Source organism: Pipistrellus hanaki (genome assembly GCF_964339955.1).
Source record: "Pipistrellus hanaki genome assembly, chromosome: 19".
Lineage (NCBI taxonomy): Eukaryota > Metazoa > Chordata > Mammalia > Chiroptera > Vespertilionidae > Pipistrellus > Pipistrellus hanaki.
The window spans coordinates 22,235,852-22,337,418 of record NC_140521.1 but is presented as its reverse complement, the minus strand read 5'-3'; the positions used below and the strand labels follow the sequence as shown (position 1 = coordinate 22,337,418).

The 101,567-nt window shown below is 46.8% G+C and overlaps 4 protein-coding genes across 6 annotated transcripts; 2 read left to right on the top strand and 2 right to left on the bottom strand.

Moving 5' to 3' along the window:
- The first annotated feature begins 9,843 nt into the window (after positions 1 to 9,843).
- On the top strand, positions 9,844 to 14,555 carry POP5 (POP5 homolog, ribonuclease P/MRP subunit). The gene is made up of 6 exons (XM_084868393.1): positions 9,844 to 9,962; positions 10,049 to 10,191; positions 12,126 to 12,275; positions 12,408 to 12,491; positions 12,578 to 12,964; positions 13,199 to 14,555. The coding sequence occupies exons 1-5, from the start codon at positions 9,943 to 9,945 to the stop codon at positions 12,688 to 12,690; spliced, it is 510 nt and encodes a 169-aa protein (XP_084724519.1). The 5' UTR covers positions 9,844 to 9,942; the 3' UTR covers positions 12,691 to 12,964; positions 13,199 to 14,555.
- Positions 14,084 to 51,754, bottom strand: RNF10 (ring finger protein 10). 2 transcript variants are annotated; one of them, XM_084868286.1, is made up of 17 exons: positions 51,131 to 51,754; positions 40,398 to 40,594; positions 36,211 to 36,410; positions 31,689 to 31,779; positions 30,164 to 30,348; positions 29,949 to 30,085; positions 25,188 to 25,348; positions 22,291 to 22,416; positions 21,772 to 22,045; positions 21,451 to 21,584; positions 20,043 to 20,160; positions 19,705 to 19,806; positions 18,796 to 18,951; positions 15,805 to 15,905; positions 15,471 to 15,528; positions 15,209 to 15,367; positions 14,084 to 14,643 (listed from the first exon to the last, which is right to left on the bottom strand). In XM_084868286.1, the coding sequence occupies exons 1-17, from the start codon at positions 51,282 to 51,284 to the stop codon at positions 14,567 to 14,569; spliced, it is 2,430 nt and encodes an 809-aa protein (XP_084724412.1). In that variant the 5' UTR covers positions 51,285 to 51,754; the 3' UTR covers positions 14,084 to 14,566. The 2 variants fall into 2 exon arrangements, with proteins under 2 accessions (XP_084724412.1, XP_084724413.1); XM_084868287.1 differs by having other exon boundaries at positions 18,796 to 18,867; positions 19,711 to 19,806.
- A 3,122-nt stretch (positions 51,755 to 54,876) lies between these two features.
- On the top strand, positions 54,877 to 75,260 carry COQ5 (coenzyme Q5, methyltransferase). 2 transcript variants are annotated; one of them, XR_014793549.1, is made up of 8 exons: positions 54,898 to 55,123; positions 61,609 to 61,758; positions 65,042 to 65,263; positions 70,371 to 70,477; positions 73,427 to 73,515; positions 74,286 to 74,397; positions 74,480 to 74,646; positions 74,750 to 75,260. XR_014793549.1 is itself a non-coding variant. In XM_084868367.1 (7 exons), exons 1-7 carry the CDS (start codon positions 54,922 to 54,924, stop codon positions 74,579 to 74,581), a joined length of 984 nt encoding a protein of 327 aa, XP_084724493.1. In that variant the 5' UTR covers positions 54,877 to 54,921; the 3' UTR covers positions 74,582 to 75,260. The 2 variants fall into 2 exon arrangements, 1 of the variants encoding a protein (XP_084724493.1); XM_084868367.1 differs by having other exon boundaries at positions 54,877 to 55,123; positions 74,480 to 75,260.
- Positions 75,261 to 77,256: 1,996 nt separating this feature from the next.
- On the bottom strand, positions 77,257 to 79,645 carry DYNLL1 (dynein light chain LC8-type 1). Its single transcript, XM_084868402.1, has 3 exons — positions 79,496 to 79,645; positions 79,134 to 79,271; positions 77,257 to 77,681 (listed from the first exon to the last, which is right to left on the bottom strand). Exons 2-3 carry the CDS (start codon positions 79,263 to 79,265, stop codon positions 77,544 to 77,546), a joined length of 270 nt encoding a protein of 89 aa, XP_084724528.1. The 5' UTR covers positions 79,266 to 79,271; positions 79,496 to 79,645; the 3' UTR covers positions 77,257 to 77,543.
- Between the last annotated feature and the right edge of the window lie 21,922 nt (positions 79,646 to 101,567).

Sequence of the window (101,567 nt, the reverse complement as noted above, 5' to 3'; positions counted from 1 at the left end):
CGGCTGTCCTAGGAGCCGGGGCGTCATGAAGGTGAAGTCTGCCTTGGGCTTCTGTGGGGGGAGGAGCACCTGTGCTACCCTCTGTTGAAGGCCTACTGTGTGCCCAGCCCTGGAGCATGATATGGCTAAGGCTGTGAGCCCTGAAGTCAGCCTGCCCGATTTAAATCTCTGCTCTCGTCCTTGCTGGCTGTGTGATCTTGGATAAGTCACTCTTCTCCCACTCTGAGCCTGTTTCCTTGTCTGGGAAATGGGGATGAAATGCCTGTCTGCCCCATAGAGTAGCTGAAAATAAGTGGTCAATGCGTGAGAACTTTCCACAGGGATGTTCTCAGCAACCCTGGGTGGAGGGAGCGTGGGTAGGCTCCATCTCCCCATCTTCCAGGGCAGTAAACTGAGGCTCAGGAAGCCCAAGACCAGGGTTAGTGTGTGGAAGTGTCAGGAGCGTGCCCATTCGCCAGGCCTGCTGCCCTGGCTCCGCCTCAGTTGAGCAGAATGAAGGGCAGGAGCCCACGGACGGGACCCTGCCCCTCACGCACCCCCTCCCTCCAGGCCCCGAGCAGGGAGGCAGACCCAGTGTGGACACTGCGAACAGCCTCCCGGTGAGACTACGGGGTCCACTGTGTGACCCTGGCCGAGTCCCTTCCCTCCTCTGGCCTCCGTTTCCCGTTCCGAACAGGGCGGGCGCCGCTGGCAGCAGTCCTGGAAGGTCTAAGTTCTCGCTCCCGTTCCCTGGTGGGTGCCTGGCAGGGGGCGTGAGGACTGGCAGCTGCCAGGCAATCAATCTTTCCTTCATTATTCTCCCCCCACCCCACCCCCGTCCTCCAGGGACCGGGCCTAGGCACACACACAGCGGTCAGAAGTGAGAGCAGGCACGGCCCGTTTGGGAGCTGAACACGGAATAATCTGGGTTAGTTATCCATTTGATCCGGGTTTTTGTTTGTTTTGTGTGTGTATGTGTTGTTTTTTTTATAATGTATTTCTATTGATTTCAGAGAGGGAGAGGAAGAGAGAGATGAAACATAGAGAGTCATGGACGGCTGCCTCCAGCACACTGCCTACTGGGGATCAAGCCCACAACCCAGGTAATCAGCCGTCAACCTGGTTCATGGATGGACACTCCACCACCCAGCCAGCCCCGCTGGGCCATTTGACTGTTGAACTGACGCTGTATCCTGCAGGCCAGGCCTGTGCTGGGTACACGGACACAGCAGTGACAACAGAGACAAAAGCACCGTCTTCAGGGCTCACTGCTAGCCGGGGAGATGGAAAAACAAGAAGACAAACAGCCACCTGGGGAGTCTCGGAACCGGAGGAGTGCTGTGTGAATAACAGCAAATATTTACGGAGCGCCTACTCTGGGCCGCGGGGTTAGCGGCGGGGGCGGGGGGGGGGGGGGGGGGGGGGGGGACCCGGGGAGGTTAAATACTGTGCCCGGAGCCACCAGGGAGCACGCAGCGGGACCCAGAGCCAGACCAGGACCCGTGCACTGTGTGCCGGGGAGAGTGTGGCCAGACCAGGGTCCGCGCTGTGTGCTGGGAGAGTGTGGCCAGACCAGGGTCCGCGCTGTGTGCTGGGAGAGTGTGGCCAGACCAGGGTCCGCGCTGTGTGCTGGGAGAGTGTGGCCAGACCAGGGTCCGCTCCCTGTGTGCTGGGAGAGTGTGGCCAGACCAGGGTCCGCGCTGTGTGCTGGGGGAGAGTGTGGCCATCAAGACCCTGAATGGCCCGGCAAGTGTGGTTCAGTGGTTAAGCATTGACCTATGAACCAGGTCAGGACACATGCTGGGATTGTGGGCTCAATCCCCACTAGGGGGTGCGCAGAGGCAGCTGATCAACGATTCTCATCACTGATGTTTCTCTCTCCTTCCCTCTTCCTCTCTGAAATCAATAAAAAAATATGTTTTAAAAAGACTCTGAGTGGCCTGTCCCCTTCAATCTCTGCAGCCCCAGCACCCCCACCCACACCTCTAGCCCCAACTACTCACAGCCCACTTCCTCTTAGCACGAGCTAGCCACCCATCTGGAACACATTTCCTGCCTCTCCACTCCCCGGGCTAACTCTCCTGTGAGCCCCACAACCACCACCACCTCCAGGAGGCCGTCCTGACCTTCCACGCTTAGTCAGATCCTTCCTCCGGGGACCCTCTCGCCCCCATCTTCCCCTCGTCACAGCAGCGGCCCCTAAGTAGCTCTGACCACTTTAGACACCTGTCTCTCCCAACATGCGGTGAGCAGTTTCAGGGCAGGGATGAAGCCTTCTCTGTGTTCTCAGAGCTTAGCACAGCGTGCACACAGTAGGTGCTCAAGGACGCCCAGAGGACTGGAGTGGGAACTGAGTAGAAGGGCTGGGGACCGCCTCACATGGACTGTGTGGGGTATTGAGGCGATCGATCGATGCCAAGTCTGGGAATGGGGAGCCCTCCTCCCTGTGCCCAACACCCCCACCCCACCCCTCGCCGGCAGCACCTGACTGACTGCATCTCCCAGGAAATGAGCGTCACGCGTTGGTTACTCGGTGAGCTGTGCAGGCAGCGGCCAGGGTCCCACAGCCTGGCTGGGCTGCCCGCTGGCTGTGTGGCCTCTGAGCCTCACTCCCCTCGCCTGTAAACAGGGCGCGGCGGGGGCTCCTCGCAGCCCGCGTAGGGACAAGTGCGATCACAGATGATGGTTAGCACAGTAGCGGGCACAGGGCAGGTTCCCGCCGTGTCTCTGCTGCCACGCGGTGGGCGACACCGGTCCAGGCCCAGCTCCGTGCCAGCGCCGTAGGGATGAATGGGCCAGGGGTCTGGTCAGAAAATAACAATGATCATAACCAAGTATTAACTCACTCACTCTTTGTGACTAAAGAAAGGAGGCGGGGACTGTTACGGTGCCCGTTTTACAGGAAGGAGAGGGAGGCCTGGGAGCAGGCAGATCATAAGTCGTGGGGCCTGGGTTCAAGCCCAGACAGTTACCCACCACCCTATCCTGCCCCTCAGAGCCCGAGACACGCCCTTCCTGGAAGCGTGGCTCCTGGCCGGTTTTGTGACCTCAGGCACGTGAGCCTCTCTCTGGGCCTCAGTTTCCCCACCTGCCAAGAGGGGATCATAGGAGCCAGTGTTGGGAGGCACGTCCGTCCAGGCCTGGGCTGGTGCCCGGCAGGGACCTGCTGGCCAGCGAGCGCCAGGTGGGCCCACACTTCCCAGGGCTGGACCGTCAAGGGTGAGTCCCTGTGTATTGACAGCTCACTACCCCCCCCCACTGGGGGGGCTGGCCGCTAGCTATTCCCAGCGCCCCCCCCCCCAGCCCCTGGAGGAAGCTGAGGCGCCTCCCCCAGGCGCCTATTCCTGTCCCTGACCTCGCGCCGTGCTGGGGAAGCAACAGCTATTTTGAGCCCCTTTTCCCTCCGAGCGTGAGCGGAGGGAAGGCGCGGGAACATCCCAAACCGGAGGCCGCCCATCGCAGCTCCCCGGGATCCGGCCCGCCAGCCCGCGGCCGCGTGTCTCCGCTCCCGTGATGTGATCCGGCTGATCACCACCAGCTCCCTGCGACAGCCCAGGAGCACCGCCCCCCCCGCCCCGCCCCCAGGGCTTCTGCTGGGGGCTGGGCCGAGGGCGCTGGGCTGTGCCCCTCGGGGAGGAAACTGGAGCAGCCACGGCTGGACCCGCCGGGAGAAGGCCCGCTGGGCGCTGGGAATGGGAGAAGATACGTTAGGACAACGCTATACCAACGCCTAAGACCCAGCCTGGCCTGTGTGCGTCGGTCACTTGGGTGCTGTCCTGTGCACTCAAGGCTGCCGAGTCCATTCCGGGCCAGGCCACGTTCCTGGGGGCCTGCAGGGGGCAGCTGGTCCATGCTTTCCTCTCACATCCATGGTTCTCTCTCCCTCTCCCCTCTTCTCTCTCAAAATCAACAAGAATGTGTATTTTTAAAATGTCTAACATTTATTGAGCACTCAGGAGGAGACAGGCCCAGTTGTAAGCACTGGACATGGAGATCAGCCATTTAATCCTCAGAGAGAGGAGACGGAGGTTCAGGGGGGGAAGTGACTTAGCCCAGGCCACACAGCTGGTGAGTGCTGATCCCAGGCCAGCTGGCTCGGAGTCCACCCTTTAACCACGTCTCTCTCCCGACTCTCCCCAGCCCAGGAGGCTCATGTAAATTAGGGGCCCGAACACCGGCTTGAGAGTCAGTTCCCCTCGCCCTTCCTCGCCCTGTGGCCTGGCCCCACCCCTGGGTGAGCTCAGCTTCCTCCCCCGTAAAGCAGAGACAGCGCCCCCTTCAGGACAAAGGCAGGGTCACTGACAGCGCCCTCGGGGGCTGGGCCTCATGGGAGATGGGTTGCACACGGCACAATAAACCACCAGAGGGGCCCAGGAAGCAGCGAGTCCCCCTCCCCGTCCACACCTTTAGGTCCCTCACCCGAGGTGCCCACCGTCAGCGCGCTGCGTATCACCGTGTGGGGTTTCCACACACAGGAAGGCAGGGACTGATGGGACAAGGTCATGGGCCGCCTGGTCCAACCCGGGCTCTGCAGCTCACCAGCCTGTGCGGCTGCCTCTGCTCACAAACGAAGGCTGCAGGGCGTCCGCCCGCCTGTCAGCGGGCACAGGGCCAGCGTCTCTGTGGGAGAGAGTCCGGCGGAGAAGTCGCTGTGCCAGACGGCGGTGCCCTTGTAATTTCAATGAACTTTTGGATGAGCAAATCCTCGCAGCAGGTGCAGGAAGGGAAGAGGTCCCAGAACAGTGAGGATGAGGGGGCGCTGAGAGGCGATGGTCTGACTCTGAGGTCCAGGGGGCCGTGTCTGCCCAGCAGCTGGGAGGAGGTGGCCGCTCGCTCCCCGGCCCCGGGCCAGGCAGAGGGAGGGTTTGATTTTACCCGGATCGTCCCCGTGAGGGCTGTGCAGGGCCTGGCTGATGGGGTTAGAGGAGCAGGAGCCGTGGCTGCTGAACACCGTGCGGAAGCAGACACCGCTTCCCTTCGCCCCGTCCGCCAGGCAGGTCGCCCGGCTCTGACAGGGAAGCCCCAGAGGCCAAAGGCCTCCCGGAATCGCACCCCGATGGGATCTGCCCTCTTTGAATGTCCTTCCCTGTCCCGGACATCCCAGAAGGGGTCTAGAGCAAGGGGCAAAGCACATGATTCGGAGGTGAGACCGAGGTCTCTCGCAGACTGAGACTCCTGTGTGACTCTGGGCAAGTCAGGTCCCTCTCTGAGCCGCGGAGCATCAGGGACCTGCCCGCAGGCGGGGCTGTGAGGATCAGGTGAAGTCCAACACGTAAGTGCTTCCTTCGGGCCTGGCACAGAGTCAGAGCCTCATCAATGCCAGCCCATTGATTTAGGGGAGGAAGGGAGAAGGAGAGAGAGATAGAAACATCAATGATGAGAGAGAATCATGGATTGGCTTCCTCCTGCACACTCCCCACTGGGGACAGATCCCGCAGCCCAGGCATGTCCCCTTGGCCGGAATGGAACCTGGGACCCTTCAGTCCGCAGGCCGAGGCTCTACCCACTGAGCCACACCGGCCAGGGCTAAGGCCGCTAGTCTTGCTCCCGCCCCAGAAGGCCCGGCGGGGTGAGCCGCGGTGGCCCCGCTCCATCGCAGGGAGATTGATTCAGCGGCGGCCCCGCCACCTCCAGGGCCGCCCGGATCTCCGGTCTGGGAAACGCTGTGGTTGATGTTCACGCAGGTTCACAGGCTTCGCCGGAATGAACGTTCCGGTGTGTCTGATCCAGAAGCACAAACGGCGCGTGGGGGCCTCCGATGGGAAGGAGGGGGCGCTCAGAGGAAGCTCCCTGAGCCCCTCCTCCCCGTTTTCCGGTCTGGGGTTCCCCCCACGGGGTCCCCCCCTCCCACAGGGTCCCCTCCCGCCACCCCGGGGTCTGCTGCCCCCTCCCGCCTCCGCTCGGAGCCTCGAGCCTCGCCCTCCCGCCTGGGAGAGGGGGTAACAGCGGCTCCCGGCCCCGCGGACACCCGCCCCCCGACACCCCGCCCCCGCCGATACCCTGCCCCCCGCCCCCCCCCGCCGACACCCCGCCCTCCGCCCCCCCCCCGCCGACACCCCGCCCTCCGCTCCCCCCCCCCGCCGACACCCGCCCCCCGCGGACACCCGCCCCCCGCGGACACCCCCCCACGCCCCCATCTCGCCGCGGGAGGAGGCGGCCCTCCAGGCCGGGCGGCGGGGCGGGGGGCGGGGGCGGCGGCCGCGGCCCCGTTAGCCGGTGAGCGATCGGAGCCGGAGCCGCGGGGCCGCCGCCGGGTCCGGTCCTCGCGGGGCCGCAGGAGGCCCGGCTGGTCCGGGGCGCGGGGCCGGGACCGCGGAGCCTCCTCCCGGGGCTGCCTGCGGGGAGGAGGGCATCGTCCCCAACGGCGTGTCCGTGCCGCCCGCGGGCCTTCCCCGTTCCCGCCTGACACCGGCGTCCAGCCTCCGCCGGAGCATCCTCACCGCCCGGAGGCCGCGGAGGCCAGAGAGGAACCGACTCCCGGCGGGACGCGGCGGGGAAGGACCAGGAGCCGCGCCCAGGACGTCAGCCTGCAGATGAGGGACCTGGAGGCGAACTCTAACCCTGCTTCTTTCTCACTGTGCGCGTTCGGTCCGAGCCCCAAGTGCATCCCATAAAATGATGGATTGAGTGAGTTGAAGGCGACAAGTGCAAGGGGAGTGGTCCCACCGGAGCGAGAAGGGGAGCTCGGAGTCCGTCTCTTCCGCGCACTGCGGGCCTCTGCCGCCCCCTGCTGGCGAGGGGCGTCTTAGACGATGAGGTCGTTCTTGGGTGAGGAGAGCCACTATCCTGCGGCCTCCTTTACTGCCCACCCTTCCTCCCTCCGCACCCTCCTTCAAGGCGGTGAGAAGTGAGAGAGGGGAACATTGAGGACTCATTCCACATCTTGCAAGCAATCAGTTGTGAAGCCTGCCTCCCTTTATGGAGCTCACAGGGCCAGCCCCTGACAGTTCTAACGTCAGGAACAGGGATACAGGATAAAGACCTAACCACAAGGCTGGGCATCAAAGTGCTGGGAATAACAAGAATATATACAATAGAACTAGTTTAAACATCCATCATGGGAATATTGTCAAATTTTAAAGTACATGCAAAAAATACGATACTGTGCAGCTAAAAATATGTTGCTGAACATTTGACATGAAAATATAATCAAACAAGGAAAATGAGTCTTACAGGCATTATATTGAATGAAAGGAGCCAGACACACACACACACAAACATGCTGTCAGGTATTTATCTGAAATTCAAGAACAGGAAAAACTAATCTATATATATAAAAGGTTAATATGGTAAGTGTTCCTCCAACCGTCTAACCAGTCACTATGTCGCACACTGACCACCAGGGGGCAGACGCTCAACACAGGAGCTCCTTGACCCACACTGGCCATTTACAGAGAAGTGGCACCAAGGACCTGGCACCCTCAAAGCAACTCTCGGCTTCCCCAAGTGGGACACAGGTCCCACCACCACCCTGGAGCAACAGCCCACCAAATCGCAGCCAATACTGCCTATACCCCGAAAATGCGGCCCACAGCCCAGCCCAGCCTGGAAACAGTCACTGTAAACTCTGGGTAATGATGTCCCAAAGCAATGCCCGGCTTCCTCTCCCGAGCCACTAGCCTCCTTGGAGTTCCTTCAGCCCAGGAACTTGACTGCGTTATCGCCAGGTGCAGACATTCCACACTGTAACCTAATGTCTGTGAAGCATTTTCCCGTGCCTCATCTCATTTGACCCTCTCAGAAATCCTGGAGTAGGTAGATAGGAAACTCAGTCGAATTCTATTTTCTTTTTATTAACTGGAAAACAGAGATTTAGAAAGCTGAGAAACTTGACCCGATTGAAAAGAACTACGAAATTGTGGACCTTGAAAATGACTTTAGGCCGGGACCGGTTTGGCTCAGTGGATAGAGCGTCGGCTTGGGGACTGAGGGGTCCCGGGTTCGATTCCGGTCAAAGGCATGTACCTTGGTTGCGGGCATATCCCCAGTAGGGGGTGTGCAAGAGGCAGCTGATCGATGACTCTCTCTCATCGATGTTTCTAACTCTCTATCTCTCTCCCTTCCTCTCTGTATAAAATCAATAAAAAATATATTAAAAAAAAGAAAAAAAGAAAAAAAAAGAAAATGACTTTAGGTTTTCTCACTGCACAGAATATAGTCAAACACCGCTGCAGTTAAATATTTCACCCTTTGTTCTCTCTGCATGATCTACGCTAATAATCTGCTTCAGGCTGATATTTACTGCTGTGTTGCTGACAATTCCCTGAAAGAGAAGTTGGTGTGCTTCACTGGGCTGGGAAAAGTTTGGCTACGTAGAAAGCAGGTTTAATTAACCAAGTTTATTCTATATCTATAAAAGGCAAAGCTGGCTTGTGCATGCGACATACATATAAAGCTCTTGCTGGTGCCAATCGCATGCGTGTGTTTCAATCCATCACTGTCAATTGTGAATTTGGTTGACACTTCTATCGATATTATAGAGAAAGGGCGAATAGCGATATTAAAACATTTCTTCTAATTGATTTCCTTTCAATGTACACAAATCCGTGCACTGGGCCTCTAGTCTTTCATAACAGAAGTCAGAATAGAGGCTACTTCTGGGAAGGATTTTGACTGGGAAGGGGGCATGGGAGCCTTCTCTGGCACTAGAAACGCTCCCATAATCTGGGCGGTGGCTTCATGTCCATCTTGTGTAAAAACACATTGAGTTGTATAAGCATTTTATACGTGTTATTCCTCAATAAGACGTTTTTGAGAAGATATTCAAGCAGGAAAAAAGAGTACTAAGCAGTATGATCCTACTCTTAAAAATAAAAGAAAAACATAACAACATGGGCAGCAGTTCTCATCTCAAACTTTTTTCATTGTCTCATTTTCACATTATTGAGGATCCCAAAGAGCTTTTGTTCTTGTGGGCTGTATCAATACTTATCATGGATATTAAAATATAGATGTTTAACAGTCAATTGCATTAGCCATCAGAGTGATAACGTCAGCATATGTCATGTAACCTCTGGAAAACTTTACTGTCCATTGGGAGAATAAAAAAGGCAAATAACATCTTACTGTTATGAATGTAATTTTGAGCTTGGCGGCTTGGAAAACCCAGAGGTCCCAAATCTCACTTTAAGGACCGCTGGCGGGGCGGGGCCCATGGGACGAAGGAGGGGAGGGGCAGGGAGACACACCGCATGACAAATTATTTTCTCTCAGTAACGGATTATAATTTATTTTTATTTGCTGCTTTTAGGTGCTTTTCAATGGAAAATATGCCCTCAGTGGATAGAACATCAGTCTAGGGACTGAATGGTCCTAGATTTGATTCCGTCGGGGTTGCAGGCTCAATCCCCAGTGTGGGGCGTGCAGGATCTCTCTCATCATTGATGTTTCTATATATCTCTCTCCCGCTCCCTTCCTCTCTGAAGTCAATTTAAAAAATGTTTAAGGAAAATATAACCACCACTGATTGGTTTTGCAAACAAAAAACGAGACTCATGTTGAAAAGCCCCAATAATAATAACATATTTGGCTGTATGGAAACAGCAAACCGAGCTCCACGCTGTAAATCCGAGAGTTCCACTTGCAGCTTTAGAGGGAATATGTAAGTGCGCACACGCCTGGGTTGTGCTGGACCAGGAAGTAACCTCCTGAGGGCCCACGCGCAGCACTGCATCCGTGTGGCCCCGCGCGCCGCGGCGGGAACACGAACACCCACCCAGCCTAGACCGCCCCGCGCTGCGCCCGCACCCACCTCGGGGCGAAACTCCGAGCGCGCCAGCGCCGGGCGACGCAAACGGAGGCGGGGCTGAAGGAGACTGACACTGCGCTCGGCCTCTCAGCACCATAGCCCCGCCTCCCCATCCTACTTCCCTCTCTGAGTGGCTGCAGGACTGCGGAGGTTAGTTCCCATTGGCCATCAACAGGCAACAGCTTTGCGCGTCGGGAGCCGGAGCGGAAGTCGCCATGGTGCGGTTCAAACACAGGTAGGCGGCTCGTGGCTGGCCCCTCGGTGCTCTTTCCGGCCCGGCGCCCGCAGCCCTGGCCTCTCTCACCTCCCCTCGCCCCCCAGGTATCTGCTCTGCGAAGTGGTGTCTGACGACCCCCGCTGCCGCCTGAGCCTGGATGACCGCGTGCTGGGCGGCCTCGTGCGGGACACGGTCGCCCGCCTGCACGGGACCTTCGGCGGCGCCGCCTGCTCCATCGGCTTCGCGGGTACGAAGGTGCTGGGGACGGGAACCTGGGGGGATTGAGGGCCGGAGGAGGGAGGGAGGGCACAAGCAGCCCAGGGAGCTGCCAAGCCTGGTGCACGAAGTGTTTTTTGTTTTTAATATATTTGTTATTCATCCAGAGAGGGAGAGGGAGAAACATCCGTGGTGAGAACCGGCTGCCTACTGGGGGCTGACGTGACCTCCCGGTTCATAGGAGGCTCTACCGGGGAGCCATGTGGCTGGACCACTAAGTGGTTCTTTTTAGGCGCCTGGGATTCCCAGCTCCAGGTGTGGACAAGTCCAAAGTTAGGCGGAGAGCTAAGACAGAAGGCAGTGGAACTTTGGGCAAGAACCCCCTGTATCTATTTATATGTGAATATTAGTGATTGCTACTTATTAGGATGACTAGAATTAAGTGAAGGGACATGTGTATAGCTCCTATTAAGTTAGGTGACTGGTTACAATAATATCACATGGAAAGTCCTCAATAGGGCCTGTAAAGAACAGAACACGATTATGTGCATGTAAATGAGGAAGAAGAGGTGCCTTCCCGGCAGCCACACAAATCTAAATTCGTTCCTTTACTGTATGCTCAAAATGGGATCCGTGTTTCCCCGAAAATAAGACATCCTCTGAAAATAAGACCTACTTACAGGTTTCCTTCTGAGTGAAATATAAGGCATCCCCCCCCAGGCTAAACATGAGAGATTTGGTCCACTGATTCTGAAAGAAATAGAGTCACAGGAAATTCAGAAATTGAATTGTTATGATGTTCTAGAAGAGACATGATTGTCATTAATAAATGAGTAAGTTCTTGATACTGTAGGATTCACAGTTTGGTTTGTGTTGACAACTACCGTACTACCGTACCATACACAGGTAATAAATTTTCTTTATTTTCATTTAACAATGTGTACCATATTCTTCTTCATGGAAAAATAAGACATCCCCTGAAAATAAGATCTAGTGCATCTTTGGGAGCAAAACTTAATATAAGACACTGTCTTATTTTTGGGAAAACGGTATATGCACACTAGGGGCCCAGTGCAGGAATTCATGCCCCTTGAAAGGAACCGTGGACGGTGAGGCTGCGGTGGGCACGGGCGACCCTGGTCCTGCCTGCCACCGCTCCCACACTGATAGCGCCGGCCCCACTTGCACCCACTGAGGGCGTGGAGCAACTGGGGCTGGCACCAGCAGCAGATGCACGCTGGGCCGGCACCAGCAGCGAGTGCCAGCGGCAGCTGCTGCCCCGTCTACCCTCAGGAGCAGGGGGAGTGAAAAAGCCCCTTCATGATCAGGTCTGGCAGCCGATGCTCGCACCTGCTGATGGTGCGGCAGCCGGGCAGGACCACATTGTGTGGGAGCAAAACATCCTCATTAACCACTAGAGGCCCACCCTGACGGCCAGCACCCCACCTTGGTCTGGCATCCTCACTCACCTGCTCCATCCCGCCACACCCAACACCCCCCATGTTCCACATGTGCCCCCTGGTGGTCAGCGCACATCGGAGACCAGTTATTTGGTTGTTCTGCTGTCTATTTGTATATTAGGGCTTTATATCGATAGAAGATAGGCATAATGCTACATCAGGTGAGTCTGGGCTGGCTACAGAGCCCAGCTGTAGAGCCTTTCTTGAGCCAAGGGTTTGGATCTCCATCTCCCCACCCCCAGCGTTTTACATTAATGTCAGTGAATGAGAACAACATTTAAAATTCTAAATTCATCAGCTGAGTGATGTGCAAGGCACTGGCCATTGTCTATCCCCTCCCCCCCTTCCATAAATGACAATCTTTCCTTCAGGAATCTGTTTTTACTCATGTGTCCCAAATGCCACTGCCTTGGACAGCTGTTGGCACTCTGTAGGCTTAGTTACCCTAAGACCTTTGACCTGCTGCTGAGAATCCAGTTTCCCCAAACTTTTTTGCCTGCTGTAGTGCGATACCTCAACGCATATACTGGAATAGTGCTACTTCGATGCCGAAAGGAGTTCTACCAGCTTGTGTGGTCGGCTCTTCCCTTCATCACACACTTGGAGAACAAAGGACACCGTTATCCGTGTTTTCTCAACACCTTGCACGTGGGCGGTACGTCAGGCTCCGAGTTCAGTGGTGTCTGGTGGGTGGTCTCCCTGTCCTGCCAAGAGCAGGATGCTTTCCCCTGGCTCTGACAGTCTTCGAGGAAGACGCCTTTCACCACAGGGCTCTTTCCTGTGCCAGGTACCATTAGAACATGCCAGAAGTTCCTGATTCAGTACAACCGGAGACAGCTGCTGATCTTGTTGCAGAACTGCACTGATGAAGGTAAGCAACCCTAACCCAGTGCGAACTGAGCTGAGACTGGCCTCCAGCTGTCAAAAACCTCCCCCCATGTGCCTGCCTTCCCCCAGGGGAGCGGGAAGCCATCCAGAGGTCTGTCTCCAGAAGCTGCTTGCTGGAGGAGGAGCCGGGTGAGGAGGAGCTTTCCGACGGCGGCGAGGAGGCTGCCGAAGCCATGGAGTGAACCTCTGCCGGCTGCACCGCGCCCAAGCCTCAGGCCCACTTGGAGGAACAGGGCATTCTGGGAGGCTGGGAGGCGCTGGATCTTGTACATTCCCAGGATCTCCTTTCTCCATCATAGAATGGATGTTGCTCAAAGCCGTGACACATCTGATAGATTTGTGGCTTTTGCCACAAAAAAAACCCATTCATGTCAGGATGGAACTCTCTAATCCCCCCCCACCCCCCCCAAGTTCCTGACCCTGGATCTCTGAATGGCTTTCGGTTAAGAATGACAGGTTAGCCGGGACCGGTTTGGCTCAGTGGATAGAGCGCCTGCCTGCGGACTGAAAGGTCCCTGGTTCGATTCCGGTCAAGGGCATGTTCCTTGGTTGCGGGCACATCCCCGGTAGGGGGTGTGCAAGAGGCAACTGGTCGATGATTCTCTCTCATCGATGTTTCTAACTCTCTATCCCTCTTTCTTCCTCTCTGTGAAAAATCAATAAAAATAAAAAAAATAAAAAGAATGACAGGTTATACGCCGAAACCGGTTTGGCTCAGTGGTAAGAGCGTCGGCCTGCGGACTGAAAGGTCCCTGGTTCAATTCCGGTCAAGGGCATGTACCTTGTCTGCGGGCACATCCCTGGTAGGGGGTGTGCAAGAGGCAACTGGTCGATGTTTCTCTCTCATCGACGTTTCTAGCTCTCTATCTCTCCCTTCCTCTCTCTAAAAAATCAATAAAATATATTAAAAACAAACAAAAAAAAGAATGACAGGTTATAGCTACTCCAGCTCACAGTCATACTAGCTGATACTTTAACCTACTTATAATAAGTATGTCTGGCTGACCTGAATTGAACTTACAAAACAAAAAGCTGCCCTGTCCAGGCAGCTCAGTTGGTTAGAGCATCGTCCCGATTACGCTGAGGCTGCAGGCTCGATCTCCAGTCAGGGAACATACAAACATCAGCCAGTGAGGGCATGAATAAGGGGAACGAAAATATTTCTTTCTTCCCTCTAAAAACTCAATGGATTAAAAAAATAAAACAGAAAGCTCACATTGCTTGTGCAGGTAATTTATTGCAACTGTTTGCCTTCGCATTCTGTTAGACCTAGAGGTTACTTTATTAAGCAGCAAAAGAATTCATCACTCCAATTTAGCTCAAACCAGGGCATGAGACTACTCTAGACAACGGGGAGCGGGCAGCCGTGCTGCTGCCAACCCGTCCTCCCCTCCAGGGGCTGGACTCCTGCTCCTGTCACTTGAAACGAGTTTGGTTTAAAGGTTGGCAGAAGGTCCATCTTTGCTTGCCAAACAAGCCACGTGGAAGAGGTAAAACCCTCCATCATACATGCAGGTGCAGCCTAGGTCTGGCCCCACAGCCTGGCCATGTCAAACGAAAAACTGCAATTCGAGCTGAGTATTCTATATCCATTTTATTCCATCCCTGTTTCTTTAGAGGACTGAACAGATAGAAAAGATTCAACTACTTTTAAAAGCCTCGCTGAAAGGTGCTGAAACCAGGATGCCCGGCACATGACATCAGAGCACAGCAGTGCGGTTTAACACTCTGGTCTGGGCTGCTTTTCCAGGGGATGTTGAAGGGACTCCTTTATTTAAGGTTGAGAAAAACTAATCACACATGGTCAAAAAGACTAACCTGTAACAAACTAAAAACCTTGGCAGGAAGAGATCTCTTATGAGTGTCAATACTTTATTTTGGTGTAAAGAGGGAAGCTGGAAAATACACTGTATTTAAAATCTTGGTTCCCCCTCATATTCTGGAAACCCCCTCCCCCCAGAACTAATCTGTTCAAACTCAGATACATAAAAATTACAGCAGCAAAACGAAAGCGTGGAGAAAGAAACCAGATGGAGAAGGTAGCCTGGGCCAGTAGTGTCACTTGGTGTGGATGACGGAGGTGCTGAACAGGAGTTTCTGCTTCTGCTTTTTTCTTTTCTTTCCTCCTCTCTCTTCTAAACGAAAACAGAAAGAGAACTTAGTTTAGAATGCCACCCCATGTCCCCTGGCCAGTTTTCATTACTGAGAGTGACAATGGCAGCTAAGAGTACATGTTCCGGAATCAGAATGGCTGTTCTGGAATACCGGTACTTGGATACGCTTTGTTTTTGGACAAGTCACTTTATCTCCCTGGAACTGTTTCTTCAGCTGCAGCAGAGTTACACCTTCTAACAGGGTAAAGTTAGGCATGCCAGGCACACAGGAAGCACACCATTAATGCCATTCTCTAACCATGAACGCCAGAGTTGGTGGGCTTCGAGCCCAATTTCTGCACCAATGAGCCCCCTTTACCAACTCAGGATTCCAACATCTACTCTCCACTGCTGTTTTAGAAGCGGAAATAAAAGCCTGGAGAATTAACCTGGGGTGGCAGAAAGGTCCTCTGTGACACCAATGAAATGTTAGCGGACACTAGCAGGTGAGCCTAGAGCTCAGGGAAAAGTGCCCGGCGATCAGTGCCCTCTGCCCCGGACCCGGGCGGGAAGGACCGCCCTGTGCTGAGCACTCCCCCGCCTTTACCAGAGAGGGCATCGGGAGTAGCAGGTGTGTCCAGTTTCATGAAGGCGGCTTCGATAGCTTGGCTGAAAGAATTCTGGAAACTGGGCACAGGAACACGGTCTGAGTTATCACTCTCCCCGTCGCTGTCCATGGTGGCAGGAGGGACCAAGCTGTTTTCATCTAAAAAAACAAACAAACAGTGTTAAAATTCTAGAAACAACTCTAGAGACTTTTACCTTCTAAAAAGGGCAAAACCCACCTTCACCAGGAGGGCCATCCTCACCTTTCTTTGGAATAGTTTTGGGCCACACATCTGCTTTTGCTTTTCCAACTCTCAGCATCTGCCAAAGTGGGAAAGGGGGGGGGAAATAAATCTAATAATTTGCTGAATAATGAGAACACTGATCCGCCCTCAACTACTCTCAGCCTCTCTCTGGTACATCTACGAGAATATCTGGGACTAAATCTATGAGCTTCCCTCTTAAGAACACCTTCTGTGATTATTAGGATCAGTGTCACATTAGTCTGCGAGCCCCTTCTTCTCTAACAGATTTCCAGAAAGAGCACGCAGTGGAGTTCGGTTCAGTGTCCTTGCTGTTCCCAAGCACGGGGTTTACCTGGGCAAACGAAGGGAAGTGAGAGTCCTCCTCCAGGCTCCCGACGCAGAGTGGAGGGCTGCCCTGGTTCGCAGTGGGTGACACAGGGCTCAGCACAAAGTCTGAAAGGGAACCAGACACTTTATTATATGAGTCAAGTTCCAAAGAGCTAGTGTCCTCTTAGTAAGAGTGAAGAGAGGAACCCTGAATCAGGTATGGATAATTACCTATCAACTCAAAAAGCAAACTCTGACCCGATTTCAACTCTGCCATGTTCTCAAAAAGCCAAGAACAAGGCCCATTATTCATACCAGTGAGCAATAGAGAAGAGCTGTGTTTACAGTAACACCAGAATCTATCCCATCCCCACAGTAAGACCTTCCACATCAGCTGACTCTCAAGGACTAGGTTTGCTCTGTCATGACCTGGTTTGATACAGATGTAAACACTCCAGTAAAGGTATAAAATTTAATCAGGTCAGCTTTTATGTTCCAGTCAGCAGGTGTCGAAGACTTGAGGATATTCAGTTAGAATCCAAAACACACACACAACAGATCCCGAATGAAGAGGCCGGCTTTCCCCTGAGGCTCCCTGGGGAGCAGCCTTCCCAGCCTTTGGCTTCAGGTGGAGCATCTCCCACAGGTCAGGTCTACCTGCTGTTCTGATCACTAGGGGGGGGGGGGGGGGGGGGTATTCACTCCCCCACTAGCAGGCCCTTCCACAGCCAGCCAGCGCTGTTCCACTTCTAGGACCATCCCACTGCTCTTGCTCAAATACCTTCAGGAACACTAGTATGGAAAAACACAATCTTTATATCACAAACAATGTGGTTGGTGTTCTGCTGTATTCCTTTATATAGCGGCTCTCTTCTTAAACATGCTCTTCAGAGCAACCTCAAGATCCAGGTTCTAATCCCAGTCTCTGCCACTAAGGCCCTGCCTTAACCTTAGGCTCCTAATTAATGATAGCCATACCATCAAAAAGGTAACCAAGAGTTTTTAATATTGGACATTTTGTTTAAAATACCTGATAGAGAAATAAAATTTAAGTATCAAAATATCTGCCAGGGGATGAAGATAAGAAATGACAGCTCTCTGAAATGATAGCAACTCTTTTCTTACATGTTTTATTTCCTAACAGTAATACATTCTATAAGAGGGAAAAAATATTTTTAAAAGGCTAAAGGCCTCTTTGAACGATCTCTCAATCCTGGTCTCACTCCCTAGAGTGGAATACGATTACCTGTTTGGAACATAATCACCCCACTATTTTTCTATACACTTAGATATTCAATCCCACAATAAAATGTTTTGCATGTTTTTCTTTAAATCTACAAATGGTATCATGTTGTTTGTGCTAAAAGTTCCTTTTATTCTAAATGTGTACCCATTAGTTCATAAAGAGAGCTATTTTCTTCTTCCTTAGGTATAAAGTACGATGTTTCAAAGTATCAATGCTATAATTTAGCCAATTACTTACCAATAGACTTTGTAGACTATCCCCCCACCACACCTGCTATTATATATAAAAGGCTAATATGCTGTGTCTGACTGTCCAACCAGTTGCTCTGACACGCACTGACCACCAGGGGGCAGACGCTCAATGCAGAAGCGGCAGTGACCTGCACTGGCCATTTACAGAGAAGTGGCACCAGGGACCTGGCGCCCACAAAGCAACACTCGGCTTTCCCCAAATGGGACACAGGCCCTGTCTCCAGCCCAGAGCAACAGCCCACCAAATAGCAGCCAACACTGCCAAGACCCCATGGCGCAAAATGTAGCCTACAGCCCGGCCCAGCCCAGCGACCATCATGGTGGGCATCACGTAATGACATCATATACCAATGACCATCTTCCTCTCCCTAGCAACTAACCTCGTTGGAGTTTCTTTAGCCCAGGAACATGACTTGCTTTATAGCCAGGTGCAAACATTTTACACTGTAACCAAATGTCTGTGAAGCATTTTCCCTTGACCTCATCTCATTTGATCCTCACAGAAGTCCTGGAGTAGGTAGATAGGAGACTCAGTGGAATTTAATTTTCTTTTCATTAGCCAAAAAATGGACATTTAGAAAGCTTAGAAGAAAGTTGACCTGACTGAAAAGAAGAAATGATGGACCTTGAAAATGACTTCAGGCCGAAGCTGGTTTGGCTCAGCGGTAGAGCGTCGGTCTGCAGACTGAAAGGTCCCGGGTTCAATTCCGGTCAAGGGCATGTACATTGGTTGCGGGCACATGGTAGGGGTGTGCAAGAGGCGGCTGGTCGATGTTTCTCTCTCATCAACGTTTCTAGCTCTCTATCTCTCTCCCTTCCTCTCTGTAAAAAAAATCAATAAAATATATTAAAAAAAAAAAAAAAAAAAAAAAAAAAAAGGCGTGTACCTTGGTTGCAGGCACATCCCCAGTGGGGGGCGTGCAGGAGGCAGCTGATTGATATTTCTCTCTCATCACTGTTTCTAACTTTCTATCCCTCTCCCTTCTTCTCTGTGAAAAATCAATAAAAAAATATTTTTTTAAAAAGAAAATGACTTCAGGTTTTTTCACTGCACAGAATAAACTCAAACACTGCTGGAGTTAATATTTTACCCTTTGTTCTCCCTGTGTGATCTAGATTAATAATCTGCTTCGTGCTGATATTTATTGCTGTGTTGCTGACAATTACCTGAAAGAGAAGTTGGTGTGCTTCACTGGGCTGGAAAAGTTTAGCTACATCAGAAGGCAGGTCTAATTAAGCAAGTTTATTCTATATCTATAAAAGGCTAAATTGACTCGCTCATGCATGATACATATAAAGCTCTCGCTGGCGTCAATGGTACTCATGTTTCGATCTGTTACTGTTGATCATGACTTTGGTCGACACTTCTATTATAAAGGGCAAATAGCAGTATTAAAATATTTCTTCTAATAAATTTCAATGTGCACACATTTGTGCACTGGGCCACTAGTTTATAATAAACAAGGTTACAACAAGGAAACACTTGCACCTTCATTCTTTACATCCCAACTTTACTTACCTGCTTGGGAACCTGGACTTCTGCTAAGAGGAGAAATGGAGAAAGCCCCATGGCCCTCAGTGCTGGTGGGACCTAAAGCAGAATCAGAGGAGCAAGTATAGGAATTGAAGGCAGGAAACTGCTGTAGATTCTCCAGGGGAATGTGGACTTCTGGGTCTGCAAAGGAAAAGATGAGAATGGTAGGCCCATTTACAAATTTCCTCAAAAATTTTTTTTGAATATATCTTTGACTTCAGAAAGGAAGGGGTAGAGAGATGGAAACATCAATGATGAGAATCACTGATTGGCTGTCTCCTGCATGGCCTCTACTGGGGATCAAGCCCACATACTGGCTTGTGCCCTGACCAGAATAGAACCATGACCTCCCGATCCATATAGGTCAATGCTCAACTACTGAACCACACCAGCCGGGCAGATTTCCTCAAATCCTTTTCAGCGGTTCAGGTCTCCCCGAGGGGAGTAAGATCCAAACATGTCAAACTCATGGCTTGCTGGCAGCAAGTTTGACATGCTTGATAGACAGAAGTTTCAAAATCCACATTTTTAACTCTATTTAGAGAGTCAAAGGTAAGGTTGATGATCCATCCAGAGAACTCATGGGACAATTATCCCCAGCATTCAACAGATCTCTAATTCTCCCCACCACCAGGTTTTCTCACCACTATACCAAAGATGAATTTAATCTTACTCCTTACTATATGCCATGTACTTTGACCCAAATTAACTCATTTAATTCTCAAATAAGCCTATGAAGGAGGGTACTCTCATGATTCATACTTAAAAACTGAAGAGAACAAGTGGCAGAGCTGGGATGAGAACCCAAGCAGTCTGGCTCTGAGGCTTGGGCACTGAGCCTCTGGACAGCGATGCACAGCTGTATTACTCAAAGATGAGAGTGCTTGAACTTACACTTGCCCTGTTTCTTGTTCTCTTCCATCTCAATCCTACGCTCTCGACGGCGCTCCTCCCGAGCCTTCTTCTGGCGTTGACGCTTCCTCTTCTCAATGTCATCTGTGGGTTGGTCAGATTATGAGGCAGACCCAAGACAACCTGGCCATTCCCTCCTCCTAGTTGACTAATACCTAAAGCCACACGAGTAGTCCCGGTTGGATTGGATGAATAGATGGAGTGTATCAGGAGGTTCTAAGACTCTTGACACCGCTCCTTAAATCCTCCCATACTGGGTGTCTAGTAATAGAAATCCCTGAACTCCACTATATCGAGAAGCAAAGTTGGGGCACTCTTACCTGAGAATATCTCTAGGGTTTCCTTAGAGACCACAGGAGGCTGCAGAGCCAGTTCACAGATGCTGAACTCACAGGTGAGGGGCAAGTGAGAGAGATATCTATGACGCTGTCGAACATCCTACAGTGGAAAAGGGACCAACACTCAACAAAGACCAGGCCTTACTCTATAGACAGAAAATCCCACCTAGACATCCACAGTATACACACTTAGAGTCAGCACTGCAGTGCTCAAGTAATCACCACTTTGAAAAGCCAAACAAAGTGTGAATTAAGCTACAGAAAGGTAGACTAAGTAACCAGAAACAGTTTCTTGGGTTTGTGTTACAAATGAATAAACAGAGCCTGGCAATAAATTATCTAAAGCTGATCAGCTGTTTCTGATTTTCTGTGGTCCATGCCTCAGAGAAGAGAATAAGGAAAATAAAGAGTAACTTCCTGTCAAAAATCTGGGAGCCATTGACAGAATTAATAAGTGGGTATATACATAAAGCAGATTTCCCCACTGCATGAAGGTCGACCTAAAACAGTAAAAAATGAAGCCCATCAACTTAATTTAATTTTGTTTCCTTTTTCTGCAGGTTTTATGGAAAGTTTATAATATCCAAAGAATTTAGGCTTATAAAAAATTTCAGATCAATACAGAAATAACTCTCAATGGGCAAATTTCACATATGTAAATTATCAAGCAAGTTAACTCATAGATATATAACCCAAAAATGCATTTTGAGTTTGCATAAACTAGCTTTTAAAGAGTCCTCCAAGGATTTTTCATTTTCTTGGACATTTCTCTCAAGCAGGGGTCTTCAAACTACGGCCCACGGGCCACATGCGGCCCGCAGAGGAGTCTGATCCGGCCCGCCAGGTTTTTTGGGCAGTGAGCGCAGCCGAGGTGTTACAGTAGGAATTAGTAGTTCATATAGTCCGGCCCTCCAGCTCTCTGAGGGACCGTGATCTGGCCCCCACTTTAAAAAGTTTGAGGACCCCTGCTCTCAAGCAATAAAAGAAACAAAAAAGCCAAAACCGGTTTGGCTCAGTGGATAGAGCATCGGTCTGCAGACTGAAAGGTCCAGGTTCAATTCTGGTCAAGGGCATGTACATTGGTTGCGGGCACATCCCCAGTAGGGGGAGTGCAGGAAACAGCCAATCCATGTTTCATTATCATATCGATGTTTCTCTGTTCCTTCCTCTCTTCTTAAAAAAAAAAATCTTCGTGACTTTTCCCTTTCCCACGTGGGAGTCTGTACTTGTTCTTCAATAAATCTCTACCTCTGTTATACAAAAAAAACAAACACAAAAAAAACCAAGAACACTAAAAGGCCTTAAAAGTTTGTTAACTTGGGTGAGCAGGCCCAACTCCAAGACATTAGGTCCTTGCTGCTCCCTGACCTCCACCTCTGCAGGGCCTTACCTCAGACATGGAGTACCCAGCGATCTCCACCACCACTGCCGAGATCTTCTCAGGGCTCTGCTCCAGGCTGCCATACTCCCGCACGAGGCAGCGCACGTTCACAGGGTGCAGGAACATGTACTGCCCATCCTCCGCTGAAGACAAGCAGCTCGATCACACAAGAGCCGTGGCCAGTCCTCACGATGGGGCCCTCCTCATGGCTAGGTCTGTCTCTCCCGCCCCAAGCCGGAGGCCAAGGAGACCCAGTGGCGATACCTTCTGCTCAGGCCATCTCTCTGAAATTATCTGTTGCAACCAGCCCTCCTCCTCAGGGCCCCTCACCTTGGTAAAAGTAGTAACAAGGAGAGCTGCTCAGGTGTGTGAGGCCTGCGGTGGGTTCCTGATGGCTGGACTCAGTACTAATGGTTCCCTCTGCAAGACTGCCATCTGCTAACTCCGAGTCATCACAAGCCTCTGGACAACCCTTCGGGTCAGGCTCTGGCTCAGATACTGCTTCCTCTTCCTCTACCAGCGGGAGACCAAGAGGACGAGACGAGCGCAGAGAACCAACTTCAGTGGTTTCTTCATCAAAAGCAGACAGGTACTCTAGCACTTCCTGTTGGGACAAATTCCAGGTCAACAGAAAGTACACCTGGCAAAGGTAGGCCTAGGAACAAAGTTCTCTGGATGTTTACTTTAGTGACGCATTCGCTGATGTAACTAACACCTCTGGGGAAAGAACTAATAAGCACCCAGGAAGACTCACAGTTTCCTCTTCATCCAAAAGAGTTTGGCTCTCACACAGTGCCTACCAGCTCAACAGCATGGCAGCCATTTAGTCTGGAACAGGGACACACTAACCTTCCTGGGTTGAAAAACAGACTCCGTCGCCAAGGGAGCCATCAGCATCAGTTGTTCCAGCGCAGCCACAACACCAGTGACCTCCCCTGTGCTTTCAGCCAATCCTGACAGAGCTTCTTCCCGAGTCTAGATCACCAGAGAGAAGACAGGAAAAATCTCAGTTTCCAGAAACAAACTTAACCCTTTGCACTCCAAACCATTCTGGACATTGGCTACCAGCTACTCGACGCTACTTTGCGGCGGAAACGTGCGTTGAAATAACTCAATTCCCCGTAATCACTAATAAACTGCAATGTCCCCTGAGAGGGGACATCCGAGTGATATGCTAGAATTCCGATGTCCCCTGAGAGGGGACAGCGGAGTGCAAAATGTTAAGCTTAAGGGCAAGGGCTTTCAATGGCCTCTCTCAATAGGAATAAAAGTTAAAAGGCAGCCTCGCTGGTTTGGCTCAGTGGACAGCGCATTGAACTGAAGACTGGAAGGTCCCAGGTTCAATTCCAGTCAAGGGCACATGATCGGGTTGCAGGCTCAATCCCCAGTAGAGGCATGCAGGAGATGGCCAATCAATGATTCTCTCTTATCATTGACATTTCTCTCTCTCTTCCTCTCTGAAATCAATAAAAGAGTGTGTGTGTGTGTGTGTGTGTGTGTGTGTGTGTGTGAGAGAGAGAGTGTGTGTAGGCAACAAGACCTACGCTGGCCAGGTAGCCCAGTTGGTTAGAGTATAGTCCCAATATGCCAAGGTTGTGGGTTTGATCCCCAGTCGGGGCACACAAGTAACCAATGAATGCATAAATAAATGGAACAGCAAATGGATGTTTCTGTCTCTCTCTCTCTCTCTCTCAAAAAAAAAAAAAATCAATAAATTAATAGCCCATATGTGGCTCAGTGGTTAAATGTCAACTTATGTAAACTAGAAGGTCTTGATTCCAGGTCAGGGCACATGTCTAAGTTGCAGGTTCGATCCCCAGTAGGGGTGAATGCAGGAGGCAGTCGATCAATGATTCTCTTTCATCACTGATGTTTCTATCTCTCTCTTTTCCTCTTCCTTCCTCTCTGAAAGCAATAAAAATACATTTAAAAAGTTAATAAAAAAAAAAGCAATAAATGTATAAAAAAGTGGAACAACAAACCAACGTTTCTCTCTCTCCCTTTCTCTCTCTCTAAAAATCACTTTAAAAAATGTTAAAGGCACTGAAACCGGTTTGGCTCAGTGGATAGAGGGGCGGTCTGCGGTCTGAGAGGTCCCAGGTTCGATTCTGGTCAAGGGCATGTACACTGGTTGCGGGCACATCCCCAGTAACGGGTGTGCAGGAGGCAGCTGATCAATGTTTCGCTCTCATCGATGTTTCTAACTCTCTATCCCTCTCTGTAAAAAATCAATAAAGTACATATATATATATATATATATATATATATATATATATATTATATTTATATTTATATTTATATTTATATATATATAAAATGTTAAAGGCAATAAGACCCAAGGGCAAGAGTTTAAGTACTTAAAATCCTCATCTTTAAGGGAAACAAAGCCAAAAGCATCTGGTACTCAAACAGGATGATATTCTGCTTAGAGTCTCTGACAATGAAAACACCACAAAAGCTTCCTGAACAGAAATCCAAGAACACAAAACTAGTTTTTACGAACACTGCTGAGAGAGTCCCAGTACAGGAGGCAAGCAGGGGGCAGCCAACCCCTACCGCAGTTTAGACAGCTCTACTTCTACATTTCTTTACCTGAAATGCATGTGGACAATTGCTCTTTACTGCATAAAGTAAAAATTAAGTACATAGGATCCTGCCCAAGGAGGACTTAGAAGTCAGAGGCAGGAATTCAAATACCAGATTCACCTCTTATCAATCAGGTATCTTCAAACAAATTACCTAATCCATGATTCCATTTCCTCATCTGGGAAACAGGATAGTTGTGTCTATCATGCCAGAATATGAAGCTTAAGTGAGATAACTTCTTTTTTAATCCTCACCTGAGTATATATTTTTTAACTGATTTTTAGGGATCGAGAAAAAAAAAAAATCAATTGGTTGCCTTCCATATGCTCCCCAACTAGGGATCGAACTCACAATCTAGGTAAGTGCCCTGACCAGGAATTGAACAAGCAATCTCTGTGGTCCATGGGATGAAGCTTCAACCTAGCCACCAGGTCAGTGCTGGGCTAAATTTAAGTACAGAACCTAATGAATCAATCTCTCAGGGTGTAGTCCAACAACCAGTGATTCTGGTGCTTGTTAAAGCTTCCTGTTGCAGCCCTAGCTGGTTTGGCTCAGTGGAAAGAGCATCAGCCTGCGGACTCAAGGGTCTCAGGTTTGACTCGTCAAGGGCACTTGTCTACGTTGCTGGCTCGGCTAGAACCCCAGTAGGAGGAGTGCATGAGGCAGCCAATCAATGATTCTCTCACATCACTGCTGTTTCTATCTCTCCCTTCCTCTCTGAAACCAGTAAAAATATATTAGAAAGAAAAAAGAATCCCTGTTGCACAGGATTCAAGACATAGGAAATTCTTTATTTGTGTAATTTCCTTGCTGCTCCAAAATCCTCAGCAGATATTGCTAAGGCTTGCTGGATAAGTCATAATACTTTTTCCATAAGGTCCCTCAAATAAAACATCTCTAAAAATAAATCCAAGTGTTTTTTCTAGAATACAAAAAGCATACCTGGTTAACTAACATAGCTAACCTCACAAACTCCAGTGTCTCACTGAGTTATAAGATCATTATAACATGTTCCTTTCCCCTGCAGAGTGCTTAAAATCCAATTTGCCCTTCCCTTCCAGAGCAAATCAGCCTTTTTAGTCATTTCCTGCTTATTATCTTAAATATGGGGCTGCAGTAGCTTATGCCTGCCATCCGTCAGTTTCCAGGGCACGTCTCACCTTGAGCTCCTGGATGGCTGCCTCAATGAAACAGGACTCGGGGTTGTGCTTCTCCTCTGCCAGCTGCTGTTCCAGCGCCACTTTCTCCTCCCGGACTACCCGGTGCAGCACCTGCTCCTTAGAGGCCAGCAGCAACTTGGAGTACTGGCTGTGCTGTTCATCTACAAGAGAGCCAGCAATATACAGTCCAAACATACCACACTCAAAGCTCACAACCAGGTGGCTACACAGAAACTTTCACACACATCTGTTTTCTAAGGTGAATTTAGCATAATTTCCTAAAAATTCCTATCTATAGAGGGAATATGCAAATTGACTGTCACACTGTCTCAAAGATGGCAGCACCCAGTCCTGTCAGCCCCTTAGGAGGTGGAGGTGGGTGGTGGCAGCTGTGCAGTGCGGCCGGACCCACCATCAGCCTCCCAGTTGCCCAGGGTCAGCCTGAGGCACACACAAGCCTCGGATGTCAGCTGCCCAGCCAATGCCCAAGGCACAAGCAAGCATCAGATGGTGGCTGCCCAAGGCTCAGGTAACCAGGGCCAGCTGAGGCTTGCATATCGGCAGTGGCAGCAGCAGAGGTGTGATGGGAGTGTCACCTTCCCCTGATCGCCAGGTCACCTCCCACCCTGAGGGCTCCCGGACTGTGAGAGGGGGCCAGCCCGGCTGAGGGACGCCCCCTCCTCTAGTAATTTAATAATGACCTTAATATAAGGTTTATAACTCTGACCTCATCATATGAGAAATCTTTCCTAAGAAAGATGCAGTAAAAAATTTAGTCAACTCAAAGAGAATTTTGCAGATAGTACATGGGAAAAAAGATTACAGACCAGAATAAAATTTTTAGAGGTACCGCTGGGTAAAAGGATTATGAATGATTTACTGCCTTTACTTCTCCAAGTTTTCAATACTTTTTAAAAATATATTTTTATTGATTTTACCAAGAGGAATAGAGATTTAGAAACACCAATCAGCTGCCTCCTGCACACCCCCTACTGGGGATCAAGCCCAAAACCAAAGTACATGCCCTTGTCCAAAATCGAACACAGGAACCTTCAATCTGAGAGGTCCACTGAGCCAAACAGGTTAGGGCTTTATTTTCATACTTTTTAAAAAGTTTAAAACCATGTTACCTTTTGAGAAACTCTTAAAATGCCCTATGTTTTTCCCCTTTGCATCCTAGTACCTGCCCAGAGAAAACCATTTACAAATTTGTGTATGTAGCCCTAACCAGTTTAGCTCAGTGGATAGATCGTTAACCTGCAGACCAAAGGGTCCCATGTTGGATTCCGGTCAAGGGCATGTACCTTGGTTGCAGGCACATCCCCAGTAGGGGGTGTGCAAGAGACAGTTAATAGATGTTTCTCTCTCATTGATGTTCCTAGTTCTCTGTCCCTCTTCCTTCCTCTCTGTAAAAAATCAATAAAAAATATTTTAAAAAATATTTTGTGTATGTATCCTTCAAATATTTTATATACATTTATATACTCAGAGGCCCTGTGCATAAAAATTCATGCACTGGAGGGAGGCTCCCTCAGCCCAGCCTGCCCCCTCTCACAGTCCAAGAGCCCTCAGGGGTGGAAGGTGACCCGGCGATCAGGGGAAGGCAATGCCCCCATCACATCTCTGCTGCTGTTACTGCCAGCAGTGCAAGCCTCAGCTGCCCCCGGTTACCTGAGCCTCAGGCGGCACTGGGTGGCTGGGTAGCCACCATCTGAGGATTGCCTGTGCCTTGCGCCGGCCCTGGGCAGCTGAGGGGCTGAGGGGACTGGAGGACTCTGGAGGCAGGGGGGCGGTCTGAGCCTTGCTGTGCACCTGCCGCCCCAGAAGGGCTGAGGGGACTGGGTGCAGCCATCTGTGGCTGTGGGCACCACCATCTTTGAGGGTATGACATTCAATTAGCATATTCCCTCCTTATTGGCTGTGGGTGCCACCATCTTTGAGGGTGGGCAGTCAATTAGCATGTTCCCTCTTTATTAGATAGGATGTTCAGCCCTGGCCAGTCTGGCTCAATTGGTTGAGCATCATCCCATGCACCAAGAAGTCACCACTTGGATTCTCAGTCAGGGCACATGCTTGGGTTGCAAGCTCAATCCCCAGTAGGGGGCATGTAGGAGGCAGCCTATGGAGGTTTCTCTCTCTCTCGTTGATGTTTCTCTCCTGCACCCTTTCTCCCTCTAAAAAAAAAAAAAAAAAAAAAAAAAAAAAAAAAATCAATACATGCACACCCATATTTATAAAAAATATTTTCCAAAAATGATAAACTATACATTTTGTTTTACAGGTTTTCATTCAATGTCTTAAAATTTTCAAAATATTTTTCCCAAAAATATTAACACAGAGATCTATCCCATTTTTACCTTCTGTATAGTGTTCCACAATATTATATATTCTGACAAGTTCCTTGGGGAACATTTAGTTTATTGCCAATTTGGTTACAAAATAAATCCTTTCTTTAATAAATTGCCAAGACCGGTTTGGCTCAGTGGATAGAGCGTCGGCCTGCGGACTGAAAGGTCCCAGGTTCGATTCCGGTCAAGAGCATGTACATTGGTTGTGGGCACATCCCCGGTGGGAGGTGTGCAGGAGGCAGCTGGTCGATGATTCTCCCTCTTCGATGTTTCTAGCTCTTTATCCCTCTAATAAATATCATAAATAAAATTTATATATAAATTTTATAAATAAAATTTCTAAATAAATATCATAAATAAATAAATAAAAATTTAATATTTTTATTGATTTTTTACAGAGAGGAAGGGTCCTCTCTATAAAAAAATCAATAAAAAAATATTAAAAGTCATTTATTTATTTATGATATTTGAGTATAAATGCTGGATTTAGGGTTGTGCATATTTTAAATACTCTGAATCCCTATCCCCAAAGGCTATTATTGATTTATACTTGTACCAATAATACCCCTGCCAATAACTGGTGTTGCCAATGTCTTTTTTTTTTTTTTTTTTTTAATATATATGTGTTATTTTTTTACAGAGAGGAATAGAGAGAGATAGTTAGAAACATCAATGAGAGAGAAACATCAATCAGCTGCCACCTGCACACCCCCCACTGGGGATGTGCCCGCAACCAAGGTACATGCCCTCGACCAGAATCAAACCTGGATCCTTGAGTCCACAGGCCAACTCTCTATCCACTGAGCCAAACTAGTTTCGGCACCAATTTTTTTTTATTTTTTGTTTTTAATCACCCTAATAGGGGTTTTGATTTGCATGACTCTTAGCAAAGTTAAATCTTTGTAGATATTTGGAGGTTATTCCAATACCATTTTCTGGGAAAAGTCTGGTCATATGCCCGGCACATTCTTCTACTAGGTTGTTAATCTACTTTTTTTTTAATTATTATATTTTATTGATTTTTTTACAGAGAGAGGAAGAGAGAGGGATAGAGAGTTAGAAATATTGATGAGAATCATCGATCGGCTGCCTCTTGCACACCCCCTACTGGGGATGTGCCCGCAACCAACATACATGCCCTTGACCAGAATCGACCCGGGACCTTTCAGTCCGTAGGCCAACGCTCTATCCACTGAGCCAAACCGGTTTCGGCTGTTAATCTACTTTATAGAACACTTACCTATTCTGGATCTCAATCTCTAGCTTTAAATGTGTAAATTTTATTCTAGTCTATTTATCATCTGTTGACTTTCAGGAATCTTTTCAGATTACAAATTTACTAATGTTTTTTTTATTAACTTTATTTGGGTAACACTGGTTAATAACATTATATAAATTTCAGGCACACATTATAATTGACATCTGTATACTTTATTGTGTGCTCACCACTTGAAGTCTAGTCTGTCATCATAGTTGGCCCTGTTTACCACTTCACCTTCCCCTATCCCTCAAACTTTTCTTTTATAGCATCTATGGTTTCAGCCTGATTCAAAAATCCATATATATCTTAGAATTTATAAAGATATTGTCCTATATTTTCTTTTAAAGGTTCTGGGTGTTTATATTTCATTCTTCTATCCATCAGGAATTAATTTTATGAATGGTATGAGATAGAGATTTACTTTTATCCTTTTTCTCCACCTTAATCCTTACCTGAGGATATTTTTCCATTGATTTTAGGGAGTGGAAAGGAGGAGAGGAGAGGAGAGAAAAAAACACCCATGTGAGAGAGATACATCGATTGGTTGCCTCCTACATGCGCCCAATCAGGGCCAAGGATCAAGCCTGCAACTATGGAACATGCTCTTAACCTGCACTGAAACCATGATCCTTTGGTCCACGGCCAATACTGTAGTCCCTAAGCCAAACCAGCCAGGGCTACTTTCATACCATTTATTGAGAAAGCTCTTTAGCCCCAAACTGAAATGCCACTTGTAATGTTCATTCCTACAGGGAATATAACCCCTTAGACTCTCCCCTCCGTAAGCACTTATCACACTCTGTTATACCCTAACTGCCTGCCTACCAGTCTGTCTCTTCTCTCAGAGTTGGTCCCTTAATAACAGGTACCAAGAATGGCTAATTTGAATCCCCAAGACTGGGCACAATGCCAGATACTATTCAACAAAACCTTGTAAAATAAGAATTAAAGTATACATAACTGAACCAAACTTGAAACCAAAAATTAAGCCACTCTCTGCAAATGCCACCCTAACCTACTAGAATACTATGACTAATCTGGAAATGCTAGAAATTGCATACCCAAAGGCTAAATTCTGGACAGTAGAAAGATATTCACTAGCCTTAAATAATGTACCCAGATTTATTTGCCCCCAAAATTAACCGAACTCACCTCCTAGATGAATAGGATGGTCTACATTCATCCATTTGGATTTGGGCAAGGCCACCAACACACCTTTCTCCCTCTTCATCAGCTGCATGGTAATGGTATCACCAACAACATACTGACGAGACTCTGTGGCAACAACACTGTAATAGGACATTCAGATGTAGCAGGGCAGGGAGTTAGCAAACTGGGCTCTAATCTAGTAAATATCTCCATCTAACCTTTTGAGGTCCTTCTTATGCACAGAACTGTAGCAGATGGGACATTTACTCCAGGTCTTCTCACTCAGTGAAAGATAATGCAGGATGCATGCCCAGCAGAAGATGTGTCCACAACGGGTTATCTTGGCTGCAGTAGGTGGATATAGGCATATTGGGCAAGATGGCACTTCATGGCTACAAATACGCTGAAACAAAATGCCACCACAAGTTACACAAGTCGCACTGCTTTCAGAACTGACTCGGGATTATCAAAATTAAAGCCTCTCCTCTCCCATCCCCATACATCTCTATTCAACACACCTTCATAAAATTGTAACATCCTATTTAATAAGAGTAATATGCAAATTGACCATCATTCCAACACACAAGGTGGCTGCCCCATGTGGACACAAGATGACCATCACAAGATGGCCAGCAGGAGAGGGCAGTTGAGAGGGACCAGGCCTGCAAGGGAGAGCAGTTGGGGGCAATTAAGCCTGCAGGAAAGGGCAGTTGGGGGAGACCCAGGCCTGTAGGGGAAAGCAGTTAGGGGTGACCAGGCCTGCAGGGGAGGGCAGTTAGGGGCAAAGAGGCTGGCAGGGGAGCAGTTAGGCATCAATCAGGCTGGCAGGGGAGTGATTAAGGGGGGAAGCAGTTAGGGGCAATCAGGAAGGCAGGCAAGTGAGTGGTTGGGAGCCAGCAGTTCTGGACTGTGGAGGCCAGGCTAGGCATAGGGACCCTAATGATTTTGTGTGTGCTGGGCCTCTAGTTTAATATAATAAAATAACTGCATAACAGGTATCTTGGAATTCTATAGCAAAGGGGGGGAAATGACAGAAATCAATATATGATCCCATTTACAAAAAATATTTATAGCTACATGTCCATACATAAAGGCACAAAAAGGCTTAGAAGTACCAGTAATTTCCAAAAGAGGAGTCAATGAGACTTTCATTGTATGTGAATCTCTATTTTTTTAAACCTGTGCATATAAAACAATTTTCACAGGTCTCATGTCATTCTCAGAAGACATTATGAATTTTCACAGTTTTGGGACCTACCATTCTGAAAGGTATGAAACCTAGGAGCAGCAAAGGGATACACAGAGCTCATTTCAATAGAAAACATGTAGCAGTTGCTTGGACAGAAGTACATCTGTGTGGTTCATTCACCAGCCACAAGGCTGAGGCCTGATTTGATATTGATTACTACAAATGGCTACCAATGAATAATGTCCATGTAATGAGTCTCCTCTGGGTCAGGAGGGTAACCAGAGCTCCCTCCCGTCAGGTAGGAGATAGGATTGCTTTTATACCTTCAGCTCAGAGCCCTCCAACTCACCAGTCTTGCAAGTCAGTTCCCATCAGAGAGCACAAATGAACTCCAGCAGAAACCAGAGCTGTCTCTGGGAAAAGTCTACAGCAATGCCAGCAGAAAAGGTATCGGCAGTGGACCCAGCCAACAGCTGCTGTGTCACCCCAGACCCAGTCCCTTTCTTTAGTTCTCCCCCCCAATGACAGCCTCTAAGCTAAGGTGAGCTACTTACCACTTGTTCCACAAAGTCCCAATTGACTAAGGTATCAGGATCAGCAAAATGAACTGTGTAGTCTTGGTCTTCAGACACCACAAACTGGCAGCTAGAAACAGGAAGGCAAGGAAAAGGCAGACTGTCAGAATTCACCAACAAGCCTCAGCAGAAATTCAGCTCCTCACTTGGAAATCAAATGCAGGCCATTAGCAGCCACAGTTTGTGAGGCACTGAACTCAGTTCTGAGCCCTGGCTCTATGGAGGGAATCCAAAGACTCAGCAGGTAGGAGTCTAAATCCACGAACTGTTTTTTCCTGCTTCTGAGCTCAGCCACACTGCCTATTAGCCTCCCTTGAACTAAAACTAACCCATCCTGGGATTCCACCAACCAGCAGGAAGCCAGATTTGCTCCCTCACCCCAGAAAGCCAGGAACACAGCTAATCTTCCATGCAGCAGAAAAGGCTGTTTTCACTCAATCACCCGAGAACCTATTTATGTAAAGCACTAAATGGCGACTTCAGTCTAGGTCGGAGGTAAAAGCTTACATTAGAACAGGACACAAAAAGAGAAAGGGAATCAGTATTTCAGCAAATGTATGCCAACCACTCAAACTGGTCATTCAACTCTCCCTTAAGTAAACTCTACTCGTTTACAGAAAAGCTGAATCTCAAAGTAGTTAGGTAAATTACCCAAGATCAAAGGCCAAACAAGATTCAAATCTGGGTTCAATTTCAAAGCAAACATTTTTACAAAGTCATCATGATACTAACGCATTATTTAATTTTAGCATTTATTTATTCACTTACTTTTAAGCACCAAGAGCATTCACTGGGAAAATGTTTTTTTTTTTTTAACAATAGCCAGAAGAAGAAGAAAATATGGAAAAGAAAAAGAACCAGATCTGAGGAGAAACCAAGATGGCAGCATAAGTAAACACCTGAAATTGTTGCCTAGCACAACCACTTCAAACCTACAACTAAAAGACAAAACAGCCGAAACGGTTTGGCTCAGTGGATAGAGCGTCAGCCTGCAGACTGGAAGGTCCAAGGTTCTATTCCAGTCAAGGGCATGAACCTTGGTTGCGGGCACATCCCCAGTAGGGGGTGTGCAGGAGGCGGCTGGTTGGTGTTTCTAGCTCTCTGTCCCTCTCTCTTCCTCTCTGTAAAAAAATCAATAAAATATATTTTTAAAAAAAAAGAAAAAAAGAAAAAGACAAAACAGACATCACCCAGAACCACAGGAAGGCTGGCTGAATGGAAATTCTACAACTAGAAGGAAAGAGAAAAGTACCCTGAGACTCAGAGGAGCTGTGGAAGTAAAGTGCAGAGCTATGGGCGCAAGCAGGAAGGACTGGCAACTGAATACGCGGCTGACTCTTTCAATCGCGGCTGTCTTTTTCTTTTCTTTAATATATTTTATTGATTTTTCAGAGAGAAAGGGAGAGGGATAGACATCAATGAGAGAGAAACATCAATGAGAGAGAAACATCAATCAGCTGCCTCTTGCACAACCCCCATGTGGATGTGCCTACAACCAAGGCACATGCCCTTAACCGGAATCAAACCTGGGATCCTTGAGTCCGCAGGCCAACGCTCTATCCACCGAGCCAAACCGGATAGGGCATGACTTTTTTTCTTTTCTTTTTTTAATTTAATAAATCTTTATTGTTCAGATCATTACATTGCTTCTCTCTCCCCTCCAATGGATCCCCTCCACCCAGTTTCCACCCTACCCTCTGCCCTTACCTCCCCCCGCACTGTACTAATCCATAGGTGTACGATTTTCGTCCAGTCTCTTCCCGTACCCCCCACCCCTCTTCCCCCTGAGAATTATCAATTCAGTCCCATTCTATGCTCCATGGCTGTCTTTTTCAATCGGGAGGGAAACACAAGCTCCCAACTGCTCTGAACTCCAGTTCCAGTGAGACTCTGGGGACCCAGGCTCATAAGGGGAGAAACTGGGCTGTCTGGCTTCAGGCAGAACTTGAGGGCGGCTTTCTCTGAGAGGTGTGTGCAGCGATTACTGAGGGATACGGAGACCCAGGGGCCTCTTAGGGCAGGGCTGACGGTCAGCCACTGCTGTTTGCTTCGCCCTGAGACCCCACCCCACCCAAGCTGCGCACAGGGGCTTTTGCATATGAATAGCCTGGCCCTTGGCAACCTAAAATTACCTAACAAACTGCAGCTGGTTAGAGAGTCCCAGAGCTGCCAAAAGAAAGCATAAGGCCCCACAGCAGCTTGCATTGCTTCACAGCTGGGCCTCATCTGGGCACCTCCAACCCCCAAACAAAGAAGAGGAATCTGCAGATCTCTCCATAACTCCTGCTGGGTGGCCTCAGGCAGAGGCTAAATTTGTACCTCCTTGGATCTCCCAGTGGTCAGAATGGGACCATTCAGATTTCAACTCCTCAGATCCATCAGGGACACACTCAAGGGGCAGACTCAGTGAGCACCAAAGCCCCACTGAAGCCAGTCTTGCCCCATAAGGGTGTCTCCAGCACAGAAGTTCTCCCAGTGTAGACACAGCTAATCCACCCAGCCAAACGGCCTGAAGGTCAATTCCTCCCAGTGATACCAACAACAATCAAGGCTTAACTACAATAAAACTAAGCACACAGCTCACAAAGGGGTGCACCATGAGTGTCCACCTCAGGTAACTGAGCCACTGGGCCCTACTGGACACCTAGCACACAGAGCCACCCTACCAACTCAGGGAAGCAGCCAAAATGAAGAGTCGAAGAAACAGGTCACAAATGACAGAAATGGAGGAAAGCAAACTATTGGATATAGAGTTCAAAACCTTATAAGGTTTTTTTTCAAGAATTTTCTAGAAACCGCTGATAAATTTAGCGAGACCCTCGAGGATAAGAAAAAGGACCAACTAGAAATTAAGCATACACTGACGGAAAGAAAAAATAATATACAGAGATCAAACAGCAGCCTAGAGAATCCCAAGAATAAAGTCAAAGATTTGAAATACAAAGAAGCAAAAAACACCCAACCTGAGAAATCAAAAGAAAAAAGAATCCAAAAATACAAAGACTATATAGTGTAAGGAGACTCTGGGACAACTTCAAGCGTACCAACATCCGAATTATTGGGGTGCCAGAAGGAGAGAGAGCAAGATACCGAAAACCTATTTGAAGCCCGGCCGGCATGGCTCAGTGGATAGTGTGTCGGCCTGCGGACTCTAGGATCCCAGGTTTGATTCCGGTCAAGGGCATGCACCTTGGTTGCAGGTACATCCCCAGTGGGGTGTTTGCAGGAGGCAGCTGATCGATGTTTCTCTCTCACCGATATTTCTAACTCTCTATCCCTCTCCCTTCCTCTCTCTAAAAAACCAATAAAATATATTTAAAAAAGAAAAAAACCTATTTGAAGAAATAATGACCGAAAACTTCCCCCACCTGGTGAAAGAAATAGACTTACAAGTCCAGGAAGCACACAGAACCCCAAACAAGAGGAATCCAAAGAGGACCACTCCAAGACACATCATAATTAAAATGCCAAGAGCAAAAGACAAAGAGAGAATCTTAAAAGCAGCAAGAGAAAAACAATTAGTTACCTACAAGGGAGTACCCGTGATTGTCAGCTGATTTCTCTTCAGAAACTATGCAGGCCAGAAAGGAGTGACAAGAAATATTCAAGGTGATGAATAGCAAGAACCTACAACCAAGATTACTCTACCTAGCAAAGCTATCATCCAGAATTGAATGGCAGATAAAGAGCTTCACAGATAAGAAAAAGCTAAAAAGAGTTCATCACCGCCAAACAAATATTATATAAAATGTTGAAAGGTATTCTCTAAGAAGAGGAAAAATAAGGAAAAGGTAAAGATAAAAATTATGAACAACAAATACATATCTATCAACAAGTGAATCTAAAAATCAAGTGAATAAAAAAATCTGAACAACAGAATAAACTGGTGAATATAATAAAATCAGGGGCATAGAAAGGGAGTGGATTGACAATTCTCAGGGGGAAAGGGGTGTGGGGGGGTTTGGGAAGGGACTGGACAAAATTCATACATCTATGGATGAGGACAGTGGGGTGAGGAATAAAGGCAGGGGTGGTGGGAACCGGGTAGAGGGAAGCTATGCAGAGAAAAAAGAGAAACAATTTAATAATCTGAAACAATAAAGATTTATTCCTTTTTCAATAAATTCATTTAAAAATTGGGGGGAGCCAGGACCGGTTTGGCTCAGTGGATAGAGCGTCAGCCTGCGGACTGAAAGGTCCCGGGTTCGATTCCGGGCAAGGGCATGTACCTTGGTTGCGGGCACATCCCCAGTGGGGGTGTGCAAGAGGCAGCTGATTGATGATTCTCTCTCATCGATGTTTCTAACTCTATCCCTCTCTCTTCCTCTCTGTAAAAAATCAATAAAATATATATTTTTTTTAAAAATTGGGGGGGGGGGGGCGACAAAAAACCAGATCCACTCCCTTTCTGGCTCTCCCCCACAAGTTTAAAAGAAGTTTCTTCTCAATACAACTGCCCAGCGGCTCAAAGTCACTTCCCTCCTGCCGCAGCCACACTCACTTGGCCTGTAAAAACAGCTCCTTGTTGAAAGGCTTGTGCCCCCACTTGTTCCTTCTTCCCCAGCTGCCATGCCCACCGCCTTCCAAGTGGCCGGCCTGGCCACGCGGCTCAAAGGTGAAATTCAGCAAGTGGTTCAGGTTGATCTTCTTTGGACCAGAGAACTGGGCAGGGCTAAACTCTGCCCGTTGAGCCTCTGCTACCTAGAGAATGAAAATGAATCAGAGTATTTTTATTAGAATGACACCAATTTACAGCAGAAACCAGCACAACTCTCTCTCTATGACTTAAACCAGTGATTGGCAAACTCATTAGTCAACAGAGCCAATATCAACAGTACAACGATTGAGATTTTTGAGAGCCAAATTTTTTAAATTTGAAATTTCTTCTGCCACTTCTTCAAAAGAGACTTGCCCAGGCTGTGATATTTGTGGAAGAGCCACACTCAAGGGGCCAATGTGGTTCAGGAGCCGCAGTTTGCCGACCACAGACTTAACTAAAACATGGGCTTAAAGTACACAATCTTTCTAGGAGGTAGTAATGCAAAAGTCTACCCAAGCTTTAGATAGAAGAGGGGGGGAAAAAGAGCCTTTAACGTGTAATTACTTAGACTGTTTAGTCTGTCCTATGAAGTGGCAATTAACCATTAATGACAAAATGAACTCCTCGTTATCTTGGAGCACAAAGATTACTGGACTAATCTTTTGACAGTCCATTGGACTCCTACACCTTCACTCTTGTTAGATACTTGTTCTCTGGTTTGTTTCTGGCAAAATCAAGTCTGTGAAACTACACTCTGGAAGCGGCTAGCAGGCAGCTATCAATGGCCATAGCCTTCTGGATCCTGCCAGAGACCTCCTACCTAGGACACACACTGCTATTTATGGTTAATTAAAACTGACAGAATTAGCCCTAGCTGGTTTGGCTCAGCAGGTAGAGCGTCAGCCTGCGGACTGAGGGTCCCAGGTTCAATCCGGTCAAGGGCACATGCCTGGGGTGTGGGCTCGATCCCCAGTGAGGGACATGCAGGATGTAGCCAATCAATAATTCTCTCTCATCATTGATGTTTCTATCTCTCTCTCCCCCTCTCCCTTCCTCTCTGAAATCAATAAAAAATGAATTTTAAAAAACTGACAGAAAGTGTAGGCAGACTAGCGGTGTCTAGAAATAAACCCAATCAGCAGACTCAGAAATAGTTTAGAAAGGGGCAAGAAGCAACACAAGAAATGCCACTAAGTCAGCTAGCTCATTTCTCCCATTTAATGTCATTAGCAGTTTACCATGTCGCTATTATTGAGCATCACTTTAATGGGCTATGTATCATTACATAAAGGTCAATATAATCCCCTAGTGTAGGACACAGATTGCACATAGCTTTTCCACCGTGAAACACAACAATGCAATAAACACACTTATGGATAGATCTTTGTACACAAATATTTGGGCACCTGCAATTATTTCTTTTGAATGTATAGTAGGAATTACTGAGTCAAAGAAAATACAAACTTAAGGTTTTTGCTGCTTAATCAAATTCAGAGATTAGTTATCAGCATTTGCACATGTAATAAATAATGTGAAGAGTATAAAAGGGCAAAAATTACCTTCTATTTCAGAGGCAATTCTGTATACAGAATCATAATATATGACCTTTATGATTAAACCAAATGCCCAGTGCATGAAATTCGTGCATGGGGTGGGTGTCCCTCAGCCCAGCCTGCACCCTATCTAATCTGGGATCCCTCTCACAATCCAGGTCTGTTGGCTCCCAACCGCTCACCTGCCTGCCTGCCTGCCTAATTGCCCCTAACTGCTTTTGCCTGCCAGCCTGATCACCCCCTAACCACTCCCCTGCCAGCCTGGTAGACACCTAACTGCTCCCCTGCCGACCCGATTGCCCCTCTGCCCTCCCCTCCTGGCCTTTTCACCTCTAACTACCCTCCCCCACAAGCCTGGTTTCCCCCACCTGCCCTCCCCCTACTGGCCCAGTCACCCCTAGCTGCCCTCTCTTGCAGCCTGGTTGCCCCTAACTGCCCTCCCCTACCAACCTGGTTGCCCACAACTGCCTTCCCCTGCAGGCCTGGTCACCCCTAACTGCCCTCCCCAGTAGGTCTGGTTCCCCCCAACTGCCCTCCCCTGCAGGCCTGGTCATCCCTAACTGCCCTCCCTTGCCAACCTTGTCACCTCCAACTTCCCTCCTGTGCAGGCCTGGTTGCTCTTAACTGTCCTCCCCTACAAGCCTGATCGCCCACAACTGTCCTCCCCTGCTGGCCATCTTGTGGCAGCCCTCTTGTGTATTGGAGTGATAGTCAATTTACATATTACCTCTTTATTATATAGGATTATATAGGATACAGAGACATATGACATGTTAGACGTTGTTTATGTAACTCGCCACAGAAAGCCCAAGATTTCCATCATCTCATCTCTCATCCCTTAGATTCTCATTTCCATAGGGTTCTGCTAACTGCTAACCAGGTTTTCTACCTCCAATACGCAAACTTAGATAAGAGGTATGCTCAGTCAAAATTCCCCATATCTCAACCTCGTATCTTCACCTTGTTATCCTAACTGGCCCACTGCCACTCTCCCCAATATAGCCCATCACAATTCCTAATTATCCTTCCAGCATGCTGGCTTCTCAGTTCCTTAACCTCGTCCTCTCCTCCAATCAGCTTGCCCTCTACTCTCCCACGGGCATACTACCCTGGATGTGGCTGCTGAGTACTTCAAATGTGATCAGTGCCCTGCCATATTGTGAAATAGCATATTAGCTATATTGGGTTAAATAGCGTTTATTTTTGTAATGTGGCAACTAGAAATTTTAATTACACATGTGGCTTGCATTTTATCAGACAGCACTGCTCTACCGTCTATGCTGATATAAACTACCAGCCTCTTCGACCCTACATCCAACCAGTAACTCATTCCTGTCCCAGCCTGTCCATTTAGGTCCTAACTCCAATTCTTCTCCCCCACTGGGATCTTCAAGCCAGTGATCCAACTCCCAAAAACCTTCTTTCCTTATTTGCCTTAGATCCTATGGTCCAGTGCCTCCTTTTCATCAGTTGCACTCACCCAGCAAAAACCTTCCCCTGATTAACCCAACTCTCGGCCTATACCACACCAGCACCAGGGCAGTGAAGTTAAACATGGCTACGGCCCACAACCACATCACACTGACCAGCCTCACTAAAGTAAATCTTATGCTGCCTGGCAGTCATACTACAATTACACTTCTGTACCCCATTAATTCCCCAGTCACCCAGACAATTCTAGCGGCTGTGTACTCTCTCCCTTCCCCTGGCCACCTGCCAGCGCTAGGACCCCCCTCCCTTCTCCCGGCCGGCCTGCCCCTGTTCCAACTCCTGGAAGAATTCTGGTGAAGGGGATAATTTGCATACTATGCTTTTATTATACAGGATTCAATAAGCAGTTACTGTAAGATTTATTATACACTGGTTTATTTAATGTCTCCCAAACTAGAATATAAGCTCCTCAAAGACAATGTCCTACTCAGTGCTGAATTCCAGACTCCTACATGTTATGTGGTGCACAGTGGGCAAGGAGTCAATTTCTGTGAATAAATGAACTCTTCCATGAGTGCATCTATTAAATCTGTCCTATTCTATAATGGTTGTATTGCATGGAACACTCAAACAGCAAGGTAATTTATTTAAACAGTCCCTTGGTGATGACATTTTTTCCTAAATTTTTCAACTATAACAAAATGCTGCAGTGAATTCCCTTCTACATAAGTCTTTATGCCCTTACAGAAGGATATCTAGGAAACTCCTAAAATCAGAGTACCTATGACTAAAAATATAGAATTTTCCATTTTGCTAGACACTACAGGGCAAATGTTTAATGTCATTTTATCACCTAAAGAGAACCTATAGTTCAAGAGTGATAATAAAATGACTGTACAAATTAAGTTGCCCCAAATTTGCTATAATTCCTCACATTTCATGATTATGATATATTCTTCCTTCAAGGAAATTTTCATAATCTTCAAGGGGAAAAGGAGGTAAGGTTCCAAACCTAGTTATCCTCAACTACTAAAGACTGCCTTGGTGATTTACAATTCCACCTCTTGCTCTATACTCCTGCCCGACTACTTATAAGCTGGAAGGGAGGGCGAACAATCAGACCTCATGCTTATTCTCTAGAAAAACATTTTGGAAATCCCTTACCTCATCTCGTCTTCCACCATTAAAAGAAGAGCTAAAGAGTTTGCTGCTGCCGCCGCCCTTTTGAGGAGGCATCTTATTAAAAGTTTTGCTTTTCTGTGAATTGGAGCGACGGGACTGGTTGCTAAAATTTTCATTTTTGGGGCAGTAAGGTTCACGTTTTCGATTATAACGCTTGGATCCACTTGAGTTCTTTCCATCTAAAAGCAAGGGACACAAAAGAATTAGTTGAGAATTATATATATATACACATATATACTTGGCCAATTACTCTTCACCTCCCAACAAAATTGTGTTTATTTTTTTTTAAACCGTAAAACTTTTTTTTTTAATTAAATATATTTTATTGAGTTTTTACAAAGAGGAAGAGAGAGGGATATCAAACCACAGAGGTCTCCCTTTACAGAGCTAACGACTGCTCTTATAAAAGTCCATTCAGGCCGGTACCGGTTTGGCTCAGTGGATAGAGCGTCGACCTGCGGACTGAAAGGTCCCGGGTTCAATTCCAGTCAAGGGCATGTACCTTGGTTACGGGCACATCCCCAGTAGGGGGTGTGCAAGAGGCAGCTGATCGATGACTCTCTCTCATCGATGTTTCTAACTCTCTATCCCTCTCTCTTCCTCTCTAAAAAATCAATAAAATATATTAAAAAAAAAAAAAAAGTCCATTCAGGCCAGGCTGGTGTGGCTTAGTGGTTGAACATTGACCCATGAACCAGGAGGTTACCATTTGATTACCGGTCAGGACACATGCCTGGGTTTTGAGCTCGATCCCCAATAGTGGGCATGAAGGAGGCAACTGATGAATGACTCTCTTTCATTATTGATGCCCCTCTCTCTCTCCCTCTCCCTTCCTCTCTCTGAATAAAACCATTTTTTTTAAGTACATTCAGACAAAATGATAAGAAAAGGAATAGCCTATCTATATTAGAGAAAAGTACTTTATCTGGAGGGAGGTTAGAAGATATTTTCTCCTTAAGTTACTACAACATTGCTAGATCCTACACTACAACAGCTTGGCCTAGCTAGCCCCTAGCAGATATATTCATGAGGCATAAAAGCAAAGCAATATATATGTTCTAGAAGTCAAACTGAGCATCTATTAAATTGACAAAAGAGGTTGAAATCGAAGAGCATATTAGATCAGCATGAGTTATACCATTTTGTAAAATATTTATAGCTTTTTTCCTTCAATTATAAGAATAATGTTCAATTTTAAAATTCAAAAGAGTAATTAACATTTGCCAGTACTCACAGAATGCTATCCTATAAACAATGTTTAATTTCCATTCACTCTCCATTTTATCCACAGGCCATACATTTTCCACAAAATGACAGATATACAAGATACTGTCTTCTACCTATTACTCCATAGCATGTTCATGCTTCCATACACTTCAAAGCATGATGAATGGCTACATTATTGTGCACCATTTATTTATAGAATATAACCAGTCCCCCATTGCTGAATATTTAGGTGGCTTCTCATTTTTTTGCTAGTGTAATATAGTATTGGGAGCCACTTTATTTTTTAAATATATTTTATTGATTTTTTTAAAGTGACCTAATTCTTTTTTAAAAATATATATTTTATTGATTTTTTACAGAGAGGAAGGGAGAGAGATAGAGAGCTACAAAATGAGAGAGAAACATCGACCAGCTGCCTCTTGCACACCCCCTACCGGGGATGTGCTTGCAACCAATGTACATGCCCTTGACCAGAATCGAACCTGGGACCTTTCAGTCCGCAGACCGACGCTCTACCACTGAGCCAAACCGGCTTCGGCTATTTTTTTTTTTTTTTAAATATATTTTATTGATTTTTTTACAGAGAGGAGGAGAGAGGGATAGAGTGCTAGAAACGTCGATGAGAGAGAATCATCAACCAGCTGCCTCTTGCACACCCCCTACTGGGGATGTGCCCGCAACCAATGTACATGCATCTGACCGGAATCGAACCTGGGACCTTCCAGTCCGCAGACCGACGCTCTATCCACTGAGCCAAACCGGTTTTGGCCGGCTTTGGCTATTTTATTGGTTTTTTTACAGAGAGGAAGGAAGTGGGATAGAAAGCCAGAAACATCGATCAGCTGCTTCCTGCACACACCCCACTAGGGATGTGCCCCCAACCAATGTACATGCCCTTGACCGGAATCGAGCCCGGGACCCTTCAGTCCGCAGGCTGACGCTCTATCCACTGAGCCAAATCGGCTGGGAGCCACTTTATACAGAGGTCTGGGTGTATGATTATTTCAAATTCTCAAAGTGAAATGAGCAGATTAAGTATAATCATTAAAGCCTTTTTACACTTTCACAATTTGATTTCTAGAACCATTATAACAATTTACTTATATTCTAACGATACTTTAAAAATGTCTAATTCACTATATTCTTGATAATACTGGGTTGAATAAACTTTGTTAAACTGTACGGTCAAAATAACTTGCTTTAAATTTGAATTTCTCTGATTAGCAACACTTTTTCAGTCTGTTGACCATTTGCAGTTTGTGTAAAGAGCTTGTTTGTATTCTTTTCCCCATTTTTTTCTACTGGGGAGCTTAACTGCATATAGGTTATTTTGTCCCAAATTAACAAAGAATTTTTAACATGTGCCAAAGTTTACCAACTTTGAGGGGGGAAAAGGGGAGGGGGGTGCAAAATATAACCTATCTAGACAACCATTCACAACTAAATAACTGAAGGTGATAGAGGTCTCCAAATCAGTCTTTGGACGCAAAAAAAACCTAATTTATTAACATTCTTGTCCTTTTGTTCATTCCATGTTGTCTTATTTCTACATGGAAATCTGAACAAATCAAGTCTGCACACTAATTTCATAACTTTAAAAGCAAAAATTTAAGAATGGGAGTTAGGGCCTTTTAATGAAGAAATCCTTTAGGCTTACCCTCAAACTAGAAGGGAGTGGTGGTTTACAAAGTCAAGAAGATTCTGCGTGAGCCTCAGAAACTATAAAGTTTTTCCCAAAAAATATATAGCTTAATCCTGTTTATGTTTAAAATATGTAAATAATAGAAATGTGCCTGGAAAGGCAACACAGCAGGCTGTTAATGACAGATGTCTTTAGAAAACAGAACTATCCATTTTACCAGTTCCACCAGTTCCTAGGGATCATCCAGATGAACTTTCAAGGGGTTCCTGTGCCCAGACCTCACCCTCTCAGAGTCTGACTTCAGTATACAGAATTATTGTTCTGTATACTTACTATTTGGGTAATTTTAAAAACTATTAAGTACCTAGGAAAAAGTATTTCTAGACAAGATAATCAAATTATTTTACAGCAGACTAAATAAATACAAGGTGAAGCATATCTTCAGAGAAAAGGAAACCACACTGCAAATTGTGATAGCAACCACCTCACTCTGTCAATAACACGGGCTAATGAAGGGTATGCCATCCTCTCTAATCCTAACCAAACTACAACTTAGAAGACAGGCTAACAGTCATATGAGGTGGCCAAAATGCAAACAGAAAGCAGATGGTCACAGAAACACTGCCAGGCTAGGTTCTCTCCTACCGGTCACCTTTAAATCTCAGTTAGGGAGCCAGGACTGGTTTGGCTCAATGGATAGAGCGTCGGCTTGGGGACTGAAGGGTCCTGGGTTCGATTCCGGTCAAGGGCATGTACAGTGGTTGCGGGCATATCCCCAGTGGGGGGTGTGCAAGAGGCAGCTGATCGATGACTCTCATCGATGTTTCTAACTCTCTATCTCTCTCCCTTCCTCTCTGTATAAAATCAATAAAATATATTTAAAAAATAAAAATAAAAATAAATAAATAAATAAATAAATAAATCTCAGTTAGGGAAAACAACCAGAGTTTACTCTGAAGTTAGAATTTTGCATTGATTGGTTGATTCTTGTATGTGCCCTGACCAGGGGATCCAATGCTCAAATTTGATGACACTATCAGATGACACTCTAACCAACTAAACTAGTCAGCCAGGGCTGAAGTCAGAATTACTGAAACACTTTTACCAACTTCTTCAGTTAGCAACCGTTATTGACAAACAAGGCATTAGTGGTAACAATGAGAAAGTGAGGCTTCAGATCTCATACAAATTTTGCCTTGCCTTTAACCCATAAAGTTAAGTTTATAAGACCAGCGCCCTGGTGCACAGATTCGTGCACATTGAAAGGAAATTCATTAGAAGGTGGCTGGCGGGCAGGACTGGGTGAGAAGGGCCAGGCACATCCTGGAGCCAACCTCCCAGTCCCTCCCCGCCAGCCACCCCTGGGGAGGTGCTGCTCCTCCGGCAGGTGAAGGCCCTCAGCCTGGCCGGCAGAGATCAGGCCGAAACCAGCTCTCCGCCGTCCCCAGAGGGATCCGACTGTGAGAAGGCAGTTCCTGGGTGCCGCACCCCGGAATTCGGCTCCCTCCTCTCTGGTTCCAGGTGCGTCACCAGAGAACTGCCACTGCCAAGTCACCACAGCTCGGCAGCTCCTGCATTGAGCATCTGCCCCCTAATGATCAGTGCGCATCATAGCTACTAGCCATATGGTCACTTAGCCATATGTGTGTGTGTGTGTGTGTGTGTGTGTGTGTACATACAGAAAATTCAGAGGGATACAGAACTCCAGCTAACATTACCATGAGATCTTCTGAAGAGAAAACACAAGTATTCCCCAAACCTCACTACCCGAGACTGTTTCAGATGATCCTATATTTGTCCCCGATGCTTTCCAGACAAGCAGTTTGTACAGACTGAGGCAAAGCCAGGTTCTATATTTTGAGGACTCAGAAAGTAAGCTAGAACTCAGCAAGAGGTTGTTCTCATTTTAGTCACTGATTACCACACTGGCAAGGAGACAGTTTCATAATGCTTGCAGAACTGCTCTCTGCAGGAAAGAGAAGTGCTCTTTCTAAAACAGATTACAACAACTGACCACAGAAGGATTTATGATTTTGGTTGCTAAAATCAACTCCTTCATCTTCTCTCACACTTACCTACAGGTATGAAGTCAGACATCTAAAGTGAGAAGTTTTCTCTTATCTCTACTCTCAGGCAACAGGCAGCTAAAGACTGAAGGTACAGTCAGGCCAGGGACCCAGAGATAAAATTCAGAGTACTGTTTGTGAAATGTTTTATATACAACTTGCCAGGATGCCTGGGATCCAGAGATAAAATTCAGAGTACTGTTTGTGAAATGTTTTATATACAACTTGCCAGGATACGCATGTGAATAACTTAGGGGTAAAATCTGTCATCCTCTCTTATAGGAGACAGCAATATGATGCTCTGATTTAAATTTTGTAAAGCAGACAAAAATGTTAAGTTCCTGAGAAACATATTTTCTGTTGAAAAAAATTTTTTTAAATATATTTTATTAATTTTTTACAGAGGAAGAGAGAGGGATAGAGAGTTAGAAACATCAATCAGCTGCCTCCTGCACACCCCCAACTGGGGATGTGCCCACAACCAAGATATATGCCCTTGACCGGAACTGAACCCGGGACCCCTCAGTCCACAGTCCGATGCTCTATCCACTGAGCCAAACCGGTTTCGGCTCTGTTAAAAATTTTAAATTTCGAATCGTAGGTTCTAAATCCTGGCTGCGCCAACAAAATCACTTTCAGAGACTTTTGAAGCTCTGGATGTCAGGGCGCAAGGGCCCAATCCAGACGGAAAGTATCACTAGGGAAGGGCCTCATACGTCCCTGTTTTTATAAAAGGTCTTCAGGAAATCCTAATGCATAGCCAGAGCTGAGAACTAACTGCCAAAAACTACTGTCAAGACATATTCCAAAAGGGTCCAAACCACTAATTAAATGTCTTACATCCAGAAATCGGGATCCTAGAATCAACAAGAGATTTGAGAATTTATTCCAGTGTCTGTTATTCCACATTTCCCTAATAGAAAATTCTCTACCAAGTAACAGTAAGCATCTCTCATTCCAAAATATATGGCCATAAATTTTCATTAAATAATGTGGCATCATCAACATTTCTAGCTCTAGTGCTGACAAGTGGCACAGCCTGGAGGTCAGATCAGCCAGGAAGTCTCTGCTGCTGATTCATGCTGTAAACACAAGCAAGTTGCTTAGCCATCGTCCAGAGAGGTTGACAAGCACCTCCGGAGAGGCAGTACGTGGCTTTACTACAGAATCAACTGACAACAAATTGAATCCAGCTCAAATTACTAATTTTGACTGAAAGGAAGAGAGAGGTAGTATCAGGAATGGTGTATGCACCAGTAAGTTGCCTGCATGCTAAGTGAATTTATACAAAGTGTATTTATAAATATTACCCAGGACTTCTTAAGAATTCACTTGGGCAAATTACTCTAACCCCTCTAAGCCTTGGTTTTCTTGTCTGTAAAACAGGGCGAATCCTCTCCCCTCTCTCTCACAGGGTCCTGAGGATTAAGAGAAAACTTCTGGCCCGGTTGGTGTCGCTCAATGGTTAAGCACTGACCTATGAACCAAGTCACGTTGGTTTGATTCCCAGTCAGCGCACATGGCAGGGGTTGTGGGCTCAATCCCCAATATGGGGCATGCAAAAGGCAGCCAATCGATGATGCTCTTTCATCATTAATCTCTCTCTTTCTCACCCCCCTTCTCTCAAAAATTGATAAAAATGTTATTTTTTTTAAAAGGAGAAAACTTCTGTGAAATGCCTGCCACAGTGCTCGGCACACGGTTGCTGTTATTGTTAATAAATCTAAATCATTCCAGTCAAGAGTACCCATAAACAAAGCCATATAAACCAAGGACTCCAGCCAACAGGCCCAGAAATTCTTATAACTTCTCTGGCTGGTGTTTTATTGAAGGCTTCAAGTCCCCTCAATTTTCAAAGCCCTCGAAACCTCAAGGTCCATTTGCAACTCAGAGGCATTCTTCAAGGCAGATGAACCACTAGTAACCTGGCTTGTTATGGAATAAGAGGAAGAGAGCAGGACAGTGCTGCATATCACCAACCTCGAAATAACTGCTTCATAATGCCTGACCTTCCCTTCACCTCCATTGCAGTACTATTCCCTGCCGGGGAGATGGGGCAAGAGCTCAGTTCCGGGCTGGGGTCCGCTGTTTGCCCATAAACTGCCCCGCCTCTCTTTACTTTGCTTTTTCTAAGTGACTTTCCCCAAATCTCTGGGATTCCTTGGATATTCACCATTAAACATTCTTAGAACTGCATCTTAATCCTACCAGAACACAGCTGTTGGAATATATCCAAGAAAGGGAATGTTATGTAAAATATTTGAAGCAATTAGCCAACACAAAGAAACTGTGGTATGCCACTCCAACCAGAAAGATCAAATAAATCTCGGTGGCAAGTTTACCTATTTCCTGTGTGCATGAAGGGCAAACTTAAGCCAGCCCCAGGACAAAGACTCAGGTATATTAATCAGGTAGCTTGGAAGCAAATGCCCATTTATGACACACATGTTTTAGGGAAGAGAAATCAGAGGTTATCTCTTCACATGAGGTAGGGAAAGGATAAAGGAAAATAAAATATTTATAAATTAACTTATTTTTTTTAATATATTTTATTGGTTTTTTTTACAGAGAGGAAGGGAGGGGGATTGAGAGTTAGAAACATCAATGAGAGAGAGTCATCGATCAGCTGCCTCCTGCACACTCCCTACTGGGTATATGCCCGCAAACAAGGTACATGCCCTTGACTGGAATTGAACCTGGGACCCTTGACTCCACAGGCCTATCCTCTATCCACTGAGCCAAACCGGTTAGGGTGACAAACTTATTTTTTAATATATTTTTATTGACTTCAGAGGGGAAGGGAGTGGGGAAAGACAGAAACATTAATGATGAGAGAGAATCATTTATCAGCTGCCTCCTGAATGCCCCACATTGGGGACTGAGCCCACAACCTGGGCATATGCCCTGAGCAGGAATTGAACCTGTGACTTACTGATTCACAGGTCGATGTTCAACCACTGAGCCACAGTGGCTGTGCTAGAAATTGAAAAACTCTTTTAAAAAAATAAGGCAATTTATGTCTTTTCAACTTACCCGTCCTGTTTTCAACTCAGCACTGTGAAACTCAAGAGGTTCTTTCAACTATTTCCAGCAGCATCAAGCACATCAAAAGTCGAGTCAGCTTTTCTGAAACTTGTGTATGGAATTCTGCTGAATTTGAGGCTGCCTTTTGTTCCAGCAACCATCCAGAAGTCACAGTAGAAAAGGTCCTAAATGCTATCTGTTGTGGCAGCACTGGTCTCAGCTTAAATGTGCTGAAGGCAGCATATGCTACCCTTTAACTTAACAATTTAGTCCTAAATGCAGGCAACATGGGCTATGGATGAAGAACTGTGTATTTAGCTACAAATCTTCCTTTTTGCTAAAGGAAAATGCATGGCAGTAGTCAGAAAAGTAGGCACTGGTAAAGGCAACTATAGCCAAGCTTTCAACACATTAAACAAAAACTAATGATACCAGAGGGCACACATGTGTATTTCATATAACCTACGAAAGTCTTTTATGTGAGTTTTTACTTTCTTTCTCAGAAGCTTTCAATTAGGAAGAAAAACAATGCCCTGGCTGGTTTGGCTCAGTGGACAGAGTGTTGGCCTGCTGACTAAAGGGTCCCGGGTTCAATTCTGGTCAAGGGCACATGCCCGGGTTTCGGGCTCCATCCCCAGTGGTGGGCTTGCAGGTGGCAGCCAATCAATGATTCTCTCTCATCATTGATGTTTCTATCTCTCTTCCCCTCCCCCTTCCACTCTGAAATCTATAAAAATATATATTTTTAAAAAAGATGAACAAGTATTTTAAGAGTGCTTCATAGTATGTGTTTTTAAAAAATGAACCCAACAATTAATATTTACTTTATACAAGTCTAAAAAGTTGCTGACAAATATTTGCTTTGGTCACACTACAACAGAATTCTATATAATCCTAGGGCCTAATCGACATTAGTTCTACTAATCAGCATATTCCAAGTCAGAAACAATATGAGTAAAATGCCTTAAAATACCTCAGTTTAACTGTTCTATTTCTTTTGGGTTGTTGCAAACTTTCACCTACTGCCTCATTAAAGAATAAACGTTAAGACATTTATTACTGCTGTCTCCCTTATGTTAATGGCTTCAAAAGGAGCTCCTGAAAAATTAGTTGAGAATTCAGATAGGTAGAGAATCAAAATCTGTGCAAAAGTAAAGTTATCACCTACACTGAGAAATATTCAGACCGCTCTAAACCAGTTCTCAACACTGGCCAGAACTGGCTACCCTCTATTTCTAAAGAGATCTGTGATAAAGCTCTACAGGTGCAAAACCCCAATATTAATCTACATAATACTGCCTGACGTGGCCTGAGAGCCTAAAGCCTATTCATTATCTTGTCAACTGGATTCCACCTGCGTTCCCTAAGCAGTCCTAGAAGCCCTCAGAACCCCAGGAGAGCAAGTTTCCTCTGTCCAGCAGGTAAACTCAACTTAAGGTAGCCTTACAGTTGTTTTTCCTTTTAGAGTCAGCCTTAATCTTAAAAAGTTGTAAACAAGCCAAAACCAGTTCGGCTCAGTGGATAGAGCGTCAGCCTGCGGACTGAGGGGTCCCGGGTTCCATTCCGGTCAGGGACATGTGCCTGGGTTGCGGGCACATCCCCAGTGGGAGGTGTGCAGGAGGCAGCTAATCAATGACTCTCTCTCATCGATGTTTCTGACTCTCTCTCTCTCCCTTCCTCTCTGTAAAAAATCAATAAAATATATATTTTTTAAAAAGTTGTAAACAAAGTGTTTCCCTCTCTGACACATTTTCCCACTGAAAACATCTTCCTATCACTAACATAATCACAATAGAAAAGAGCACAGAGATTACAACTCCAGACCTGCCAACTCCTAACTAAACTCTGGCCTCTCAATTTTTTCCTTCTTCAGATGAAAATCCCACCTCGTTGGACCGGTTAGTGACTGGAGCCTCCACAACAGAGGCAGAAGCCTAGCCCAGGACCTGGTACCTGGTGAGCTCTAGATAAATGGTAGCTATTATCATCACCATGGTCAGAATTTAACATTGAGAGGCATGGCTACAGAAATGACAAAATCTTCCCTGCAGAAGAACATAACTAGAGCCTAACAAAGGGAAATAGGCATGATGTGTATTTGGTGCATAACAGCTGCCACGTACTTTCCTAAACCCTTGGCTCATTTGTTTCCTAAGTTAATTCATTTAATTCTCATCTCCACCTTTACCGGTAAGGAAAGTCAGATGCTCACTCAGGGTCTAGCAAACCTAAAAAAGACTGAGCCCAGAGCCTGTGCTCCGAAACACTGCAAAGCCTTCCACGGAGAACCTCCTCCTCAGTCAGGTTATTACACCTAAGGTTTGAGTTTGAAGAGTCTTTGGGCCCCACCCTCTCCTGTTTAAATTGGAACACTATCCAAAGCTAACTCAACGTTAAAGAGGAGAACAACCTGGTGTTTTTAAGAGCGTGAACTGATGAGTCAGACAGCTAGGTAGGAAGGCCTGCTGGGAGGCACATACCAGCGAGGCTACCTTAGCTTTCCTGACCTCAGTTTCCTCATCTGCAAAATGGGAATAAGAGCAGCACCTACTTCACAAGCCGTTTCCGAGTCCTAATGCCAGAACTCACTGTAAATTACTTACATTCATTGTAAGTAATGAGAACCCCGGAAGTGAAGTGGGGGGAGGTGGGATTCAGGAACCACAGAAAGCGGAGCTGGTCCCGGGTGTGACCAGCTGACAGGAGCGAGGACCCGCCCCGCGCCCCCCGCGGCAGCCCGCGCCCCCCGCGCTCACCGCTCTTGGGTTTAGACTCGCCGGCCGGCCCCGCGGACGCGGAGCGGGGCGGCTGTTGCCCTTTGCTGCTGCCCGAGGAGGCGGAGCTGCTGGGGCCGCTGCTCTTGTCCATGTCGGAGGCGCTGGCGGCGGCGTTGGGGGAGCTCAGCGGCATCAACGGGGGCCTCGGCGGCGGCGGCGGTCGGAGCGGAGCGGGCGCGGCGGGGACCCAGGCTCATGGCGTTCGGGGCCGGAGGGGGTCGGCGGCGGCAGCGGTTCTCGGCCTTCATGGCGACATTTTTCCCTGTTTCCTTACTCGGCTTCTCAAATTGGGAGGAGAAGCGGCGGGCGGGGCTGGGGAGCCCGGCGGCGGCAGTGACCGAGACGGCGGAGGAGGCCGGGGCTCGGAGGTCCGGGCCGGGCCTGGCGGGGCGGAGGTTGCGGGGAACGGGGAGGCGCAGGAGGGTGCGCAGGCCCCGCCGGCCGGCCGGAGACGCTCTCCCGCCGCGGGGCAGGGAGAGGGCTGGCTGTCTTGGTGTCGGGGACCGGGGTCTCCGACACAGCGACCGACACTCGCCCCTGGGCCGAGGCCGAGCTGCTCCGGGAATGGCGACGAGTCGCCAAACAGCATCTCGAAGAACCCGGATGGAGTATATATAGTGGAGATGTGGAATGGTGCACTCTGGGAAATGTAGTTTTCAGCTTTCATCCGGGTCCAATAATTTCCACCTGCGCTCACACAGTTGAGAGCATACAGGATGATGGAATTTGTAGTTCAGTTTTTAGTACCGGTATTAGTACGCTAATAATGTTGCATTATTAGTATATAATAATAATATACACTACTACTTATAACCCACCCAAACATTGGAATACCTGTGTAATTACTTTACTGATCTATTAATTTATACTTATACAAGAATTAATATCAATTTATTCATGGCTTATCCTAGCTCTTAGTAATAATCATAATAGCAACAATAATGGAAAAATCTTACCTTTCATATGACTTTATAGCACTTTCTCATGTAAACTTTATTTCATTGCTAATAAATCATTTATTAATGTAATTCATTGTTAACATTTCATTTCATTAATAATAGTCGTCATTCAGTGTAATGTTGTACAGTTTATATAGATTATCACACCCCTCACAATAACTCAAATTTATAGACGAGGGAATGGGTTAAAAAAGCTTAAGTCAATGCCCGGCCCAAGTTGCCTAGTGGTTGAGAGTTGACCTATGAACCAGAAAGTCATGATTGATTCCTGGTCAAGGCACATGTCCGAGACTTTGGGCTTGATCCCCAGGGTGGGTGTGCAGAAGGCAGCAGATCAATCATTCTCTCTCATCATTGATGTTTCTATCTGTTTTCCTCTCTCCTTTCCTCTCTGAAGTCAATAAAAACATTTTAAAATAAAAACTAGTTTAGTGAGAAGCTTGTTGTCTTTATTGCTCAGTTGCCTATATTAACTTGAAAAGGCCTAAAACAATAAGCAAAAGCATCCCATCCCAGAGGTTCCACAAAAATCCTGGTGAAACTGGATGGCAGCCAGCTCGTAAAAATTCATTTGGATAAAGTACTACAGAACAACATGGAAAATGAGATCAAAACTTTTTCTAGCGTCTATAAGAAGCTCACAAACAAGGATGTTAATTTTGAATTCCCAGAGTTCCAGTTGGAAACGAAAATGACTAAATACAATATCATTCATATGAAGAAAAGAAAAGGAAAAAAAAAAAAAACTACAATGGAAAATAGTGATAAGGGCTTTAATAAAGTTAACACCAAATGCTGACTAGGGCAGAAGCTCCAAGGTGAGAAGTACAAACAGTTGAGAGGAATAAAAGAGGACTTCCCAGAGGTGGTGGCACTTGAGCTGAGCATAGAAGATTGAGTGAAATTTCAGCAGTCAAATATGAACAAATAAATAGGTAGACAAAATCCTCAGATTCCTGTAATTGGGCCTTTTTTTTGGCTTCTTATTAATCATGACATTATACAAAACATTAATGAGTATATATAAGCCAATCAGTTTCTTAAAGTTATCAGTTTTAACTGGGACAAATAAAAGTAGATACTAATCTTATGTATTTTTTATACTTTTATTGATTTCAGAAAGGAAGAGAGAGGGAAAGAGAGATAGAAACATCAATGATGAGAGAGAATCACTGACTGGATGTCTCCTGCACGCGCCCTACTTGGGAACAAGCCCACAACCCAGGCATGTGCCCTTGAATCAAACCTGGGACCTTTCAAGTCCACAGGCCGATGCTTCATCCACTGAGCCAACCAGTCAGGGATAATCTTATATTTTAAAATTTCCTTAATATACCCTCCACCAGTCCTTACCTTGGTTCACCTTTCTCCCCCCCCCCTTTTTTTTTTTTTTGCCCCCACAGATCATATTGAAATGAGAGAATACCTACACAATGTTGGTTTGGAAACTTAATTTGATTTTAGAAGAAACATCCTCAAATCCTGAGGTCCATTCTCATGCATGACTACATTTGAAAGATATACTAAGATTTGCCGGAACTGGTTTGGCTCAGTGGATAGAGTGTCAGTCTGTGGACTGAAGGGTCCCGGGTTCAATTCTGGTCAAGGGCATGTGCCTTGGTTGCGGGCATATCCCCAGTGGGGGGTGTGCAGGAGGCAGCTGATTGATGTTTCTCTCTCATCGATGTTTCTAGCTCTCTGTCCCTCTCCCTTCCTCTCTCTAAAAAATTCAATAATATAAATATATATATGAAAAAGAAAGATATACTAAGATTCCTTGATGAATTTTTATTTCCTTTAACAAAGATATGAGAACTCTGATTACATGGATGAATCATTCCATCCATCACACATAAAGATAAAAGAGAAGGGACCAGAAATCCCCGTGCAGTTCTTCCAAAACAAAGTGGTAGGTGTTCATCTGTCAGGCTACATTACACCAGAAAAAAAAATTTTATGTCCAAAATAGTTTCGTAGGGTCCTTGTGAAATATTTGTAGGAAACATGCACTTAAAAAGAGAATCATACCGCCCCCATCTTCTTTTGGGCAAGATGGATTCTACTTTACCATTTCCATAAAAAGAAAAGAATGGGAAAACCTGGGTTTGAAGTAAAATACCTATGCTATGCCAGCTGGAGCTAGAAATGCAGCTGTGCTGCAGCAGGAGAGGAAGTGTGAATGGTGATTTGTTCTGACTTGCTATCGTTCCCATTTCTTTCCAATGTTTACTTTCCAACGTAGTCTAGCATATGTTTCTCAAGAATGGTCTGTGAATTCCGTGCGTCAGAATCACGTGAAAAGTTTGCTCAAGTAAAGATTCCCCAAACCCGTATCAGATTGCCTGGTTCAAAAATATAATTGGGGGCCTGGCAGTCTGCGTTGTAAAAGCTCAAGCCAAGTGATTCTTATGCATGCCACAGTTTGCGAGAATTGGCCTGCCATCTTAGCCTTTTACCACACTGCACCTCAGTTCCCCCTCTTCGTCACCAGAAAACAAGAGTTATTGGGTATCTTGCGAGTTGGTACTGGTAATAGGTTGGCAAGATTCAGAGACGTGGCCGCTGAGAGGTGATCAGAGGGTCTCCCTAAGGTCCGCTTATTCCTGGCGACTTGTGTTCAATTTGGGGAGAGAAAGAAAGGACTTCGAGTACTCAATGACGAAGTAGACTCCGGATTCCAGAGATCATGCCTAACTCCTTAATATCAGGATTCTGGGCGCGTTCGACTAATTATGTCCCTGGTCAGCCGCCGTCAGCCGCCTAGTGACGCAACGTGACGTGTCGCCTGGCTGCGGTCAGCCGACTGTCAAGATGGCGGCCCCCAGCACTCGCGCTCTGTGGGGCTATTGCGGCCGGGGGTGGTCGCGGGCGATGCGGGGCTGCCGGCTCCCCGGGCTCCGTAGCTCCTGGCCAGGGAGTCCGCTGGGCGCGCGGCTCCTGTCCCAAGAGAAGCGGGCATCGGAAACGCACTTCGGGTTTGAGACTGTGTCGGAGGAGGAGAAGGGGGACAAAGGTGAGTGGGGCGAGAGGGCGGGTGGAGGGGAATGACCGCCCGCGGTCTAGCTCCTTTTCCCCAGCTAAGGGTTGATTTAACGTGGAGTTCTGTTAGCTCCGGTGCTGTAGCCCCGAGCCTGACTCTTGCAGGGGTCTTCAAACTACGCCCCGCGGGCCACATGCGGCCCGCAGAGGAGTCTGATCCGGCCCGCCAGGTTTTTTGGGCAGTGAGCGCAGCCGAGGTGTTACAGTAGGAATTAGTAGTTCATATAGTCCGGCCCTCCAGCTCTCTGAGGGACCGTGATCTGGCCCCCACTTTAAAAAGTTTGAGGACCCCTGCCAGAGCTTCCACGCCTCCTCTTTAAAGCGGAGCAATTATCGGAAAATCCCATCGATCTAGCGTTTATAATGTGCCAGGCACCGTGCAGACTTCTTGGTGGTGGGTATTGTTTTCCCCATGTGACCCATGAGGACTCTGAGACTTACAGGTTAATCAAGAACTTGTCTCGTTGAACATAGGAAGTGGTGGAACCATTACTCCAGTTCAGTTTGGTCTGACTACAGAGCCACGTTCTTAACCTCTTGATAATAGAGTAGGTGTGTTGTTGTTTTTTTAATAGAAAAGAAACAGGAAAGTATCTTCTCTGTACTTCAGATTCCAAATTTGCCAAGTAGGAACAATAGTGACACTTCTCTCAGAGTTCTTGTGAGAATTAGATTACTTGACACGTGAAAATTATTTTGAACAATGCCTGACACTGCTTAATTGTTCAACAAATATTAGATATTACTGAGCAGTTTCTTAGCACGGAGACACAGGCCTGGGAAAGGAAAAGAGCAGTTTTTAAACTCCCGCTAACCATTTGCAGTGGCTGTGGTGTTATGCCCATTTTACTGATGGATAGATAGGTCAGGCTCCCAGAGGCCCTTCCCTTAGCCTATGGTCACCCAGGAAACAAGAAAAAGCTTACAGTGCAACTTACCACCCTCTGGAAGGCTGCCAGAGTGTTTTATTCTCACCTCCAGCTTTCCAAGTGTTTAGGTGTACTGTAACTCTTTGAATATTTGATTTAAATTTATTTCATTGTGAATCCCCAGAAAGCTAAGGAACAGTGGCTCATTCATGTTTATATCCTCAGTGCCTGATGTACATTAGAAGTTTTATAACTGCACGTGGAGTGAAATAAGTGGAGCCAAGTTAAACAATAGTAAACATTTATTGAGAGCCTAAAACCTCTTAAGGTACTTTACATTAATTTTTATAAATACAACCCAATGGTTTTATAGATGAAGAAACTGTTGAAACAGAAATATTAAGTCACTTGCCCGAGATTCCCTAATAAGCTACAGAGCTGGCATTTTAATCAGGTGGGTTGCTTCCAAAATGTTAATAATAGACTGTGGGCATTGGCCCAGAAAGCCCACAGTCCGGAGGCTCCTGGAGTGAGATGGTGCCTAGCTAAAACAGCCACCAGGAAATCAATCCGAAACTCCACCAGGTACAACAGAAATGTGAGAAGTCTTTTGTTAGCTGGCCCACAGCCTTTAACAGACTAACAGTTATGTCTCCTTCTCTCTCTCTCTCCAGTGGCTGTAATTTAATTTGGAACATCTATAATTTTTTTTATCACCTATTAGCTTCCTTAGAACCTTAAGCATAAATATCTTAATAAACATAGATAAAATTTAAACTTTTAAATAGGGAGAAGAAGGAAGACACTTTGAACTACTATTGTCAGCCTCTAACCCCATAGTATAATTTAATTTTCAGGATTTTTTTAAAAGATAGATTTTGATAAAGGAATTAAAATTTAAGGGGAACTTTTTATAATCATGAGATGTCTTGAAACAAAATAGAGCGATAATATGTGTCCTTTCAGAGAGATGACTTTTTTTTTTAAGTCAATCTTTATTGTTCATATTATTACAAAGGTTCCTCATTTCTTCCCCCCTCCACCAGGTTCCCACCCCACCCTCTGCCCTTTCCCCACCCCCCATTGTCCTCATCCATAGGTGCACAGTTTATGTTCAGTCTCTTCCCGCACCGCCCACTCCCCTTCTCTCCCCCCTCCCCCCGAATTGTCAGTCAACTCCCCTCCCGTATCTGTGATTCTATTATAATCCACAGTTAATATTGTTCATCAGGTTTTTAATTTCCTTGGTTTTGTTTTTTTTTAATTAATAAACTTTTATATTTTTAAGAATAAAAAAAATAATAATAATATCTAACGTCTGTATTTTGCCTTACATTATATAAACATTTCACACAATGAGAAGCAGGGAGCGGAATTACCCACTGAGCTAAATACAGCTTCCAGATTTAAGACTCAAGATAGAATTACAGGCAGGATGGTAAAAATGACTGTGCAAGCTGAAATCATGCACAGTGATCTTAATAACCAATGGGATTATAATTATTACATGGACTTTAAAAATTATTGAACATCCAAAACTCTTGTGTCAGTTGTAAATGTATAGGGAAATTGAAAGACGTTAAAGTTAATATTTTTCTTTTTTTAAAATATATTTTATTGATTTTTTTACAGAGAGGAAGAGAGAGGGATATAGAGTTAGAAACATCAGCTGCCTCTTGCACACCCCCCACTGGGGACGTGCCTGCAACCAAGGTACATGCCCCTGACCAGAATCGAACCCGGGACCTTTCAGTCCGCAGGCCAACGCTTTATCCACTGAGCCAAACCGGTTTTGGCCTAAAGTTAATATTTCTTTAGCATAATTTATAAATTATCTTAGGCTTAATTTTTAATTCAATTAATAGAATGATTAAATTTCAGTTTAAATTCTTTAATTAAAATTCTAATAACAAATTAGAAACATTGAGAATTAAGTGCCGGGCTCCTCACACGGGCACCACTGCTCACTCAGACAGCTTCCCTGTGAAAGAGGACTAAAGGGTTTCTGGCTCAAGGAACCAAGCAGTCTAGGTGGCCTGCCTCCTTAGGCTTTTATTGGACCAGCAGTTTGAGATAAAGTTTATCTTTTAGATACAGTCAGCGGGTGGGTAATCTTAGGAGCACACGTGTTTACATTTTCCTCTAGGCTAGGGCATCCAGGGATTAAGCATAAGCATCCTGTAAACACCCGGGGTCTGCGGGTGCACAGACTTGTTTGGGAAGGTCAAGGCATAATCAGGGGCGCTGCCTTCGACACTCCCGTCTCCCCTAAGTCGGAATTCCGATAAACAGGGCCGGCACCTTCCATACCCTTCCCTTTTCTCAGAGTCCTCCTTACACCTTTTTCCAGCCAAGTCTCCTGCTCCCCAACCATTAAGTGGTTTTATTCCTTTGTAAAAAAGTTACCAATATTTTGAACAGTGTTCGCTATCTTCTCAGCATTTACTGTACAGTAGGATGAGCATCTTCTCTATGCCTTGGCAAATTGCCATACTCCTTCCAAAGTCCCAATCAGTTTCTAACATTTTCTCCTTTCACTTTCTTTTTTTTAATATATTTTTTATTGATATCAGAGAGGAAGAAAGAAGAAGAGAGAGATAGAAACATCAATGATGAGAGAGAATCATTGATTGGCTGCCTACTGGGATTGAGCCCACAACCCACGCACATGCCCTTGACTAGAATTGAACCCCGGATGCTTAAGTCCGGATGCTCTATCCACTGAGCCAAATCAGCTAGGGCTTATCCTTTCACTTTCAGTCATGAATTATCTCCAAGAATTCCTTTAATGTGAACTTTTTTGCTGGCATCGTTTCCTCTGGGGCATCTCCAACGTTTTCATCACAACCTCATCCTCATTTATGTCAGTGAGCCCATCTCACAGAGATCTGCTGCATCTGGAGGCTCTTGAATGACAGCAGTGTCACATTCAACGGTCAGCCGTTTCTCCTACAACTCCACTGACATCTATTTCTTTTCTTTTTTTTTTAATATATTTTTATTAATTTTTTACAGAGAGGAAGAGAGAGCTGAGCCAAACCGGTTTCGACCATTGACATCTATTTAAATGTCACTTTCACTGTTATCAACATTTTGTTCTTTGCTGCACTTCCGTTTTTGTTGGCAAATTTCCTCTTAATTATCCAGTTTTGTAAAATGCCACGTTTTCAACAGAGATAGGGGGTTAACACAATTACATGCTTTGCTGTCTATGTGTGAACTGAACAAGTGATGTATGGTGACCCACCACTTAACAAACTATGGAAGAAGTTACATGAATGGTTATCTGTCGTGATGCATATTTGTGATTTATATAGTAATTTGTGGACTAAAGAAGTATTAGTGCCGAAACCGGTTTGGCTCAGTGGATAGAGCATCTGCCTGTGGACTGAAAGGTCCCAGGTTCGATTCCGGTCTAGGGCATGTACCTTAATTGCGGGCACGTCCCCAGTGGGGGATGTGCAAGAGGCAGCTGATAGATGTCTCTCTCTCATCGATGTTCCTAACTATCCCTCTCTCTTCCTCTCTGTAAAAAATCAATAAAATATATTTTTAAAAAGTTTAAAATAAATAAATAAATTTTAAAAATCAATAAAATATATTTTAAAAAAAAAGAAGTATTAGTGAACTTTACACTTTATGCAGTTACAGTTAGTATGCCATTGTATTTTTTTAAAAATATATTTTATTGATTTTTTTTTTTTTTTTTTTTTTTTTTTTTTTTACAGAGAGGAAAGGAGAGGGATAGAGAGTTAGAAACATCGATGAGAGAGAATCACTGATCAGCTGCCTCTTGCACACCTCCCACTGGAGATGTGCCCGCAACCCAGGTACATGCCCCTGACCGGAATCGAACCCGGGACCCTTCAGTCTGCAGGCTGACGCTCTATCCACTGAGCCAAACCGGTTTCGGCTGTATTTTTATTTTTTATTTTTTTATTTTTTAATATATTTTATTGATTTTACACAGAGAGGAATTGAGAGGGACAGAGAGTTAGAAACATCGATGAGAGAGAATCATCAATCATCTGCCTCTTGCACACCCCCTACTGGGGATGCACCCGCAACCAAGGTACATGCCCTTGACCGGAATCGAACCCGGGACCCTTCAGTCCGCAGGCCGACGCTCTATCCGCTGAGCCAAACCGGTCCCGGCTCGGCTGTATTTTTAAAATATTATTGGGGGACTGGTATTATTTAACTAAACCATAGTAACTGGAATTCATGCATTTTAGAACCTTGCAAAGCTAGGGGTGGTTATACACAGTGGTTTGAGCCTGTGTTGCTCAACTCCTCAAAAGATGTTCAGAAGGAAAAAGCCTAGCCAGTTTTGCTCAGTGGATAGAGAGTATTGGCCTGAGACTGAAGGGTCCCAGGTTCAATTCGAGTCAATAGCACTTACCTTAATTACAGGTTCCCTGCCCCTGGTTGGGGTGCTTGCAGGAGGCAACCAATTGGTGTGTCTCTCTCATCCCAATGTTTCTCTCTATCCTTCTCTCTCCCTTCCACTTTCTCTAATAATCAATGGAAAAATATCCTCAAGTTAGGATTACAAAAAAAAAAAAAAAAAAAAAAAAAAAAAAGGAAAAAGGAAAAAGCAGACTTGGAGATCCCAGTGTTGAGAATGGGCATTCAGGATTGAGTTGAGGAGGAATTCCGTGGTCGCTGATTCAGCAGAGGACAGTTATGTTTTGGATCTATTTGGTACATCTCATCCGAAAAACTCAGAGCATCTCCCCTTCACTACCTAGTTCAGCCTATGGCAGGGAGGCAGGGAGGGACTGGCACTGGTTTTCTCATCTTATGGGCAGAGGAACTGAGGGGCAGAGAAGTTAAATGTAGCCTGACTCCTAAAGTAAACTCTTTCCAGCTAGCCCAGATTCCACATTCGGCTTGACCCTATGGAGATGATTCACGAGGACCCTCTGCAATGTAACGCAACCCTGATTCACATCTTGCCATCCACCTGCCCCCCAAACTGAGTTTTTTCTCGGTGATACAGGCTGAGATGACCTGAGGCTTTCCTTTCCATTAGCCATGTGTCTTTCTAATGGATTTTGTTGTCTCTTATTATAATAACCATTAGAAAGAATTCCACCATCACCCCTGTCCTCGAAGAAACAGAAATCTATTTAGTACCACATATGTATATGGCATGATTACAAAGTGATGGTCAAAAAGATAACTAAGACAGTAGAGAAGAGGTTGATTTTTTTTTTTTTAAATATATTTTATTGATTTTTTTCAGAGAGGAAGGGACAGGGATAGAGAGTTAGAAACATCAATGAAAGAGAAACACCGATCAGCTGCCTCCTGCACACCCCCTACTGGGGATGTGCCCACAACCAAGGTACATGCCCTTGACCGGAATCGAACCTGGGACCCTTCAGTCCACAGGCCTTTTTGATTTTTGATTTTTTAAATGAAGAAATATAGACCTTTCTAAGAAGAGGTAATGTTGAGCATCATGGCTTAGGTTCGCCCTGAAAAGGCAGGCATTTCAGGGGGCGAAGCTGCCTTCTCTTTCTTTCAGGACTTTTCCAAGTTAATCTCGTCCGTGGCACATTACGTTGTGTTTCTCCCACGTCAGTTTACCAGGTGTTTGAAAGTGTGGCCAAGAAGTATGACGTGATGAATGACATGATGAGTCTTGGCATCCACCGTGTCTGGAAGGACGTGCTGCTCTGGAGAATGCACCCGTTTCCCGGGACCCAGCTCCTCGACGTGGCCGGAGGCACAGGTACTGTCCCTGTCCGTCTCCCGGGTCCGACGTGGCCGGAGGCACAGGTACTGTCCGTGTCCGTCTCCCGGGTCCGACGTGGCCGGAGGCACAGGTACTGTCCGTGTCCGTCTCCCGGGTCCGACGTGGCCGGAGGCACAGGTACTGTCCGTGTCCGTCTCCCGGGTCCGACGTGGCCGGAGGCACAGGTACTGTCCGTGTCCGTCTCCCGGGTCCGACGTGGCCGGAGGCACAGGTACTGTCCGTGTCCGTCTCCCGGGTCCGACGTGGCCGGAGGCACGGGTACTGTCCGTGTCCGTCTCCCGGGTCCGACGTGGCCGGAGGCACAGGTACTGTCCGTGTCCGTCTCCCGGGTCCAACGTGGCCGGAGGCACAGGTACTGTCCGTGTCCGTCTCCCGGGTCCGACGTGGCCGGAGGCACAGGTCCTGTCCGTGTCCGTCTCCCGGGTCCGACGTGGCCGGAGGCACAGGTACTGTCCGTGTCCGTCTCCCGGGTCCGACGTGGCCGGAGGCACGGGTACTGTCCGTGTCCGTCTCCCGGGTCCGACGTGGCCGGAGGCACGGGTACTGTCCGTGTCCGTCTCCCGGGTCCGACGTGGCCGGAGGCACAGGTACTGTCCGTGTCCGTCTCCCGGGTCCAACGTGGCCGGAGGCACAGGTACTGTCCGTGTCCGTCTCCCGGGTCCGACGTGGCCGGAGGCACAGGTCCTGTCCGTGTCCGTCTCCCGGGTCCGACGTGGCCGGAGGCACAGGTCCTGTCCGTGTCCGTCTCCCGGGCTCCACCGCGCCTTCTGCGCCATCGGCGTTGCCTGTTGGAATGAGCTGCCTCGCCTCCCGTTGGCCTGAAGATGGGGGCTGAAAATCAACATGCTTCTGAGAAAGGTGTACTCTTTTATTTTTAATATATTTCATTGATTTTTTACAGAGAGGAAGGGAGAGAGATAGAGAGATAGAAACATCGATGATAGAGAAACACCAATCAGCTGCCTCCTGCACACCCCCAACCGGGGATGTGCCCGCAACCAAGGCACATGCCCTCAACCAGAATCAAACCTGGGACCTCTCAGTCTGCAGGCTGGTGCTCTATCCACTGAGCCAAACCGGTTTCGGCTACTCTTTTTTTCTTTTTTTTTTTTTTAACTCAACGTCAATCAAAGGCACAGAATGTCAGCTTTGTGCCTGTCACTTTTCTAAAATGCACAGATTACAGAGTGAAAAGACCAGTTTTTCACTCCAGTGACATTTTACCATCTAAATGACTTGCCGCCTTCACCATCTTTCTCAGGTTGGGGAGGATGCCTTTATCATATTATATAAGCTTTCTAGGCAGCTTCTCCTGCTTAATCCATTGTCACGCCAGATATCAGCAGCGCATTGGTGTATGCATGCTCCTTTGGTGCACCCTAGACATTAGGGGAAAATATCATGGGTTTCTAAAATGCCTCATGTGATATCATTACATGGCTAATGTGCATATTAAATGTACATTACAATGTATGATATAATGCAGTAGTGTTATTGTACAAACAGAAAATGTTTAATAAATTATAGTAGAATAACCTCCATGTTTGAAACAAACGTGGCTTTGTTGACATGGTCCTCTCCCCAAATGAATCTTAGAAGGCAGGAAAAAAAATTCTGCTCCGTGGAGGACAGACAATTTAGCAGTGTAACAGTTTATTGTAGGATCCCACAGTTACAATTCTAAAAAAATGGCACGAAGATGAAGTTCAGAAGGGGTTCAGTCGGAGCTGCCTACATCTCCAGTGTACCATGAGCAGTAGCATCACTTCATGCTGACAGCTGCCCATGTAGAAAATGTAATTAAAAGGACTTCCCACATGTTTAAAAAGACCTTTAAGAAGATATAGCTCGCCCTAGCCAGTTTGGATCAATGGATAGAGCATCAGCCCGAGGACTGAGCGTCCTGGGTTCTATTCCAGTCAAGGGCATGTGCCTCCGTTGCAAGCTCAATCCCCACCCCTGATGAGGCCGTATGTGGGAGTCATCCAATCAATGTGTCTCTCTCATATCGATGTTTCTCTCTCTGTCTTCCCCCTCCCTTCCACTCTCTAAAAATCAATGGAAAAATATCCGTGGGTGAGGATTAACGAAAACAAACAACCAAGACATAACTATAAATATGCTCACTGCATCATTTTTGTAATACTAAAAAAATTTTTTGAAATAACCAATTTATCCCTCAATAAAGCAACTGCTTTAGCCCTAGCTGTTTTGGCTCAGTGGATAAGAGCGTCAGTCTGTGGACTGAAGGGCCCGGGTTTGATTCCAGTCAAGAGCACATGCCTAGGTTGCGGGTTTGAATCCCTAGTGGGGGCTGTGCAGGAGGCAGCCTATCATTGATTCTGTCTCATCATTGATGTTTCTCTCCCTCCCTCTCCCTTCTTCTCTGAAATCTATAAAAATATATTTTTAAAAAAATGTTATTTCAGAAAGCACTCACTTTGCTGGAACAGTATTTACCTGGCCACATTATTAAACACTCTGATTTTTAGCTTTTAGACTGACCACCAACATAGGGCAGAAGGCTTAATTATAGCTATAAGACAAATAAAACGTCACCAGTTTTGACAGAGTAAAAGTACATAGGATGGAAGATTGAAGGGAACCAAGAGATACTGTCTGTAGTTGACAGAATAAGAAATCAACTATTGATTAGTTTATTATGCTAAGTTACCCAGGTATTATGAGGAATTGTGAAAAGTGATATTGAGCAGAGGCAAGCAGAAATGGGGAACAGGATATCATAAATTTGGTAAGGAAAGAAATAGCTGTAACGTACAGCCGTAACGTAGAAGAAACAGCTAAAGGAGTTGGGAAAGATGGTCTCTGTAGAACTGAACTGGAACAGAGATGGTGATGGGAAAGGGAATTATTGCTTGTAACTAGGTTATTTTCATAAACATTATTAGAAAAAGAGTAGAAGGCTGTACAATAAACTCTGAATACTTGTAATGTCTGGAAACGGTATGGACAGAATGCAATGTTCATGTTTTATTCTAAAAATTGAGATAGTGAGTCTTTTATGGTAAGAATATGTTCATAAAAGAAAAGAAAAGAATATGTCCATCCATTATTTATGCAATTTTTAAATAAAGTTTTCTAAAGAATATTAGGAGTTAAAAAATAGCAGTTACTGTGGAGATGAGAACAAACTTCATTTTCGTACACTCCTCAGCTCCTGCAGCTTGTTGTCGCTTTGGAGTTAGGAAATGCTGGGCTTGTTTTTATGTTTCCATCTTTCCTCCCTGGCTTCCCACAGGTGACATTGCCTTCCGGTTCCTTAATTACATCCAGGCCCAGCATTGGAGAAAGCAGAAGAGGCAGTTAAGGACCCAGCAAAATTTATCCTGGGAAGAAATTGCCCAAAAGTACCAGAATGAAGAGGATTCCTTGAACGGTTCCCATGTCGTGATCTGTGACATCAACAAGGAGATGCTGAAGATTGGAAAGAAGAAAGCCTGTGCCCAAGGATACAAAACTGGCAAGTCCTACAGAAAGTGCGCAGAGGAAATGCTTATTCTATATAATAATCCTATATAATAAAAGGGTAATATGCAAATTGACCAAATGGCTGAACAACTGGTTGCTATGGCATGCACTAACCACCAGGGGGCAGATCCTCAACACAGGAGCTGCCCTCTGGTGGTCAGTGCACTCCCACAGGGGAGCGCTGCTCAGCCACAAGCTGGGTTGACAGCTGGTGAGCGCAGCAGCTGTGGCAGCACTAAGCCACCAGTCAGACTTCCCCCAGGGCTCCTTGACTGCTAAAGGGCGCAGGCCAGGCTGAGGGACCCCCTCTCCTACCCCTGAGTGCATGAATGTCATGCACCGGGCCTCTAGTATGTTTATAAAATAAGATGCAATGGGGGAAATGCTGAAGTGCTTTATTTTTCTGCTTTATTATAGCTACGTAGAAGTTGAAGGTAATCTGTGGGGGTGGATCCGGTTTTATGCACATTATTTCAGCAGCCTGGAGAGTTAGGTTATCAGCCCTATGTGACAGGAAGCTGACTGAGCCCAAAAGGGTTACATATCTTACCCAAGTAACAACTTCAATGGCAGATCTCCCACTGGAGCGGAGGCTTCTGATCTCAGCTCCTGGGCCCTGAGACAGAAGTTTTGCTTTCAATTCCCAGCAGCTTCCCATAACCCCAAATGTCCTGTTCTTGAGCCACTCCACTTCCCTGTTAGCTCTAGGATGGTTTGATGTGAAAGTCGAGAAGGTGCACTGCCCTTAAAAAAGGGGCTTTGCCTTCGGCCACGGGAGTGTAGTTAGCTGCCAGCCTCCAGCTCAGCACCTGCGGGCTCCGCTCGCTTGCCAGGCTGGTCGCTTGTTCCAGGGCCCCTGTCGGTAGGCTGAGGCTTGGGGTCTAACAGGTTTCCCCATCCAGTCTTGCTTCCTCTTCCTTTCATCTCTTTTATCTTTCCCAGGTGCCTCCCCCCAAAGAAATAAAAAAACCTTTTCACTTCATCTCAGCATCAGTTTCTCAGAAGGCCCAACGGATACAGTGAGGAAGCACCTGTAAACAGTACAGCGGGACCTAAAATAAATTTTTTTAAAAATTTTTTTATTGATTTCATAAAGGGATGGAGGGAGAGAAAGAGAGAAACATCAATGATGAGAGAGAATCACTGATAGGCTGCCTCCTGCACACCCCCCACTGGGGATCAAGCCCAAAACGTAGGCATGTGCCTTCATCAGGAATCGACCCGTGACCTCCTGGTTCATAAGTTAATGCTTAACCACTGAGCTACGCTGGCTGGGCTAAAATTTAAAAAAAAATTTTGGTTCAATGTTTTTGTTATAAGAATGATGAGGGAAAAAAGTTTGATTACTGGCCAGGACCACCATCTGTGTAGAGTTGGCATGTTCTCCCCATGTCTGCGTGTTTTCTCCAGGTACTCCAGTTTCCTCCCACACCCCAGAGCTGTGCACGGAGGTGAACTGGCCTGTAATAAATGGTCCCCGTCTGAGTGAGAAAGGGTGTATGAGTGTGCCTGTGATGGAAGGGCGTCCTGCCCAGGGTCAGTTTCTTTCTTTCTTTTCTTTTTCTTTTTTTTTTTTTAATATACTTTATTGATTTTTTAAAATATATATATATTTTATTGATTTTTTACCGAGAGGAAGAGAGAGGGACAGAGAGCCAGAAACATCGATGAGAGAGAATCATTGATCAGCTGCCTCCTGCACACCCCCTACTGGGGATGTTCCTGCAACCAAGGTACATGCCCCTGTCCGGAATCGAACCTGGACCCTTGAGTCCGCAGGCCAATGCTCTATCCACTGAGCCAAACCGCTTAGGGCCCAGGGTCAGTTTCACCTTTCTACCTGAGCTCCCTGGACAGGCTCCAGCCACTTGTGGTCCGAAACTGGAGTAATTAAGTTGGAAAATCATTATCTGATTTGTTTCTACTAATCTTTCTTACATTTATCTAAAGCTCACATTTATTTCATTGTTCAATATTAAAATGGTTTTGAATCTTTCTGTAGAAGTCGGGTGATGTTTTTGTGGCCAGAAAGGTGCCGTAAGGACTTACCTCTCCTATCAGTTGGCCTGTGGTCAGACTGGTTTTCGTTATCCATCGCTTCCCTTGAAGTCATGGTTTCCAAAAACCTTTCGGCGATGTTAGTGAGCATGGACTGTACCCCTAAGCCACAGGACTTCGTAGCAGCTAGGAGACTCTTAGCTCCAGGAAGCCACCGTAACCACAAAACGGGCAATTTGTGGCCTTGCTTAAAGATGTACACTTTAGCTCTAGCTGGTTTGTCTCAGTGGATAGAACGTCAGCCTGTGGACTGAAGAGTCCCAGGTTCGATTCTGGTCGAGGGCACATGCCTAGGTTGCAGCCTCAATCCCAGTGCGGGGCAGCCGATCAATGATTCTCATCATTGATGTTTCTATCTCTCCCTCTCCCTCTCCCTTCCTCTCTGAAATCAATAAATATATATTTTTTAAAAAGATGTACACTTTTGCCGAAGCCGGTTTGGCTCAGTGGTAGAGCGTCGGTCTGCGGACTGAAAGGTCCCGGGTTTTGTTTCTGGTCGAGGGCATGTACATTGGTTGCGGGCACATCCCCGGTAGGGGTTGTGCAAGAGGCAGCTGGTCGATGTTTCTCTCTCATCGACATTTCTAGCTCTCTATCTCTCTCCCTTCCTCTCTGTAAAAAATCAATAAAAAATATATTTAAAAAAAAAAGATGTACACTTTAGAAGCATTTATCTCAGTCTATTCAGGGGGAAAAAAATGTGCATTTTACATTTGGCTTTCTGTTTGTTTTGATATTTTGAAGTACTTTTTCCCCACAATTTTTTCAAGTAGAAGTAGTGAACCTGCAGCCCTAACCGGTCTGGCTCAGTGGATAGAGCGTTGGCCTGCAGACTGAAGGGTCCCAGGTTCGATTCCGGTCAAGGACATGTACCTTGGTTGCAGGCACATCCCCAGCAGGAGGCAGCTGATGTTTCTCTCTCTCCCTTCCTCTCTGTAAAAAATCAATAAGATATATTAAATAAAAATAAAAAGAAGAAGAAGTAGTGATCCTGCAGCTGCACCGTGTTTACCGAGCTTTCCAGAGCCGCCGCTCTGCCCTCCCGTGCTGGAGGCACGGCAGGCAGCACTGCGCGAGGCCGGTGTGCACCAGAGAAAGCCGAGTCCCTCAGGCCATCGCACTTCTCTCCTTCCCACCCCGCACGGAGTGCTGTGGTTATTTTAGCTCAACTCTCTCTCCTCCTCCCCCTCAGAACAGCTGCCTACGCCCGGGCAGCCCACTGGGCCCCAAGACGAAGGGCTCTTTGTCAGCCATCACACTGACCAGGAGGCAGACAGTCCCCAGTGTTGTTAGACAAGGGCACTGTGTTTCCTTACTCCTACTGGAAAACGTGTTTCCTTTCTCTCTGGTGCTCAGCCATACAGAACGGCAACAAAGACAGAAATGATAAGTAATGTTCCATTTCTGGAATCTTCTCTTCTGTAACATAGCTTGCCCTTCAGGCTCTCCCAGCTGCCAAGACTAATCGACCTGCATAGGAGCATTAAATGCTGGATAGTACAATTGTCTTATTGTTATTGTTAATTCTCAACTGGGTATTTTTTCCATTAATTTTTTTTTAGAAAGAACGGAAGGAAGCAGGAGAGACAGAGAGAAACATCAATGTGAGAAAGATGTATCGATTGGTTGCCTCCCACACATACCCTACCTGGGCTGGGGATCCAGCCTGCAACCAAGGTATATGCGCCTGACCCGAATCGAACCTGAGACCCTTCTGTTCTCAGGCCACAATTCTATTTACTGAGCCAAGAAATATATTTTTATTTTATTTTTTACAGAGAGGAAGTGAGAGGGATAGAGAGTTAGAATCATCGATCAGCCGCCTCCTGCACACCTCCTGCCAATATTCCCCTACTGGGGATGTACCTGCAACCAAGGTATATGCTCTTGACTGGAATTGAACCTGGGACCTTTCAGTCTGCAGGCCGATGCTCTATCCACTGAGCCAAACCAACTAGGGCCAGAAAGACTATTTTCATTTGCCTTCCTCTGTAGAGCGTTCCTTTTATGTCATATATTATGTCTAATTCACTGCATAGTGAATCGTGTTCCTGCTGCATCAGGATCCTTAGAGGACATAGCTCTCTGCTATGGGGCGCCCGAAGGTAATTTCTGAATTCGTGACCAGACTTAGGGAATAGACACTGATTGGCTAAGACTCTGATAGAATCAATATAGCAATGCTAAATTCTGTACTTGGAGTACTTCCAGTGACCCTCTGAGGTAGATATTATTGTTAACTCCGATTTATAGATGAGGAAACTGAGGCAGAGTAGTTTTCTGAAGATCATACAGCTAATAAATGGTGAAGCCAATGTGGCTCAGTGATTGAGCATCACAGCTATGAACCAAGTCACGGTTTAATTCCTGGGCAGGGCACATGCCTGGGTTTCAGGCTTGATCCCCAGTAGGGGGCGTGCAGGAGGCAGCTGATAAATGATTGTTTCTCGTCATTGATGTTTCTCTCTCTCTTCCTCTCTGAAATCAATAAGAATATATTTAAATAAGTGGTGAAGCTGGAATTAGAACGTAGGCAGTCTAACCCCAGGATCTGGGCTCCTAACCACAGTACACCATACAAAACACTTAGCCAAGTGAGAACTGCTTGACGGTGTCAGGTTTCACTTGGGGTCTTGGGCGAAGGACTTTTCCTAAACTTCAAGGACACCAGCTTCAACTTCTCAGGATTAGAGGTCACCCATGAAGAGGGTGGCCAGGAATCCAAGGGTGTGCGATGTTTTCTGACACCAAATGGGATGTCTGCTCATCACCAAACGGTTCTCCAATTCTTCTACACCAAAGTAGGTGTCTGACAGTTCAGTTCCATTCTGACACGTAACTACAAGAGTTAGCACCAGATTCAGCATGTTTAAGGGCTCAGCCCCACAAAACTGCCCTCACTTCAGAAGCCGCAAGCAGGGTGTCCAGGCTGTCCAGCTTCTGCCTGGAGGGTTCCGAAGCCGCCTCCACAGGTTTGGCAATTCCCTGGGTGCAGGAGAGACAGCTACCAGACCAAGACGAAAACTCATTTTCTCTTTCAGGACTCGCTTGGGTGTTGGGAGATGCTGAAGAACTGCCCTTTGATGAAGACAAGTTTGATGTTTACACCATCGCCTTTGGGATCCGGAACGTCACCCACATGGACCGGGTACGAATGGCTGCATCTCGGGGTATTGGCTCTGGTGTGGCTCCACGGTGAATGAAGAAGGATGAGATTCTTCTCTGGGCTCGGATCTTGAGTGGAATGACTGTTGCAGAGTCAGGGGCCTCCATCCTTTAAGTTGCCAATGTTCCTACTCAAAATTGATAAGGACCAAGTAGAGCAGATGCCAGAGAAGCCTTTGTTGCGTGGGTTGGTATTTCTTTCTTTAGACTGTCAGTCTCGCTCTGAGGTTTCATCCGTTTCCTCTCACTTGTGAAGCCATCCGACCCTGAGAGTTTGCAGAAGCTTAGCTGCATTTCTGAGGTTGACGCAGAAACAAGCACTTGAACACTATTTTGGCAGAAGGTAGCTGTAGACTCATGGATCCTCTATAGAGAGAAGGGAATGTGCAGAGAGAAGGGAATGTAAAATTGCTTAATCTGATGCAACTCTTTATTTCTACTTTAGCATTTGAAGACAATGTACAAGGCATCAGTTTCGGTTCAGTAATATGGGCTCCAGTTACCTGATTCTTCTGCTTTGGCTGAGACACCCTTTATGGTGGTCTTTAGCTTTTTAGCTTGGTTTTTGTGACCTGTCTGTGTCTGTAGTCAGTTTATTATTTCTTTTCATTAAAAAGAAGTGGAATAGTCCTAGCTGATTTGGCTCAGTAGATAAGAGTGTCAGCCTGTGGACTAAAGGGTCCCGGGTTCGATTCTAGTCAAGGGCACATGCTTGGGGTTGTGGTCTTGATCTCCAGTAGTGGGGGTGCTGGAGGCAGCCAATTGATGATTCATCATTGATGTTTCTGTCTCTCCTCTTCCTCTCTGGAATTTATATATATATATATATATATATATATATATATATATATATATATATATATATATATGGAGTATATATCTTGATATATTTTGGAGATTTTTCCATGTCAGTGCATAAAGAACATGGCACTTCCTTTTTCCGATAGCTGCATGGATTCCATTTGCATAGAAGTTTCATCATTTAACCAGTCTCATTAATGGCTAAGATGCTTCTAATCTTGTGCTGTTCAAATAGTGCTGCATGTCATTTCCATAGTAGAAGCATTTCTGTGAGATAGATTCATTAATGTAAAATTGCTTGATCAAAGAGAATATGCATTGTGATTTTGATCACCAAAAATTGCCCTTGGTGGGGGTTGTACCAATCTGAGTCTGTATAAATCAAGTAAGCTTCTCTTTTATATATACACTAGAGGCCCAATGCACAGATTTGTGCATGGGTGGGGTTCCTCGGCCTGGCTGGCAATTGGGGCCTATGGGGCAGGGGGCGGGGAGGGGGGGGGGGGCCTCTGGCTGGCCAGGGGGAGGGACCACAGAGGTTGGCCCAAACAGGAAATTGGCTGTGGGAGCGCACTGACCACCAGGGGGCAGCTCCTACGTTGAGGAGTTAGTGCCCATCATAGCAACGGGTCAACTGGTTGTTCAGTCATTCAGTAGCTTAGGATTTTATATATAGAGAGAGATGTTTTATATATATATATATATATATATATATATATATATATATACACACACACATATATATATATGTATGTATGTATGTATGTATATATGTATGTATTAGTACCAGGTGCACAGGTTTGTGCACATTGAAAGGAAATTAATTAGGAGAAATATTTTAATATCATTATTCATCCTTTCTCTATAATAGAAGTGTCAACCAAATTCACAATTGACAGTGATGGATCAAAACACACGCATGCAATTGGCGCCAGCAAGAGCTTTATATGTATCATGCATGCACGAGTCAACTTAGCCTTTTATAGATATAGAATAAACTTGCTAAATTAGACCTGCTTTCTGATGTAGCTAAACTTTTCCAGCCCAGTGAAGCACCTCAACTTCTCTTTAATGTAATTGTCAGCAACACAGCAGTAAATAGCAACATGAAGCAGATTATTATTGTAGATCACACAGGGAGAACAAATGCTAAAATATTTAACTGCAGCAGTGTTTGACTATATTCTAAAGTCATTTTCAAAGTCCATCATCTCTTACTTCTTTTCAGTCGGGTCAAGTTTCTAAGCTTTCTAAATCTCTGTTTTCTGGCTAATGAAAAGAAAATTCCACTGAATCTCTGTCTACCTACTCCAGGACTTCTGAGAAGATCAAATGAGATGAGGCACGGGAAAATGCTTCACAGACATTAGGTTAAAGTGTGAAATGTTTCCACCTGGCTATAAAGCAAGTCGTGTTCTTGGGCTGAAGAAACTCCAAGGAGGCTAGTGGCTCGGGAGAAGAAGCCAGGCGTTGCTATGTGACATCATTACTCAGTGCCCACCGCAATGGGCTGTGGGCTGCATTTTGCGCCATGGGGTCTTGGCAGTGTTGGCTGCTATTTGGTGGGCTGTCACTCTGGTCTGGTGGCAGGGCCTGTGTCCCATTTGGGAAAAGCCGAGAGTTGCTTTGTGGGCATCAGGTCCGTGGTGCCATCTCTTTGTAAATGGCCAGTGTGGGTCACGGCAGCTCCTGGTGGTCAGTGTGCATCATAGCGACCAGTCAGGGGGACACTTAACATATTGGCCTTTTATATATATAGATATTTTATTGATTTCAGAGAGGAAGGGAGAGGGAGAGAGAGAAACATTAATGATGAGAGAGAATCAAGCCTGCAACCAGGGCATGTGCCCTTAACCGGAATCAAACCCGAGACCCTTCAGTCCGAACACTAACACTCTATTCACTAAGCCACACCAGCTAGGCTCAAGTAATCTCCTCATGAGCAACAGAAAACCTATAAAATATAGGGTGTTATAGGGTTATTTCTGCTGTTACATCTTCTCAACTGAGAATGAACAAAGGATCAGTGGGACATAACTTGTAATGTCCACAGAAGCTAAAGCTGCCTGGGCCTCCTGGGACGGAGTGAGTCTGCTGAGGAATGTGTCCTTCTGCTCCTTTTCTCACTCAGGCGCTCCAGGAAGCTCATCGGGTCCTGAAACCAGGAGGACGGTTTCTCTGCCTGGAGTTCAGCCAAGTGGACAATCCCCTTGTATCCAAGTTGGTATTGTTACCAGGGCTTGATTCTCATTGTGTAGCCAGGGGTTCCCATTCCAAAGTGTACAGGAAGTAGCCGGTAAGCAGGAAGCGTGAACCTCGCAGCCTCTCCTGAATGCAAACATCTAGGCCGGGGCAGTCTCACACCAGCAGCCGGAGGCCTCAGGCTGTCCACAGGTTTTGAGTCCTGGCATTTTAATAAGTTGGTTTAGATGTTCATATTTAAAATTCATAAAAGTTTACATAAAAATCTGGATTTTCAGCTTCACCTGAGAAGTCAGAAAACATAGCGACCCCGGATAGGCCGTATTCCCACATGGCCACGGTCAGAGCTGAGCAGCAACCACCCCTTCTCCCCTTTTACGGCACCTCCTAACTACCTGTCACCGCACCCTTATCGCTCCCCACGGACCTTGCACCTGGACACTTCGCTTAGTTTGGGAACTTGCTTGACCCTCTAGGCCAGCGGTTCTCAGCCTTCCTAATGCTGCGACCCACAGGTTGAGAACCGCCAGCAGGGTCACCTAAGACCATCGGAAAACACAGATATTTACATTACATATCAGTAGCAAAATTACAGTTATGAAGTAGCATCGAAAATAATTTTATGGTTGGGGGTCACCACGACATGAGGAGCTGTATTAAAGGGCCGCGGCATTAGGAAGGTTGAGAACCACCGCTCTAGGCATCTGAGTTTGTGACCCCGGGCTTAGACCCTCTTGCTTCTCACCAAGGGGCATGTTCTAACCTTAATCTTTTGCCTTTTTGTCTAGGCTTTATGATCTCTACAGCTTCCAGGTTATTCCTGTCCTGGGCGAGGTTATTGCAGGAAACTGGAAGTCCTACCAGTACCTTGTAGAGAGTATTCGACAGTTCCCAGCTCAGGTACAAAACTCCCGTAACTTATGCCAAAGGCCTGACAGGTGACCTCGAGGTGATGCTTGCCATGTCTCCCTTTGTGTTTTAGGAGGAGTTCAAGGAGATGATAGAAGATGCGGGTTTTCAGAAAGTGACTTACGAAAGCCTGTCATCGGGCATCGTGGCCATCCACTCCGGCTTCAAACTGTAATCGTCACCCCCTGGAGCATGAGCCACGCATCCTGTCAGAAGCCGCAGCTCAGGATAGTCAGGCTGGTGAGCCGGCAGCACAACGTCTCCTCTTAAGGAGATGTGCTTTGGGCTCATGTTCCCATGTGACCGATCCCAAAGAAGAAACAAATCTGTCACTTGATTTCAGCTTTCACTGGGAACTGCTTCCTGCAGGCCTTCTCCCGAGGGATCCTGCCTGTAGTTTTTGCTCCGTTCCTGCTCCGTCCTCAGCTGCGCAGTGTGTGGGGTAAAGCCAGCACTAACGCTCAGTTTAGAGTGTGTTTGGAGTTTCTCTGCTGGCTCTGACTTCCAGGAGGACAGTGGATCATTTGAATCTAATGATTTGAACCAGAAAACTTCCTAACTACCTGAGTCAGCCTTTCAGCCTAGGACTGGTTAAGGGCCAAAGCCAAGGCCTGTCAGCGCTAACAATCACAACTAGAATTATGTACTGAACCACTAAATGACTTTACAATTTGTATGGTATTTGTAAATCTTTTCTTGGAAATACATTCATTTGATGTTACCAAAGCCACTGTTGTTCCCTGTGCCTATCATGGAGAAAACAAATCCAGAAAACTCCTCTTTAATGTCTTAGAAATCTTTGTCAGGATATATTTGAAGAAAGGATTTTATAGTAAAAAAATGTCTGAAAAGTATTTATCTGGCCTAACCTCCTCCAGTACTCGGGGGCAGAGCTCCTGTATCCTTAATGTAGTAATTGATGTTAAAAATGAGGCCCTATTTTTTATGTGGATAAAGCTTAAGGTTCATATGGGACCTTGCTAAGAAATTGCAGAAACCAACCTGCGAGTTGGCTGGCACTTTAATTGTAAGTAACTGAGATCTGGGCTATTGGAACAGGCTGCCCCTTGTCCGAGCACAGTAGGGGTCATTTATGTGCCTTCCCTATAGCTTTCAGATATAGCTGTCTGTATGCAACTATCTCAAAGACAAAGACAGCAACTAAGCACTCAATAAAATGATAACCCTGCCGAAACCGGTTTAGCTCAGTGGATAGAGCGTCGGTCTGCGGACTGAAAGGTCCCAGGTTCGATTCCGGTCAAGGGCATGTACATTGGTTGTGGGCACATCCCCAGTAGGGGGTGTGCAGGAGGCAGCTGGTCGATGATTCTCTCTCATCGACATTTCTAGCTCTCTATCCCTCTTCCTTCCTCTCTGTGAAAAATCAATAAAATATATTAAAAAAAAAAAAAAAAAAGATAACCCTTATACAAACTTTAGCTTACTCCTCCCCACACCCCCCAAGCTGGAGCCTATGGGCCTTTGAAATTAACAAGGAGCAGGCACTAGAGGGAACTTCATAAAACATCAACCCAGTCCTATTCCACAGCAATGTGGTTTCTTCACATCTTAATAAAAAAAAAAAAAGGGATAATGCTGTAACCGGGTTGGCTCAGTGGATAGAGTGTCAGCCTGTGGACTGAAGGGTCCCAGGTTTGATTCCCGTCAAGGGCATGTACCTTGGTTGCATGCACATCCCCATTGGGGAGTGTGCAGAAGGCAGCTGACCGATGTTTCTCTCTCATTGATGTTTCTCTCTATATCTCTCCCTTTCTCTCTGTAAAACATCTATATACGTATATATATATATATATATATATATATATTTTTTTTTTTTTTTTTTTAATTTGATAGGGGAGAGAAAAAAACTGGTCTTAAAATTGATAGCAGGAAACCTTTAATGATGGCTATACTTACCCACTTTTAACTGGGTCTTTTAATGGAAACTTCAATTTACATTTAATTGGGTTTCTGACCACAACTAGTTCAAGCACTGCACAGCAGGCTTACACATTTAAATTCCTGCAGACTTTATAATCACAAGGAAGGCTGCTGCTCAAAAACTTTCCCTTTTAAAACCACCTTTAATCTTTACACTTACAGTATCCTTTTGGAGCCTGGCAGGGGAGGGGAATAGCCCAGAGACTAAGTTTCTCATTACCTCGATACCAGCTTATTTTAACGTTTTACAGCCATGGAAAGCTTATACCAATAGTAACACCATTTTGTTTTTCAGAGAGGAAGGGAGAGGCAGAAACATTGATGATGAGAATCACTGATCGGCTGCCTTCTACAGTCCCCACACTGGGCATTGAGCCAGCAACCCTGGCAGGTGCCTGATGGGGAATTGAACCAACACCTCCTAGTTCATGGGTCAACACTCAACCACTGAGCCATGCCAGCCGGGCTCTATATCAGCATCTTTTAACAAAATGAGCACCTAAACACAGTATTTACCAGGTCAGCAATAAGACTTAACCTGTTTCTGACATGCACTTCTGAGTATTCTGTCATGCATAACAGAAACGGAGTAGGCTAGCCCTGGCTCGTTTGGTTCAGTGGAGAGAGCGTCCGGGTCCACTTCTGGTCAAGGACACAAGCCCAGGTTTGGGGCTCAATCCCGTGTGGGGCATGCAGGAGGCAGCCAAGCAATGATCTCTCATCATTGATGTTTCTCTCCTTCTCCCTTCCTCTCTGAGATCAATAAAGACATATTAAAAATAAAACATAAGCTGAAGAGGCCAATCTACTATATTCTACAGATACTTACTTCAGGGACTCACCCCAATAACCGAGATGGCTATTAGCCACCTTCAACACTAGATTAGTTGAACAAATTATAACACACAGTTCTCCGACAAATTTTATTTTGGGAAAGGAATGGATTTTGAGGAGAAAAAAACATGGGGCAGAGAGGTATGGAATAGAAAATAAATACAAATGTAAGCTTCTTTGCTAATTGTTTTATAACAACAGATGAGTACAGCGAATACCCTGTACGAAACAACACAATAAAGGTTCAAGATCAAGGTGTTCCCTTCGGCAAGGCTCCAGACTCTCAGTCTCTGGTATTTGGAATTTAGGCTGCAATCCTTATTTTTGGATGGATCACTGGGTGTGTGGGACAGTCCATGCTTTCAACCAGATTTGAACAGAAGAATGGCCACTTGGCCCAGGTAGAAGTAGATGAAGTGTTTGGTTTCATGTGTCACGTAACTACCGAAGTTCCTCCCCACGATGCAGTGCCAGGTGGGGTTGTACTTCTTGTCAAACTCCTGGGGGAGGGGGGAGGGGAGAAAAAGAAGACTAGAATGTTAGTGCTAAATCAGAGGTCAGAGCCTGCTGGGGCAGAGGGGAGGAACGTTAGCATCTGCAAATTCTTAGAATGAAAGAATGTTTCCCAGCTCCAAGTCGCCTACATGGTGCATTAATGCAAACATGCTTGCAGTCTGCGCTGAGCTGGAGAAGGGGGCTGGGCTGTAAAAGGCAGAAAGGCAGCCTCAAAGACTGAGCACTTTGTTACGGCAATTCCACCTTTAAAGCTTCCATGTAACCACAGTTCTCGTTTATCTTATATGTAAACAGAATAATCCTTCTATATGTCATGCACCCCCAAATGTAAGAAAATGGTAAATGTTTAGCTCAAAATACCCCATTATAACTCATTTCCTTAACTGCACTCCAGTATCTCTGATATGGGGACAAAGTCTCAATTCGCACCACTGTGGATCAAAAATTTAAAGAGACATTTAGCATGCCACTACTCCTATAAAAAGAATGCTGGAAACAGAATCTGACAACCACCTGGCCAAATTTTATCCTAACTGTAATTTCAACAGCCCTCCTTATCACGTCCATCTTGATGCTGATACACCACCTGGTCCACAAGGACAGCAAGCTGCGGCATCCCTTTCCATTTTCCCGACCCCAAGGGGTTTGAGAACTAACTAGAAAGCCCCTGTTAATTTTTCACTAGGTGACTAAACAGGCGCCAAAGCTAACCCTTATCTGTAAAATTATTAAAAGTCCGCGGTTTGGCTACTCTTATCTTGGGTGCAGCATTCTCCTTTTAGATTGAGGAGAATAACATTCTCACTGCGTCTGTCAAAAAATGGTATTTATTTCTATTCCATCTGAAGCCTATCTTCCTATTCCCAACTGAACCCTGTCACAGCTTAGGTGGCCCCTTTCCTTCCCTTCCAGAAGGCATAGCTGGAGAAGTTAGCAGTTCTGCCAGCTTTCTACAGACTGTCATTTACCAAGCCCCCTCCCCAGCCCCCAACCACCACCACCAGCACCACCCACTTTCATCTGCGCCTGAACTCCGCGCTGGAAGGCTGGCACGCTCTCCCTCCGGCTGGCTGGCTGGCTGCACCCACGCAGCTCCCCCCGCGAGCACCCAGATGGATCTTCCGCGCAGAAGTCGTGCAGAAGGGGGGAACCGCTGCTCCCTGCGCTTAGAAACCGTTGCTAGGTGGCGCTTTCCCCCCGCGGAGATGGATAATAAAAAATTAAAAAAAAAAACTTGGGGCGCCGAGGCTCTGGTCTTCCCAAGAGGAGCACAAAATTCACTTGCATTCTTTCTGGAAAACTCTACACCCAAGCTGCCCTGCGTGCCCTCGTGGGCGGCTGCCAGGCGCCCTGGGGATGCATGACCCGGACAAGAAGTTGTGGCTCCCGCCGGCTGTGCGCAGTCAGCCCGAGCCCCTCCCGTGCCCCCGCCTCACCTTCTTAATATGGGCCGCAATGTCCTTTTCTATGTTGTATTTCTCCAGTGCCTGAGTAGCACATTCCACGGAGTCCTGTTGCATCTCCTCCGACATGTCGGCATTTTTGATCACCGCCTTTCGGTCGCACATGGTTACCTGAGGAAGGAGACCCAAGCGAGGGGTGAGGAGCTGGGGGGCAGGGGGTGTGGACTGCGCCTGCGATGCACCAGCTCCCCCGCCCGTCCGCGCGTCCCACGCCATCCCGGATGACGCCCCCCGCCCCACTGCTCAGGGAGGCGGGCCGCGCGATCCACCAGCGGGAGGACTCCAGCGGGTACAGAACCAGGTAGCGAACCCCCCTGAGCCCCCCAGTCTCTCACGGTGGAGCAGCGGCTGGCCGACTGCAACAGTCTCCTGGGGGAGGGGCTGGCGAGGCTCAGACCCAGCTGGCGAAGGCGTCGCTACAGAGTCCGTGGCGCATCTGAGCCCCACAGCAGCCGCCGCCGCCTAGAGCCTAGGCTCCGCCCTGCTCCTGGAGACTCCGCCCCCAAGACATTCCTACTGGCTTGCCGCAGCCCTCCGGGCTCTCCCATTGGCCCATGGGCTCGCTTCCCTCAGGATCTTTCTCCAGCATTTTGTTGCAGCCCACAATGCACTGCTCGTGGCGTCTGTTGCCCCGGCAATAAGCTGGGCTGCACGCGTTGAGGCCCGCACACCCCGAAGGTGGAGCTGGGGCGCGCAATGGAGAACCACCCAGCGGCTAGACGGGTGCGAAGGGAGTTTCTGTCCAAGCCAAGGGAAGTGATTCCAAATTTACGGAGGTTGTCCCAAGACTTGCTCTTGAATAGATAGTTGGTCCATTCTGACTGAGGTGGCCAGGGCCGGCTACCGAGGCAAGTGGTCAGCGCAGTCGCAGAAGAGGGAACCCCTGGACTTGATTTAATGCTCTACTGTCTCATTCTAAAATTATTATTATCTTTTTAAACAAGAGATCCCACATTTTCATATGTGTGTGTGTGTGTGTGTGTATATATATATATAAAATCAATAAAAAAATATGCAAGTAGCTGAAACCGGTTTGGCTCAGTGGTAGAGCGTAGGTTTGCGGACTGAGGGGTCCCAGGTTCGATTCTGGTCAAGGGCATGTACATTGGTTGCGGGCGCACCCCCGGTGGGGGGGTGTGCGGGAGGCGGCCGGTGGATGTTTCTCTCTCATCGACGTTTCTAGCTCTCTATCCTTCTCTCCTCCTCTCTGTAAAAAAAATCAATTAAAAAATGCAAGTAATATATTACCATCTATCAGCTGCCTCTTGCACCCCCCCACTGGGGATGTGCCCGCAACCAAGGTACATGCCCTTGACCAGAATCAAACCCAGGACCCTTCAATTCCGCAGGCCGATGCTCTATCTACTGAGCCAAACCGGTTTCGGCTTTTTTTTTTTTTTATTGATTTTTTACAGAGAGGAAGAGAGAGGGACAGAGAGTTAGAAACATCGATGAGAGAGAATCATCGATCAGCTGCCTCTTGCACACCCCCTCCTGGGGATGTGCCCGAAACCAAGGTACATGCCCGTGACTGGAACCGAACCAGGGACCTTTCAGTCCGCAGGTGGAAGCTCTGTATCCACTGAGCCAAACCGGTTTCGGCCCACATTTTCTTTTTGCACTGGGTCCCACAAATGATGTAGCCTGTCCTTTTAAATATCGGGGAGAGGTTCCTCAGGAATGGGAGAGGGGTTCCTTAGGATTTAAGGGATTATCTCTAGAGTTGGCTCTCCCTGCTGTGCAATGCAGCCCTCCTTTCAGGGCATTAAGGGCCCTGCGGGTGGGTTTGGGTGTGTGTGTGCCCAGGGTGGGGCTTCTTGCTCCAAGAGGCTGTCTTTCCGGTGTGGTAGTTTCTTGGAGGAGGACTTATATCTAGGGCAGAGGTGCCCCAGTGATCAGAAAGGAATCCCTCAGAGGTTATTTTCTCTGGCTTAGGGAGGCCAACCTAACCATTAAGTGGTTGAAAAAAGCAAGGTCTTGAGAGGGTAGGGAACAAGGTCAGTTCTGGATTTAAACCCCAGCAGTCATTTACTAGCTGTTTGAATCTCATTTTTCTTATCTGTAAAGGGGGCTAAATATAAAAGGAATACACTTTATAGGCATGTTGCAAGTATTAAATGAACTAATAATGCCTTTTAAGTTCTCAGCACAACGTGTGGCATATAGTAGGTGTCCAGAGAATCTTATCAATAACTATCCCAAGAGTCAAGGCAAGGTTTTGAACCAACCCTTAAATGCCTATATTTTTGAACTTCCACAACAAATCATCAGGCTAATTATGTAACCAGAAGCTTTCTGTTTACATGTCTGCATTTTCTTCTTGACCATCTGCTCTCATGAGCCCAGAGCCCCTTACAATCTGACCAGCCAGAGGCACACAACCCCAAAAAGGAAGAAGTGGGAACAGTGAGAACCTTAGGTATAACATATGCATATCCATTAAATTAATAAATTGAGAGGCTTTTCCTAGTTCCAGGTTTCCAATACTCAGACTGTAAGTTTGAGGAGTGAAAATATAATAGTTATAGGTGGTGTCGCTCCTGAAGAAGTTGGGAGTGAGGTTGGGCTGGTGCTTCTACCTGACTTGGGTGAGGCTGGATCAGTGCTTCTACCTGCCTTGGTGCATGATTCAGAGCTGTGGAATCTGATGACCCAGAACCTGAATCTTTCATGGAGGCCTTTACTTTTATATATAATAATACTAGTGACCCGGTGCATGGATTCATGCACATTGAAAGGAAGTTAATTAAAAGGTGGCCGGCGGGGTGCGGAGGGCCAGACACGCCCTGGAGCCAACCTCCTTTGTTCCTTCCCCAGCCGGCCTGCTGAACCTGGGGTGGTGCTGCAGCTTGAAGGGTAACTGCAAAGTGAGTGGAGTCCCTCTGGCAGGTGGGGCCCCTCCACCTGGCCTGTGGGAATTTGGCCAAAACCAGCTCTCTGACATCCCCTGAGGGGTCCCGAAGTGCAAGGAATCGGGCTCCCTCCTCTCTGGTTCTGAGGTGCATCACCAGAGAACAACCACTGCCAGGTCACTGCAGCTCGGCAGCTCCTGGGTTGAGCATCTGGTCACTGGTGGTCAGTGCCCGTCACACCTACCAGCCTATCAGCCTATAAGCCGACCGCTTCGCCTTTTATATATATAGATGAAAAGCAGATATATATATATATATATATATATATATATATATATATATATATATCCCTCTGCTCCACAGCTTGGCCAGCTTCTTGTTTGAACAGAAGTTGCCAAGAGTAGAGTGGATGAGGTAATAAGAATAGCAGCTGGCCGAAACCGGTTTGGCTCAATGGATAGAGCGTCGGCTTGGGGACTGAAAGGTCCCAGGTTCGATTCCGGTCAAGGGCATGTACCTTGGTTGCGGGCATATCCCCAGTAGGGGGTGTGCAAGAGGCAGCTGATCGATGACTCTCTCTCATCAATGTTTCTAACTATCTCTCTCCCTTCCTCTCTGTACAAAATCAATAAAAATATATTAAAAAAGAAAAAGAAAAAAAAAGAATAGCAGCTGTTTCTTGAGTGATTGCTTACCACCAAGCACTTTGCATTCACTCAGTTATTCCTCACAACAACTGTGCCTGGGACCCCTTTCCTCCGATCTCCCTCCTGGCATAGCTGTCTGCTTATTTAATTTTAGCTCAAATGCTACCTTCCCTGAACTCCCACCTCTACTTGCTCTCTACCACTACCCTTCAGTTACTCTCTACAGCACTTTCAATTCCTTCATTGTACTTGCCTCATTTATTCCTTCAAAGGAATTATCTCATATATTTATAATATTTGCTTGGTTGGTCATCTATCTGCCACTGCCTATCTTGTTCACTACTGCATCTTCAGCATCTAATTCCGTCTCTTCCACATAGTGCGTGTTGAATTCATACCAGGTCGTTGCCTGGCCGGTGGCTCAGTGGTTGAGCATCAACCTATGAACCAAGAGATCACAGTTTGATTCCCAGTCAGGGCACATGCCCGGGGTTGTGGGCTCGATTCCTGTGGGGCATTCAGGAGGCAGCCAAATCAATGATTCCCTCTCATCATTGATATTTCTCTTTCTCTCTCACTTCCTCTCCGAAACCAATTAAAAAATATATATATAGTTCTTAAAAATTTTTCTCCATTTGTAGCACCTGCCTTCCCTAATATTTGCCTGGGTTTGAACTAGCTCTTGACCCTACTTTCTTTAAATGTGAAAGAAGGGCACTACCAGAAACCCATGCCTTTCAGGCCTGTCTTGGGGACATTGTTTTTAGGGACCAAAAATCTTCAGCCTTGCCCACTGGCATGGCCCAGTGGTTGAGCATCAACCTGTGAACCAGGAGGTTTGGTTCCCAGTCAGGGGCATGCCTGGGTTGTGGGCTCATTCCCCAGTGTGGGGTATGCAGGAGGCAGCCAATCAATGATTTTTTTAATTGATGTTTTTTTACAGAGAGGAAGGGAGAAAGATAGAGAGTTAGAAACATCGATGAGAGAGAAACAATCAGCTGCCTCCTGCACACCCCCATTTTCTATCTCCTGGATCTGAATTCAGAAGCTTCTTCCCAGTGGAGGACTGGCACTAGCCTGGGGCTGGCAGGAGAACTGAGCTTTGGAACTAAGCACTGTACTGCAGGACAGGGTGAGTGAGATCAGACAGGCAGGGGCAACCCAAGGAAGAAAGTCTCCCTCTGGCCAATAGCCAAGCCTCACCTGAGTGGAGGCCCAGTACTCGGCCTCCTGTCCATAGGGGAAGTATAATAGGTAAATTCAGGCACATCCAGAGAGGCCTAGTAGGCCCCCGTCAGCTCCCAGTCAGTAGGCAGACAAATGTAGAACAGAGACTAAAAGTACAGAATTTGAGGCCAGGCAGACCTGGGTCTACAGATCTTGACTCTACCCTACTAAGGGGTATAACTTTAGATAAGTGAGTCCATCTTTCTAAGCCTCAGTTTCCTCATTTGTACAATGGGTGTTGCAATAGTCCTTGTTTCTCAGGGACAATTTGGAATTGAGATGGTGCATGTAAAGTATGTAGTGCAGAATTTGGCACATGGCAAAAGTCAATGATCTATACTAATAAAAGGGTAATATGCAAATTGGCCACGATGCCCTCACAGTAACAACCAAACAGCAGGCTGCGTGGGGCAACAGGACTGCCAGGGAGTTAGCGAGGGATGACCAAATGACTGAGCAGCCGGCTGACTGTGAGGGGCAACCAGGCCAGCAGAGGGGGGGCAGTGAGGGGCAACCACGCCAGCAGGGGGAACAGTTAGGGGCAATCAGGCTGGCAGGCAGAGGTGGTTAGTGGTGATCAGGCTGGCAGGGGGCAGTTAGGGGTGATCAGTCTGGCAGGCAGGTGAGCAGTTAGGAGTCCGTGGTCCCAGATTGTGAGAGGGATCCCGGATTGGAGAGGGTGCAGGCTGGGCTGAGGGGAACCCTCCCCCCGTGCATGAACTTTGTGCACCAGGCCTTTAGTGCTAGAATGTTACCCTAAACCAGGATTTTTCAACCTTGGCACTAACATTTTGAACCAGAAAGTTTTTGTTGGGGGGCCATTCTGTGCATTGAAGGATGTTGACCAGCATCCCTGGGCTCTGCACTCCAGATGCCAATTGCACTCATGCCCAGTTGTCAACTAAAAATATCTATAGACAACACCAAATGTCCGCTAGGAGGTGAAATCACCTGCAGATGAGAACCACTGCCCTAGATAAGCTGGTCCGAGGCCGTATGTCCAAGTTCCCAAACTCACAGTCCATGTAAAGACGACGAGGCAGGCAAGCCTACTTACAAAGGAAAGGATGGGGAGGTCCAACAATTACAGAACAAGTTCCCTTCACATGGACCAGGAGATGGGATCTGAGCATGCTCTGGGAGCTGAGCTGCCTCTGACTCACTAGGTGACCTCTGCATCACTCTTTAAATATATAAAAAGTGGTCCGAGTTAAATCTCAATTATTCTAGGGCCTCAGACAAAGGGGCAGGTATTTGGTATGATTTCTGGCATCTCCATTCATATATATATATATTTTAAATCAATCTTTATTGTTCATATTATTACAAAGGTTCCTCATTTCTTCCCCCCTCCACCAGGTTCCCCCCCTCCGCCCCCTCCCCATCCCCCATTGTCCTCATCCTTAGGTGCAGTTTATGTTCAGTCTCTTCCTCCCTCCCTTTCCCCAATAGTAAATCCCTTTTCAGATAGTAAATCAGTTACTTAGCATTTTCTCATATCGATAATACCTCCACATGCCCAATGATACACTTCACACAAAAGACATTTCCAAATAGGTCAACCAGCCTCATCCAGGCCCCACCCAAGGCACTCACAGATCAACACCCCAGCCCTATACTAACTCAACACATCCAGATCTAAGCCTTCATCACTTGATTCAGCAGACCCTCAAGTTCCCACAAAAGTTTCCAGCCATGTCTGAGAGGCAGCCGTGGGACAGGGGCAGGCGAGGAGCGAGCTGTTCCGGGCCTGGTTGCTCCAGGCGTGGCCTCTGTTGCTCTAGTTCGTTCCACAACCAGCTGCTCCGAGTCTGGTCACTGCCGCTCCCGACCTAGTTGCTCTGGACTTGGCTGCTGCTGCTCTGGGCCTGGCCGCACATGACCCGGCTGCTCTGGGCCCGGCTGCTCCGGGCCCGGCCGCTTGGGGCCTGGCCGCTCCCAGCCTGGCAGCCGCTGCTCCCGGGCTTGGCCGCTCCCAGCCTGACAGCTGCTGCTCCAGGCCTGGCCGCACCAGACCCGGCTGCACTGGGCCTGGTTGCTCCCAGCCTAGCAACTACTGCTTTGGTCCTGGCCACACCCGACCCGGCTGCTCCGGGCCTGGCCGCTCCCAGCCTGGCAGCTGCTGCTCCAGGCCTGGCCGCACCCGACCCGGCTGCTGCGGGCCTGGCCGCTCCCAGCCTGGCAGCCGCTGCTCCGGGCCTGGCCACACCAGACCCGGCTGCTCCGGGCCTGGCTGCTCCCAGCCTGGCAGCCGCTGCTCTGGGCCTGGCCGCTCCCAGCCTGGCAGCTGCTGCTCCAGGCCTGGCCGCAACCGACCCGGCTGCTCCGGGCCTGGCTGCTCCCAGCCTGGCAGCTGCTGCTCCAGGCCTGGCCACACCAGACCCGGCTACTCTGGGCCTGGTCGTTCCCAGCCTGGCAACTGCTGCTCCAGGCCTGGCCGCACCCGACCCGGCTGCTCCGGGCCTGGCCGCTCCCAGCCTGGCAGCTGCTGCTCCAGGCCTGGCCGCACCCGACCCGGCTGCTCCGGGCCTGGCCGCTCCCAGCCTGGCAGCTGCTGCTCCAGGCCTGGCCGCACCCGACCCGGCTGCTCCGGGCTTGGCCGCTCCCAGCCTGGCAGCTGCTGCTCCGGGCCTGGCCGCACCTGACCCGGCTGCTCTGAGCCCGGCTGCTCCAGGCCTGGCTGCTCCGGGCCTGGCCGCTCCCAGCCTGGCAGCTGCTGCTCCGGGCCTGGCCGCACCCGACCCGGCTGCTCCGGGCCTGGATGCTCCCAGCCTGGCAGCCGCTGCTCTGGGCCTGGCCGCACCAGACACGGCTGCTCAGGGCCTGGCCGCTCCCAGCCTGGCAGCTGCTTCTCCGGGCCTGGCCACACCAGACCCGGCTGCTCCGGGCCTGGATGCTCCCAGCCCGGCAACCGCTCCTTCAGGCCTGGCCACACCAGTTCCGGCTGCTCCGGGCCTGGCTGCTCCCAGCCTGGCAACAGCTGTTTCAGGCCTGGCCGCACCCGACCCGGCTGCTCTGGGTCCGACTGCCCCGGGCCTGGCCGCTCCGAGTCTGGCCGCTCCAGGCCTGGATGCTCCGGGCTTGGCTACTGCTGTTCTGGGCCTGGCTGCTTCCAACCCAGCTTCTCCGGGCCCGGCCACTCCGGGTCTGGGTGTTCCTGGACTGGCCACCCTGGGCTTCTTTTATATATTTTTAATTGATTTTTTACTGAGAGGAAGGTAGAGGGATAGAGAGTTAGAAACATCGATGAGAGAGAGACATCAATCAGCTGCCTTTTGCAAAACCACTACTGGGGTTGTGCCCGCAACCAAGATACATGCCCTTGACAGGAATCAAACTCAGGACCCTTCACTCCACAGGCTGAGGCTCTATCCACTGAGCCAAACCAGTTAGGCCTGGCATCTCCATTCTTTTTTTTTTTTTTTTCCTTTTTTTAATTGATTTTTTTACAGAGAGGAAGAGAGAGGGATAGAGAGCTAGAAACATCAATGAGAGAGAATCATCGATCAGCTGCCTTCTGCACACCTCCCGCTGGGGATGTGCAGGCAACCAAGGTACATGCCCTTGATCGGAATCGAACCCAGGACCCTCCAGTTCGCAGGTCGATGCTCTAACCACTGAGCCAAACCGGTCTCGGCTGGCATCTCCATTCTTATTCATTGATGAGAAGAAAACCTGATTCTCTGGACCTTAAGATGTTATTCAAACCATTAGTCACAGTTGCGGGGAGATTTTTGAGAGAGAACTACTCTGGGTGCTGGGGACTGTGAAGTTGTGATTTATAATAATAAATGCATATTTGATGTTTGTCCCACTTCCTGGCTTCCTTCTCTCCAAACCCTTGAAACTTGCAGAGTGATATGAGCAATGGGAGCTACACAACAGCAAATCTTAGCGATGCATAAGAGAACAAAACAGGCAAAGACCCTTCTTCATGGAATGTATATTCCATCAGGAGAATAAAGATAAGCACAAATTTCGTTATAATATTTAGTCTCTTGTCCTCAGTTCCTGAAACCTTTTCAAAGTCATAAGGTGAAGTGGGTGTCTTGCTGTTCATAACAAGCCACTTGCCACCACAACTGGCTTTGTGATAGTAAGGTGACTGGGGAAATACCTATGGGTGGGGCTGGTCTCCAGGAAGGTGAGAGGGACTGGAGGTTGAGTTCAATCGCCAATTACCAAGGATTTAATCAACTGTGCCTGTGCAATGAAGCCTCTACAAAAACACAAAAGGAACCATGACTGGTTTGGCTCAGTGGATAGGCCTGCAGACTGAAAGGTCCCAGGTTCGATTCCGGTCAAGGGCATGTACCTTGGTTGCGGGGATGTGCAAGAGGCAGCTGATCGATGATTCTCTCTCATCGATGTTTCTAACTCTCTATCCCCTCTCTCTTCCTCTCTGTAAAAAATCAATAAAATATATTTAAAATAAAATAAATTTTAAAAAATAAAAATAAAAACACAAAGGACAGTGTTCAGAGAGCTTCTTGATTAGTGAATACACAGATGGGCAGGAAAGTGGCATACCTGGTATACATCTCTACTACCTGGGTTTGTGACTGGCACCTGAAGGATGCCAGCCTTAGAGGACTGAACCCTTAACCCGGGGAATCTGATGCTCTCTCTGGTGCCAGAATTGAGCTGAAATTGTGGAACACCCAGCTGGTGTCTGGAGACTTGCTTGTTGGTGAGAGAAAAACCCTGCTCCTCTCCACACACAGTCACTGGTGACCAGATCCCTGTAGGGATGATAAGAGAACAAACAGGCCACGTCCCTTCTTCGGGAGCTTACATTCTATGAGGAGAAGATAAGCAAAAATGCCCAACCCTGCCGAGACCGGTTTGGCTCAGTGGATAGAGCATCAGCCTGAGAACTGAAAGGTCCCAAGTTCAATTCCGGTCAAGGGCATGTATTTGGTTGCGGGCACATCCCCCAGTAGGGGGTGTGCAGGAGGCAGCTGATCAATGATTCTCTCTCATCGATGTTTCTAACTCTCTATCCCTGTCCTTTCCTCTCTGTTAAAAATCAATAAAAAATATATATATATATTTAAAATGCCCAACCCTGGTAAGTACAATGGACAAAAATAAAGTATCAATAGTAAGAGACCAGAGGGACAGGCAACAGGTATTGTTTCGAATAAAGGTTTGGGCATACCTCTGAGGAGCTGCCATTTGAGACAAGATTTGATGTCCTGGCTACTGGGTAGAGGCCAGAGTGTAGGGAAGCCAGTGGGAGCAGAGAGGTCTGGTAGAGGCTATTGCAGCAGTCCAGGCAAAGGGTGATGGGGGCTTGGGCCAGGCAGTTGTAGGATGAAAGGTGTTGTATTCTGGATGTATTCTGAAGGATGTATGCTGATTAATTTAATATAATGTATGAGGGAAAGAGAAGAATCAAACATGACTCCAAGTCTTGCAGCCTAAACAATGACAAGAATAGACGGGTTGGAGAAGGCTGGCCAAGACAGGAACAAAAAGTTGTTCGGGCCATGTTAAGTTGAGATGCCTATTAAGCATCCCAAGTGGAGGTGGCAAATAGGCAGTTGGATATATGAGTTCTGGGAAGAGGTCCAAGCAAGAGCTATAATCTGGGGAGTCATCAGCTTACAGATGGCATTTAAAGCCAGGAAACTGGATGAGATCAGCACAAGGGAGGAGTGCCTACAGATAAAAGAGGGGATGCTTATTCAGCTAGCAGCATTCTCTGGGCTTTTACCATGGGCCGGATCCTGAGCTAGGTGCTAGTGCAGAGAGGTGCATCCCTCAGCATGTACCCAAGAGACACTCAGTTACTTGTTTAATTTTTCCTGCCTAAGTGCTTTGGCCAGTTAGAGGATAAACATTGAGCATTCCTGCCCTGCCTCTTATTTATTCCTTCAACAGATACTGAACATTTACTGGGTACAAGACCCCATCTAGGCACTGAGGACATGGAAGAAAGTAAGTCAGATAGGGCTCCTGTCCTAATGGGGTTTACATTTTACATGTGGAGAAGGTGGGCATTGAACAGGACACACACAATAATGTGAATACAGTTGGGCAAACACAATGACAGAGAAGGTAGGCTGGTATGAGGGCTGTTAATGGGCTCTGCCCTAGCCTGGAGACAGGGAGGGCCTTCCTGGGAAGTCACACATGAGCAGCAATTGATGCAGCAGAAACGTAGGCTAACGAGAAGTGCACGGAGCTTCTCAGAGGGAAGGAATACCGTAGGCAGAGACCTGAAGGCTGGCGGGAGTTTGACAGAAGGAAGGCCAACGGGGCCACAGGGGTGGGCAGCAGCCAGACCTGAGGGCCTTGTGAACCCAAGACACCTCTGATTCTGTCCTGAGGCCACACTGGCCCTGAAAGACTATTGGTCAATGAGGAGAATGGGCCAAGGGGGCCAGTGTGGTGGTGGGGATAACATATGAATTTGTGGAAATTTGTGGAAATATACATAGGAACCCCCAAATTTGCAGTCAGCCAGGAAGAACTGTGGGTAAACTAAGAACCTCTTTTGGGGTCAGTGTCTGAAGTGATGGTAAGTCTTGTGGGACTAAGCCCCTTAACCTGAGAGGATTGGCACTAACTCTGGGCAATGTCAGAATCAAAAAACACCACATATTCCCTAGCCTGTGTGGCTCAGTGGATAGAGCGTCAGCCTATAGACTGAAGGGTCTCAGATTCTTTTCTGGCCAAGGGCACGTACCTCAATTTCAGGCTCTATCCTGAGCCCTGGTCGAGGCACTTGCAGAAGGCAACCAATCGATGTTTCTCTTTCTCATCATGTTTCTCTCTTTTCCTCTCCTTCCTCTCTAAAAATCAATAGGAAAAAATATCCTCGGGTGAGGATTAACAAACAAAACAAAATAAAAATGACACATTTGCTGTCAGAAGTGATGTCAAAAAAGACACCACAGGAAGTCACTGAGTTTCAGCACAGGGCTAGATATATTGACTTCAATCAATATAAAAATTATAAGCCACAAATATTTTTTTAAAAAAAGTGAATACATGGAAAGTGATTCCAAGTTTCTGGATGGAAATACAGCAAAAATGAAAAAAAAAAAAAAGTGCCCATGTAAATTTATAGATTTAACACCATTCAATTAAAATACCAAGATGCCATACAGAAGTTGATGAAAAGATTCTAGAATGTGCTTGAACAAATCAACCAGCAAAATTCCTGCGGGAATGAAAGGAGCGATAGGGGAGCACCTGGGCCTGCCAGAGGTACAAACTGAGAGGAGAGTTCTAGATTTGGGTCACACAGGCCTTGGCACCACTGAACACCAACTCACTGAACCAGAAGAGGGTGTGGCCAGGCAGAAGACTGGGGAGAAGAGGTGGAGAAACCCATGTTCCATGGAGAAGCAGCCCCTGCAGAGACAGCGATCCTAGAGAAGCTGGCAGAGCTGTAGGGGGAGACAGGGAGAAGCCAGTGGAGGCAAATTATGAAGGGCAAAAATTAGGGGGTGGAGAAGGGGCTCTCTGGGGAGGCAGACACTGTCTCCTCCACTGCTCTGTCCCTGGCTCCTACACAGTGCACACAGTAGGAGTTCCAGAATCACTGGGAGATCTTCTCATGCCTGCGTATACACGGCCTTGGTCTTTTTTTTTTTTTTTTTTTTTTTTAAATATATTTTATTGATTTTTTACAGAGAGGAAGAGAGAGGGATAGAGAGTTAGAAACATCGATGAGAGAGAGTCATCGATCAGCTGCCTCTTGCACACCCCCTACTGGGGATGTGCCCACAACCAAGATACATGCCCTTGAACAGAAACGAACCCGGGACCTTTCAGTCTGAAGGCTGACGCTCTATCCATTGAGCCAAACCGGTTTTGGCAGCACCAAGCTTTTTTCTGTCCTCCAGCTTTCTTCCCACATGCTTTTCCTTCTGGCTGGACGGCTTCCCTTTCCTCTCTCATTTACCTAGCTAACGCCAGCTGGGGGTCCAGATCTCCGCTTAGAAGCTACTCGCTCCGGGAAGTCTTCCATGAGCATCTCCTCCAGTCTGCGTTAGAGATTCAGGAGCACCTGTATTTCTCTCTCTCTCTCTCTCTCTCTCTCTCCCTCTCTCTCTCTCTCTCTCTCTCTCTCTTTTTAAACATTTCGTGAACACTTTTTTTTAAAATAAATTTTTATTGTTCATATTATTACAAATGTTCCTCTTTTTCCCCCCCCTCCATTGCTCCCCTCCACCAGGTTCCCACCCCACCCTCTGCCCTTTCCCCACCCCCCACTGTCCTCATCCATAGGTGCACAGTTTATGTTCAGTCTCTTCCCACATAGCCTTCTCCCCTTTTTCCCAAGAATCATCAGTTCACTCCCCTTCCATACCTCTGATTCTATTATATTCAACAGTTAATATTGTTCATCAGATTTTTTTTTTAATTTCCTTGGTTTTTAGATTCACTTGTTGATGGTTACATATTTGTTGTTCATAATTTTTTTTAATATATATTATAATTGATTTTGTACAGAGAGAAGGAAGAGAGATAGAGAGTTAGAAACATTGATGAGAGAGAGCCATCGATCAGCTGCCTCCTGCACACCCCCTACTGGGGATATGCCCGCAACCAAGGTACATGCCCTTGACCGGAACTGAACCGGGGACCTTTCAGTCCCCAAGCTGACACCCCATCCATTGAGCCAAACCGGTTTCGGCTGTTGTTCATAATTTTTATCTTTATTTACTTTCTCTTCCGAAAGAACCCCCTTCAGCAATTCATATAATTCTGGTTTGGTGGTGATGAACTCCTTTAGCTTTTTTTTTTATTAGTGAAGCTCTTTATCTGACCTTCAATTCTGAGTGATAGCTTTGCTGGGTAGATTATTTTTGGCTGTAGGTTCTTACTATTCATCATCTTGAATATTTCTTGCCATTCCCGTCTGGCCTGCATGGTTTCTGTTGAGAAATCAGCTGACAATCGTATAGGTGCTCCTTTATAGGTAACTATCTGCTTTGCTTTTGCTGCTTTTAATATTCTCTCTTTGTCTTTTGCTCTTGGAATTTTAATTATGATTTGTCTTGGTGTGGTCCTCTTTGGATTCCTTTTGTTTGGAGTTCTGTGTGCTTCCTGGACTTGTAAGTCTAATTCTTTCACCAGGTGGGGGAAGTTTTCTGTCACTATTTCTTTCAGTATGTTTTTGATATCTTGCTCTCTCTCATCTTCTGGGACCCTCATAATTCTGATGTTGGTTCACTTGAAGTTGTCCCAGAGGTTTCTTACATTATCTTCAATTTTCTGGATTCTCTTGCCTTCTTGCTTCTGTGGAGGAGTGTCTTCTGGCTCTTTATGTTCCAAATCTTTGACTTGATTCTTGCGATCTTCCATTCTGTTTTTAGGACTCTGTATAATATTTTTTATTTCAGACAATGTATTCTTTATTTCTTGTTGATCCCTTATTATTTCTTGTTGATTCCTTATTAATTCTAGTTGATCCCTTTTCATATCCTCATAGGTCTTATCGACCTTTTCTAGGAAATTCTTGAAAAACCTTATAAGCATAGATTTGAACTCTATATCCAGTCGCTTTTTGTCCTCCATTTCTTTCATTTGTGATCTATTTTCTTGTCTCGGCATTTTCACAGCTTCCCTGAGTTGGTAACCTTAAAAGTCTCTGTGTTCTGCTTGAATTGGGCGGGGTTTCAGGGTGGAGCCTGCAGCCTTGGCTTCTGTCAGCCCCGCCCTATGCGGCCCCAGGGTCCTTCAGTGCTCGTTGCAAGCACCTCTGAGAGTGAGGTGCCCTCGATTTTCGCCTGCTACCAAACAGTCTAGGCTCTCCCCCAATGAGCCCGGAACTGGGGTTCAGTTCAGTTGGAAGTGTAGTTGGAGGTGGCGTTCAGAGCAGTCTGGAGCTTTTGTCTCCTTCCCGCCAGGGCAATCCTGTGGCACAGCCAACTGTCCCTTCTCTGGGCGCAATGTACGCGCCTCCGGGGGCTCTGCCTTTCACCACTCCCCTGGGATTCCGCCTCACCACCCAGGCTTCCTCTGTTTGAGCCTGGGTCCCCGGGGTCTGGCCTAGAACTGGGGTTCAGATCAGTCAGAACTGGGGCCCAGCACAGTTCGGAGCCTTTGTCTCCTTCCCGCCAGGGCAATCTGGCAGCAGAGTCAACAGTCCATCCTCTGCGTGCAATGTGTGCACCTCCGGGGGCTCTGCCTTTCACTGCTCCCCTGGGATTCCACCTCACAGCCCCGGCTCCCTCTGTTTGAGCCTGGATCCCCAGGGGTTCAACACTGTCGGGTCTGGGGTTCAGCACAGTTGGAGCTTTTATCTCCTTCCCGCTAGGGAAAGCCAGCCAGGCACTCAGCTGCCCCTCCTCTCCGGCTCCGTCTTCTCCACGCGCGCGCGCGCCGCATGTCTCTGTACCTTAGGCTTTTACAGCTCCTCCGCACTTCCTTCTGGTTTTCTCCTTGCTTCTCGTTGTAGAATTTCCAGTCAGTTGACTTTCCTGTAGTTCTGGGTAATGTCCATTTTATATTTTAGTTGTATTTTATTGAAATTGTTGTGTGCGGCTGCGGCTAGGTATTTACCTGTCAGCCATCTTGGATTCTCCTCGCATCCTGTATTTCTCATTTCTCACAAGACACTTTGTTGTAATTCATTCTCTCTCTCTCTCTCTCTCTCTCTCGTAATTGTCTTTTGAGTTGTCTGTGAATGATGTGAGGGCAGAGTTTGGGTCTTGTTCACTGTTATATCTCTGGCACACAGCACAAAGCCAAGCATTCTGTAGCTCAATAACATTCAAATGAATACTGAAATGTTGAGTGGTCAATAGTGGGGAAGCCGCCAGAGTCCCGGTGCCAGTAAGAACCCCTGGGCTCTCAGAGCTGGGGTGGAAGCGCTCAACGAGGGGGAAACCTGGGCTCCTGCAGGCCCCATCCAGGGGTGTGCCACGGCAAGACAGACTGGCTGCCCGTGAGAAGGGTGGAAACTGGCCCCCAGCCGCTCGCTGCAGGGAATGTTTGTCAATGTGACATTCATAGAAGCCCTGCACATGTGCAGCAGAGGGGAGAGCAGACTCAGGCGGACAGAAGGAACCTCAGTTACTGTGCACGTGTTCATCCAGAGGGGTGTGTGGTTTACAAGTTTCTTAGCTCTCTTTACATTTGTTTTTACTTTATTATTATTATCTAAATATATATATTTAAGTATATATATTAATATATTTAATTGATTTTTTACAGAGAGGAAGGGAGAGAGATAGCTAGAAACATCGATCAGCTGCCTCCCGCACACCCTCGACTGGGGATGTGCCCGCAACCAAGGTATATGTCCCTGACTGGAATCAATCCTGGGACCTTTCAGTCGCAGGCTGATGCTCTATCCACTGAGCCAAACCGGTTTCAGCTAAATATATATTTTTATTAATTTCAGAGAGGAAGGAAGAGGGAGGGAGAGATAGAAACATCAGTGATGAGAGAGAATCCCTGTTTGGTTGCTTCCTGCAAATCCCTTAGTGGGATTGAGCACACAACCTGGGTATGTGCCCCTGACTGAAATTGAACCTGGGGCCATTCAGTCCGCAGGCCGATGCTCTATCCACTGAGCCAAACCAGCTAAGGCCGTTTGTTTTTAAATTTTTAAAAATCTTCAGATATTTCTCATGTTTGTTTGCTTTTTGTGTTTTAAGTCCTCATGGAGGACATTTCTGCCTTTGATTTTAAAAAGGGTAGAAGTGAGTGGGGAGGGGGAGAGAGGAGAAAGAGAATCATTGATGTGAGAGAACCATATCAATTGGTTGCCTTCCACACGCACCCCAAATGGGGCTGGGAACCTGCAACCGAGGTACATGCCCTTGAGCAGAATCAAACCCGGGATCCTTCAGTTTATGGGCTGAAACTCTAACCATTGAGCCATGCCAGCCAGAGTACCATATTTGCTTTTATTTTACCTTTAAGAAATGTGTTTATTTTTAAGGTGACATTGCCAAATTACATTAACACAGTTCATTAAAAATCTGCTTAGTATAAAACTGCTTTGAGTCCAAAAACGTTAGGATTCTATTAAAGTCTCCTCTTTCAAAAAAACCTTATTAGCATTGTTATTTTTCCACCCCTTTAAGCCTTTGCTCAGGTTCCTGGTGTACTCTGCTGTAAAGCAGACTTCACGGTATGTGACAGTGGGAAATGTTTAGGGGAAAGTTCTAGGTTGAGGTAAGGGATTTGGGGCTTACAAAATAAAACTTGGTGAACTTAAGAAGCCCATCTGTCCTTTCCTACCTCAGTCCCTTTTTCTGGAGCCAGAGTAGCTCTTCTCTAAGTGCTAGTTAATAAAGCACCTACTAGTTCTTAAAGCCCCTGTTATGTGCCAACACTAAGAGCTGTATAGGAAAGTGATTGGTCCCAGTGGGGGAGTGTGGTTGTGGTTCACACACCTTTGAGAATGTACTGCACTGTCCTATCGGCAGCCAATAGCCACATTTGGCTATTAAAGTCAAAATTAATTGATTACAAATAATAGTGCAGTTTCTCAATTGCAGGGGCCACATTTTGAGTGTTTAATGGCCGGCCATAGGCAGCAAATGGCTATCAGATAGAATTCAGATATAGAATGTTTCCATCATTACCCAAAGTTCTATTGGTCGCACTAGATAGATATTCTCCCAGAATAAAGGCTTTTCTGCTCATGGGCAGTATTTTGGATCCAACTTTACAACTTTACAACTTGTACAACTCTGCAAGGTTGGGGTGAGGACTGGCTGTTCAGGTAGCAGTTCACTGATCCTTGCTTGAACTCATGAGTCCAAGAAAAGGAAACCCTGATACAACAAGCTATATTCCATCTCAGAATGTAGCAGATTGGCCAAAATCGGGCAATGAGCTGCTACAAACTCAGCACCCTCACTGCTTTACATGCACCTCAGATAAAACCAGGCCCTTGTGTTACTACCAGACTGGCCAGATTAAAAAAAACAGTTCAGTCCTGGCTGGTTTGGCTCAGTGGATAGGGCATCGGCCTACAGACTGAAGCAAGCATGTCAAACTCGCAGAATGCGGCCCACAACAAATATTTTTGCGGCGCAGACAATATAACTGTATATAAGAAACGTTTTAATAAATATTTCATAACTTAATTTTTACAATATCCTGTTATACATTATTATTAATAATGAACTACAACGTTCAATTACTATAATCATGTTACATTCATTTCCCTTATGTGCTTTACACGCAGGTGCACCAATTCCCTCCACTAACACCAGCAGCGAATATTTTAGCAGCCGATGGCCACGTCATTAGTCTTGGACTGATTTATTTGGTGTGTGCAACAGGAAATATTTTGCTTTCGGAGAACAAGAAAAATAGGTTTATTTGCATTAGGGTTATTAATTTGTGTAGTTATTCAGTGTCTGGTAAGTTAATGTTCAAGATAAAAATATTAATTTTTATTAAAATGTTCTATTGTTTTATGTTAACGATGACTCATTTATTTCAGCCCTTTGTATTCCGCATGCCACTATTGAAATAAACCTAGGTTTCTATGAAAATTGGAGCTTTTGTTTTTTTGTGGCCCACAGTGATGGGGAAAATTAGACATTTTGGGGGAGCTAGCAATCTGAATGTAGTCACTGCCCCTTTAATTATCTGGTCCTGCAAGACCTGTTTACCCAAAATACTCCTCCCATTTTAGAGAGGCCATAAGCCATCCCAGAGTTGTCAGTGCTGGCGCCAGGCCAGGCCTTTAGTTGTGGTCTCAAGGCCCCAACACCTGGAGCTTTTTGCAAAGCCCGTGACAGGTTGACAGGTCGAAAGTATATTCCATAATTGGGAGACAAAGAGACCGAGAGAATATAAAAAGGGAAGGCCTCCTCCATGGGACTCAGCATCTGAGAGCAGCAGTCTCCCCTGAGTCCCGCACCGGTCCAGGTGAAATGTCTGGAAATAAATGGGCTTTCCTGTGCCTCCGGTACTTCTGCGTAGTTTTCCGGTTGCCTGGTAAATTCTGTGTCAGCAGAAACTTAAACCCTGTTTATTTGGCCCATGTTAGCCTTTGAGTTTGACATGCTTGGACTGAAGGGTTTCAGGTTCGATTCCGGTCAAGGGCACATGCCCGGGGTTGTGGGCTCGATCCCCAGTAGGGGGCGTGCAGGAGGCAGCCGATCAATGATCCTCTCCCTCTCCCTCTCCCTTCATTTCTGAATGCAATAAAAATATATTTTAAAAAATAAATAAAACAGTTCAATCTCCAAAAATAAGTTGAAAAGCAATATTAAAGATTCCCTGCAGTCTCATAAAACACCAAAGGGGAATATGTTCACAACACACTCGAACTCTTCTTGCATTATCTTTCCGATTTGTCTCCTCTTTGCATCCTCCCACACAGGGCACTTGCTTCCGTAAAGCTCTCTGTACCTCCATTCCAAATTCTCTCCAAACCGCCTGGCCTGCTGCTGCTCCCCTTCCCGCCCTGATGGCAAGCTCTTTACTCGGTAGCTCCGCAATAGAGGTTTTGTTTTTTCCCGTCACACAAGAACGACAGAGAGAGCTCCCACGGGCTGTGCCCAGGAGCACGTTCCACAGCAGCCCTGCCCACAGACCTCCCTGCCAGCCTGGACTCGTCTCCCAGATGACTCATTCTCCCCCTGAGGTCCACTCCCCTCTCTCCTCTCCTGCCCACTGCTCCCAAGGGTCAGTGTCAGGACTGAGCCTGGCAGAGAAAATTGTTTGGCTGGGATGTCAGAGGAGACTGATGTCATAGGGAAAGGAAGAAAACCAGATGGGCAGGTTCAGAGAATGTTTTATCTCCACTGTTAATTGTTTTATTTTTTTATAGGGCACTGCCCAACACCCTACTAGGCAGTAAATGGCTTGCAGTGGGAAATGCATAAATTCTTAACAGTCTGCCAAGATCAAAGGCTTCTTTTTCACCTGAAGACAAGCCCAAGCCCACTGGCCCCATTTTTTTTTTTTTTAATCTTCACCTGAGGAAATGCTTAGAGAGAGGAAGGGAGAGAGGAGAGAGGGAGGAACATTGATGTGAGACTTTTGCCTTCCGAGACTGTTGCCTTCCGCATGTTCCCTGACCAGGGATCAAACTAGCAACCCAGGCAGTTGCCCTGACTGTGAACTGAACCAGCAACCCTCCAGTGCATGGGACGACACTCAACCAACTGAGCCAATTGGCCAGGCCCACTGGTACCATTCTTATCATATTAGGAATGACTAATTTTATTGAACTCCCTTATATACATTTTTTTCCCATTTTACTTATTGATTTTAGAGCGGGGAGGGAGGAAGGGAGAGAGAGAGAGAGAGAGAGAGAGAGAGAGAGAGAGAGAGAAACTTGTTCCACATATGTATGCATTCATTGGTTGATTTTTGTATGTGCCCTGACCAGGGATCAAGCCCACACCTTGGTATATCCGGAGGAAGCTCTATGCAACTGAGCTACCCTGCCAGGGTTGAACTCCCTCATATTTTAAGAGAAAGCTTATCCCTGCAGGAAGGACAGTCCTACCCATTTATCTGACTCCAATGTCCATTCATCATTAGGTCATGCACCTGGGATTCTGTTTGCAGTGCAGAGGGCACATAGAGCCTAATCATCACACTTCTCATCCTTCCTTTTTCCCCTTCCTTCTTATGTCCTCTGCAGGTATCTGCACTCATATCACCAGTCCCTGCAGATCATTTCCATCTGCTTTATTCCCATCTCAGAATGCCACCACTTCCTAACCAGGTCCCCACCGCAGGAACCTGGGAATCACCCCGGGCTCCTCCCGCCTCAGCCCTCACGCCCGATCTATGTCCAAGTCCTAATGAAGTGACTTAATTTCCTTGAGAAATCTAATCTCTCTCTCTTATCACCTTAAATCGGGTCACTGGCATCTCTTCCTTGGGTAATTGCAGAGGCCTCTTAGCTAGTCTGGTACCTCCTACCTCCTCCCAGCTCCTTTCCCATGTAACCTGCTCGTCAATGGGCCACCTGGGGCTATCCCTGTTCTGAGCTATTCACCTTTTAGGCTAATCTGAACACACTATATGTCTTCCCAGAACAATAAGAATCCAACTTCAGAATTATTAATGGATAATGAGTGTGTGTGTGTGTGTGTGTGTGTGTATAAATTTATTTCAAAATGGGAGGGGAGGGGGAAAGGGTAAGATAAAATGTCAATAATGAGAGAGAATAATCAATTAGCTGCCCTCTACAGTGGACCTCCTAGTTTATAGGTCAATGCTCAACCACTGAGGTACATCTTAGCTTTTGTGTTGTTTTTTTAAAATATATTTTATTGATTTTATACAGAGAGGAAGGGAGAGAGATAGAGAGTCAGAAACATCGATGAGAGTCATTGATCAGCTGCCTCTTGCACACCCCCCACTGGGGATATGCCCGCAACCAAGGTACATGCCCTTAACCGGAATCGAACCCGGGACTCTTCAGTCCCCAAGCCGACGCTCTATCCATTGAGCCAAACCGGTCCCGGCAACGTCTTAGCTTTTAACAAAGGCCTCTATAAGGTCACAGGAGGCAGCTTGCACTGCAGTTAAACAAAGAGATACTTCCTACACTGATCCCTCGATTAACTCTCCTTTTTCCCTAAGTTCCCCCATAATGTCTGCTACTGCCACATCTCTCTCACTTCTCCTTTCCCCTACTATCCTGCAGCTGCCCTCTAGTCAAATTAGCACTGGGTCTCCTCCCCAACTTGCTTATCTCCAAATCCCCTCATTTGCCACTTCCTACGGAGGTCTCATCCCAACATAATTCCTTAAGATCCTTGAACGGTTACTCACTGCCCTCAACAGAGTCCAAACTCCATCACGTGGTCTACTAGGCCTTGAAGCCCCAGCTCCAGTTCCTTCTCCCTCCTTTCCCCCAACTCGAACTTGCCCTAGCCATACGGCACAGAAGTGGGGATTGCCCCTGGTCTGCCAAGCTCTCTTCTATCCAGGCAATCACTCGTGCTGTCCTTTTTGCCGGACCACCGGTTGGCAACCGCTGCTTTAAATGACTGAATAGCCACTTGAACAGACACCTGGAGGACAGAATGGTTATTACTGCCGCCATGGGCCTCCTTCAGGGCCTAAATTATAGCATGCCCTTGTTGATGCTGAATAACTAGATGACAAAGGCTCCAAAGGGTCTCCCTCCTAGGGCTTGTGGCCTCAGCAGAGAACGCAGCCCATGGGCCCCTTGGGCATGAAGCGATGATCTCGGCCTCGTTTGTAGCCTAAGCTGCAAAGGTTAGTCCCTGGGCTCCTAGGAACCAGATCCACCTGTGGGGTTCCATGGATTAGCAGAAGTCCGTCCTAGCAATCTAGCTGTGCTCCTCCTAATCCAGGAAGGCTGTGCGTGCCGCATGGCCATATCTGGGCACAACATGTTCTAGGTTAGGTGTGACCCCCTTTGCATAATACCAGCGGAATCATTACTATTCATAAGCAGACTTCCACCTAGAGTCCTATGAGATCACTTAGCTGATTTCATTAATCTCTCTGCCTCGGAGATTACCTAATTTCTCCAAAAGTTGTTTTTTTTTTCTTTCCTGGCAGGTAAGAGTGGTAGAACTCAGACGGTGCTGTTAACATCCCCCCAAAATGAGGAGGCATCTGGACTTCAGGAAGCTCCTAGAAGGCTGTGGACTCAGACTCAAGATCACATGTGACCAGGGCTCTTTCCTGCTTGTCTTTTGAAGGCCAGCAAAGAACAACTACCGTGTTTCCCCAAAAATAAGACATCCTCC

Excerpts from the sequence above, each read along its gene's own strand:
- RNF10 (XM_084868286.1), bottom strand. The coding sequence starts at position 51,284 with ATGCCGCTGAGCTCCCCCAACGCCGCCGCCAGCGCCTCCGACATGGAC. Across the intron at positions 40,595-51,130 it reads CGAGTCTAAACCCAAGAGCG|ATGGAAAGAACTCAAGTGGA; the intron begins GTGAGCGCGGGG and ends CCTTGCTTTTAG. Across the intron at positions 15,368-15,470 it reads CAAAACTATTCCAAAGAAAG|ATGAAAACAGCTTGGTCCCT; the intron begins GTGAGGATGGCC and ends TTGTTTTTTTAG.
- POP5 (XM_084868393.1), top strand. The coding sequence starts at position 9,943 with ATGGTGCGGTTCAAACACAG. Across the intron at positions 9,963-10,048 it reads ATGGTGCGGTTCAAACACAG|GTATCTGCTCTGCGAAGTGG; the intron begins GTAGGCGGCTCG and ends CTCGCCCCCCAG. Across the intron at positions 12,276-12,407 it reads CAACACCTTGCACGTGGGCG|GTACCATTAGAACATGCCAG; the intron begins GTACGTCAGGCT and ends TTCCTGTGCCAG.
- DYNLL1 (XM_084868402.1), bottom strand. The coding sequence starts at position 79,265 with ATGTGCGACCGAAAGGCGGTGATCAAAAATGCCGACATGTCGGAGGAG. Across the intron at positions 77,682-79,133 it reads TTGCGGCCCATATTAAGAAG|GAGTTTGACAAGAAGTACAA; the intron begins GTGAGGCGGGGG and ends CCCCTCCCCCAG.
- COQ5 (XM_084868367.1), top strand. The coding sequence starts at position 54,922 with ATGGCGGCCCCCAGCACTCGCGCTCTGTGGGGCTATTGCGGCCGGGGG. Across the intron at positions 55,124-61,608 it reads GGAGGAGAAGGGGGACAAAG|TTTACCAGGTGTTTGAAAGT; the intron begins GTGAGTGGGGCG and ends CTCCCACGTCAG. Across the intron at positions 65,264-70,370 it reads TGCCCAAGGATACAAAACTG|GACTCGCTTGGGTGTTGGGA; the intron begins GCAAGTCCTACA and ends TTTCTCTTTCAG.